At 36.5% G+C, this 144,179-nt stretch overlaps 3 protein-coding genes and 1 long non-coding RNA gene across 9 annotated transcripts in view; 3 read left to right on the forward strand and 1 right to left on the reverse strand.

Moving 5' to 3' along the window:
- The first annotated feature begins 41,866 nt into the window (after positions 1-41,866).
- LOC139970019 (uncharacterized) lies at positions 41,867-90,049 on the forward strand. Of its 4 annotated transcripts, none has more exons than XM_071975551.1 (16): positions 41,867-42,247; positions 70,654-70,846; positions 71,440-71,535; positions 73,075-73,121; positions 74,284-74,317; positions 74,971-76,454; positions 78,375-78,592; positions 79,348-79,424; positions 79,955-80,007; positions 80,491-80,610; positions 83,004-83,212; positions 83,733-83,809; positions 85,396-85,460; positions 86,421-86,468; positions 86,997-87,022; positions 87,882-90,049. In XM_071975551.1, exons 3-16 carry the CDS (start codon positions 71,529-71,531, stop codon positions 87,970-87,972), a joined length of 2,556 nt encoding a protein of 851 aa, XP_071831652.1. In that variant the 5' UTR covers positions 41,867-42,247; positions 70,654-70,846; positions 71,440-71,528; the 3' UTR covers positions 87,973-90,049. The 4 variants fall into 4 exon arrangements, with proteins under 4 accessions (XP_071831652.1, XP_071831651.1, XP_071831650.1 ...); XM_071975550.1 differs by lacking the exon at positions 41,867-42,247 and adding an exon at positions 62,272-62,383; XM_071975549.1 differs by lacking the exon at positions 41,867-42,247 and adding an exon at positions 62,293-62,429.
- Positions 90,050-98,086: 8,037 nt separating this feature from the next.
- LOC139970106 (uncharacterized) lies at positions 98,087-112,275 on the forward strand. The gene is made up of 4 exons (XR_011794009.1): positions 98,087-98,125; positions 101,300-101,344; positions 102,970-103,018; positions 108,041-112,275. It is a non-coding gene; the product is annotated as an uncharacterized lncRNA (long non-coding RNA).
- A 26,593-nt stretch (positions 112,276-138,868) lies between these two features.
- LOC139970073 (uncharacterized) overlaps positions 138,869-144,179 on the forward strand; it is a 202,587-nt gene continuing 197,276 nt past the window's right edge. For 2 of the 3 annotated variants that reach the window (XR_011793912.1, XM_071975709.1), the window contains exons 1-2: positions 138,869-139,082; positions 139,594-139,721. Coding sequence is in view for 1 of the 3 variants with exons in the window: in XM_071975709.1 (XP_071831810.1) it covers positions 138,944-139,082; positions 139,594-139,721 (267 nt within the window). In the remaining 2 variants the exon portion in view is untranslated. The remainder of the gene's footprint in view (positions 139,083-139,593; positions 139,722-144,179) is intronic. The other variant, XR_011793914.1, reaches the window with a different exon arrangement.
- LOC139969342 (uncharacterized) overlaps positions 142,690-144,179 on the reverse strand; it is a 2,711-nt gene continuing 1,221 nt past the window's right edge. The window contains exons 1-2 of the mRNA XM_071974226.1: positions 143,447-144,179; positions 142,690-142,741 (exon numbers count right to left, since the gene is read on the reverse strand). The exon at positions 143,447-144,179 is cut by the window's right edge and continues 1,221 nt beyond it. Coding sequence (XP_071830327.1) covers positions 143,730-144,179 — 450 coding nt within the window. The 3' untranslated portion in view covers positions 142,690-142,741; positions 143,447-143,729. The remainder of the gene's footprint in view (positions 142,742-143,446) is intronic.

Raw genomic sequence — 144,179 nt, forward strand, 5'->3', positions numbered from 1 at the left:
TTCGTGTGTGGATAAAATCACTCACCACCAACGAAACCATTATACCGCTGAAAACTAATCGAACTTTAAACTTTCAATCCATCGCCACAGCACGGTGTACCGTTGTAAAATACAACATTCCCTTTTTAAGACATATCACATACCTTCCAAACAACTGCTGATTTCCAACTGATTGAAAGTTGTAAACAAAGCTACTTTTTTTTTTTTTTTGCAAACCGATGGTTAGGCTACATTTCCTATTGACTTAGTGTGGTTGTTAGGCTTACATGTGGTCGAAGGTTGCAGTATTTCATGGATATTTTAGTTCTAGCTAACTGCGTCACAATTTTAGCGAATAAAGGGATGCTTAGGCTAGATTTTCCCGTTGACTACAGTACGTGTGGCGTTCGGCTATCATTCGCGCGACGATAGCAGCAAGGAAAGTATGTAAACAAAGCTACGCAAAGTATTGTGTTTTGGTGTTTTTTTTTTGCATACCGATGGTTAGGCTACATTTCCCATTGGCGTAGTGTGGCTGTTAGGGTAACATGTGGTCGACCATTGCAGTTTTTCATGGATATTTTGAATTTTAATTTGCGACACAGCTTTAACCAATAAACAGCAGTGGCGTCGCCAAGGGGGGGGCAGGGGGCACGTGCCCCTGGAAAACCTAGTGCCCCCCCCCCCCCGAGTGCCCCCCATCTGAGATTTGGGTTGGTAAAAAAATATATATATATATTTTGTTATATTCAACTCCCATCATGGTTTTTCATAAGGACAAAGAAGCACTGTGACAGTAATTCGTATTTTCTTCAAATGAGCTGCGAAAAAATGAAAAAGTTTATCCTTGAACGTCGGGTATCGAAGTCGTAACCCGCGCCATCACAACAGGTGTCGATATTTACATTGAATGTGTCAGTGCTCACGCCATACCAGCGGATATACACGTCCGCTTCGCGAGCTACATGACTGTGAGAAGGGAGGGTACTGCGGTATGTTGCCTTGGTCTGAGGTTGACAGGTTAGGAGCTGACGAAATGTGAGAATGTGAGGGTCCGCAGGCACCATACTTGCCTATATTTGTAGACCCATATATTAACCCTGTTGTGTAGGGGGTGCAGAGGTCATTTGAGGCCAGATGCTTGTAGGAACAAATGGCGAATGTTCACACCTGCATACTGAGCCATACTCGATGTGTGATCAAACTTTGGATTGCATGGTGAGATCCCTGATAGGAGCCAATAACGATGCTGGAACCTGTTACATCTTAATAGATAATGGGAGAAAACGAGAAGGACAAGAAAGGAGTCGGGGGTCATGCACACATTAATTCAACAAATGTAGGTTCTATTGATAGGGTTAGGCATAATATCGGCAGCATGTGGTTCATATCCTCTGCAAAATTCTGCGCCTTGTTAAAATCATTACCTCAAAAATAGCAATTTCTGGAGATATCTTCAAATCGAATTTAGCATCAAATGTGGCAGCATTTTGCATCTAGCTCATCCTCCGTATGCGAAAATTTTCCAAAGGGGAGGGGGGCAGTGGCGGCAGAACCGGGGGGGGGGGCTTGAGGGGCTCAGCCCCCAATGAAAAAGTTGAGGGGGCAAATGCATGATAAGTCCCCCAATATTTACCAAGGCTCCGAAACGTGCATCTGCCCATTTTTCAATGCATACTTGTCGATCTGTCCGATGCACACGTATACTATATAGGTGTAATAATTTCAGTAAATGCTGGGGGGGGGGACCCTCGGCCCGTCCCCTGGCTATAGACCACATTGTCACCCCAACCGCGTCTTCACGCCCCGTGAAAAGTGGAAGCAGTGAGTGTGAGTACCGGTAAGCGCAACACAACTTCGTCTTAGGCCAATGACTTGCTTCATTTCAGCCAGTTCTCCAACATCCCCTTACTACACTCAAAAACGTCTTTGCGAGTACACTACGAGTAATAGCTACTCTCTTAAAACACCATCGAATATACAAATTACTATGTTTTTACAGACTTTTACGTGCAATCTGAGAAATTGCAGGCTTGAGACCCATATTTTAGGGCTAGGTATTTGCAGCATAAAACACTCGGGAAGTGCCGTTTCCGGCCATCTGGGGGTTTGAAAAACCCAAAATTTTCTTGTACGCTCCGCGCCAACCGATGGTGGCGCTCCGCTTAGATAGTCTCTACACATTAGCCCCCCCCCCAATAATTTTCCCGTTCCGCCGCGCATGGAGGGGCACCCCTCCCCTTAGACCCCTGCCCCAGGACGGCGATCCGTATCCACCTAAGTGCCCCCCCATCAAATGCTGGTGCCCCCCAGACTGAAAAGTCTGGTGACGCCACTGATAAACAGATGGCTAGGTTAGATTTCCATTGGGTTTCGTGTGAAGTAATTGAAGTTATTGTCGCTGGTACTGAAAATTGCTAAGTGGAGGCCGTAATTTTCCAGTGACTGTGCGAGAAGTTCCCGGTGATTGTGCGCGACCCTCCCGCACTTTGATGCGGGATTGTGAGAACTGTTTGCGCGATTCGCGCTGCTACTGCAAACCCTAGCATGTCACAATTTTCTTTTTCGCCTTCACAATTGTGCTTTAGAAGCGCCCGTCGCCGGCTTATTTCCGACCCTGACCTATACTCAGCTAGTCAACATAGGCCTTATAATTTATATATCCAGCACAATCGTTAATTCGCGAAATTGGTATTGTTACCATGCTTACTGTGCAGAAAAATATGAAGTCACTAACCACGAGGGAAGCAAAATCGGCGACACTGGCAGCCTAATTTGATGAAGTAAGATTGTGAAAGACGTATAGAGGGTGTCTTTATTTTAATGTTTCGTAGTAAAAGAACAAACCTAATAAATCAGTTGATATTTTCACCTTCCATATGTTTTTGAATCATTATATTTTCACCTTCCATGTGTTATTGAATAATCGGTATAACATAACTATTTTTTACCGATTCCGATTATGTTCCGATTATGCAATAATCGGGCAGATTCCAATTTAGTTAATCGTTTGAAAAATAATAATAATAATAATAATAATAATAATAATAATAATAATAATAATAATAATAATAATAATAATGGGTTTTCCGGTTATCTGGACGTCTTCAAGAAAGCAGCTCAAACTGTATACTGTATATATGCGAATCTACGCGGGCAGCTACACTGTGTACTACTCAGCTATGCCTTACGTAATTCCTTCATTCTCACCAGGGAGTTGTTATGGAACTCGCCTGTTCTCACTACATCGGTCCTTTGTACACACAACTAATTTGAGAATAAACACAGTTGATGTCGATAAAGAAATAGGCAAGCGGCAAAAACCACAACTGATAAAATCCATCGTATCTTTCACACCCCAAGGCAATTGTTTATTTACATTTGTCAAAGTTTACCTGGGCTTAGCTGTCCTAACCCCACCTCTCATGAGGGGCTTGATCAAGCTCAGGCTTGCCCCGTTCCCACGCAGTAAAACAGTGGAGCAACTTGCCCTCCTCTCAATAGGTCGATCAAGAGTGAAGCAAGCCCGCGTTCGTGGGAACAGGCTTGAAGGGACAAGTATAGAGATTGATGTAGTTAGTCGTAATACAGTTTAAAAACTTTCCTAAGAAAGTGGCTGGAAACAAGACATGTAAACCTTAGTTTACACAACTGATATACTCTCAGGACACCGGAAACGTGATCACGTGATTATGACGATAATTTGTCTAGTCTTGTAGCTCTATAATTTAACTCAATAAAGTAATTTCAAATACATTTAGTCTTTTTCTATTATCAATATATAAATTATTGGTCTTCATGATCTTTGATGACGTCACTAATGCGTTGTATTATAAAGCTGAACATATTGAAACCGGGTAGCTTTACAAACATCACGAGCAATCAAATGTTTCATTTCTCTGTACAATAACACATCTATACTAGGATTATACCTACATTTATTATTTAAATTAATAAATAGTAATGTCAATACATAAAAACTTCTCTATCTCCACACCTCAACATTATTTCTCGGACTCGTACACATTGTACCCTCGTTCATTGTTCTGTGTTTAAAGGACACATCGAGATTCCCATTGTTAATGGTGGAGTGACGTCACTGCTGATGATGTCAACATTGATCAGTCTCAAAGATATAAGTAGTTAGTGTAAACAACACATTTGCCCGATCCAGTAAATGTTTGACTACTGCAGACAGATGTGTGTATAATGGCTATATACTAAATCATCTCGTGATAACAGCTTAGAGAGATTCAGAGACGATGTAGTCAAAATCAGTTTGTGAATTTTTTAGAATATTCTAATCCGTCGATAATTGGACTTCATATTCTGACACTCTCATAACATGTTCCTGCCCAGTGGCGGAGCGTCCATACAGTCAGAGGGGCGGATGTCCTCCCCCTCTCTGCTGGCGCCCTTTTCAGCTTTTTACCACTTTTTACTTATTAGCAATTATTGACTTTTTTATTGCGCTCTCAAATACCTATTGACATTTGTCACATTTTGTTGGTGTAATTTTCTGACAAAATGGCGATGACACCTATTTATTCTTCGTTTTTCTGCAAATAAGCAAGGCCCGGAAAGGGTCATTTCCGGCGATCTAGGGAGTATCTTTACTCAAAAAATGTCTGTACGCTCCGCGCCAACCTGTGGTGGCGCTCCGCTTAGATAGTGTCGAAAGCGCCCCTACAGACCATTCTCGCCACCCTGACCAATACCCCTAGCTCCGCCACTGTTCCTGCCCCCACCTCCTCCCTACTCCTGATTCCATTCAACTTTGCAAAGCGAGGTGTCAGCTATCACCTGCACCGTGTTCCTACACCTATGATTTATCTTAGTACAGTTTGAAGAACATTAAACAAAGAAACACTGAGTGTAAAACCAAAGTCACCTCCCTTTAACGAACTGAAATGCCCTTAGATCCAGCAGTCGTCTTACACGGAGACTGGTTACGTGGTTATGAAAATGTTTTGTTTATTCTTTTACATACATAATTTAACTTCAAATTTGCTACTAAACAAATCCCCTTTTCATCTTTTAACAATTATTTTTAAACAGTGTTATATTATGACGTCACTGATGTTGAGTGTTCTCTGATCCGTTCATCGTCTCATGGATTATTATTCTTGATCTGAACATCGAATACTCGACTATCATAATGTGGTTTCTCAATTCAGTCCAAGACTTGTTTCTGTTTGAAAGGGAGCATATATGTTTTCATGTAGGGTAATTGTATAATTGATCAGATATATTAATGAGATAATAACAATTCTAACCTGATTGGTTATATAACTAAGAGGATAATAGTTGTAAACTGATCAGGTATAAACCGAGATGATAATGATAGTAAATTGATCGGTAATCTGACTGAGATATAAGGATTGTAAACTGATCAGCTATATTACTGATATGATAATGATATCAAACTAATAAGATCAAAATTAAGGAATCAACTAGATTGATGACTTAGCTGATATGAAGTTATCATCGAGAGCCAACATAAATCACTTGAATATAATGTTTATTATTTCATTCCAGACCAAAGAAGATTAACTTGCACTTACATTTGTTCATCAATTTCTTTCATTTTATTTATCAGTTTGGAACTCGCGGAATATTCGCCGTCTGAATCTACAGACCGGTCAATGGCAGGTAAGAGATTGTGCACCTTTCGTTCAGATGTTGCTCATAATGCATTCTGGTCAGCTTATTTGAGCTAAGCTGCCCTCTGTGTTACTTTACCAGTAAATATAAAATCAATATTGTGATAACATTATCGGTGAAATGCACTTAGTTGATGGTAGCAATAGAATTAAATTGTGATTAACAGAAACGAAATTAAAACAACAGACATTTTCTCTCCCCTTCCCCAAACGTTGGTCTAATGCTTTCCATATCGTTGTTTTTCTACCTAAATGTCACCCCGTGTGTCCCTTATTACCCAACCATAAATTAATTGTATTATTCAAGATATTCTCTCACAGGTATATATAAAAGCACAATACTGCCTTGTAGAAACGAGACACTCATGCTAAGTTCTAATCAGAATTGTATTCATGTTTGCTTACATTGTAGAAGGAAACTTACTTCATCAAAACATAGTGAATATTTATGTGTATTATCTACTATAGTGTTAACTGAAAAGATAACATAATGAAATCCTTTAAATACTGCTCGATTGTTGAATGATACCAAAGTTTAAATGTTAGTGACGTGGTGTCCATTTCACATTCAAAGTATGGAATATATGCCTTTAAGAAAGACATATAAAATTGTGATTACTTTTCTTTACTTCCTTCTACCACTGTCAAATCAGCTTTGACAGAAAGAGACAACAAAGTTAAATTTTTAATATTAATAAGAAAAACTTCAGGTCGTCAATGGCAAACAGTTTTCTTCATTTCATCCCTGTTGTTTCTTCGTCTAAATGTGATTTAATATGTTTTTAAACAGAAGTGTCTGAAATAAGATACACTTCGTACAAAATATGAAAAACTGGTACTCCAGCTATATAGCTATGTAGCTACGGGGAGCCTGGGGGGCGGGGCCCCCATGAAATCGGCTGGCCGCCCACTGCCCCCCCACTGGGAATGGGGTAAAAACAAAATGTTGTAAAAAAAAAAACTCATCAGTTCGATTCACTAATATTTTTTGTTCAATAATTTGGGAAATAGAGTTACACAATTTGCTCGTCTGCATCTGGCAGAATAAGAATAATACAATATCTGTAGTAATCATGAGAATGGTCACACAGCATGGCATGGCAATGGTCGATGCGACGATTGCGACCATACACCACGAACCTTGTGCATGTGCTGCGCGATATCGATATCTACCAATACATATTATCGGTCATCGATTGGCACTAAAACCCAGATTCTGATGACAGCTGCCTCAAGAAACCCAATAAATGGCCTAATTAGCACCGAGCCACCAATGTGGACCATTACCGAAACATCGATGCGTGTTAGTCTTCCATCCCCTTTCTCTAATGCTATTTAAGTCCACATGTGGGCATATCCTGCAAATCTACCGATAGCCCACAGGGGTTTGCAGTAGTATTTATGCAGTAACTTGCCCGAATCATTTTCAAATTTTTGCCCGACAATTCCATGATTTTCTTTATTTAGCATCATGATGCCCGAATATTTCCGTGTAACATCACCGTAAGTGCAGTTCATCTGGGCTACCACGCTTTTTGCACGATCATTTTTTTTTCTAACTAGTCAATTGTATACCTGGACCAAGGGGGCGGAACCGGGGGGAAAAAGGGGCACGTGCCCCTCCCCCACTTTTCCTCAGGTTAAAAATGCGCCTTCTTTCTACATAAAAATTGAGGTGCCTCAAGTTAGCAAGAAGCCAGGGAACCAGAATGAACACTCGGGAAGGGCCGTTTCCGGCCATCTGAGGGGTTTGTAAAACCAAAAATTTTCTAGTACGCTCCGCGCCAACCGATGGTGACGCTCCGCTCAGATAGTCGTGCATACAACTTTGCAAATCCTGGCTAAGCCCGTCACTTTTAACGAATTTCTGTGAGTCAAACTCAAAACATTTTCGAATGGAAAAAATTTGTTAAGATATTAACAAGAAAAAAACTCTAATTCGGAAGATTCCTACATTAGCAACTAGCATGATTTCACCTCATTTTCTCTCAAAAGAAAACTTGTTCCTTGTTTCCCAATTTGCTTATTGGATACTGCAGTGCTAGTATGCATATTTTCCTTGAGGGGGGGGGGGGGGGTGGGGCGTTGATGGAGTGATGTGTATACACAAACAAGATAATACAATAAGAGTTATATAGGGTACTAAATATAAGGCTGCATCAGTCCAATCGAATTTCTGCAAAGTGCCCTTTGATGTCGGTGCCCCCCCCCCCCAGATTAAAAGTGCTTCCGCCGACCTTGACCTGGATAATCCCCGACATGAGTGTATAAAAGAAGCATTTCTTTTGCATGGATGGTGGGGGGAAGTGCATACAAGCCTAGAAGTACAGGTTTATCATATTCTTTGTTATATTTTATACTTTTTTGTGAGACAAATTGCAGTCTCACCCGACACAGCGTCTACGTGTCGTTGAATAATGTATGTTTTTTTTTTTTCTGGAGGTAGCTGAGTACTGTGTTAAAATAATAAATAAGGTAACTAAATATAGGAGCTTAAAAAATATACTGTCCCATTTTTCCCCTTCAAAGTGATGTTACCATTTTTTCTTCTTCTAATTTACCAAATTTTTGGGGAAGTGTAAATTTCTAAAACGTGAGATTATAAAATAAAGAATGTTTAGATGCAACTTGCGAGGCCTCAGAAGTGCCGTTTCCGGCAACCTGAGAGGCATTGTGTGCCAAAAATTTTCTTGTGCGCTACGCGCCAACTGATGGTGGCGCTCCGCTTAGATAGTGTCACGGGAACATTCAGGCACAAAAAGTTCTACCCCCAAACTGAAATGGTCCCGTACGCCTATGATGCCAACTTCCCTCAAGTTAAAAGTCTGGCTGAGTTGGCAAGGCCAGTCAGCATGAAAGAGAAAAAACTTTTTTTGCATTTCTGTCACCAAAGTTGCACATCTTTTTGGTTGCTATTTTGCTTCACAGGTGCCATCTCCTGCGATCTGGGGGGGGGGGGGGGGGGTGCTGAAATCTCTAATTTTCTCTGTACGCTCCGCGACAACTTAGGTGGCGCCCCGCTCAGATAGTAACCTCCGCTCCCCCCCCCCCCACAAGAAAGAACAGCCCCCATGGCCCCCACTCAAAAAAATCCTAGCTACGCCACTGACTACAATACTGTATCGTTATACACTAACAGAGAATACTCATAATAGTTCACAAAGATTTAAGTATATGGGACAAAATCACTCTGTATTTTCTAAACTAATTTCGAGATAGCCGTCACTGCATGTAAACATGCAGCAAAGAATAAGAATACTCGATCGAAGTAGTTTCAGTTTGTAAAGATCCAACGTTATCCTTTGAGACATTCAGAGAAAAGCAGAATTCAGATCGCTGCGTAAGAAAGGAGAGAAAAATTGAGAGATTATATTTATATTTATATTTATATTTAGGTTTGTAGTCTGGTTCAGGGCCAAGGCCCTCTCCAACGACTTTTCAACTTAACCCTGGTCATTGGTAACTTGTCACACCTACACACCAAAGTGTGCACAATTCAATCAATCTCTCCTGGGGCACCACAGTGCACCACAACCACGTGTCCCCGGGGGACTTCCCATAAGGTGCAGCCACAAATCGGCGCACGCAACTATATTTACAAGTTACTTCGCATGTCCACATTTATACACCTGGGTGAAGAGAGGCAATGGAGATAAAGCGCCTTGCCCAAGGACACAACGCAATGATCTGGTCAGGACTCGAACCTGTAATCCTTAGGTCACAAGTCCACTGCCTTAACCACTTGACCACAACGCCCTCTCCAGATCGGAGCGCAGGGAGGCGGGGGGGGGGGAGTAGTGTCTTGATATGCTAGCATTGTTTTCATGAATCTTATTAATGTTTAGGGTTTTTGGTTGTTTCTGTTTGCGTGAGACGTGGGTCTTCCATGCATTATTAAAACACTAACTGTTATGGGCTTGCTTTACCTCTTGCATATTCACAACTACTGTACATTTACTAATGACGTCATCTCTACGTCATCGCCCTCGTAACAGTCCATGCTAGTACCACGTCCTGATACCAGTCAGAGGTCTATAAACCATTGTTGGGGAACCATTGCCTCTCACCCCGTTCCAATAGCACGGTTCTTTGTTGTCTTGCCGTAACAATGCGTTACCTGTTTATTCCTATAATTACTACATTCTGTGTTGACTGAATGATCTTCACGTCTTTAGTGACTTTCTTTTATCTAATTATCTTCACTTCTCCTACGGAATGGACTTCCCTTTTCCATACCATATTTCACTTCCATCCAGTGAATTGTAGCGGATCCCTTTATAACTATTTCAACTGTCCTTGGATGAACTTTTAATCATTTATTAATTACGTGCTGCTCCTTTTGACGAAGTACTCTTTATCGCTGATCATCGCAAAGGCCCAGCTCTACTACACCATCGAGTTCATCGACTTCAGACCCAGTCTTAATAGATAGGTTATTTCTTTCTATCTGGCGCCTTAAGTTAACTGTATTTTTGTTATTCACTTATTTGTACCATTCACCTTTATTACCCATATTATTTGTAGAATATAGAAATATGATTATTCAAAATACCATTCGAAACCTCGTCCATCTTTTCTTGTATGCGTTAACACCCTTGGAAACTCTTTCTGCCGGATACGAATTATTTACATGTCGTTTCCGTAACACTAACATATATATTACTTTAAAGTGTTGGTCTTGATTCAAGTAATTACTAATAAATTAAATTTAACTATTTCTATGGCATTTTGCGAATTAGTCATGTGGTAATGGGGATAATTGTAATTGGAACAGATGTATGTGGAATTTGGCTTTACAAACTTATTTTAAGTTGGTTTCTATACTTTCGTAGTATTTAACTCAAATGAAGTTGTGAATTAAGTCACAGGGTAGACGTTTCGATAAAATTAAATAAAGCTGCATGCTACGTTATATGTTATAACGTTGACCAATCTATATAATATTCACACATAACTGGATTCCACTGCAAATAAGTAAGAGATCTGTTGTTACAATCACATGATTCCTACTTATTAGTGGGTTATTTATCGTTTAATCAGATTCAGACAATAATGGGTTCCACAAATTTATTGTCATGTATCATTTGTTTGTTTCAAACCTTTAATATTCTGTCTACTCTCATCTTTCCTGGTGTGATTTTGGTGAAATAAAGTAATATTAAGTTTTCAAGGTCCTTATCTTTCCTTTAACGACCAAGTTTGTTATGGGCAGATTGTAGCAAAAACAACACAAAATACAGAAGCTATAAATATCCATTATGGTATTCTTCCTTGTGAATTAAATCTTGCTAATAAATTAACCGTGTTGCTAAGAAAGCTTCAGGGGATTAGAAGGATCACTTGCTTAAATTAGTATTTATCCAGATTAGTGTATACGTCACTGACATAAGTGTGTGGGTCCAACAGGCTTAGATATAATGAAAGGACTGGTATGGTTTTTATTTGAAACCAATAGACTCTGGTATATTCTGAATGGTAATGCTTGCCATGATCTTAGTCATTTGTATATATGGAGGAAAGAGGAGCTATTTTAATTACTGACATTTCAAGGATTCCGGGGGGGGGGGGGGGGGGCGGTGGGCGGAGGATAAGGATCCTTGTAATCGTGTACAATGGGAACAAATTAGAAAACAGAAAGAAACTCTGTAGTATATATGTGTAGCTCCTCTTATCCGCTTCGTTGTTATCTTGTACGGATACCATGGTAACCAAAACAAATGCAATCTCTTTATAAAATATAAATATAAGACAAATTTGTACTATTTCCCGCGTGTTTGGAACGGACACAAACAAACATACATTAGACGATTTTGAATGTGTCAGGATCCGAAGGGTGGGGGGGGGGGGTTGGAGTGGAGTTGTTCCAACTCGGTTAATGATAATATCGTTGAATACTTATAATTTGTTGTCGGCTAATTGTTTATTGTATCTTTATAATTATCTGCAATTGTTAAAGATATTATATTGCAACACCTGGACCTTATCATTAGTGTCTAGGATTGGGTGGAGAGTTAAGGGCGCCAAGTAAAATACAGGAATAACTCACGTAAATTATGTATCACGTTTATTCCAAACGTAGACACAAACTTTTAAAAGTTTGAAAGTGAACAGAAATACATATCTTTAAAATATATGTTTATAATAAAACTATGTAAGCAAATCACGAGCATCGTTATGATAATTAACAAACGAGCATAGCATTTCAACATTCAGTAGAACACTAGTACAGAAGTGCACTATTGATATCCTTTCTTCTAAGTTCAATCTTACTCAATTATTAACTCAAATGTATCAAGGTAAATGTTTCTGCGACGATTCCACGTACACTCATGTGTAGAGGACATTAAATACCTGTAGTTTATGGTCAGAAATGAGGATGAACTGGTAATATAACAGATGGTGACCGATGCGAAGCAGCGCGATTTAACATTGTTGTTCTTTGTATGGTTTAAAACCACACTAGACACTGGTTCACATTGCCAATTGTTTGTGTGTGGAGTGCATAGATAAACGAAATTTCGAAAATTTTCGAAATTGTGAATATCAGACACACCGTTTTCCAGAGTGCAAATGCTGGACATTTTGGCGATTACATAAACGAATGAAGAGGTGATACGGTTATTGATAAAATGAAAGAAAATCGAAGACTACTGTATTTTGTAATTTGTGAAAATATAATATTCGTGATTTGGAATAAACTGTATAGAAGCAGGTCTTGCAATTTTGTTAGTGGCTCTAGATTGGCTCTGTGGAGTAAATCAGTACCGATGATTCAGTAGAGCTGTCTGTCAAGGGTCACGGTTTTGACGATGTTTCGCGGGTTTTTTAGTTGTAACTAGTAGATGATGGCGATGGAAGCTCAATTTGCCTTAGCGCTTTAATTGATTATCATGAGATTTGTATTACGAAGCAGGCGTCACATATTGGAAGAAGTATTCCTGCAAAGACAAGAAGCCGCTGTTCGCCGACGGAGAGCGTGTAGACGCATATTCATTTGTAACACACAGCGAAATATTATGGATCCATAATTACAGATACGACTGTCTGGTATAACAGACAACAATTAGTCATAATTATGGTCTATTTTGTTGCAGTCGCTCCGGACTAAGACATGTTTGTTTACAAGGATGAAAGTGCTACAGTATGCATAGCTATAGAGACTTCAAATTAGTCTTGGTGATTTTTCTAACTTTAAGATATTGACTTAAAAGATTTTTTGTTTACTAAATGTGTTTTAAACTGTTATAACAGTGAGGAATTGGACATTAGTATGTTATACAGGGCACGATAGGACAGAGCGTTAATCTAGAATATGATCTACATTTTACCCGACAATCTTGAAATGAGCGCAATCTTACATGTTGTCAAGTGTCTACTTCCTGTCAGACTCACAGTATACTTTAGAAACCCTCGTGATAATATTACAATGCTTTCATCACCCTTCTATCATCCAAGCTTTGTATTTTGCTCAACTTTCTGTTGGTGCTAGAAACCTACTTTCCATATTGTATTATAAACTGTCCCTACTCCTCTCTTTCAACACCGTTTCATCTGATTTGGAAAGATATTCATGTGTTCCTAAAGCAGCTATATCCATTGTTGTATTATATTATTAATTTAACATGAAACGAAACCTTGTGCAACTGTAAATGTTTAGATATGTGTGTGCGCAGTATTGAAGTGGTAATTCATTTAATCACACGTTGCACTTTAGGACATTATTCTAATTCAGTAAACTTTAACCCAATTAAAGACAATTGGTCATAAAAATCTACGTATTGCCTACTTAGCGTAATGGCACACTTTCTCTGGTTTGATTCGTTATTTTTAAATAATATATCAAAAGATAAAAAAAAACTTCCTTAGAGATTCTAATTGGAAGGGGGGGGGGGGATTCTACGTCCCCATATTGAAGTAACGACAATTACATTTAGAGGTATAAATTTGCAATTGTCCAACGACGAGGAGTTATTTCTCCAGGATGCATATATATTGTACAATACACAATATACGTTAGAAACCTTGTGACGAGGTTAGTACAAATAAATGAAAATAACGAAGTCTCCTTTCCACGCCCGTACTCCAGCACTTTCATCCTATTTCCTGATTTTTGTTCTTTCTCTGCATGTAGACCCCTTTATGCTCTCCTTATTGAAGTAATTGCCTTGTGAATCAATGAATATTATCAATTTTAAAATAGAGAATATTCAGACAGATAAAAACATATAAAGCGAAATGAATCTATCGTGCTTCCAGTGTCTCTCTCCACACCGTCTCTGTCAAAAAATGTTTTCTTGGTACAAATATCAATGGATAATTTTCATCTCTAGAATCTTTACGTCTGGCGTCTCTGCACGCATCAATAGGCCTTCAACAATCATTTAATGTTACTCGGTTCAAGTAGTTTGAGTTGTAATGGGATTTAAGGGATCCCTATATATTATATTTCATTATTGATTTAGATTAATGTATATATACTGTACGTGACTGATGTGAATGTGTGGGTCCAAGCAGGCTTCTATATAGAAGGACGTATCTGGGTTTAACTTAAAACTTAGAAACAAATGAATTTTTTTAAGATTTCTTCAACTCCATGCACTTTAACATACTAGGAAAATTAAAGGAAAGGTGACTACTTAAAAGTTTAACTAAAATATTAAATCTAAGGGTTTTATTTCATTTTCAAGAAACGTCTTTTTGTAACATCCTCTGTTTGTACAGTACTATGAATAAGCAGCATCATTATGATACAAACAATATCAACGGTGAATCTGAAGTAATAGTGTTTTTAAAATATTTGTTATTCCTTTCGTCTTTTTAATAACGGCTATATAAAATTTAAAAAAAAATAATAACTCGAAGGAGCTTGGGCCCGAGTGGGAGGAGAGGGGGTGTTCAAAGTACCTGGTTATGTGTTTGATTATGTAAAATTACCACCCAGCAAGTTAACTATTGTATCTTCATAATTATACTCAAGTACTGATGATAAAATAATGCAACATCCGGCCTTGTATCCTCACATCGTTCCTATTGTTATTATTACTCTTTCCATCAGAACTTTTATATATATCTGTATCTTATAGGATAAGAAACACTCTGATGTAGTAGAGTCAAATTATTTCTTATTTCGAGACGAGTCCAAAACCACTTGGTTCGAGTATGATACTCTCGAGTCCGAACAGCCTTTCTATAGAGTATATGAGCAACCCGAACGAAGTCCAGCTAATACATAGAGACACAGCAATGAAGTGCCACGCGGTTTCTGACAATACTAGTCTAATAGACACACAAGGCGTATCGGTTACATAAACCCACTCTAAATATTCCTTAATTTACAGACCTTCGCTTCCTGGTCTTAATGTTCCTTGCCTAACATTGAACAGAGAGAGTCACTTATTGGAAAACTGATTATGTGCACATATATACACACTTCTAATTGAACATACATTGACAGGGAAAATTTAGAATAAAAAAATATCTTCAAGGTTTATTATATTTCATGAAATGTTTAAATATTAACAGATCTATAATCTATTTAATTATTCCATTGTGTCTCTTATTGTATGTATTGATCGAACAACTACATAATTTCCCAAACTTTCATGGATATCTTTAGACTACTAACAATACGATAGAAACATACCATCTTAGACGAGGGAGAGGGGGGGGGGGGTGTAACCAATATGCTGCTTTGTGGGCTAAGCAAGATTTTGCTTTTTTTTCTGACATTAAATCGATCCAACAACGACGTTCTAGGGTCTATCTTAAAATACTAAACTTTTTTCCCTCCTCGTCATCTTCTCGTTCCATGGTAGTCATCTGATCATCTCAGTGAGAAGTTGGTCATTATAACGTCACTCAGTGTTTGATGACGTCACTCAGTGTTTCATGACGGGTTTAAAACTAAATCTGTCTTTCCTATAAAGCTGATATTTATATTAATGTTATTAAAGGCATTGAAGACTCGCCCCAAACAGCGTGCCGCCATTTTTCAAAAGTTAAGTTTCCGTTGCTTGCAAGTGAAGTTTTTTTCTTGTCGCTACAAAATGCAGACAGTAATGAAACGTGATACCTTGTTATCTTAGCTGGACCTGAGATGTCCATCGCTGTATCGTTTGTACACTGTGCTGTGGGTATTGACCGCAGCTGTTTGTACTGACTGTACACTAGTGTCGAATTACCGACGGTAGCAAGCTGTGTGTGTACTTTTTGGGATCGGTGGTGGTGTCTTACACTTCTGTTACACCTCATTGGAAACTAGGTCAGATTACCGGCATTAGATGTTTCTTTTGCGCGAGTCTCCACACCCTTTAAGTCCGTGCATCTTACGTTGACGAGTCTGTCTCCTTTATTGACTTTAGGGTGTTCAATGTGGATGTGTGTTTACCTGCCAGGAATAGTTTATTGCGATATTTGTGAAGATATTTCTAAATTATAAATTAAATTATATATTTTTTTGACTCGTCATGTTATATTTTCCTGAAATTAAATTTTAAAATCTCATGAAAATAATATTTCTCTTCCTTGCAGGCCTGTGACGGTTTGGGTTATCTACCAGGAGAAGAGGTAAGAGAGACATAGATTCATGTTCCTGTTAATTAATAACGGTAATTTTAATAACAGACAAAGAGGTATTCATTAATGTGAAACAAAGAAATAAGACAAAAGAATACTAGACTTTGTTTCTCATCAGGGGAAGATATATAATTGTAGTTTATCGAACATAGAATTCAGATAGGGCAGTTGTGATGAGAGCACTGGTCTCAAGTTTAGATGCGGCCTAAATAATCTTCCTTCCGCACATACAGTCAAAGAAATGATAAACAAAGAAACGATAGACTTTTAAATACTACAAGGTTTAGTCAGATGTTATGGAGCGTTACAAGCTATTGGAATATAACTTTTAAACTGTCAATCCTCTCCCGCCGGCAGATGCTTCATGATTATTTTATTTCACTCTGCTGATGTGCATATCATAATTCTTTAGCAATTCAAAAAGTATCAAGAAGATATTTTAAATTTCTTGTAGAAAATTCTTTGTTCATTTATTTCTCCGTGAAATTGTTTCACAGTTTATTAACCGTGAAAGGAACTGATAAAAAATAAATAAACATTTTGAATCTCACTTTTATAGGGTAAAAGTTTTCTCTACACACAAAGGGCTAACTGTTGAAGTCTATACTCAAATCTACCATTAATCTCTACTCCGGTATTCTTTAATATAATAAAATCATTAGAATCATTCCCTGGGGTGGGGGAGGGGTTGGTGATGGTTTAGGATTGTATCCGTTGAATCATTGTGAAACAAGAGCATACACTGTGCAATAAAAGCACTAACTCGGAGCGAACTGTTGTTACATGACATAAAAGGAAACTAGTAGAAATGAACGGTTGATGTTTTAGTGACTGAGTAATGACGTCATGCCGTAATCTATTACAGAGTGGATTAAATGGAGGAGGGGTGCATGAAGTAAGTTCCAGTTCAGGTCCGTTTATATAAAAGACATGAACACAGCGGTGTAGGTAGCTAACGACACTATAATGATTTAGATGAAGCTGCGTGCATGAGAGTTGACTCTCTTCCAACATAAACATTAAAAAAAAAATTGTCGAGCAATATACTTCCCAAATGTGTGTCAGTTCAAAGCATCAAGTAAGATTTCGAGATGGTTTACGCTTGTTCAGATCTCAATTAATTTATTATTTATTTAGCACAACCCTGGTACAGTTATTTTTGTTACGGTGGTTTTTAGTCTGTTTGTTTTGTTGCAATATGAAAGCCACTTTCTGAATATTGTACAAAACCTTTCTAATGTTAGTCAAAATGAGCTAGCAATGAATTACAATTATACATAGTTTTTCCTCTACATGAAATTTTATTTTGAAAAATAAATGAAAACATTGAAACATGTCGTTGCCTAAACACTTGTACAAACAGGTGACACATATAACACCAACTAAGGAGATTCCATTTTGCTGTTTAATTCAATTTGTTACGTTATATGTCTGACTTATACAGCTTACAAATAATGTTGTTATGGGCGTTAAGTATGAAGTCAATGTTTGTTCAGAAAGAACAAAAGAGCTGATTTCAAGGCACGTTTTATCTTTCCTCGTAGGTCTCATTTAAATTATTTTTCAAATACGACGTCAGCGTACACTTGCAGCTAAGGTGTATTATTGCTACATGACGCATTGTATATACGAAATTTTACTAAGGGAAATTAGGTGTTTCCTCACCATGCATGCGACGGATGAGTTGACGTGATGAAGTAATTCTCCTGAAAGGCAGAAAACTAGCGGCTCGTAGTTCCATTGTTTCAAGGCGGTGGGAGCAAGGGAGGATTCGTCGGACTAAGTTGTTTAAAACTAGAGCATGTTACCCAAAGTTAGATGAAAAAGTTATATTAACACCACCTCATCCCTCTTCATGGACGTCTTTTGTCCACCAACTTTCTTCGGCGAAGTTAAGAAGTTACTCATAGTAGAATCGTTGTAATACATCTTGACATATGGGGTCTGTAGAAATATTGGACCAAACGGTAAGGTGTAACCATGGAGATACAGGAACAATATTAATTAATTACCTCGATCTATAGCTATTTTCATGTTAATGGATAAAGGAAGCAAATTGCCCTTGGTTGTCGAACATTCAACTGTCAAAACTTTAGAAATACTTTCAAAACAGCGGTCAGTTTCACCCTTCAACATCCGAATTACCTTTTATTTTGAATTAAGAAACGCTATACTGATACTGTACAGAGAAACTAACAATATAGTAAGAAATACAAGTAGGTAATTCGTGTTTTACGAGACATTCATTTTGATTAATTGTGCGACTGATATGGTTAACGCTGGCTTCACGTTCATGGTAAAGTCAAAACAATAGAGCGAAAAATAAGCATATAAAACATAAATCTGTTAATAATTTGCATCACATGGAACCAAATGTGTTTCCAGTTCGTATTTTCTACAACGTATCACAGCTTCCAAGTATATTGATATCTCGTTCATCGTTCCGGACTTGTAAGAAAGTACTCTGGCTTTCAATTTCTTGTTTTGACAGGGTTATCCTTTTTATCCTCTTTGTTCAAACCAACAAAATCATTGTCTCTTCTTCACTCACTATTATTATCTCTTCAATTTCTCCTATCTCTCCCATCCCATCTCTCTGAAAAAAACAAAACGAGATCAAGTCTAACTGTTACTATAGCCCTACTACCAGCAAACTAGCATGTTCCTAGACAATGGTACCATGGTAACCAGAGATGCCCGGATGCTACGGGAGTATATTATGATCGCGAATTATTTTTCGGAACGGTGATTTTCTATCACTATAGTTGTGTATATTTTCGCATTGGGGTCCCAGGATGTATCAAATACTTTTAATACTTAATATCAGTAGTTTTTTAGGGCTTCGTAGGCAATATATCTCCGGGTCCAACAAGACTACTGACCATGTATATTAAGCGAGCTCTTGAACGTGGGAACAAATCACAGGGTAGCGCTTCCAGCACCCCTGAACATCGGTCTGAGTCCGCCCTGCCACGCCCCCCCCCCCTCCCTCCCCCCCCCCTTACCGTTCATCTCTAACCTAGTGTTATTGGGACGGTTATTTATACTGGTTGATTAAATTATCGTTTTGGAAAATAAAGTAACGCCAGCAAGAAAGACTCTGTTTTTCGCATTTAACACTTAAACTGTTAATAGTATTTCGACTAAACTAAGTACCCCCTTATATGTCAATAATGATTAATTCAGGGAATTTTCTTATTAAAGGAACGTCATATAGTGACACGGTCCACCCAACATTTTACTTAACTTTTACTCAAAATGTTACGATTGGTTTCAAAGTTCTAGAGGAAGAAGGGAGAGGGGTGGGTCCATGCTGGGAATATATAAACCACGTTTATGGATCAGTTTACTTTCAGAATGGAGTAAACTGGTCATTTTAACACCCTAAGAATGCTGCCCCCGTCACCATCTCTTGAACTCTCACCTTGCTATTGCATAATCACGTGAGTCAATGTCCAGTTTGATTTGTCTCATACACTTCGTTAATTCATAAGAAAATCACAGACTGAGAGATACAGTGACCTGGATATGGTTCTGTAATGATAACATTAATGTTTGAAGGAATTGTTGAACTTCCATTATGATGAGAATGTTAAACACTGCAGCTAATTTGAAAATGGCTACTCAGCTTGACGGGATCAGCTTATAAACAGGACGGAACATTTCCCTGCATCGCACCAATGTGTGATAGTACATTGGGATGCATTGATTGAGTCATCGTGATATCAAGGGGAAATTACCTGAATAGGTCATTTGATGGTTACCGGCAGGGAAGAGGGTGGGGTGTGGAGATTGATGAACTGATTCTTGTACAGTAATCCTGTTTTACACATAAACTTTTTATATAGATTGGGAAAGGATTATATCCTCGTGCTGTGAGTCAATATGTGTTGACATATGTTATTCATTTTGTTATTTATATACTTATTTGGAATATTTCAAGCAAACAGTAGAACATTTTTATAGAATTCAATCTTCACAAATCCTTTCGAGCATGGAATCAGAGCGACCACATAATAGGTGACAATGGTTTCATGGATTAAGCCTTCATTTGTATATCATGTTCAGTAATAAAATATTTGCAAGACGTACTCGTTAGGAATCCCTAAAATAATAACTGAAATAATAATAATAAACAGGACAACAATTTCCAAAACATTTGAAAACATTCAAAGTTTAATGTAACATGACTTGATTTATCTGAAATAACACTTTTAATATGGATGCATATGATGATTTACAACATTTAACTATATACTGCATTGTCTTTGTTTCTGTGTTATCTTATACATATTCATTACTTATATTTTCCTTTTGTTTAGGACTTCGATGAGGAGAGTTATCAGTCGAGCTTGGAGGACTTCAACCGGGCAAGGCGCAATTAACTGTAAGTCAATACACCTGAATACTCTCTACCTTAGTATTTAAAATTGTATTTGTTAACAGTGATTGTCTGCTATTTTTAATGGTAAAATTTTAATATATTAAAATGAATCTCCACCATTAACCATAATTTGTATTCCTATGTTTGTGATTATCGATTTTTTTTTCTGTTCACTAATATCATTTGCTTCAACTATAATTGGTTTTATCATATATTTCATTAACATAACTGATCCCTGATTATTTGTGTAGAAATAAGTGATAAGTTCCTTCCTTCAACAGAAACATCGTTCGCTTGTTTCCCGTGTTGCGGTGTTTTGTTTAGCAAGTGAGTTAAATTACTTATTGGCTCATGGTATTGTTGGCGCTTTTTATCCGGGGAAGGGGGTTGCTTAAGTATCACTTCCCCGTTATTCTACTAATAAGTATACTTTTTGACTAATTATTATGATACCAATATAACCTGATATATATCATTTTATCTTTATTTTACAGCTCAATGCAAACTGCATGTTCATCTGGCGATGCCAATTATCAGCAGGACTATGACGTCATTCACTCAATTCTCAAATTGATGCAGTAATTTTAGTGAGAAAGAATCTAATTAAGATTTTAGGTTCAAACTGTAAATACCTCCCAAATACTAAAAACAGCGCCAGGAAGAGCTCCAGTATAATACACATGCAACTAGTCTAGTATGGTTGTGACGTCATCAAGACAATGGAATGGTGACATGATGAAGACTGTAACTTTGACTTTCATTGTGAATGGATATTGTAGAGTGGTAAGGTTGTATCATAATATTGATAATTCCATATACAATAAAGAAGAGAAAGATAAGTGTTCAATTTACATTGTGTTTAAAGGATTAATTTAATCTGAATTTCAGTCTTTAAATATTATAGTCCAAAAAAGGAGTCTTACTAAAGTTTCTTCAACTATTCTGGGTTTGTTAGATATTCACCTTTAACATATGCTAAATTTCTGGACTACTCCTTTAATTGCTAAATCGATGATGACGTCAGCCCCTTAGTGCAAGCCTAAATATTCATATTAATAATGTGTTTTATACAATTTAATAACTCAACAAAATCAAGTTTTTTAACTGTTCTTAAACCAGAGCATATTGAGATTATTTTTTACAACATTTGTCGAATTTGTACTTCACTGTACACTATCTATCTCTTATTAAGAGACAGCGACCTCATATTCGCCACCAACTGAAATAGTCTGCTGACGTCACTGATTACCAAGTTGAAGAAACAATCAACATGTTTACTATTTATATCTCTTGAATTTAACACGATGACATTTAAAACAAAACGATAACATCCTATAAAGATATAAGGTTTGTAAACTGTTACTTACTCCAAATACTACAACAAACTCCAAACAAAGGCTACTTAGTATTTTATTGTAAAGTGTACAAAAAGTAATTTCTAACATTTTAATAATAACATTACTGTCCATATCTGCTTTCTTTTCTATCTCTATATTCGTTTGCTCTTCAAGCCAAATTCAAACTTGCTAAGAGCCAATCAAGCTTCTAATGACGTCATCCATCAACCACTACGTCATCAGTATGGGAGACTATTTTTCTCTTGGATGTCAACTATTGAGAGAGGGAAGAGAGAGAGCACAATCCCTACCTTACTCTTTGTGTGTATGTGGAGGGGCGGGTGGGGTAGGGGGAGGGGGATTTTGGAGGGATTAAACCAACCACATTGGTGACCAAGTAGATGTTATAGTATTATATGTACCACCACAAGGAAAGCTAATTTTTAGAATGGAAATTAAACGGTATTGTGCAGTATTTTTCTAATTGTATATATTTCTAATATGCTACAAAGTCGTCGTTACTTGCGTAAAGAAGAGAAAGGTTTGTTCACCATCTCGTGTGTCTCTGATCAGATATTGCTGGACCTGCTCTCACCCTCCATGCACTCCTCGTGTGCAGAATATAACAACCTTCATTGTATGTAATGTTATGATTCATCCCAATTTTAGACCCATATCTCTACCTCCCACCCCCCTCCCACCCCCACCTCCACCCTGACAAACACTTGACTACTCAGAAAATTAATTATACGTCTAATTATGTTAATATTCATAAACTTATTTTTTTAAGCAGACATGTTTGGAATGCTTTGTTAAAAATATGTACATACTGTATCCACATACACTTGGTAACTGGGAGTACATGATTACACATTTTCTTCGTTCTTCCTTAAACTACATTTGATGTAAACTGTGACGTATCGGTTATGTATTGTCTTAAATCTAACAAGAGTAGAGTCACATTGATTGTGTCAATGTTAAGACTAAATAACATTCATTGGTTATCTACAATACCATTGTGTCATTAGAATCGATCTACAGGAACTTAGAGGTGATATCAATCAATATCTGTGACATGTTTGTTCTAAGTCAGCGTTTCTTCATTTCTTTATGTTCCTATGAATTATCGTTCTTAACATGGAGACAATAAGTTGACGTCATATCATATGACTTAAAATAACAAATGTATATTCTGTATATAACGTAACTGAGACTTCAATAACTTCATCTATCATTACTTTCATTTCTTATTCTATGATGATGTTCATTTATTATTATATTATTATGTTAAGCTTCGCTTTATGATTGTTTTGATTGATTTATGATCTGTTTGTTTCAAATCAGCATTTTAATAATTTAGTTTATTATCAATTTTACGGAATATCCTATTTGTTGTATTAAATGATCCCATCAGCGCACGAAGAATATAACATGAACGCTCAAAATAGTTCACCGACAAACAAACATAGACAAGTTTATATTTAGTGTTAACGCTAACTCTTCGAAAATAACAGTCAAGTTAAGGGCGCTTTGATCATGCGCAGTTAGTTAAATCTCTCCAGGTATGATTAAACGACGTCAATATAAGATTAATAACATTACTACAGAATTTAATCAGATTGACATATCTCCATTATTGTTAGCGTTTTTAATGGAATTCATATTGTTATTTTTCATTTGCTTACTTTTACATTTTAAAAACTGTATGTTAAAGTGTTCTTTACGTGTTGACTCAAAAGAGACTGTAACGTCGATAACCTTAACAAGGTTGTACCAAAAGTGGACTTGAAGCAAACAGGTGTGATGTCATAGCAGGTGTGATGTCAGATAATGAAAAGTGTGATGTCACTGACAGCAAAATGTTATTTTTTTCATGTTTTAACTTCCTTGGTTTGACTTTGGGTTGGAAAAGATCCCAACTTTGTTTTAGGGTATGTGACAATGACGATACATAGTTTAGTACATACCAATTTTGAAAAAGAAAATTAGACTCCCCCTTTATCGAAGGCAGAAGGAACCTATGCGATATTGAAGTCGTGTGTCTGTGTGTGCTTCTGTGACACATGCTTGGGTCCGCGATAACTCAACAACGGAGTGATGGATATTTCTCATACTTGCTAAATGTAGATGTTTTTCAGTAAGAAGGTGTGCCCTATTTGTTTGCGCTGACTTTATGAATATTAATGAGGTTATTCACTTTTGGACCCGAACTTGAAGGCCCCAATATTTTTGGGACCGTTTAAGCGCAAAGTTTTATTTGGCCAAATTTTTGGGAATGACCAAAATTTTATATTGCAATAACTCCACAACCTTCAAGTACATCAGGTTGTATCCAAACTGGAAATACAGTTGTTGGTTAATAGCTGGTACATGTAGGCATAAATATTATAATACCGTATTGGGTGATGACGTAAAACACTTTAATATTCCACTAATCAAGTAAACATAATGAACGTTGGACTCTTGGTAATATTTAATTGTCTTCATTTACCTTCCGTTGTTATCTTAGTCCTAAATCATGCTATGTCTGTTAAGACAAAACGATCACGTGAGCTTACATAATTTATCAAGATTGAATAAGATAATAACGCTGATAATTTTTTGTACATTTAGTAAACATGAAAAACAATGGTATGCTCTCAGTGTTTCATTTTTCGTTTATATTTTACTGCATCTTTTAAAGTTTCTACTTGTTTGTGAGATTAAAGGAGAATCAAACCCAACGATCATTTTAATATCATGTGATAGGTAAGCTATCGATCATTTTAATATTATGTGATAGGTAAGCTATCGATCATTTTAATATTATGTGATAGGTAAGCTATCGATCATATTAATATTACATGATGGGTAAGCTATCGATCATTTTAATATTATGTGATAGGTAAGCTATCGATCATTTTAATATTACATGGTAGGTAAGCTATCGATCATTTTAATATTATGTGATAGGTAAGCTATTGATCATTTTAATATTATGTGATTGGTAAGTTATCGATCATTTTAATATTATGTGACAGGTTAGCTTTCGATCATTTTAATATTATGTGATAGGTAAGCTATCGATTATTTTAATAGTATGTGGTAGGTAAGCTATCTATCATTTTAATATTATGTGACAGGTAAGCTATCGATCATTTTAATATTACATGATAGGTAAGCTATCTATCATTTTAATATTATGTGATAGGTAAGCTATCGATCATTTTAATATTACATGATAGGTAAGCTATCGACGAGCAAGTCACTTTAGGTCACTTTACGCATTTGAGAAAAAATACATTTGAACTTGGAGATATCGTTTCGATACAAGATTCGTAGATTTGGATAAGTTTTGAAATATTACTATTTGCCTTCATTAGTTGCTTCATATACAGTCTTGTTTTATAAGGTATATAAGCAGAAGGTTAAACAGTTATTGTTTTAGCATTACGTAATTTTGGCGTAATAAAGCTGATTATATTATGTGTATATCAAGTAATCATTAAATCCTTAAATACTTAGATCGGCTCTGTATATACTCTTCATTTAATTCCTTCATTGTTATTTTAATGCGCTTTATAAATGAGTCTACTGATTTCGTTTTTTTTTTCAAATCTTTTTTATTTCTTTATATTCCGATATTTTCCTTCGATTTAGAACAATTCTAAAACTGTATCTAGTACTTCCTCTAACTATTATTATATTTAGTCATTAATTGTTAGATTGCATTCTACTTCATCCATTTATTAATTTTACTTTCTTTCAAGATTTAGTTGCTTTATTTCGTTCCTCCTATTTCTATGTTATGAATTAATCTTAGATATAACTCACGCGTAATACAGTGAGTATGAGAAGAATATTGTTAAATGTTATCATAATAACAAAGACTGACTGTGTACCGTTATACCATTGATTGTGAAACTCAAATCAAATTAAACATTGTCTTCGACATTATTTAATAACAATGACATGTTTGTTTTTTTAATCCAGTTCTTTGTTCCATAATTATGATCGGAAATGATGTTTCTTTGAAGACAATAGGAACACGTGACTTTTATTGCTACTTAATGATGCTGATTGATGATTTATGAATATTCATAATCTCTTCATTGTAATTCAGTTTTTGTCATATTTGCTTTAACCCAATCGGATATTATGAAGCTATAAAGTTTACCAATATAACCCAAGCCCTGTCACGCAAAATTTAATATATTAACATAACTACAAACACAGATTAACACATAAATATGGAAGAAATCACTGCGTTGCGGTATCTGTTTATGATATTACATATTTCCAAGGATATAATTATCCCTTTATTTTGTAATTGTTCTTGGTATCTTTCGTATTTATCTATGCTTGTACAAATGCTTTTACACAAGTATTAAAACCAAACACACTTGTTCCCTTTGAGGCGATCCTGGTCTCTCATTGTGATACAATTACAACCGATTCATCCCATTTATATGTTTCTACATCATTAGTTCATATCATAGAAACTAATAATGAAATTATTGATATATATTGATGTTGTAATGTCAATGGAAGCAATAAAAGAAAACTAATCAGAGATATATTGTCAACAGTGTTATCTCTGTGTAACATGTATTCTATGTACTAACTTGTAATTTCAACCTCTTACTCTGTTATATCTTGCATCAAGGTCACACAGAAGGTTATTGCTATACAGTAACTCTCAAAACAGGTGAGGCTGGTATAGTTGTGGTCGAGAAGACATTCTTCTTTTCCTGATAAAAGTGTCGCTTTCGCTCTGTGTGCCGTAAATTTAAACTTTCTCTTCAAGTTCATCCCAAACTTTTCTAGAAACAAGTGTTGGTCCCGCCTGACCTCAGATGACCTTCGACAGAAATTGAGTGAAACCGGTAGATAATGAGTATAACTGGGTATATGATTCTAGCCTAGTTACGTAAGTTCAAATATAATTTGATTTCATTCTAACCAAACTAGAATCTGTTTAGAACTGTTTAGCTGCTCCAAAGACTTGTTTTTCATCTGTAATTCAAAAGCAAAATATTTTGTGTCTCACAATTTAATGTATGATTCTGTATCGTTTCATTTTATGACTGAGTAAATGGCTTATGTTATCCTTCATGCTGTGACTTTGTGGTCTGAAGTGCAAGAGATGTATCTTCTCGTTAACAGCGCACATTATGGTATGCCGCAAGCTGACATATTGTGGCAATTCATCCTAAGCAAGCGTTAGTATCAGATTGATGAAAAGTTCAGTGATAGGGTGATGATTGTTCCTAGTTATTTGTTTACGTGTTTAATTAGTCAACGTACTTATAATATTCATTAAATTAATAAACAAAAGCAACAGAACACACATCAAGTTGCACGACGTTAGGAGTATTTGGTTGTATAACGAGAAACTTTGACAAGAAAACTGGCTGATCTTATTTTACGTCAGTGTTTAATAAGACCACCTACTGATAATAATGACGTAAAGAAATACCACGAACTTAAGAGCAAGTTTAGCACAAGTGAAGTTTAGTTGATTGGCTGGGAAGTGGATGGGGGTTGGGAATTTTGAATCATTAGCATATTTCACGTCATCATCAACTGTTGGTATGTAAGATATGCATCAACATATATATTTCACGGGGAGATTAAAGTGGAGGTAAGGGGGAATGGGGGTGGGTGTATTGCTGTGCCTAAGTTCCATTATTTACCTGTAGTTCTGGGCTACATTCGCTTCAATACATTACTATAAACAAAAACAAAACAATGTTGACGTATTTGAAGTATATTTTTACCCCTCTTTTGGGAGTTGGCAGGAAATATTGTTTAACAAGTAGAAATTATAACGCAAAAAGTTAGTTGACCCATTTCGAGGGTTAGACAGGAACGGCATGGGTGTGAAAGGCTTCTGTGACCGGAAAGATGTTAAAACCCGATAATGTTTGGTTAGATTATGAGTGGAAATAATTTAACATTTAACGACGCTTTAAATTGTACTTTTGTGCTTATTTGTAACATTTTTTTTCGTCTCCCTAGCCAAGTCATGTAAGGTTAACTCCTATGATAATATTATCAACCTATCTAACCATGTGGCTGTGACCGTACACCTGCTGATATGAAATAAACTGTTTGAACTAATGATGCAGGATAAAATACATTTGTGTTATCTGAAACAAATTTAGTGTAAGATTTTACTGCTTTATTTACAAGCATTCTATCTGCATGCATTATTACATCGTGTAATGATATCTTAATTAATCTGAAATTTCTCTTAAGAAAACGTTACTTTACACTTCAGTGATAAAATAAAGTGTTCCTCTCTTTGTAAACCATAAAGCAGCCGTATTACGACTTACCAAGATTGTTACCAAAATCTTCAGAGTATTCAAAATTAGATTGCATTTAATCAAATTAAGGTATCTTGTTTTAAGTCGTATATTGAGAGCAATTAGTAAAGTACATAAAGCTTATTACCTGTCGTCACCCACCTATTTGTTTTCTAGATTAAATTCTTTGAAAGATGAACTGGAAACATCCAAAATTTAATTTACTGTTTGTTTGAATTAAGCATAACAATTTTAAGGAAGAACTTTGCTACGGTACTCCTGAAGCGAATAACAGATTTGTCAATATCAACCGAATTATTTGTTTTAAATATACAAATAATAATCTACTTAGCCTAAAACGAAATAGTCCAGCATTACAGACTAACATTCAATCCAAAAAAATGCACTTAATATATCTTGCATTCAAAGTGAAACCATTTCTCTGCACTAACCTTATCAATATCAGCATTGATCGCCGCACAATTCTCATATCTCTGTGAATAAATGGTACAAGCGCCCTCTTAAATTATAAAGTTTGAATCACACGAGAGAAGGACACAACTAACTTTTGATTATAACAAAGTTACCGTTAGGAGAAGAATTTGGAGTACTGTCAGGATAGTCAGAGTGAGGTTGTAGGATTATTTAGATCATCCATAATTATTTGATACAAGAAGGGCCGCTTTGACGTTCATTTGTTTTTGATGTTCACAATAATGAATATTCAAAGAATATTATGATATAGATAGTAAACATGAAGCGAAACAAAGGTGGAATTAGAGTAATGTACAGCTTGCTACCATTAAAGCTATTTCAATTCCTTGGAGGTTGGGGCGGGGAGTTTTGAGATATTACAACCACTTTGATTTCTTTAAACGTTGTGAATACAACTATACATTTGCAGGCTGAATTTAGTTATAGCTAAACCATTCGTTCGAATGATATGTTTATGATGGGAGTCAGTGGCGTAGGAAGGTACTTTTGAGTGGGGGGGGGGCTGAAGACTGATGGCCGACCTGGGGGAGGGGTTCTAAGGGGAGGGGCATTTTTGGGCATTTCCAGGTGGCCTCAGATGCAATTTGGTGCAATATAGCACACTTCAACACCCACTCCATTTTGTAAATAATGTTGCATTTTCACCTGGCCTTAGATGCAATTTGTTGCTCCAAATGAGATTTTTTTCTCATTTGGAAATGAAAAAGGGGTTTTCTGACTTGCGGAGCGGGGGGCGGAATGATACTTCCGCCCCCCCCCCATATTTTTCACTGGGGGGCTGGCGCCCCCAGCCCCCCGGTTCCTACGCCCTTGATGGGAGTTAAAGGCCAAACTTATTTTTATGTACAGAATTTGAACAGGATGACTATCGAAATATTCCTCGTTATGGACATTTGGCAAGTATGGATACAAACCATTATTCAGGTTAATTAGTCCGTAATCTAGCAGTTTGAACGATAAGCCTGCATTGTCGGTCGAAAAACCTTGATTAACAATGATAAACTCCAAATATTAACCAGACAAACCGTCTAATTTTTAACCGATAATCCAATTTTATTGCCTATAAGCTTTCATTTTCAGTTGTAAAACCTGGAGTACCGGTTCAAAACAAGACCGGCATTGAGCAATGATCCAAATTTTCCGACAGAATCAAACTGGAATATATCATTAGTTGGTATTTTTCTTTGCCATACACGTGATTCAGGAATAATTTCGACATGCGAGCAATTATCCGGTAAGATTAGCATAACAATACGAGTAAATCCCATTCTGAATGAGAAGAAAACCGCAGGTGGCTTTAGCTTTGTTTAGCATTCCAAGGACAGATGTTCTGTTAGTCATACAGCATTGTATTAAGATAGCTTGAATAAACTCGTTGCTCTTGCATCAAATCCAACATAAGCAATGGAACGTACGGAGACTGCTGGTGATAGTGTAACCATTTAGTTAAATAATGTTTACTTCAACGGCATCAATTAATTAGACACTGCAACCTTCTCATCGTGCTCTACGTTCATGGAAATGTTTGTGCAAATTATTCTCGTTGGATCAATATCCCAGGATTTAACCTTATGAATATTTCGTCATGATTTCGTATTCCAAAGTGATGTACCATGAATTCAGGATCAATAGTTTTCAGAGGCCTATATATCTTTTCGAGGGCTGAGAAAATGATTCCTCATGAAGGAGGATTTAATTTTTTCGAGAGGACCACTTTGTTTTCATACATGGATACACTTTAAACTATATAGTATAACGATACTCCTTATCAGGTGGTGAATTTCGTACGTAATTTTACTGTTCCTGACTTCCCGAATGTTTTTTGGGAGATTAACAGATATTGGGTTTCAAAGTATTGTCTCGTTGACCTCTCGTCATCCCATGTGAGTACACATTTCAATGGAAATCTTTGTTAATGTTGGTAATCTTGAATAAACGGTATTAGTTTAAACACCAGCAACAGTTCACTTTTCCAAGACCTACGTTATTGTCCGATCAACAGCCAGAAACACTAGTTATCCAGAATTAATTAACTTTAACTAGCCCATGATTTTCTTTAAAAAAGAAGTAACCTTTAATGACCTTTATTATAATTAATTTTGATGAATATTTAAATTTAAATGTCGGCTTAACAAGTAACGGCCTAAATATTTTTAGGGTTAAAATGATGAACATCCTTCGATGATCAATCAACACCCAAGCCCGAAATGAAAAAATATAATAAGGTGAATTATGTAAGACAATAGTCCTTCACTTTCTTGATAGAGGCGGGATTATTTAGTGCAGTCATTGTCTATCATTTGTGCTGAATACACAGAAACCAGAAAAAATACAAACTCACTTGTGACTGATTCCTTTTCGTAATTTAAAGTAAATTATACATCATTTCCAAGGTAAGAAAATCGTTTCTTGGAAACTAAATCAGAGTCAAACCTAACTTGATATTACAAACGATTTAAACTGAGTATCAAACGAACTGTCGCGCTAATGCATCAATTATTCGCCGTTCATTGTTTTGCGTAATTCAACGGCGTTGTAGTACCTTCCGTTAAAATTTCGGTGTAATTAATTTCTTTACTTATAACAATAACAACATTTATCCATGAATGTATTATGTCCAGGCAAGCAAAATTAAATTTTGTGACGTTAATTTTCATTTGAAATGTTTAAAGCACCACTGTGGTCTTTACCTTTACTGCTTTTCCTTTTTCTCTTCGAAATTTCTTGACCAACCTTGAAACTTACATTTAATAATCAGAACTGATCATAACACTATTTGAATATAAATTGCTGTCATGGTGAAAATGGATATTCCAAAGTTTATATTCTTTAGTACCATAATCAAATAATTTATGAAATATTTTAATTAATTTACTGGGATTAAACAAAAAACATTAATGCAAGAGCGAATTGAAGAAATTCTCATGTTTGCTTATCTTACTTCAAAATAATTTGACATTCTGGTAAAATATAATCGAACCATCGATAATATGATGTTATTGAAATATCAAACTATTCCGCAAATCAATATCAGAGATATTTCTATCATCGTTATCTATATATAACAGAACATATAGATCTAAGCGTCGCTGAGTTACCGTATTCCAGTATAGACTTACATAGGCTTGTAACCACTGAATTTAGTTGACAGTGGTGAATGTCGAACGTTATTTCCATTTTGATGATGACAGCAATTAAAATGATTACTTCCTGTTAAGTTTAATTTATTTAATTTTCCTTTTTAATCATGACATTATTATCGTTAAAAATTAAGCTCGTGGTGCATAGGTATGTCGGCCGTATTTTCACAGCGATGTAAATCTGCTGAAAGTTCGTTCAAAGTCTTCTCGCTGGTACCTTCGGGTATATTTCTCTCACGTTACACATTATAATGACGGCCACTGCGAGCTCATCAATAAGACTAAAGACGGTGCAGAGCTTTAGGGAGAACGTGACTGCTGGTGGAAGAGGATTGTATATAGCTATCAATATTATCAGTTTGACGTGATATTATCAGCATACTTTATAGTCTTCGATTCTGTATTCTTCTATCCTGGATGAAGTTTTTACGATTTTTGTTTATCTTTGGATATTTCTTGATAAATTCGCGACACTATAGAATGTTCGTCAAAACACTGTCCCATTGACCTCCTTATTATGAAAGTACACTCGTTAACTAAATTACTTAAAAACAGTCATTGACTACAGGCTTCATACTTGAAAGAAAGTGTTACTTTTTGAGCTTTTCAATTCTCATCCCAAATAGCGTAGGATTAATTGTGGACTGGTACATGGTATTGTCTAATAGACCTATATTGGTTGTAAGTAAAGTTTAACGACACTATTACTACTGTTACTACTAAAGATAAAGCTTTTTCCTCGGGTGTTTATTACAGCCAACACTGTGCAAAACGAAGTTCCTAAATACTCCGTAGATGTAAAAGCTAATTAGATGTGTTATTGATGGTTTCATGATAAACACTAACGAACTGACTTAGGCGCATTTGCCACAATCATTGTCAAACAAAGGTGATATGATTCCATTCGCTGATGCATGCGTAGTTTTGCAATGAAGCTATGTTGGATTTTATTTTATTAACATAGTCTTTTATACGAAAAATATCATTCAATTAACAGATTAGTGTTTGAACAGAGGAGGTGATTGACGCATTACAGTGACCCCCCCCCCCCCCCTCGCTCCACCAGGTTTATACAGACATGCTGTACAGTGTTGGCTGTTATTTTAAAGCTTCGAGGATATGCGATCAAATGTTACTGAGAAAAAAATGTAACGTAATCGTACAGTAAGACACTTGACCGTAGTATCACAATGGACGCAACGATTCACAATATGCATTTAATATTGTTATTGAAAGAAGAAAGAAAAACATAATTTACATTGTAAACATTCAATGTACATTTTTAACTTACGGAGATTTAGACAGAAATTGTTAAATACACGTTACCAGTAACGATTCTTCCTAAAGGCAGCAGTTTGTGTTGAATTTATCACGCTCCGTTAATTGGTAAATGTGCAACTCCTTTACATGTACAACAACGTACAGTACCTATATACCTACATACCCTAATATATATATATGAAACTGCAATCTACTTAAATCACTCCGGAAATTATGAAATTAGACAAAGAGTGTAAGAGTACTCCAAGATTAATGAATGTCGTCCAGTTACAGAGTTGTTGACAACTGACAATTCATAATCATGGACGTTAAATATGAATCTAAGAGACTGACTTCGGTCAGCTTGCGGCTTTGATAAGCCAATTGTGGCTTCTTCGCGAGTTCCTGCTTGCTCGAGGATCTAAAATACATACATACATTCAAGAGTTCGCACAATAATGCATTGCTGTTAACTTTGTGGGACGCAGATTTATCTGTGTTGGACTAAACGCTTCGAAAACTGTTTAAAAGTAGCCAACTGGTTGTAAGTTGTAAGTGTGGGATATTCATAAGAGTGGTCGCTGATTCAATCATATATGTTTCTATCTAAACTGTACATGTTGTAAACCACTAAAATACCACTGTTGTCAGGATAGGTTTTATTTTAATATTCTATATATTTAGTTTTGAGAAATGGCAGTTTAAACAGCTGACGTCATCAATAAAAGTGACTGGATTATTCAATCTAACACGGAGCCAATTATGTCAGTCTTTCGAATGCAACATAAAACTTACAGTAACGGGCAAAATAGAATTTACAGCCTTAAATAACATGTTAATCAGTAACATACATTGTCACGCATAAATTGAAACTTATCTAAAGAGTGTTGAAAATTATCCAATTTATTTATACAGAATTTATCTATGTATGTATGTATATGTGATCTTCCCGCAATCAGGAACTCGCGAAAGAAGCCATGGAGGCTTGTAGACTCGCAAGCTGACCGAAGCCAATCTCTCGGCACACATCCATTTAACGTCCATGTCAGGAGGTTGTTATTGAACAACACCCTTGCCAGACGACACACATTGCTGTCGGCGGGGAATCGAACCGGGGATCTCATGACTGGGAGACGCCGGCGTTAACCACTAGGCTATACACTCCGCCAATTTAAATAAAGTATCCCAAAAAGACAGAAAAGGAAAAGATAAGAAAGAACTCCAAAAAAGTGTAAAACATATTTAAAGTATTACAAATTATCAATTCGTTTGCTCTGGTAACTCCAAATTACAAAGAACCATTTAAACTACCAATGACGTCATCCATCAATCACTACGTCATCAATAAATATGATCATCTTTCTCATGGACGTCAATTGGTTAAAATCACAACCAATGTAATATAACAATGTAAACTAATATACAATGACGTCAATTTGTTTTTAATCTGTATATAATACATTACGTACACTCGATGATTAGGAGGGCCTATTTTACTTGTATTGTGCTTTATTTCCTTTATTTCCTATTTTCGACTTTAAGATGGGAAATTTAAATAAAGTATTTCGACTTAGTACCTTAGCATATTGGTGTTGTATTTCATAATTCGACTTATTCCTCATGATATCGCCTTAATACCTCATTAGTTCAACTATTTTATCTCAGAATATCAACGTTTCTTGATTATATTGGTATTAGATACAACGGGGTAAAGAAAGGACCACATGGATGAACTGTCAACATTTCGACTTAGTATGTCGAAAAATTAACCGATAATGAAATATCTAAGAAAAAGTTATACATTTATATAGTGGCTTATAGTAATTAATCTACTTGATATAGGCACAGATGGTATGGTTGTTCTTATGCATATCTCTGGAATGAAAATGAAACTTGTGAGCAACATATTTAACAGGCGGGCACAGTGATTTACTGGGAAAGCAATTGCCCACTCAGTTAGTATGTTATTAACTTCGCTGGTGTCAGGTTCTGACCAAGTCATGTATGTTACACATTATAGTTTACACCTACCTAAGAGATCTGCGCGAACACAATCATATGTCCGCTTCTTGCTATAATCTTGTCATGCTTTATTCTCTGTTTTGAAAAACATAAATGGTCTTGTCTTATTTATTTATTCCTGATGTAATTTTGGTGACATGTTACACTTATTTTGCTCTAACGGCGGAGGATGGTATCGCCCGATTGAGAAATATTGATAGGCGTGGGAACTGGGGGGGGGGGGGGTTTCATTTATCAAATATTTGATCAATCTATACCGCAAATTTTCTAGAGGACTTCAGAACGTAGTATAAGACCCTACTGTACCATAAACTACAATTGTTAAGAATAGATACAAGAAGAGTGAATTTACATTGCTATTTCATTTGGAATAGTGTTTATTATATAATAGACAGTACCATTGTACTAAATAAAACGTTTACATAGATTGTCACCGAGACAACGCTCAATGATTGCTGAACAACGTAGTCGGAGGTTTTTAACACGTTTATTTGCACTCGTGGTTCAACAGAACCACGGTGAAAACTAAAAGGTCAAAATATCAAAACATGAATATGCAAACATAGATGAAACAAGCACATGAATTTGCACAACTTAAATATAACATAAAACAGCATAAGATTTCTTCTTATAAATGATGCACAAAAGGAAGAAATATAACAAATAACATTTGGTTACAGGAAACACAAAGTATATAGTAAGATTAACAACAATTACCTCCTTAATAATAATAACGCTCAACTTACAATCGTTGCCGGGCAAAACTAACCGCACAACAAACTGCATTTTACATGGGCATTCAAGGGCTTACAGTGGCTTTCGGGGGTTTTACTGCGGCTTTCTGTGGTTTACGGCGGCTTTCTGGAGAATGAAAAGAATACCAAACTAATAACAACCTCTGGAGAGATAATATATGAAGATGATACTTTAACTCAAGATACTCTTACAAATTAACACACAATAAATACACGAAAAGGCAATAATAATAACAGGCACAAGCATCTAGCAAAATCACATTAAAACAAATATCAATAATGTGATATTAAAGAAGTGTACCATTAGGATATCTATCCCTTAAATGCCTTTACAAAACATGTATGATACATAGTACTTAAAGATTTCTGCTATGAGAGCATATGCGACGCCACTCTGAACCAGGAGATGAATGAAGCATGTAACTCACATAATACGTAAATGTATATTATAATAATAAAATACCTAAACACCATTGGGCTAGGGCAGCATTGACCTTTGCTCGACGCTAAGGAAATAACACACATCGGCAACGATGACATAGTTCATTAGTATGTTGCTTCCAGGATAAATGTTCAGGTACGAGCCTTGCAATGTCATCTACGAACTAATAACGTGACACATCCGGATACTGTGCAATCTAAGTTCTTCAATACTGCCCTCATTCCCATTTGGTAAACATTTCAAAAACAATATCAAAACCACAGGGTACACATTGTAAGGATAGGTGGACGTCGCAGATAACAGTGCCTTACAGCTGAAAGTTTACCTAATTAATAAGAAAGAGACCCTCCTCATTTCATTATTACAATTGTGAAAACACTTTTGAGAAAATGTGTTGCACTCAAGTCAATCTCACACCTCCTACTATCCATAAAGTTTGCCACTCCTACCTCCCTCCCTTCCCCGATACCGCCTTCTTCTGCCATTGCTAAGAAGTGTAGTACTCCAAAGTCCTGAAAGTCAATGGCATTTGAACATAACATATCGAGAGTAGTTACACATATATATGCTGTTAGAAATCTTCCTTTATCTCTCTCGACGCTGCACATCAGGGAATAATTACGCTTTACTTCCTGAAAGAGCCGACGAGTTGTAGTCACGTCAAATTGTTTTTCTCGAGTTAATAATGCAGATACTCACTTGATAATTGAATAGGGCGTATACCTGACAACTCGATCAAAATCATATCTTTGACTTGTTGCCAAGTTACATGAAACACACCAAACTCGATTTGTTTTATCATTTTCGTCAAACGGTAACTTTAGCGTAACTCGTCAGCTCAACAAAAATATACAACTTTCAAGTGTTTTGAAGAACTCGCCTGTCCCTTCAGAACCACTGCAGATAAGTCACCAGTGTCGTAAATATATAAGATTAGATGCGGCGGATATTGTATATTGTCATATCATTCCTACACGAACGCTACGATAACGTGATTAGTATTTTTGAAAATCTACTAACATTTTTTGACCGAAGTCTCTGACGAGAAAAGTATGTTTTGTCATGACGAGTAATTCCAGTAATCACCCGCTGTTTATTGAATTTCCAAATTGTCTGAAATGTTTCATTGTGGGGCCAGGGCGCGATTTTTGTTCCCAAACAGGTTCGCAATTACGGAGTTTTCATCTTATCAGATTGCTCGTGACGTCAGCATCAATACTGACCATCACTAGATAGAAAGTTGGGAGACATTGAATCAGAAGAATGATAAGGTACATGGGTCTTAAATGTCAAAAAATGAACGAGTTCATTGACGTCACTGCAACATGATGCTTAAGCTGAACAGATAAAATGTTGTTGTTGATGTCCTGTGACACTTAGTAAAGTCTAGTTACGGGGTTGCCTTCTAATCGTCCGAACTTTACCTTTAATGCTTGGATCACTTGTTGAACTTACTTATGATACATACGCTACATTGTAAGATTCGTGAGTCGTTCTATTGAAACCGGAATTCGATTCGTGCAATGGATACACTAAAATAACAAGTCTTAAATGAATATACGCAAACATGACAGCAGCAGTAGTTTGAATCAGTGATACAATACGTACGTGAATTGCGCAACTAGATTAGGACTACAGTAAGTCTGCAATATTCCTGTCTAAAAGTTGGAAAATGGTTTGCGAATAATCAGGCTTAATTTATACAACTTTTCTGTTAAATCATATGTTTCTCCATTGGGTTAGATCATTTATAGAGGAAACTATTGGATATACACAGTACATATAGGACTAAACAGGATAGGCCGAAGCTCAAGTGAGGGGTGAAGAATGCTGGGTAACTGTCATCAATAACTGATAAAGACTGGAAGAAATATTTTTGGTCGAGAGGAAGTTGGTCCTTTTGTTGAGTCAAAGCATAGATACAAGCTACTGATAAGCAATCCTGTCATCTCGAGAAAACCTCTGGCCAATGTTAAGAAGTGGTTCCAGAAGGGGGAGGGAGTTGGGTGGGGGGGGGCTGTTGAGAACAGAACTGTTTTTGTAGCACAACACAGTTCTAAAATGTCCATACTGTATAGTGTGCAGTATGGTATACTACCGTCACTGCACTGTGTACATAATTTTAATACATATAGGCCTACAGCGCATGTGTGATGCACCCTGTACAAAACTGTTACGTGCTTTGTGCTATGTTATCGATAAATGCCTTCACAGAAAACTTTGATCAAACATCGATAGTTGATCTTACAATATAACAAACTAGTGTGCTAAATATGTCTAAACCAATTCCAAAGATATCTACATATACTGACGAAAAGCTTAGGGTAATTTTGAACGTTTAAACCTTCGTTGCAACGAATTGATTAAAACATTTTGCTTACCGCGAAGTACAAGGTTTCTATATTGATGACGTAACTTCCGACCAATCATGAGCGACTATTTACACACAATTGCAAACCTGTTTGGGAAAAAACCGCGAACAGGGCAGGGCCTGGGTACGCTCCTCCTCCAGATTTGTGAAAACTGGTTAAAAGAAGGAACCTTTCCTTTTTTGTAATAAAAAGGGTCCTTTACTAATTTAAAAATGTCGTTTTGTTGATAAATTAAGCAATATATCATTTGAAAGTGCCTTTTTGTTTAACCCCCCCCCCCTTCGCAACCCCTGCCCGAAAGTTAGATTTCCATAAAGGAATGATGTCTGTATTTGGGCATACATGGTAAAATGACACACTATTTTAAGAATTTCATGCATTCACTTGAGAAGAAGGAGATACGATATTAAGGAAACAGATACATCTATTGGAAACGTATTTATTACTGTATGAGAAATGATACATAACAGATGTATAAGGGTATGAATGTAACATTTGAGTCCAAGATGAAATAGTTAAGTTTGTTACATCACGATTGCAAGTCAATGATCCCGTCCGGATCGAATCCCTGTAGGATACCAAATTCATTTTGGAATCCATTTTGTGTAACAAAATGAAAAATAGCGGCATGTATGAAACGTTGAATAGCGAGTTTCATTCTGGTACATTAAACAATTAAACCATGAAGTATAATTCAAAGAACAATTCGCAATCAACCCCCCCCCCCTCCCCCACACCCTTACACACCGCTACAATTACCACTCCATGTTGGTTTTTGCAGATGTATGTAAGTATGTAAGGACACTACACAAAAGAACAACATTAAGTAATTCCTATTCATGATTCATTGTCTTCATAGCATTATTGGCAGAATATAGCAACATTTTGCATCTAAGCACCCTTCCATTTTACAAGAGTGCATTCCTGGGGAGCATCGAATGAACCCAAAAACCTCTTTGTTATGGTACCTTATCATAGGTAAATGGTCCCCAATTGACAAAAGTATAGTTGTAGGACAACAAATGAGCTTTACATACTCGTCAATACAAACGATCTCCGTTTCGCAGATGAAGCATTGTAAGAAACATCAAGAACAACAAATTACAACTTTCGATGAAGGTCGTTCTATTGAAATATCGACTTCTGAAATATAATGTTGTTGTTACCATGGTTACATTGGACGCGGTTTGTAATAAAGATCATAATATTTTTCATGACAGAAATCAAAAGTACTCGTATGAAATAGTATAATTCGTACTCGGTACTGAATACTGTATACAGAATAATGTACTCGAAAACTGGTACTCGGATCCTAACAAGCCAGTCATCGGGCTAGGATACCTGGGTTCTCGGGAACCTCAAGTACTTAAAAGTACTTGGTACTTGGATAAATGTACCTGGCTACAACACTGTTACTATTCTTTTCAATTTTGTTTGACATCAATGTATTTGGTCAATTCTTCAACAACCAGAACAATTAACTTCTTATAAGCCTATAGACTACTTTCACATCAATAAACAGAGTACAACCCATCATTAATTGACTTGGATTGGCCCATGATTTTATTATAAAAATGACAAATAAAATAAATTATACTGGTACAAACAGTTGAATAGCAGCTGTTTGAAATCAGATCATATGGAAAAAAGGAACTTCGTGCAGCTGCTGATTAAATATCAATACGGAATAATTATGCTAAATTTCAAACTTTTGTTCTGTCAAATTTTCAGCGAATCTATGAGATATCTTCATATCTTTACCACGGAACAAACAAAAAATGCTATAACATTTGAAATATCGATCGGATTGGAGAATAAACAAGCAAATCTTAAATAAAAAAAAACAGCTAACAGTGGGACTGACTAAATTGTTCTTCTCATTGAAATTATGTATTCACATTCTTCAAATTCAATCTTCGGTGATCAATCAATTTACCCATAAAGACAAATAATATAATAATAAAAAAGTTTGTAGCCAGGGTTATTTTTTAGAAGTCACAAGTAAAAGTGGGGGTGGGGGGTAGGGGTGGGGATAGGATCAATTTAAAGAAAGCTGCCTTCACACATGTTATAATATACAATTATCTAATGAAGTTCAACATGACTGTCAAATCTTCAGCCCCCTTGCCCACATTTGGAAAATGCAATGAGTGACAAATTTACAATAAAATGGCCAACGTTTTCAGACAAGACAGTGGAAATTTGAAAATAAGATGTCAAATGTTCGATTTATTGCTATCCTTTCGACTTGATATATGGCAAGCGTAAGCAAAAATATTTGCAGAATATAGAAATTGGCAAGGAGATTTGCGTTGCAAAGGAACAACCAGTCCTGTCGTCTGCTGTTCGTGTCTGTGTTCATTTGTGTACAGTCTTGACTAGCTGCGTGAGTTCCAGCTGCAGTTCGATTGTTTGAAAAAAGTACTCACAATGAAAATGTTTTACTTAAAAATTGCGGTAAACATCGAGAAATGTACCACTTAGCTAGATTCCATTGTTCAGGTGTAGCTTCACAAGGAACGTGGTATATATAAGATCATGACTTCAATTGTTGTGGAAACATATACATTCAAGGCGAACCACTAGACTTGAGTGTCAAAAGGGACAAGGGGTCATAATGGTTAGTATACGTTGTTATGCGCGATTCCGCATTGACATATACGATCGAGGTTAATGTACACGCCGATTGTTGAGTAATTGTCGTGTGCCTCGTCGACAAGAGGTTAGATTATTTTCGGGGTACAAATTAGAAAATAGAACTTGATCCAAGTTAGAACTTAGCTAGGCAAGGACTTCACAGTAGGGTGAAATGTGAATATCTTCTAAATAGAAAACGTAATAAGTTTGATGTAGCGAAATTTTCATTTGAACAGTCCCATATTCAAAATGCGTGTCATAACCAATGAACGTTACTTAAAACAGGCGCATTCGTAAAAGCCGTTACAAAGGCTTTAACGCCATCAGTGAATACATTTAGTAACTGGTGTTTCCCTGCTATTGTATATAGTATGACCTCTGCCTCGGTTGGATACATATGAATTGATTTCTTATGTTACTGCGTTACCTTCAGAAATGACTCGTATTTTAGTAAAGCTTTCAAATACAGGTAAACGATAGAAACTGTGATACAATTGCTCAAATCAGAACGTATGGCACATAAGTTGTACGACAGGTTTAACACGGCGATCACGGTAATACACGAAGTAGTGGATGTTCCTCCAAATAGCTTTGTATATCGGATTGATGTCTGCACACTTTGATATACTTACTGGTTTTGTAATGGAATTTCGATACTGTCACATTGACCTTAGATTTAGAAAGGCTTGATCTATGGCTATGGCATTGTATGTACATCAACACTTCCTAAACCAAACAGTTGGACATCACCACCCATTCCAGGACCATTCGATACTGGAACCAATTTTCAAGGATTGAATATAACAATGTTGGATTTCCATATTACTGAAACTAAAAGTGATTGAGTCAACGATATTTACTCCAGAACAAAGGACATCCAATTAAACCCTGATTAGGTAAGTAAGTAAGGTTAATAGATTGTACTTATAAATGGAGGAATTAAGGGAGGTAGGTATAGTGCAGGACCTGGTGACAAAGGGGGAATCCACGACTCCCACTTGCCCCTACACACACACGTACACGCTAGACTTCATCTAGTGTCGATTTGTATTCAAGTTATTCCATTTTGGAGTGAGTTTGTGTATGTGTGATTTCCCTTTGTTGTTGATTTTGAACTCACCTATGTGGTTCCCTTTCTTCTTTGTTTTTCGTTAACAACCTGCACTAATTTGAGCATTTATTGCTCTACACGTAGACCGTTTTGCATTCCCGTTGCGGAATATAGATTTTATTTGGGCGTTTGTGTCTAGGAACTTAGGGAAAAAAGTTTCACAGATCCCTCCGAGAGTTAACGTTAACCCCCACCCCACTCATCCGTCGTACATTATAAAGGTCACGGGCATTTTGTTTGGTAAGGCACATATTAACAACTAAAACACCCTGTACAACAAACCCTGTACTTGTAGAAGTACCTTGGAATTTTATAAAGTTATTATATTGTACTAATCAATGAAGGAATTAAGGAAGGTACGGATAGTGCAAGACCTGATAGCCAGGCAAAAGACTTGTACCCCAGTCCCCTCCCATCAAAATATATATATATATATTAAAAAACATGTCATGGATTATGGCTTGTTCAAGAAAATCTACTTTTCATCGAAGCGTATTAAAACAGCAAGAACAACTATAAAGTGCTTAAACTCCGTAACGGTTGCCATGATACAAGTATTCCATCTGACGTCACTGTGTCTATACTTCTATATTACAAGTATTGTCTCTTTGTGGCAACAAATTCGCATGAGTGGTTTCTATTGTTCAAGTTTATAAAGTATTTTCTGCATACGAAACTTACCCGACTACTAAGTTTGTAAAAGTACACTGTCTTCGCTATGCCAGATATTGTACACTGCAATATGCTGGAAGCAAAATGTCTTTAATGTGAATACAGTTATTGTAAGATTAGTTTCTGCAAGCTCTAAATCCAGACCTACATAGCTAGGTCTTCTCAATTACTGGAGAAGTTCAATACACTGAACTACTTAATCCACACTAATCACCATTGCTTACAATATATAGTGTACACTTTCAGGGAGGATTGTTTCCACTGATGTGCTATCACTCTGGTCATAGACTAGTCATTAATCGAATTTTACGAAGACAATATTTGTACTAGGAACGTTAATTCATGGTGTGGGTAGGATCAAAATCAAAAGAAAACCGCTGCGAGAGAACACGAAATACTTAATACTACTGTAGTCTATAGCCAATGGATCCCCAACACAGTTCTGGGATTCAAACAAAAGCCATTGAATTCGTCGTTCTCACGTTTTTTTTATGGAACTAGAAATCTAAACAAGCAAGTAGTTGGGGAGAGACTAAAAGAACGAAGTCTTTTTTTCTTTACATAATGGCCAGTAAACGGTTTAGTAAATTTAATTTGGTTTTAAAAGCAATGATTGCAATATTGTATTCGAAATTGAGGTCGAATGACTGTCACGCAAATATTTTTACTTATAGATTATTTACACAGTCGAACCAAATGCTAAATACATGATCATTTTGTGTGTGCTATCAGGAGAATGATCGAGGTTCTACTTATTTAAATCTTAAAGCATCTTTTTGAGTCCTGTCTATGATTTTCTCAACCTCATTGACCCCACGGTGCCATAACGACATACACACCTAGCTTATCTATTCAAATCTAACCTCAAATGGTGGTATAAGGTCGAATGATTTAAAAATCAGAACGTTGTTTCTCTCGATGATATTTTCCGTTAGGTTCGCAATAAGCCCCGCCTATAACATGAATATTTAAATTATTTGAACGTCATGGGATAATGAGGTAAATAATTTCACTTTGCCGACGTCGTAAGCAATCCAGTAAACCAATATGTACTACAACACATTGCTCTATTTGTGTACTATTTGAGTATGGCTGTGATAACGACTCAGTTTTTCGGATTGCTGTGAATGAATCTATTTTAAGCAACAGCTTATAAATAAACTTGTCAGTTATTCACTTATTGGTTGAATTCAAACGAGTGGATTTGGGGAACTGTATGAGATTGCTTTTAAATGGGGAATTTGTCGGAAGACTCTTAATTAATATCTGCAGAAGTCCTTAATTACTCGCCAATTGGCGCTCTAGGTAGGGAAGAACTTGGCTAATATTTTAGTTTGCTGTTTTGTGATGAATACATTTAAAAACCCCGATGGGCATGTCAAAAGGGTGGCAAAACGGCGACAAAACGCAAAAAGCTGCTTTAAGAAGTTATAACAACTTGCAATCAAAATACCGATTACAGTAGTAGCCCACCCCGCTGAAGAAGGCTACATGAGGTGGGGGCGGGGAATTCGAGAAACATCTTTTCTGTTGCTGAGATATAAATGTTTGAGTTTAGTCATAAAAGAGAAAAGTACTGATTGTGCAATAACCTATCACGTCACAACATTATGCACCTTGAATTGTCTTTGTTTTCTGTTACATATGAACGTGGCTTACTTAACCTTTATAAGTAGGGCCATATAATGTAGTAATGTACAAATTCGTAGCTATCGACCAACTCTTCAAGCGTTCCATACGCATATGTGATAAATAACTGAATTATGAAACAGACACAGGCTGTTATGCGTATTATAGTATAATAATGACTCAGATCATGTCCGGAATAAAGTTAGGGAAACCCTGGTTTAATGTTTAAGCAGGGGGGTCACTGGTATGTGCGATAGTCTTTGTCTAGGGGTATCAATGTAATGCTGGCTGCCGGGGTTTATGTTAACAGTCTGGTGGACGTTTTCGTCTCTAAATTTTGTATACGGGGAAGTAACAAGACGGATAGGCCGTTGGGCGGGGTCAGCTCATGTATGTTGCAGGGTAGAGAGCTTTGCGGCTTGTTATTGGTTTCTGATATGTGTCAATGCTATCGGATATGTCGTAATTGGTCAGTTACTCGTGCATAGGATTCTACACGAGGTCGTTTATATTGCTATGCGAGTAGCGTTTTTATACATTAATTTGGTATACATTAAGAACAAGTTGCCAGGCAGAATCCTTGACGAATTTTATAGCGTTCGTCAGAGGCAATGTTTTAGAGGTTATTTTGGGGCTTCTGCAGAAGACATATGGATCGGATTGATGCACTCTGCAGCTGCGTTGCGTACACTGCTTGTGCGGTTGCAAGGCTGTTGCAGCGTAGGGTTCACGGGCCGACGCGGTCCATCGTTAGCTGTGCTGCGGGTGACATCCCTATGTTCCGAAGTCTCTATGTTCCGACGTTTCTATGTTCCAACAAATTGTTTGGACTCTTAATTTGTTTTGACCAAGCTTCTTTCGGACCCATTTTTTTTTTTTGGAGATTCAATGTTTTTGGTCCCCCATTTTTCGGATCATTTTTTTTTGGGGTACTTAATTTGTTGGTCCCCAAATTTTTTGGGACCCAATTTCTTTGAGGGGGGACTCAATTTTTTTGGATCAACATTTTTTCTGACCTACCTTTTTGGGGGACACAATTTTTTGGACGCACCATTTTTTTTTTTCAGGAAAAAAAGGGCCCAAAGTTTGCTATGACCCAAATAGTGCTTGTGACCGAAATTTAATTGTTTGTACATGTTGGTGTCAAAAATTTTGGTCATAAAATATAGTGGTCTAAAATAATTTTGGTCCGAAAAAAGTTGGTCTGAAAACATGTTGGTCAACAATTTCGGTCCAAAAAAAAATTGAGTCCGAAAAAATTTGGGTTAAAAAATTAGTCCAACAAAATTGTCGGAACATAGAGACGTCGGAACATAGAGACGTCGGAACATAGAGATGTAACCGTACTGCGTTGCCTTTGACGAATTCATCATTTGCTGCGCTGCGTTGTCTTTAACGCGATACGTATAGTTTAGCTCTCTTCTAGGCAACTTGCGCATTACAGAATAGCTGTGCCGTGATAGGGTTAGTTAATGTACGTTGTCCGTGTGTCGTGTGTTAGTCGTTAAGGTATTCCTACTTAAATATATTTATTTATTTGTTTATAACACTTCGAAAGATTTACTACAGGAACATTGTATATAGACAAGTATATATACTTATTAATCTCGGGATGCACTGTTAGTGTATTTTATTCAACCGTGTCCTCGAGTCTCTCCCTACCAACCCCACACCTAACTTACCAATCGGGTACGCTACAACATAACTGGAGCGGACAGCGTTACACTACATTGCATGAGTGATACAAGAGTTCAGAGCCACAATGGAGCATGTCACATGTTTGGTGCGTTGTTTTACGCGATTCTGCATTGAAATATTTGGTCAAGGTTAAAGTATACGATGATGGTTGAGTAATTTTCGTGTGTCTCGTCGACAAGTACATAGTTCTCGTAAAGAGTTATAGTACTTGATCCAAGCTTAAACTTAGCTAGGCAAGGACTTCATAGTGCGATGACATTATGTTATTTAAGTTCTAAATAGAAACGTTATAGTAGGTTCAGTTTCGTGAGAATATCATTGAACAGTATTCATATTCAAAGTGCATGTCATAACCAACAAGCGTTACTTAAAACAGGACGATTCGAAAAGTCGTTATAAAAGCTTTTACGTCATCAGTGTAAACATATAGTAACTGACGTTTCGCTGCTTTTAGGTACATGTGTGTATGTGACTTGCATTTTCTGTTTGTTTTTGAACTATTTTGAACCTATGTGGTGTGCTTTCTTCTTTGTTTAACAATAAATATATTCTAATCAATTAAGGAATTAAAAAAGTAAGTCAACGTACCCACCATTTCCTACAGTAAATAGGTCACGTGTCACCAGTCGGATGAGACAGCTATCTACAACTAGAGAACCTATACTTGCACATGTACCTCTAAAGTATATTAAGTCAACATATTGTAATTTGTTCCTCACCACTACCCCAATAATATTGTAGCGTGACGTATTATGGGGAATAACATCCCCTGTAAAGACTTTTGGTAGTGGAATCTTTCTTTTGTGTTCACTTTGGTAACCTCTGTATTAAGCTGTCTGTATTATGTGCGTTTATTAGTCCCTTCTTCACAGCATTTGTAGTTCAAAGCTTCTATAAAAACTATACCTAACTACATATCCTCAAGTTCTATTTCGATGTAGCCGACCTCACAACAACTAGTGCATTTAAAATTAATGTTTAGAGTCGAAGATTAATTCGCATTAAGTAGAAGCTCATTATGCAGGTTATACCTATTACCTGTGACAAAAGTAAAAGTTGAATGGCACATTACTACGATCCGCATATAAAATATAGTTTAACTTTCTGAGAAGGTACCAGATATATGAAGTACATGTGAGCATGCGTACATGCTTTAAATACGGTGATACGACCTTAATCGATGTTGGTGACCATATAGCCATATTGGCCCTTCACTATATTGATATAGCGGGGAACATTTACATGTGGTTCAGGCGACGAATATATTGTATTCAAGAGACAAAACTAATTTAACGTAAGAGTCCAGCGGTATATTAGAGTTATAACTCACACACTTATGTTAGGTACTAATTTAGAGAGCCGAAATTAAACAACCTTCTAGCATTCAAACAAAAATGATGGCTGCTAGGAAGGAGCATAAGGGCAAGGGGGTGAGGAGATGGGAGGAAAGGAAATAACACCGTTATTTCACGTATGTCTTTTGCACAAGAAATAACAATTTTTTTTCAAATAGAAGGTTAATTAAGCTTCTGCAGCGTTGCTGCTTTTGTTTTAACAATATAGCAATCCGTCACAATCCTTCAAGCATCTGTGTGTAGTCATGCATAGAGCCAATGTATGGTTCGTTAACCTTTACAGTGGTGTGTAATTCGCTATTTTGGCTACTCTATACATATCACGTTTTATGCTAGACACATTCGAATCACGAACCTCCATTTCCTCGTAGAATACATATAATTCTGATACATTCCTAAGGAAAGTAAATACCGAAACTGAAGCATTTATTACTTATTCCCGTTGTATATATTTATCATCTTTACCAAATCTCAAATTCCTTGTCTTCCATTATTTAACTCTGATCTTCCAAAAAAACGACCTTGGCGAAGCGTCTTGCAAATGCGATACCGAATCCATAGTAACTGTCATGTTAAAACGCACAATGAAATAACGCGGATGCTATACATCAAGTTTGTTTAAACTTCTTCGAACTTCAATCACCTCCACCGCCAACCCCCACTATCCATTATACCTCTAGATTTAACCATCGCATTTTTTTATGAGTCTGCCCTGCAAAAAAAAATAATAATAATTGTATCCCTTCAATTGATGGAACCTCATATTACCTTTTTACCCCTGTCCAACATCCCCCACCCTGTTCTCCCGGTAACCATCATTACATTTTCACACCAAAGTACATTTTTCCAAAATAAAATCAGCTTGCTACCATTTATCATTATTACAATTGTTGAAGCAAGATATGAACCTTTTTATCAAATTCTCAGCACAATCAAACTGGATTGTGTAACTATATTTTCCGATCCCCTCGATTTTACCTGATGATATTCGGGGAAGTCGTGGGTAATAGAGCTTTACGTGTACTTGGGTGTATTTTACTGACGCAGCTTTTCTACTGCAAGATATGGTACGAAATGCTAAGTTACTAGAAACTATTTCAATACCTTTTGTGTTGGTTACGTCAATACTAAGGCCAGGGTGACTACTTTTGGTTTTTCACCAATCTAGGTTGACGCTACTTTATGAAGATTTCAAGTTTTCTATCGGTTTACAGATTCCATCGGTTATGCGAGAAGTGTTGATCACCCCAGCCGTATTGAAAGTATCTGGCAGAAATATATAAGTGAAGCAGTAAATGCTATAGTAGAAAGTGAATTTAGTAAACTAAACACACATAGGAAACGTTATTTTTTCTGCTATGTAGTTCTGTTATAATGTGTCTTATTGTGTGGATTTTGCCCAAATCTACTGAATGCTGCTTTGAAGTACTTTCAATTAGCAGCCTACTTTTTCCACGAAAATCCATGTCGGCAAGGAAGTCTTCAAAAGATTCCAAATGTCGTTTGCCAATAGAGAATATTTCCAAAACACCAAATTAATAATATTATCTAACAATGATGAATATTGTGTAAAAGTAAGTTGGCCTGACGTTTCGATCCTAGCAGGATCTTCTTCAAAGGTTAAATGACAAGTACCAGTAACAGAAGGGACAAAAACACGCACAGAATACAGACAGGTTAATGAGCATGATGAACACAAAGAGATGGATGTAAGGGGATTAGTAGACAAGGGATGGGGAGAAGAAAGAAAGAAACCAACAGGTGAAGAGGAGATGTAGGAGATAAACAGAGGAGGGACAAAGAGAGGATTAAGGGAAGGGGTTAGGGAATAAACTGGAGAAGGACAAAGACAGAAAGGTGTGGAGAAGAAAGGATGGAAGAGAGCTATGAGTAGAGGAGTGATGGGGGGGGGGTGGACAAGGAGAGAAGGAGGTGGGCACAAAAGAAAAGTTAGTCATGTCCTTCCTGAATGTTGAGCCCATGAGGTTGAGTGGTGCGAAGACGTTGCATCCACAGCCTCTCTCTGCTGATTCGTATTAGGTGAATATTAGCAGAAAAATATTGTTATGGAACTAAAACTGCGTATGTTAACATAACCCAAAAATAAAATAAAATAAAAACTAGACATGACTGTGTCACTGGAGTGACACGGACCCAGCCGTTCATCCTTTCATGACCTTTGACCCTAAATTTGTGTATACCTCATAGACACTGGTGAAAAGCAATGCATAACGTGTTAGTCGCATTATCATAGGCATCGGAGTAAATTAAATCATTGACACCTAGATGACCGCATTTGACCATTGACCCCATAACCGTTATTATGTTTTTGTTCTATTTTTATTTTTTTGCTTTTGTTTCTTTTGTTTGTTGTTTTCTAACATGCAGTTTCTTTTGAAAAGGCATATTTGCTTTAAATTACATTACAATCATGAGATTCAAAGCTTTTAATTTAAATTGGATTTTAAAAATGGGTAAATCTGCAAAGTGGGTGTGTCGAATAGGCTACTAACACATTTGCGTGAATTTTGACCCCACAAGCAGAGGTCATATAATAAGGTAGTCATTGACTTTTCTTAATCTTTTATCAAGGTCTACAAGATGGCACATTTAGTTCTGTGTTTTGACCTTGTTTTAATTTTTTTTTGCACAGTTAACGTTTATGACCCTTGTGACGTCATGCATAACCTTCGACCCTAATTGAGCACAACCCAAAGACACTGACTACAGTTCATTCATATACCATACGGCCATAGGTCAGATGAAGAGGTCACCATTGACAAATTTCAAATTTCTGTCCGAAGCCAACATGCTGACACTGTTACTGTTGCCACTTCAGATTGTTTGAAATGTGACCTTTCTTTGACCTTTGACCTCTTAACCCTATGTCAGACTTAAAGGTCACTGTGGACAATTTTGAATGTCTGCCAAAGTACGTGAACATGATGACTTTGTTACTTTTTTCCATTTGGGGTTGTTTGTGATTTGACCTTTGTTTGACCTTTGACCCCCTCAACCGTAAGTCAGACAAAGTGGTCGCTGTGGACTATTTTGGATGTCTACGAAAGGTGAATATGAAGACTTTGTTACTTTTTCCATTTGGGGTTGCTTGTGATTTGACATTTCTTTGACCTTTGACCCCTTAACTGTAAGCTAGACAAAGAGGTCAATGTGGACAATTTTGGATGCCTGTCCAAGGTGAACATGTTGACACTGTTACTTTTGCCATTTGAGGTTATTTGTGATCGGACCTTTGACCCCTTAACCATAGGTTGGACGAAGAGGTCACTGTCGACAATTTTGGATTTCTGCCAAAGGTGAACATGTTGACACTGTTACTTTTGCCATTTGAGGTTGTTTGTGATTTGATCTTTCTTTGACCTTTGACCCATAACCATAGGTTGGACGAAGAGGTCACCGTGGACATTGTTTTATGTTTGTCCAAGGCCAACATATTGACACTGTTACTTTATCATTTGAGCTTGTTTTACATTTGACCTTGTTTTTTACTCTTGTGACCCCAAATGACCTTTGATCAAAATTTCAAAAAATAAGTTTCGTAGAGGGCTTCAAGCTTTATCATATGCATAAGACATATGATCAGGCTACATAATCTGTAGGAGTAGCGTTTTTTGTAAATTTTACATCTTGACCTTTGACCCCTTAACCGTAAGTCAGATGAAAAGGTCAAAGTTGACTTTTCTTTATCTTTGGTCATGATCTACAAGATGAGATATTCAATTTTGCAACTTGAGCCTACTCTATTTTTTTTTATGTAGTAAACCATTTTGACCCTAGTGACCCCTGTGTTACCTTTGACCCCAAACTGGTCATGGCCTGAGGTACCCTTACGGTCAATGATTCTTGTGACTAAGTTTGGTGAAGCACGGTAAAGGCATGTACGAGCTATAGCGATTCCTGTGACAGAAAGAAGAAGAAGAAACCATAAGATACAAGACCCAGCCTGCACTTTGTGCATGGCTGGGGCAAAAATGGCTTCTGATCTTAAGACTAAGAAAATGTATGTGGTGATGATGGTTCAATTTAAAGTAATCTCTATATGTATATACATTAAATATGGATAGGATAGATGGATAAGATGTATGGGATTGATCGGAAGGATGGATGGATAGGATGGATGGATATGATGGATGGATAGGATGGATACATTTGATGGATAGGATGAATGTATAGGATGGATGGATAGATAGGATGGATAGGATGGATGGTTATGATGAATGGATGGATGGATGGATAGGATAGATGTATAGTATGGATCGATATAATTTGATGGATAGGATGGATGGATGGATGGATGGATGGATGGATGGATGGATGGATGGATGGATGGATGGATGGATGGATAATATGGATAGGATGGCTGGATATGATGGATGGATAGGATGTATGGATACGATGGAGAGGATGTATGGATAGGAAGGCGAGGATGGATAGATGGATATGATAATTGGATAGCATGGATGTTTAGGATGGATGGGTAATATGGATAGGAAGGATGGATGGATAAGATGGATGGATAGGATGTATAGGATGGATTAATAGGATTGATAGGATGGATATATATAATGGATAGATATGATATATGGATAGGATGAATGGATAAAATGGATGGATAGGATTAATAGGATGGATGGATAGGATGGATAGATGGATGATATGGATGGATTGGGTGGATATATACGATCAATGGCTAGGACGAATTGATAGGATAGATGAATAGGATGGATAGAATAGATGGATAAGGTGGATGGATAAGATTGATAAGATGGATGGAAAAGATGGATGGATAGGATGAATGGATATGATGAATTTATATGATGTATGGATAATCTGGATTCAATGGATGGAATGATTTGGATGTATAGGATGAATTGATATAATGGATGGATATTATGGATGGATAGGATGGACAGGATGGATGTATAGATTGATAGGATGGATGGATAGGATAGATGGATAAGATGGATGGATAGGATTGATCGGATAATATCGCAATTGGATGGGTGTAAAGAATGTGTAGCTATAATTGGATGGATAGGATGTATAGGATGGATGAATAGGATGGATAGGATGGATGGATAGGATAGATGGATTAGATGGATCATTGTATACGCAGAGCCAATACAAAGTCCTAACTGTATCTGTATTTCATAACGCTGTGTTTTGCCGTAAATTAATTAGATGACAGTTGCATTTCCAATCACCAATTATTGTTGAAAAAAGTATCATCTAGACTATAGCCAATTTTACCTAAAAATGTGCATTTTCTCCTGTAACTAGCCATGAAAAAAGGCGCAAAATTCAATGGAGATTTATCACAAAATACGACAAAAATATAACTTTTTACTGCTTTATTACGAAAATAAATGTTGTGAGATTAACCTTACTGCGTCATGGTGGCTGATGACGCCTTCTTTTGCATTATTCAAACATTTAAACCAGAGGGGTAGGTCGCAAGCAGTTTCACAAATTTCTTTCGTCTGGCCTTCAGTTTTTTTGGGGGGCGGGCTACAAGAAAACTGCTCTCTGAGCTCATTAACTCACTCGTTGGGGTCTGACTGTAGGCCTATGTCTACTTTGACCAAAACATGGGCTCGGCCTTTTTTCATTACAAAGATTTGAGATACAACTGAGGGCGCTACTGGCAAATACCTCAGAATTATTTCAACCTATCTAGCCTAACTGCTTCCTAAGCTAGTAACTAGTAATCAGGGTTGTCCAACCTACGGCCCGCGGGCCACAGTACGGCCCGCCGCAGGGTTGCGTCCGGCCCGCCAGAGATGCTCTACTGAGCGAAATGTTAGTGAACAGATTTATTGATAAAAATTTGAAGCTATATAATCAATCATTCGAACCTTCTGGGTCCAAAAAACTGCATACAGGCCGGTGGTGTGACACTCTCTCAGCGGAGGGGGGGGGGGGCGGCTGGACTTTATTCATCTGTTTTATCAGGAAGGGAAATAAAGCAGTGCGCTCCGCGCGCAGTGCTCACATTTTGTTGTCTTGGGCTTCGGGCAAAAAAATAGAAAAATCGAGCGTAGGGTTCATGCGGCCCCTTCCTTCATCATAATCATTCCATGTGGCCCTCCTCCGCAAAAGGTTAGACAACCCTGAACTAGTAGTACAAGTAGGTGTATAAGCCTCAAAGTCTTAGGTTGTCTACCTATGGATGTCACCTACAATAAACGATATGCAATGCTAGCCGGCGAACAAGAATGCCTTAATCGTCATCCGTCACATAACGAACACATATTCGATCCCGTAGTAGTATCCAGTGATAGTAGTACTATATAGCAGTACTATCCAGTGATAGTAGGCTAATCATATAATATATCACACGCTAGGACCTAAACTGTTTGAAACGTGGTAACGAACTTAGCCGATTATACTATCTCTGTACAGCCTCAATTAGTACTGTACAGTAGCATGGTGACTTCGAAGTTCGGACACTTAAGACTTAAAACACCCCAAAACTAAATCTTCTGGTATAAATCACCGGAAAATATACTTCATATGGTGGGAGAATTGTGTTATAGTACGATACACGGCCAAACTTTCTTTCCTCCAAACTGTTTTCACGTTGTTTTCCAAGAAGATTCTTCGTGATTGTGGAACTGGTATTAGAGTATTGCCAAGTTCGGACACGCAACCCGCAGTGTAGCACTGGTGATAAAATTGGTGGCGCAGTTGCTCTTTCAGTAATTATAACAGACTTCATAGATCTTCGTCATTTTATTGACAAATATGTACGTAATTTTTTTGCACACGGGTCATTTTGGAGAGAAAATAACTGTAGCTTCGTACTTTTTGGTGAAAGTTGGCTCTTCCTGTAGATTTTCATGGTGAAATCGTGTATTTCTTAGGGTGTCCGAACTTCGCAGTATGCCGAACTTCGCAATACTGACTATACAGTATTGCGAAGTTCGGAACACTGCGAAGTTCGGACACCCCTAAGAAATGCACGATTTCACCCTGATAACCTACAGCAAGAGCCAATTTCACGAAAAACTACGAAGCTACAGTTATTTTCTCTACAAAATAACCTGTGTGCTAGCAAGTACTTACATATTTGTCTCTAAAAGGAAGTAATAGTTTTGGGGTTGTTTAAATCTTAGGTGTCCGAACTTCGAAGTGTCCATGCTACTGCAATTCGAGCATTTCTCTGCAAACCCTAACTTCACATAAAGCTGCCAAAAATGCATTAAATCAGTCAAAATCTTTGAAAAGTTTCAAATGAAAAACATATTGTTACCTTACAGAGCCTAGATGATAAACTTCCGCAGGGAAATGGAATCAACAGTAAACAGATAGTTTTGGATACGTAAACCTTAGTTAGATTTCGTTTACGAACCATTTTGTGAATGGTCCTGGCCACAAACTTTTTCGGGTTTCTTACCCTCAACTTCATGGAGTTTGGAAAGCCGAAATTGTAAATAAATCAGATCATATCCCTACACTAGTTTGGAGTGCCCTAATTGCAAATAAACGAGTGAATATCCCGTCCTACACTAGCATATTTTGAGGGGAAAAGTTTGCATTTAAAGTACCTTTGTTGACAGGTACTTGTGGTTAAGAGTCATGCAATTGACTAGTTTTGCATAATTCTACCAGGTAGGCCTAAAGTCAACTGATATTCTTATAGTCCTTGTTTGTGAATGTATATAGTGCTCTGATCTTAGCTGGTGATGTCACTAATCATCCTTTGCGAGATGGACACCAGTCTATTGCAGAGTACCGATGAAGATGTAGCCTAGATGTAGCTATTATGGTTTGTCCCGAACATATTTAGTTATATAGAGGCATAGGAACTGATGGGGAGGGGGCGGGAGGTCTTCATATTGTTATGGTACGGTATCATGGATACTTGGTAGGCTTACGTGGGCTTGTTATTCACGTTCTATTCGCCAGATATATACTTTATTGAGAAATTGATTGATAGAAGTGGGACAGGGCCCACCTTCACGGGTCACTTCTCGCATAACGAACGGGATTTCTCCGTGACGGAATACCTCGCGACGAAATGAATTTGGATAACCGAATGAACTTGGACAACGGAATGAAATTGAAGAACGGAATGAAATTAGAGAACGGGAGTTTTCGCGAAGGCAACATATTGAGCAACTGTAACATAAATCATAAATGTGGTGTGCATTACGATTGACCTTTAACCTTTGATGTTGAAGTTATGAACCGCCTAACCCACTGATCTACACTGTGGCACTGTAGATCAGTGGCCTAACCATGTTTTTACATGAAGTTTACCTTCCGTTCGCTCACACACATTAATTATATGTTTGTTCAAGCCACAAGGTACGCCATTGGTGCTCAGTAGGGGCTATAGCGCTAACAGAGGCTAAATCTCAAGCAGTAGTACACAAATCTCGACTGTGTCCAAAATCTCACATTGACTGCACGTGAAACGATTTTCAAAAAAAAAACCTAAATCCAACAACACTGAGAGGTTGACAAAGTTTTCGCCCCCCACGGGAAAAGCGCAACATTTTTACGCCCCCAAATTAATACAACGTTTAGAGGGTGTATACGAAATTTACCACAACCCCCTTCATCGGGCTATATCCCTCGTTTAATGGGGGCAAGGGGCTCGTCAAGCATGTCAACTTTGCCAATTTTACACCCATTGACTTAGCACGTAAAACGATTTTCCAAAAATAACGTCCAACAACACTGAGAGGTTGACAAAGTTTTGGCCCCACCCCCCTTCCCCCTCCCCTTATCGTAAAACCATTCTCATATCATGCTGCATTTGTATTGCAGAGAGCTGCAGAGCAAGAAGATTTGTTCGTTAAGATTTACATTGTTTCTTTCATGACTCTATCATTGCTTGTTTATTGTAACGTCAATTGTTAAACTCTAAAGATTGTTGATTTGTTTTGGTTATACTTTTGTTGTTGAAAGTATGTTAGAAAAGACTATAGTCGGCTTCTGAAAGAATATAATTTGTTTGCAATATACTCAATACTCCTAAAAGAATTGTTGGTGGGTGCACGTTTGTGTGATTCCAGTTTTTACCATATTTTTACTTAAAAATAAACCTTTTATTATTTTTATGTTTTTGCAATTGATTTTAATTAATGCTGTTAGTGCAGATATCGAGTCATTTGTACACAAAAAGGAATAATGATAACTAATATATTGACGAGATCAAATCATTATTTGAAAAAAGTAAAACAAAAACCTGTTAGTACACTGCTTATCCACTAATATGTAATAAAATATGTAAAAGTAAGTTTTGCTTATGCTCTTCCACATTCAGTTCAATAACTTTATCAGTCTTGCATTGGGAAAATTGTATATTTACTCCAACTCTCACCGTCAAAGTTTAAAAAAAAAAAAACTTTTTGGGGAACGAAATTCAATCGGTTGGTTTCCCATGAAAAAAAATTGAAAGCTGTGAAATCGTTCTACAATGGCGTGATCGAACTAATTCATTTGATAAATTTATTCCATTGATGTATGTAGGTCGATCATCCCAAAACCTATGTAGGGATTGACCCCGACCACCCCCCCCCCCCGCCCTTGGCTCTTTATTATCATTTTTATTTTATGTTTTCTCCGATTGTTCAGATTGTATGTGATTTAACATGTTTTTTTAGTAACAAATAAAAATGAATTGGAATAATTCTGGTGTATATTTTCACCGGTGGGTGTCTAGCTTGTTGTTATATGTATATGTTATGTGTAAAAATTCAAATGTGTAACAAGGAAATTTTATCGATGTATTTCACCTTTACACCAGCCAAAGAAAATGTCTTATTTTGAAAGATATAATTGATTCTTTAATCACGAATATCTTCATCCAGAAGAAAGAAGCAGAGAAACGACAGTCCCGAAAGATTATACAGCGTAAATTAGAATATTGTAGGCAAATTAGTATATAAGCAGCCACAAGGATTGTGTATATCCAGCAGAGCCAAATTAAAACGGCGAATTTACTAAAGCTTTTCCATACTTGACAGTCATACCGTACACATGCCAAGCCTAACCCCTTACCCCCACTTGATACATACTATTAGAAATTGCCTATTCGTCACGCATATATATCATTGTTTTCATTTGAATTTTACTTTAAGCTAGTAAGATTTTTCAGATTCTCAAAAATGAAAGTCAAACGCGTATATAATGATCATCCTTTCATAATTATGTTAACCCATCTCCACCCGAGCCCCTGTGCATTAAATAACCTATTTGTCAATTACATGGTTCTTATACGATATCGATAAAATATACAGCGTTGCCTAGAATGTTTTATGTCCCCAAAAACATTGTGTTCTGGTAGTTTATCCGGATATTGTAATGTCAACCAACATAACCTCAGAGAGTATAGAAAGAAGCTAAATCGCTTTTCAATCTAAAACGGTTTAGTCTACTACTGCACCAATTATAATTGTGGTTTTTATAACTTCATGTACAGAAGAAAAAGTTGCACGCAGCCGTAGCTATTCACTAAAATCAGTAAACGGATTAGCTTCAATTTAAGTTGGTAAGATCAGCTTCTTTGATTGATACAAAGATTCAATTGATATGGTTTTATCGGTCAAATGTAAGCTTGACATCCCAGCCCAGTCATCCAACTGAAATAACTGGAGGAAAGAGGGGGGGGGGGGGTGTGGGGAGGATGTATGGATGCCTGTATGTTCATTGTTTGCCCGTCATTATATATTGGCTGTTGAATAATGTTAATTTGCTATGGCTCGTTTTATGTTGTGGTTTTATTGCGCTATATATATATACCTTCCTATATAATTTTGTTCGCAAGAACCAGTAACTCGAATCGCCAATTGCTATTCTTCCTCGCTTATTGGTATTCTTCCTCCTTAATGTTATGGTTGTACATATATTTAAGAAAAAACACATAATAATATCGCTCCAGTTTGTGAAGAGTCCCTGGTGAACCATATATCAACGGCGCTCAATTCAGTTATGTTCATTTATTATTCATATCAAAGTAAAACCATCTTTAGGTTTGCTCCGTCAAACCCTTCCCCAAAGAGGGTGATGCAATAGTGACAACTCTTTCCAGAGGATCAAGCAACACGTTTTAGTACCAGAAACGATGTCAACTCATCTTTTCATCTTGTATTATTTTTTTAGTTATACTAACGTGTGCTTGAGAGACATAAACCTTATGTTAGCATTCCAGTTTATCAAAATTATCAGTGATGTTCAGGAACATTAAGCCATATGTCATTTAGGAGTCATCCATTCAACTTTCAGACCTCAAAGTTATTTTTTATGTACGAAAGAGGATTATATTCTATAAGCATTCTTGTGAAACTTGAATATTTTTCGTTTTCAAGATACGGACAGCTTAAATTGTATCCTACAGAACCCAAAAGTGAAAAAGAGCAAACAGGTGCGATGTCATCGATTTACATTCACAAGTAAATGTTCTGTTTTTCTATAAAATTTGCACCTTGTTTTCCACTATATAATATAACGTATCCATATTGTGACTTCATCATTGTCAATATTTTCACATCACCTTCAGGTAAACCATCAGCCCTATCCCATCGAGGTCGAAATAACACACTGAAAAATAAAAATATATAATATATTTTAGTCAGTGTGCATCTACGACATCACCCCTGTTTGCATCAAGTCTGTTATGGTAGAAAATGCAATAACTTCAAATTTCAATATCTCAAAAACGGTACATAGGAAACAATGCAAACATTACATATTAGGGACTGGGTTGAGTTTAATTTAAAAAGTAGACTTTCATATTATAACATAAAAGAAACAGTAACATGACACAGTGGCGTATCGATGAACATGAACGGCTCCTGGCCCAAAGGGGCCCCCTATCAGGAGTTCCAAGCAAAGGTGCCTCAGAAATGTTCACATGGGGGAGGGGGGGGGGAGTATACATGTTGGTGTAACCAGGGGCGGACTGGGTATTAAAACCGGACCGGGCATTTTTCACCTAGACCGGCCTATTATTCATTGATATGTTACTTACATAGTGATCGCCGTCCTGGGGAGGGGTCTAAGGGAGGGGGTTCCCCCTCCCCTTTGATAATTTTTTGAAGTAAAGGAATGCCTAGATGCAAAATGGTGCGATATTTCTCAATTTTGTAGGTTACAATAATCCTTTAAAAGAGATCCCAAAATAATTTTCCAGAAGCAACACTTAATTAAACCGAGAAAAGTTAAAAACGTAACAAAAAATAGACAAAAATATATATTTTAGACTGGATTTTATTTACTTTTTCAAGCATTTTGCGACAACATGTTTGAAAAAAAAGAAAAAAAAACCTACATAAAATCCACTAAAACTATATGTTCAATAACACGAGCACATATCATGTCTATGAGAGTAGGAGCCTACGCAGTACGCTGCTTCTGGCAGCTACACCATCAATGATATTTTTAGTGTCAAGTTTGGCCAAGATCCTTTTTTCCACAGACATCAACATGAACGCCTCAAGATGTTCGTCGACGTCTAATATTCGTCTAACTTTGATAACTAAACAGTGGCAAACAGCCCACTGTATGTGGGTCATTTTTATTCATACATAATCTCTCAGTGAGTGATATCCAAATAATCTAATAACATTTTACCTTTTTTACTTCGTTTTCTGTAGGATGAGGTGCAGATTCATAAAATCTGTGTTCTCTGCCAATGCTATGTATATGTCAGAATGAATTGGTCACCGTACTTGTATATCTTGTCGTAAAAATACTAACACGGACTGGTTGCCTTAAGCACGTTCTTTTATTGCGAACTAACAGACTTACTAACATGGTGATTTCATGAGCTGATTCCCAAAGTAAAAAATATATTTCTACACAGCCCATCTGTATTCTATTAACTACTGTGAAAATTGGCTGTAATTTTTACCAGGCTCCCCAGCCCACTGGCCCACCGGGGCACCGGCCCACCGGGCATTGCCCAAATGCCCGTGTGGCCAGTCCGCCACTGGGTGTAACACAAAACTTGATACTATCTTAGCGGAGCGCCACCATCGGTTGGCGCGGATCGTACCACAATTTATTTTGGCCAAAAAATACTCATAGATCGTCGGAAAAGACACTTCCCGTGCGTTTCAAGTTGCATTTACACATCGGTTATTTTGAGATCTCATGTACTATAGGATTTTGACTTTCAATAATTTCTGTAATGCATTATGGGTCCGTATGCAATGAACATAACTAGAGAACTGTTGGTTGGGTGAAATTTTTATCAATTTTTTTTTTTTTTTTTTTTTTTGGGGGGGGGTTGCACCTCTTGCCCTTCCCCGCGGACGTCCATGGGTTCAAGGTCCATTGATTTTTGCAGGATCAATGCAGGGGGCTTAGTTTAGAACATTTGAATGGCCATTTGGCATGTACACATTGTTTCCAGCTGACAAATATGTTGTAATGCTAAATACATCAAAATACATCAAGATAATGACAACCAATGCGGCACTGGCCTAATTTCGACTGAAACTTTGTCTACATCTAGGCCTAATTTCCTGTGCTTTTTTTACTTATCAGATACATCGAAGGCATCTTTATTCTAACATTTTATTATTATATTTCTAAATGAACGCAGTTTCAAGTCTGTGGTGTGTTGGGTTATCGTTTAGTATTTTTCAAATAATCATATGTCTCGATGTTCTACTCAGTACAACATTGGCTGGAATTGGGTTTTTAAGTTATATCCTTTGTTTTCATTATAAAAATAAATAACACAATTAGCTCGATACAGACATTAATACCCAATGAGCCCCTGATCATGATGTCCGTATTCCGTATCACGTGAAAATATGTGTATTGTCTTGCTCAGTCTTGCATGAGTTTTTCTTCCCCAGTAAAAACGGGCCCTCCCCATCCAAAGAGGTACCCTTTTCTGTGCATCAGTAAAGCGGGGTCCCCCTTTTGGTCGGGGCCTACGGCTCAGCAAGTTCCGAGCCCATAGGATTTACGCTACTGAAATGTCATAAATGTCTTGTGCCACCTTGCAGAATCAAGGCTGAAACAAAAACATTTTGGCGATTTTCTTCTTAGAATTATTATAAATTCTGGTAAAGTAAAATAATCTATTGTGAATCCAGTGTCTAAACTTGAGGTATGCTGCTGTGTCAATCACCAACCAATTTTGGTCGACAACACGGAATCGATCAAAGGTGACTTGCTTGACGAGCCCCTTGCCCCTATAAAACAAGGGAATAAGGGTGCTAAGTCAATGGGTGTAAAATTGGCAAAGTTGATATGCTTGACGAGCCCCTTGCCCCCATTAAACGAGGGAATTAGCCCGATGAAGGGGGTTGTGATAAATTTCGTATGTACCCTCTTCATGTTGTATGAATTTGGGGGCGAAAAGATGTGGCGTTTTTCCGTGGGGGGTGAAAACTTTGTCAACCTCTCAGTGTTGTTGGACTTAGTCGTTTTTCCAGAGATTTAGCCCTCGAAAGCGCTATAGCCCCCTCTCTAGGTGCTTGCAAACGATGGTTCGTACTGTATGGAGCCATTATTTTACGCGCTGGTACAACAGGATCTCTCCGCGTTCGTTTTCTCTACTTATTTGCTTCAAAACACTGGTACTTACATCTTGATAATTCGAGTTGGTAACTAAGTTTAACACAGGTAAGTGTTTATCATTTTATTTATTAATTAATATCTAGGACTACTTGAACAATTTGACTATTATTATCATAAATGTCTTCTATGTACTAGTACAAGAACTAGTGTAGCCTGCAGGCCTAGCCTACTGTAAGTACGTTACTAGTAGTAGTAATACTAAACGGAAGCTACAGTATGTGTGTCGACCATATTCTTCAGAACGATGTTAATACTGTATGGTTGCCCTACAAAATTTCATGATAGCGTTGAAATATTGTAAACCACCATATTGAATTAATTCAACTATTAGAACCGTAACTGTGTATAGCAAAGGCTTCACAGTTAACGCACCTTTGTTATTGACGCACCTTCAAATATTACTAGCAACATACAGCAGGCAACCTAAACTGTTTGCAGCAAAGAAGAGTTACATATTTGATGAGTTTTATTCCATTTCAGTTATATGCTGATCAAATTGTGGTTTTCTAAGCTTTTAACATCCCCCCAGGTTTGCACATGTTTTTGGCATTTGGAAATTTTACTCCCTAAAAAAAAGCCAAAATTACCTCAGTACCACTACAAATTACGATACCATTACCACATACATACTGTACAGTGCTACACTCTGGGCCCTGACTTTGTCTGAGCTTAGAGGCTCAGAGCATAGTAAACAGCATCTAGAGTCAATGGATGTATGTACAGTACTTAGGCCTACACTTCAGTTAGCTTATCAACGAATGTGTTAATTTAGGGGTATGAAAAAACTTGACACGGCAAACATTTTGTAGTCAAATTCTGCTCAATTGGTCTTGCATATTGGCACAGAACAATTAATATTTTGAGATCACTAGCATTCCTATCTTAAAGGGGAGTGGGGTAGCGGCAGGAACCAAGGTGAGTGCAGATTTTGCATATACAATGTACAGAATCAATTATTTTCTCTTTTTTTGGCCACCTTAGTACTGCCCAGTAGTTTAGCTATATAGTATTACTCTGCAATGAATTTGGCAGTCAATGTTCTGTAAAATTCTGTACACCAAGTGCTTTTGAGAAGCAGAAATACATGTAAGCCTATCACATGTACAGGTGTAGGTTAACTTGAGCAATAATGGTAGTTCAAGTAAACTATGTGCAGGTCTAAACATTACAGGTGCTCTATGATTATATATGTGTCTAACACAATCAGTGGTCAAAATGCTAGGCCTGGGCAACACTACCTAGGCATCTGTTTATAGCATTAGCAAACTGGCAACTATATAAGGCTAATCATACCAGCATGAGTACTCAAGAATCAAGTGTAATATTATTGTTGCTACTGAGCTTATCATTGCTACAGTACCATTTACTGTAGGTCCTGAGGCAGGAATGAATTACAGTTTCCAGGCTGGGTCAACCACATTTCATGTATTTTGAATAAACTTATTCCAAATTTACTGAGCTATCCTTACAACAAAATGTCATGTACATTGATTACTGTTGCTTAGCAAGCTTCGTGAAACTAGTGTCAAACACTCATATATAGGACCTACAGTAGCTTTAAGTCGTATATAACTTTAATATGAGTAAATAGCTCACTTTGTGACATTAATAGGACCCCAACAGGGTCCATCCCAGTAATCTCAGGTCAAAAAGTCTAAATTTTGACCAAATACTCATTTTAGACAACAGAAATCACTGAAGCGTGATATCACAGAACATCATTCCTGAAATATCAATTGCTACACTATATATGCTAAGCATTTAAGCCATTAACATACTGGATTTCAGCCAAATTGCGAAAAATCACAATTTTGCATAAAGGTTTGGTCAATTAATTGCTCCCATTGACTTGCACTACGTACAGTAGGCTAATTGAGCTGCGATACCTGTACTATTTGTAATATGTTGCATATCTGTTAGCAGTCCTGTCTCCTATATATTAGCATGTATGATAGCATACATACATGGCATGAATGTTAGCATGTATGATAGCATACATGTTAGCTTGTAGGCTATGTAAGCAGTATGATACCATACATGTATGTTAGCATGAATGTTAGCATGTACTGTATGTTAGCATGTATGCTAGCATGTAAGCATGTATGATAGCATACTGTACATGTATGTTAGTATGTATGATAGCATACTGTACGTTAGTATGTATGATTGCAAGTATGTTAGCCTATATGTAAGCCTGCTTGTTAGCCTGTATGTTTGTGTGTTTGTTAGTGTGTATGCTACCGTGTATGTTACAGTAGCATGTATGTTAGCATGTTATAACCAGTATGATAGCATGTATGTCAGGCTGTATGTTAGCCTGTTTTTTAGCATACATGTATGTTAGCATGTAAGTTAGCATGTATGTGAGCATATGTTAGCTTGAAGGCTATGTTAGCATGTATGATAAGTATGTTAGCATACATGTATGTTAGCATGTATGTTAGCATGTGTGTTAGCATGTATGATAGCATGTATGTCAGCATGCATGATAGCATACATGTATGTTAGTGTGTATGATAGCAAGTATGTTAGCCTGTATGTAAGCCTGCTTGTTAGCCTGTATGTTAGCCTGTTTGTTAGTGTGTATACATGCTAGCGTGTATGTTAGCATGTTATAAGCAGTATGATAGTGTGTATGTCAGGCTGTATGTTAGCCTGTTTTTAGCATACATGTAAGTTAGCATACATGTTAGCATACATGTATACATATATGTTAGCTTGAAGGCTATGTTAGCATGTAAGATAGCAAGTATGTTAGCATGTATGTTAGCAAACATACATGTTAGCATACATGTTAGCATACATGTATGATAGCATACATGTGTGTTAGTGTGTATGATAGCAAGTATGTTAGCCTGTTTGTTAGCCTGTATGTTAGCATGTTAAAAGCTGGTAGCATCTATGTCAGGCTGTCAGTCTGTTTGCTAGCATACTGTAGCATGGTGACTTCGAAGTTCGGACACTTAAGACTTAAAACACCCCAAAACTAAATCTTCTGTATAAATCACCAGAAAATATACTTCATATGGTGGGAGAATTGTGTTATAGTACGATATATATACAGCCAAACTTTCTTTCCTGCAAACTGTTTTCATGTTGTTTTTGATGAAGATTCTTCGTGATTGTGGAACTGGTATTTCTTTGCTAGAGTATTGCGAAGTTCGGACACGCAACCCACAGTGTGGCGCTGGTGATAAAATTGGTGGTGCAGTTGCTCGTTCAGTAATTATAACAGACTTCATAGATCTTCGTCATTTTATTGACAAATATGTAAGTAATTTCTTGCACACGGGTCATTTTGGAGAGAAAATAACTGTAGCTTCGTACTTTTTGGTGAAATTTGGCTCTTCCTGTAGGTTTTCATGGTGAAATCGTGTATTTCTTAGGGTGTCCGAACTTCGCAGTATGCCGAACTTCGCAATACTGACTATACATGTTGTTAGCAAACATGTTAGCATGAGCATACATGCATACTGTACATTAGCATGTATGTTAGCATGTTATAAGCAACATGAAGGACTTAAACACTTTTTGGTTCCTTGCTTAAGCAAAAGGAACCTATGTACATAGTCAACTAGATCTGCCATAGTGAGAGGGTGTGCTCTATTGTTCTCGGTGCCTGTAAAGGTCACCAAAGGTCAGTTAGGGGCCAAAAACCAAAACAATAAACAAGCAATAACTCCCATTGACAGGGTGCGACATGATTGTTATTTTGGAACTTGTAATATACTGTATACTTGTAAATAACGTAGGGGATAATTTTTCAACTTAACAGTGGTGTGATCCAAGGTCAACAAAGGTAAATTAGGGGTCGAAAACAGGTGTTTTTGTGATAACTTGAGAACAAAATGTCCGTCAAGGTTGGGAGTTACGCTAAATGTAATCCAATAGTGGACCCGCATCTTTGTGACCGTTGACCTTAGGTTGACCTCTGGTGACCTGTATAAGCTTCTTTAGTTATTTGAATTTCTTGTGGCCATCCAGATCATAAATGGTCTTTCGATCAAAAATGTCCTTGGGTTGTTCCCTGTGCGACCTTCAGGTGCAAAGTTGACAGATACAATTATTTTTTTTTATTTATTTTTTTTATAAATATATGCTCTATTTAGGAGATATATACAGGACAAAAAAAAACAAAACAAGTTTGTCAATATTTAACTATATGGTCAATTCCATGGTGACTCGCGTGACATTTTTACTAAAATTCCTCTCTATTTGATATCATTAATCAAATAAAGAAGTTACCTGGGAGAAAAGCATTCATGTAGTCAGTGAAGTAAGCCTTAATGCTTACAACAGTAGACAAAAAATATTTATACCTCCAGTATTGGGGGTGAAATTGGCGAAAAACTAAACGTGACTCGCGTGACAGCTACTATTAGCAAAAATCAGAATGCACACACAAATGTTTGATTTCTTATGTCTTATTAAAAATTTTCCAATCACTTTTTATAATCATACCGAAGTTGAAAAACACCTCTACCTCAATTGCTATGCAACTTTGAAAAAATGTTGTAACGCATGAAAATAACGATGAAGATGTATTGTGACTCGCGTGACGAGAAAACGTGACTCGCGTGACAAGTTCACTTTTCGAACAGTTCTAGACCAAATGCACTTAGTGAATCGAAGGTATAGATCTTGCCTAGTGAAATAAACATTCATTGGTTTGGAAAGTGTCCAAAAGGTACTTCCCTTGGGAATGTCCAGATGATATTAATGTCCCCGAGTTACTTTCATGACTGCAGACAGTAGGTAATATACTGTACGGGTAGTACAGTTGTTCAGACAATTTATCTTGTCAATTAATATTTATAACAATATTTAGTCTGTTGAAGTCACTCATTTGAAAGTTATAGAAGAAACAGATCTATCAAAATGTGATTCAAATTACCATTCTTATTTGTCATATTTGAATAAACCAAAAGTGTAATATTGAGAAGATACATTCGCTCATAGGATTTTGGGAATGATTGAGCAGTTAAAACCTTAAGGTTGTCAAGTCATGGCACATGGAATTGCCAGATACAAATATAGATTATGTTTTTGTATATTACTAAAAATCAATGACATGTGCTAACTTTCCAAATGTGGTGATAAAATAGGCATTATATTGCGAATAAATATTCATGATTTTAAATTCTGATATTTCAAATGAAATTTTTATAATTAGTTGCATTATGTGTGCACATATTATTCAAGTTGCCTAATTAAAGGGGAATTCATATATGATATCTTTAATCAGTGATTCATTCATCAAACTATAACATCCCTGTAATTTTCACACAGTAAATAGGTAGAAACACTATCTTGATTTGACGTGACTCGCGTGACGTGACTCGCGTGACTTTCGTAAAGGGTGATTTTTTGCAAAGTTTGAATATCTTCTGAAAAGGAAATGTCAGTAATCCTTTTGGTATCTATGTGAAGACTTGATATTCATCATTTGGAGTAAAACTTTTGTGCAGGCAAGGAGAAAAAAACAAAAACAGTCAATTTTGTAACTCACGTGACAGTAAATCAAGGGTGTTTACTGCACTTTCAATTTACCACTGGTGTCTAATGCCTTGATGTCAAAATAAAATTGAAGCTATTAAGTGAGCACTATGCTATAGCAAATATAATTAGTCCAACACACAGTAAATAGGTAGAAACACTATCTTGAATTGACGTGACTCGCGTGACGTGACTCGCGTGACATTCGTAAAGGGTGATTTTCCGCAAAATTTGAATATCTTCTGGAAAGGAAAATTCAGTAATCCTTTTGTTATCTATGTGAAGACTTGATATTCATTATTTGGAGTAAAAGTCTTGTGCAGGCAAGGAGAAAAAAAACAAAAACAGTAAATTTTGTGACTCGCGTGACAGTAAATGGAGGGTGTTTTCAATTCACCACTATTGTCTAATGCCTTGATGTCCAAAAAAAATTGAAGCTTTTAAGTGAGCACTATGCTATAGCAAATATAATTAGTCCATTAAACTGATGATACCTATGATTACTATGTACAAATCTGCACAAAATGAAATTTCACTGTATTTTTCATAATTTAGTTACTACGGGAACCATTTGTTATTACCGACCCCATAATCAAACAAATAATGTTTGGGGGGTGAAAAAATTATTTTCAGTAACTACAAGTATTCTATTTATTGGAAACTTATACAATTTTAATGTACAATGATTTTAAATTTTTTGGTATGATGTTGACCTTATCATGGAATTGACCATATGATAGAGCTATACATGCTCTAAAGAAGAAACTAACTCCCGCTTCGATCGGACACCCGGTTCGTAAGTTATGAGGTGCCAAAGGTTGGATTTGATACCTTTTTAGCAATAACAGTGTGTGTGTACATTGGAGTTCATAACAATTTTAGGATGAAGTGCACATCAAAGGGAACATTTTTCATTAAAACTGTCATGCTATCCAAGATCATTCAAGGTCTCTTATGGACAAAAAACTGCCCACTGATGGGGTGCAATACGGTAAAAAAATAGGTCAATTATGGGTCAAAAACTCAATCTCCAAACTGATAAAAATTGTCCATGGTTGATCCCTGTGCCACCTTCATGCCAAAGTTATCAGAGGTCAAGGTTTTGTTTAGTTTTGAGAGGTGGATCTCATGACCTAGGAATATATGTACAGTAAAAGTAATACTTATAGGTGTCTACAGGTGCAGTGCTGTACAGTACCCATTGACTAAAATGTACATGTATATATGTACAGTATACTCCAGTAGTCTATGAGTACAGCAATGCCCCCTTACACACCAAGCAAGAGCCTGTACAGTATTACCTTAAGTATTTATCTGTAGACACTACAGTCTTAGTCAATGAGTATTGCACTGCTCAGGACTTACACACACAGAAGTATGACTTTACTGTATAACTGTTGACACTACTTAGTCACTGGCTACTGCACTACCCCCTAACAAGCCCACAGGTATTTCTGTCAACTTCACATACTGTACTAAAGTAGTCATTGAGAACTGCACTGCTCTTTGCACACCCAGAGGTGTTACTTTACCTATAACTGTAGACACTACAGTAGTCATTCAGTACTACACTGCCCCCTCACACACCAAGAGGTATTTACTTACTTGTACATACTGCAGTACTGTAGTCATTGAGTACTGCACTGCCCCATAACACACCCAGAGGTATTTACTGTATAACTGTACTTACTATCCAGTACTGCACTGTTCCATTGTGCACCCAGAGGAATTACTGTACCTTACTGTATAACTGTGGACACTACAGTACTTAGTCATTGAATACTGCACTACCCCCTAAAACACCCACAGGTATTTCTTTCAGGAACTTTACATACTACAGTAGTCATTGAGTATTGCACTGCTCTTTGCACACTGCCCAGAGGTATTACTTTACTGTTAAACTGTAGACACTATGTAGTAATTGAGTATATACTGCACTGCCCCCTAACAAACCCACAGGTATTTCTTTCCTGTATAACTTAACATACTGTACTACAGTAGTCATTGGAACTGCACTGCTCCTTGCACACCCATAGGTATTACTTAACTGTATAATGTACCTACTGTACTACAGTAGTCATTCAGTACTGCTCTGCTCTTTGCACACCCAGAGGTATTACTTTACTGTATAACTACAGTATATAGACGCTAGAGTATTCATTGAGTACTGCACTACTTCTTACACACCCAGAGGTATTACTGTACTTTACTGTATAAATGTTGATACTACAGTAGTCATCGAGTACTGTACTGCTCCCCTACACACCCAGAGGTAATACTTTACTGTATAACTGTAGACACTACAGTAATCATTGAGTACTTTACTGCTCCCTTTCACACACATCTCAGGTCTTATTTTACTGTATAACTTTAGATACTTGTAGTCATTTAGTACTGAACTGCTCCAGTTGCACACCCAGAGGTACTGTATGACATAACTTTATAATTTTCCTACTACTCTTTGAGTGCTGCACTACTCCTTGCACACCAAGATGTTTTACTTTACTGTATAACTGTAGACATTACAGTAGTCATTGAGTAAGTGCACTGCTCCCTTTCACACCCAGAGGTATTACTTTATATGAGTGGACTGTAATGTAACATTTGTGGACAATGGAACGTATACGTTTATATGATCTGTCTAATATATGTTTTCATTGATGTATGGACTTCTTTACATGTTAAGTTCGTATTGACTAATGTACAACGTATTTAAGTTATTTACCAGTCATTGCGGGAAAGAAACCCACAATTTCTCCTTTTTCTTGAATAGCCTATCGAAGCCCACCATAAATAATTGTAGAAGGATGTGACCATACACAGTATTGTGTACTTGATGTCGCAAGAGCAGGAAACGTGGCGTGTTCAGTTGGTGGAATACGACCAGAAGTCAAACTCCAATGGAGAACTTAGGAAAACTATCTTGCTCTATCTCTAACAGATCTGGAAAGGACATCAACAGAAAAGTGAGGAATCTTTGACATTTCTCTTACAACAAACTTCAAAATGTTATCAGCGCCTGAAAGAGGGATCACATTAAGAGTATTTTATAATGAGTGTTTTATACCTGAAGTTACATTAGAATTGATCTAAATATTCTCTTTTATCTTGTTCTAAGAGGTGAATGATTTTGCTATTGTGAGATCCAGTACAGTAGCCTGCTCGTGTAGTTAGAATACAGTCCGTATGTTCAGTGAATTTTATGTCTGATAGAAGTTACAGTATGCTTCTAAATGAATGGCTAGTTTGCATCTCCAATGACTTCTTCTTCGATCCGACTTATGATTTCTAAATCTGACTTTAAGCTCCATCAGAACAACTTTATTTTATCTGCTTCTTTATATCGCCAAAAGGCTAGTTTTTTCTCACACACTGATGAATACTGATACAGAGTAGTCTAAATCTACAGTATCTGAAATATGTGCACTTGGAAAGTGCAGTTTATTTTATTGAATAATAGTTGTCTTTGTGATAATGTTAACCCTTTTTGATCATCACTTAATATTTTCCAATGCTCAATTTCAAATTGCTATTTAACATGTGTTTTTCCAATTTACAGACAACAAGGGGACTTTGGGTTCATCGAAAGTTGCTGTGGTTACAATTATAATTGTAGTACTTCTAATTCTGGTGGTTTTGGTCGTCTGTATGAAAGGTACTGTACCATGGTGCATAGCACAATTACTTTGCAATATATAGCAAAGTTTGTTAGCTATTTTCTTGTATTCTATTTGTATTCATTGCATCTACATTATCCTTATTGACTAACAGAAAAGTATAGTAACTATTTGTTGTATCTAAATTTATATTCTTTTTGTTTTTTATTTTGATGATAATAGAAACCGTTGCATTGATAATGGCATTTGTGTGTATGTGCGCCTTTGTGATGCCCAGCTTGTAAACATGATATCTCAAGAAGGGTAGTTCGGACCAATATCATATGTAATGTGTAGACTTACCACATTGAGTACAAGAAGCCTATTGTTTTTGGTGAAGGTCAAGGGTCATTTGGGGTCATGAGGAGTCAAATTGTAAAAACCTGGTAAACACAATATTTCAAGAAAGGAAGGTCGGACCAACTTCATATTTGGTGAGCTTAAATTCACATTGAGTACAAGAATCCTATTGTTTTTGGTGGGGGTCAAAAGTCATTTGAGGTCACCAAGGATCAAATTGTGAAAAACCTTGTAAACATGATATCTCAAGATGGGAAGCATGGGCATACCTCATATCTGATGTGTAGAAGTACCCAATTAAGTCAAAGAAGCCTATTGTTTATGGTGGAGGTGAAAGGTCATTTGGGGTCACTAGGGGTCAAATTGTGAAAACCTTGTAAACAAGATATGTCAAGAAGGAAAGCATGAACAGACCTCATATTTAATGTGTAGAAGTACCTTATTGATTAAAAGAAGCTCATTTTTTTCGGGGCAGTGTAAGGTCATTTGGGGTCATCAGAGGTCAAGTTATGAAAACCTTGTAAACACGATATTAGCAGCTTGGGCATATCGCATACTTGGTATGAAGGTGTATAGCATGGAGTGAAAGAAGCCCATTGATTTTGGTGGAGCTCAAGGTTCACTTGGGGAAAACAGGTCTAATCGTGGAAGCTTTGTAAACATGATCTTGCAAGAAGGGAATCTTGGACAAGTTAAGAAGCCTATTATTGTTTTTGGTGGAGGTCTAAGGTCATACGAAGACAACAAATGTCAAACATTTACTTCACTCCCCTCTTACCTGTCTCTCTACACTAACACACCTTCCTAACATAATATCATGAGGGAAGCTTGGACAGATCGCATATTTGGTATGTAATTGTACAACTTTGGGCGGAGGTCAGTGGTCGTTTGAGCTCACCAGGTGTCAAATTGTGAGACCCATGTTTTACACAATATTTCAACAAGGACAGATGTCATATTTAGTATCTTGATGTATCTATCACATTTAGTACAAGATGCCTGTTGTTGAGGTGAATGGTAATCATTACATGTTAAATGTCAGGACAGCCTCTGTCATTGTGACTTTTTTTTTTTCCACATCACACTGCTTTTCACTGTATTACTAAGTTCAAGTGTGTTGTACACCCTCACTGTACATGATGTCAGATTCATGAAGAAAACTGCTAATGTTACATCATCGAAACCACAATGCATCTTTGCATTCTGGTTAATTAACCTTACATAAATTATTCCTGCAGTGTTAAACTTCCGAAAGAGGCGGAGGAAAATTGTGGAAGACGAAGAGGTAAGACCGTTATATCTGAAAATATAAATAAGATCAAGGGAAACAAAATAAAGCTGTTAAACATACTGTAACGCTAATTCAGTCTAAGATTCCGGGGCACTTAAATATTCCCTACTGAGGACTGGTGGTGGTATGGAAACAAACGCGGCTTGGATGGTAGTATGTTACAGTAGTAAGGACGAGCCTTTAATCTTGTTGTAACATGCAAAGAATATAACACATAGATAAACTTTAGTAAAGAAACACGCGCTGAGATTTCGTAATCTATTACTTTAATCAGTCACGGTACATACCATATAGAAATGGTTACAAACGTGTCACTTGTCTGATGATCACCAAACACGTGGGAAACTCAGAGACTGCACATGATTAAACACAATATACTATATTAACTTGCACTACCTCTATTTACTGAGCATTTTTGATGCCGGAAGTGAACAACTGAATTAATCGACACACATAATATGTTGCAACAACAAGTTAACATTATACTCATTTGAAATAACATTCCTTCCAATGGATAGATTCATGTTGTAATAGATATAAGTAATACATGCAACTGTCAGGAAATCCTTTCCCTACCAGTTTTGTGTTGAGAATAACATGTACATTACGATCTTCCCTGCAGCAAATACCACCCATTCCCCCTGTTCTTAGCCAAAAACAGGGAAGATTAAATATTTACCTGAGTTGGTAATGCTAGCCATACTGAACTCTCCTCTGCACAAATTCATGATTAAAGAAACACAGTGTATTTTGTCAGTGGTCAAGCCAAACTTGTCTTCACACACAGGAAAGTAGTACTGGCCATTAGAGCACTCGTGTTTGCAATCATACAGGTGACTGGTCAACTCAAGGATGAATCCTAATGACAGTATTTGGGTTAGTTTATGCTATCAAGTAACAAATTATTAAGGCTTGAGTGAATTTGGAGAGGACAGTTTTTCTTTAGGCAAGCTTGACTGCCATGTAGACTCTGAGTACATTTATATAAGAATAAGGTACAACCTATGGTTACTTAGCAACATCAAACATATTATGTTATCTTGTATCCTATTTAATAGAAAATGTTAATTAGTCAAATTATTTGCAAATAGTGACTTCATATTAATAATTTTATTAATAATATGTTTGAAAGTATCATTACCTCTCTCTTGTTTAGATGTTGCCCAAGACTAAGACTCACCGCACACCTGGTAAGTCTGATGTACAAGTTATTGCAAGCTGAGTGCAGTGAATGCTGCAAACAATACCTTCAATTGCTTTAAGATACTGTTAAATACCAAGCATAAATTAAAATAAATTTCAACATACATATCCTCTACAAATGATAATGTATAATAATGTACCTGATTCCAGTGACTTTATTGCTGTCATATCAAATTCATGTTATGATAACTTTACCAAATGGGGATATATAAATGACACAATAATTTCACGGTTCCTTTTGTATTTCAGTATTTATGGTTTATGAAAATAAGGTATGAACATTCTGATTACATCAGAATGCGTCCCACTTCAGATAACAGTTATGACCCAATGATGACTCTCAAATGGTCTGAGCCAAGAATTTTTTTTTTTTACACATCTTTGCCAAATGTTGGAATCGATTGTCTCTTTGCAATTAAAGCAGCTGTTCAAATAACCATTTAGTTTGAGAACGAATCTAAAGTTAAGCAATTCAATTAACATATCAAGACATTTTCTACAACAAAATTTGGTTGAGCAGCTACCAATAATGACATTCCAATTAAAAAAAAAATACTTTCATCTGACCATTTTCATTATTGAATTTGTTCCTGATATAAAATAAGATTGTCACTAATCACACTTTTCTGGTTTCCTACAGAGGAGGAACAATTCATCAAGGAACTAAAGGCAAAGTATGAGATACTTTATCACTCCATACAACCATTGCCTTACATCAGAGACAGAATGTATTGTGTTGATAAAGTATATGTTTATAGCGGCATTGAACGGTTAGTTCAACAAGCACATGGAAACAACATGTGGAAACTTTTAGAGTCACATCATGAACTACTAAAGAAACCTGAGAATTGTGGTAGGCAAATTATAGAGGGCAAACCTGGATCCGGAAAATCAACACTGACACTACAGCTTGCATACGATTGGTGCCGAAGAGTTCCAAAATCCCCTTTAAGTAACGTACCGGTACTTATTTACCTGCGGCTAAGACAACTGAGAGGGGTGAAGTCAATATACAAAGCAATACGGCGTTTTATATTACCCAGAGACTCAGATCTGAGTGAGGTTATAGTGGAATCAATCATAAAGAATTGTTCAGGTGTATTGGTTATTTTGGATGGATTTGACGAATACCCTGATAAAGACGATCAAGAGACTGATATTTCTCTTATCCTTCGGAGAGAAATGTTGCAGGATATAGACGTCATTCTGACTACCAGGCCTTTCTACTTACCGAAAGAATTTGCACTGCGTAGTGATCGAATACGTTTAACAGGTTTCAACGAGGACATCCGAGATCAATATATTCGGAAAGCAGTTGTACACGGTGACGAACAAGCTGCCAGGGAAATAATACTTAAACTCCAAGGAAACCCTCTACTTGGTGACTTGTGTCAAGTTCGTTTGTTGTTTGTTTTGTTTGCTCACATGAGCCACGAGAACAAAGACTTGAAGACATTCAAATCCATTACTAGCTTCTTTCGTAATGTGATAGCTTGCTTACAAAGTCATTTGATGAACAAACCAATTGAAAAGGTATGTTTTGACTTAAAACAGGATGAGTTGAACAAGGTTGCTTTTGAGGCATTGAGCAGTAGAAACCAACTGATTGTGTGGGATAGTACTTCCCTGAGAAAACGACTTGGGGATGACTTTTATGAGCAGTATCTTAAAACTGGAATATTTTTTGAGGAAGAAATACTGACTGGTGATCAATTTCTCTACAAAAAGGAAGTCAGATTCTTCCACAAATTGTTCTGTGAGTGGTATGCTGCCCAATACATTGCTGATTATCTATCTCAAGAATCTTCAACCTCTGCCACAACAGAGAGCCAGAGTGTAGCTGAACTGCTCCGTTATTTGGATCCCTTTGAACTTCACTATGTTTACAGATTTGCCTGTGGTCTTAATAAGACTGCTTCGGGTAAAATTGTAAATTATCTGCAAAACAACCTTAAACATAAAAAGTTTGCTATGATGTGTATGCTGGAACAAGACTATAAAAGTGAGAATATTGTTGATGCAATCACAAAGTTGGCCTCTAAAGTGGTCCACGTACATGGCGATGACAGTCAACTACATCAGAGATCTACTTTACAAGTTTTGGAATTTGCGAGTGCAACACAGGTGAAGTAATTTTCTTTCACTGCAATCAAGACATATTCCCTCAGGTTTGTGGTCATGTGGTCACGTTCTTGTACTGTTACTGTATATACAATAGAATTATAATCAGTGTGTCCTTATACTGTACCTACAAAAAACAGTGCAAAACTTCCAGCCTCCACCGGGATTTGAACCTTTGCCCTCTCATGTACTTAAGTGCTTGGTTTATATTTCTGCCAAGTCCTGTTTTGATTTTTCCAGTTTGCGCTGCATTTCTTGAAAGTTATATAATAGCAATCAATTCATGAGATCAGATTCCCAACTGTATACATATCTTCAGAGGTTGAATCCCAAATAATGACCTAATGACCATAGGAACGTAAACAATTTCAAATGGGCACTAACAACACTCAGTGTCGATGTCGTTACCAAGAGTGTCACTTGATTTATTGCTTTCATGTGGCCATACTGCCAGTAATAAATGAACACACTATGACTTGGACAATTCAAACCTTGAAAATATTTGAATAAGTTGTGTGGTCCCCTTTACTGCAAAAAACTAAAAGTAAAACGCAATGATTTATGCAGTAGCGTTTCACTGCCATGGTAAGCTACTGTTGAAATGTCATTTTGACCTCACAGTGTAATTGTATGGTCTAAAGTAAAGTATAATATATTGATATTCATCATAAAATTACAATAAAATAAAATGGACTACAGTTTCTCAAAAATAGGTTAAAAAAAGTTATCTATGTATCATACAACTCAAAGTTTTAATACTTGTAGGTAAAAACCGTTCTGTCCGCATACGTAGGATCGTGTAAAATCTTTGTGGTTTCATGTAAAAATCAAAGAGAGGGTGATCGGAATCCTCGACTATAGAAGAAGCACACTGACATATTATACGATCAATAAAATCATCCGTGATGGTACAGTAGAATACAACTTGATAGATTTATTCAAGTAGTCTAATTGTCCTTTAGAACAGGATGATAACCAAACTGGGCCACAGTACACAAGGAAGGACAACACCATTGTCTGAAAAAGCCAAAGCTGCTTATCAAAATCTAAACCAAAGCCGGGGAGCCTACGAATACAATATAATCTCTGTTTAGCTTTTGATGCCATATTGTTCACATGGGTATTCCAAGTAAGCGAGCTGCTGAAGGTTAATCCAAGATATTTAAAATCTGATACAACCTCAATCACATTATTGTCAATGTACAATGGGGCATGACTTTGCACTGCACGAAAATCAACAATCATTTCCTTGGTTTTCTTACCATTAATAAGCATATAATTATCCTTGCACCAATTCACAGTATACTCTATGGCTGCGAATAATTTGTTAGACACTGTGGGTTTTTATCGGTGCACATCCCAATTATGGCAATATCGTCTGCATACTTCAAGATATAAACATGTCATAATATGAGACTAATGAATCAGTGTAAATTTCAAAAAGTAATGGGGACAAGCAACAACCCTGTGGAACACCAGTGTTATTAACGAGAGTATCACTGTTGACACTGTTACAGTGAACGAACTGTGTGTGATCAAACAGGAAATTATAAAGTAGTATAATTACATTGTCACTGACATACACCTTCATAATGTCCAGTAATTTAGAACAGCAAATGGTATTAAATGCAGAACTGAAGTCCATAAACAAATCTTTGCATAATTACTAGGAGTGTCCACATGTTGATGTAGAATAGTGTCCAGAAGCAGGCAGGCATCCTCCGTCGATCTGCCACTGCGATATGCGAATTGGTAATTTGTCCAGTGATGGAATACAGTTCAATATAAGAAGTTTCTCGAAACACTTCATTTAAACACTGGTCTAACTCAATTACATAAAACCCTCCATCCGTTCATAATGTAGCATGATTCTTTAACTAGAGGATAACTACAATACATTAACCTTGTTCATTTCTCTAACAGATTACCATAGCTTGCCTACACCTGACCATGGCCTTCAAGGAGTGTGATGGATACACTATTTTACTCCAATCTGGCCTCTCTCTCTGTCCGTTAGTGACAGTAGAAAAGATACACATAGAGACTGAGAAGGAGGGAAATGAACCGTATGCAATATCAGAGATACAGTTAACAAACATCTTCTGTTTTGCGCTTCGTTGTCAGTCTGTTAAGGAGCTGTCGTAAGTTGAATCTCATGTTTTTGTTATCATACTACAGTTTGTACAGGTCTACAAATATTCCCTCTTGTTACATTTAAAATAACTGATTTACCAAAGTAATGATGATAAACACAGAGCTCTGACAAAACTGGTATTAGAAATGATGTATCATCAAGAAATACATTGTAATTGGAAATTTTAGTGTTACAATCATGAAAAAAGATGAGTTGTTTATGTTGGTGTGACTAGCCATCACAGTATTAATTATAACAAAAAGAAACAATGACAGTTGTGAATTTGGAAGGTACTGTAAGAATCTTTTGCATATATCATTGGGAAAATCTCTTACATAATATGATAAGTATCATCAAAGAGGCCAAGGTGTAATTGAACCCAACAAATTTCTTCATGAATTTTGGAGGATTTAATCAGTAATGTGGTAGTATGAGAAACGGAAGACAACATACTGTGCTTGGAATTATATTACATACAAGTCTATTTTACAATCTATCTGATTGCACACCAATTCCTTTCATGGACTCCTAGCACGACCTAAGGACGAGCCTAAACATACTGTACATTACACTATTACCTTCCTGCAGTTATGGGCTCATTTGCTCATATTAAACAGCAAAATGATGTCCACATTAAGGTGCTTCGATTCCAATCATTTTGAAGCACTTCCTAATCATTTCCTATATGGAATTGGCTTCATAGCAAGACTGTTTTGCTATCTTTCTCTCATGTTGGTTTGTTTCTTCCTTTCTACTTCAAAGGTTCAGTGAATGTCTGCTGCCTCTTTCACCCTCTCAAGAGTCTATCAATGCAGAGATGATATCTAGGAAAATAAAAAGTAACTATCGATTCTGTCAGTATTGGTTGATAATTTGATTAAATCTAGTCATCAAGGAGTTGATATGAGAGATAATATATTGTAACATTTTCAGTAGAAGTGCAAAAAGCAGATTGTAAGCCTTTGGTAAAAGCAAGAATGATGCAAAAGTAGAAAATATGACAAAATAAATTGCTTTGTCAGGAGGATTACATTGATTTCAGGAGCAGTTAGTGTTAACCGCCTAAATGATTTGTCCTGCTCGACACATTCCTTTGGTACAAGCTACTGTAATGGCAATGTTATTAACCTATCTATACTTAGGATATTTGTTTAAGAACATTGCTTTAAGTCTAAACACTGAAATCGTGTCGTTTTAAATCAAGCCATATTTATTGGATGAAAAGCACCAAATTCAAAGTTAGGTCTTAAGTGTTCCATTTTTAGTGTAGAGGTATCCGTTTCATTTATGTGAAAAAGTTAATTCCTCTCCTTCATAAATCCTAAAATGTCTTTAAATTTAACATATTTTTACATACTTGTCATCATAGTATACTGGCGAGACTACGGTTACAGCCTGAATCTCCATTCTGGTGATTGGGAGGTATGATTCTTTTGTTTTTAGTTGCCAGGGCTTTTTGTTATTGTGTACGTGTCCATTAGTGCAGAACAAGTTGGAAGTACAGTAGTGTAAATGCCGACAACCACTAGACAACGACAGAGATCGTGACATAGCTTAGGGAATATAATGTGAAGTTCTAGATTGTGGAAACAATATTTAAAATATGAGTTGGTCATTGGACATTTTTGATTACTAATTAATTCAGATCATTAATCAACTGAAGATACTCAAGGAAACCTTGTATGACGTTTCTTTTCTATTGAGAGTATTTTGAACTTTTCTGTACATAGTGATAAGTCTGGTAGTATGAAAAGGACGTTTTGCTGGATGTGTTTTGGACTTATTTTCATAACAATGGATTTTCTTTAAGCTATAGTAATACCAATGATGCTACAATTAGAATAGTAAAAAAAAGTAAAAACAGAAAGATAAGTTTACACTGCTTCATTTTGTGTTTATTTTCAGGTTGATAATATCAATATTATTGAGTCACTGTGTTCAGAGAGGTTACAGATCTGGACTAAAGATAGTAAATTACAACAGAATTGTACTTTGCAGCTACTGAAGAACGCATCTAACAATGATGTAAGTCAGTAGTCTAATATCAAAATACCTATGATGGACTAGATATGTCAAAATACATCATCCCCATTATGTACTAGATATGTCATCCCCATTATGTTATTAAGTGTTTTATGAAGAAACGATAGTATCATTTTGCATTTAGCAGTCAAATTATTTGAAAAATTTGATTCATTGTCTACAATAGTGTTACGAATGCAGGATTTTGCATCCAGAACGCAAAGTTCCAGAGATGGACGCAAACACTTCACATTGCGTCCTGCGGATCGAAACCCTAAGTACACACACTCAGAACTAGGCCTATATGCAAAACATAACAAAACAAATTTTTGAATGAATATCTTTTGAATGAACATTATTTTTCAAACCTCAGGATAACTAAATTTTCTTCCAATCATTCTGATGATGGAATTTGTCTTAAATCAAATAAATCATAGCAATCAACCACAAGGTACGGAGTTATAACTCCGTACCTTGTTATAACAACATTTACATTACAGAGTTTTACATGCAAACAATAGTCATGGTTCTTTTCCAAACTTCCCATGATCTGATTGGCTAATAGTTCCTTACCCATTACCTGGAAACATTCTTGTGTCTGTAGTGCTCAATGAACACAAATTATGTAAATTAACAACAATATAACATTACTTTCCTGTGTAGAGATGACAATGTGTGTGCTATAAGTTATCATATGTGTGCACTCAAATATCATAACATTAGGCCCTGTAGACAGTCATGGTATGAAATTTTGATTGGATTTTTTCTACGATATCACGTAATATTTGAGTCATTGTTTTGATCAAAAAAATTGTGAGTTGAGACAAGTTAGGAATTTTGTAGGAACCTAACATCTCGGAAACTTAAAAAATTATTTTCACCTCACAGTACGTTTGTTCTCTCCTCATTGAGAGTTGCTCAAGTAATATACATTCATACCGCATTACTTTCTTTGTTGCAAAGGTTTTCGCACTGTCTTTGACCATGTGCCCCACTGATTTTTTTTTCTTGTGCAACATTCATACATTGTCAAAAGTAGCTATTGAAGCTTGAGTTTTTATTGGACTTTGTTTGAAGAGTTATTTGCATACTGTAAGGGGCAATGGGTCGGAACTGGCCGGGGTTGGGCCAACTTGCCAATGGTGGTTGAGGAAAGGGAAATCTTTGTTCAATTTTAAATAAAACTTATGAATAACATTGCATTGGTTAACTGTTAATGGTAACTTACGACAGGGCTTCATAAAAGTTGTGAGCAAGTAGTTCTAGGCCTTTAGGGATGTGTTATTGTGTCGTCGAGATCTATTTATATTTTCTACAAAATTTAAGGGGCTCAATAAAATGAGTTAAACATGCAGTGTTTTTACTTTTACATGTTCTCTCTAAGCACTCCTATTACTTAACATGAATTTCCAACATTCACAGCATATTCATAGCCTATAACATTTCACACACGCTTTAAAGGAAGTTGTTTACCATGCAGTAGTATGGATTGTGTGATCTAGGAAAGCATATATGGTAACAAGTCTACGTCATTTTTTGGTGTATAATAGTTACAGGTTTATCATTTGATGATTTTTTGTGCATGGCATAGACCTATCACTATAGGCTTCTTGTTGTGCACAAGCCAGTGTGCTTTCAGGGGTCATTATAGCTCAGTATTATGTGTTCCTGTAGAGGTATTTTACTTTGCATTTTTCATGGAGGACTACAGGGACGCAAGTTTTTCTGAGCGGACTCAAACGCTGTTAAACTTTTAATCCTAGTAACCATACTGGTCTTCGTTCACAGTGTACTAACTTTCACGCTAAGTGTACACATAAGATAATCATATCATAATGAACTATTTTTCCAAGGAGTACTCCAGCTAGTGGCACACATAACACAAGATGATTTAAAGATTACATATCACTCTGTAGTGACAATACATCTATAATTCAAAAGGTGTGTGGTTTGACACAATAACAACAGGACGTTTAACATAACTAATTCATATGAAGACATTTTCTCACTACATTCCTAGTCTAACAGTCCATATTTTATCCTGGTTATTATTCATACATCAGTCATTTTGCCCATTTTATGTTTCATGCATTAATTCACTTTAGTGTTACTGTCTTTTTTATACATTGTGTTCTATGTTAGATAAAGAAGTTTGATCAACCCATATTAAAAATGGTGAAGAAAAATGTTGTTTCTGTTAACATTAATGTGAGATTTCAATAAACAAACTTGAGCCTAATCGTAATAATGCGAGGAGTGGATTTATGCTAGTATTAAGATGGATAAGTGATACCTTCAGGAAAGTTACTGGCCACAGTTGGTTATAATCGTATAAATAATCGATATAGCTCTAAATCATTTCAATGTTGATTGGATCGTATGTTACCTTCCTTCAGATCCCCATCTTCCATCTGGAGCTTCTACAATCCTTCTCCAAGGCTGATTCTGGTAACATCATCCTCTGTTCAGGGCTACAATTGTCCTGTCCTGTGTCATTAAAGAAGCTATCGATAGATACATATGAGGAGGGAAGAGAACTAACAGAGACAGAGGTTGTTGGCATATTGATGTTTGCACAACATTCACAGCTATTGGAAAAGCTAATGTGAGTATTTCAATGAATATCGTATCTTAGTAATGCGTACCTAGATACCACTTTCACACTTTATATAGGCATAAATACAGTACTTACAAAGTTTTATCACTATTTGCCAAGTGGAAAGATACTCTCACAGGACAGAACTTTATTGTTTCTGTATTGAGTATTTACAGACCCATTTTTTACCTTCGCCTTGTTTGTTAAACTCTACATTTGGATCGTGATGAGTGGTGCTTTGTTTGGGTTAGTTGTCATTTTAGGGACTTGGCAGAAAATAAGATATATTTCAAATATTTTGCAAAACAAATGCTTTATCATTGAATGACTTTCCTTCTAATGAATAGCTTTATCATTGTTTATATATGATATACAGGTTAGCTTTATCGTCTGTGTTATTGTCAATGCTTTACTCGTTCAGGTCATTGACAGTGATCGTCTGAAAAATTTACCAAAAATAAAATCGGATAACTTTTTGTGAATTGTGATCAGGCAATTGACCGACTCATGGTTCTGCATTATTTCACAGGTTCTTATTTTGTCTGTTGCCCCAGTCTATTGCTGCTGAGGATATTCCTTCAATATTGAAGTCAAGGAAAGTGAAAGGTACTTTATGCGAATGCTCAGGTTTACTTCTGTTGATTGATCAATATCGACAGTTTGTACATTAACGTTATGATCTGATACTGATTACTATTATTACAGCAGCCAATCATTGTAGTCAATAATGTAAATTTTATTACTTATCATTGGTTGCCTGAAGTTATCATTAAAATAATAAATTAAATGTGTCAAGCAAAGGATGTATATTTATAGACGATTTTGATATGATGGAGACATCAAGCCTTCTAACTTGTTTCATATTCAAATGAAATAAAACTGTTAGCATGCTGCTTATCCACTAAGGAGCCTGTGTATTAAGAGAATGTGCAAAATAAGTTGGCCTGACATCTCAATCCTACAGTAGCAGGAACTTCTTCAGAGGCTAAATGAAAAGTATCAGTAACAGAAGGGACAAAAACACACACAGAATACAAACAGGTTAATGAGCAGGGTGAACACAAAGAGATAGATGTAAGAGGATTAATAGACAAGGGATGGAGAAAAGAAAGAAACCAACAGGGGAAGAGGAGCGGTAGGAGATCCAAAGAGAGGATTAAGGGAACAGGGTAGGGAGTAAACTGGAGGACACGGACAGAAATGTGTGGAGAAAAAAAGGGGGTGGAAGAGAGCTACGGGAAGAGGAGTGACAGGGGGGACAAGGGGAGAAGGGGGGACCAAAGAAAAGTTACTCATGTCATTCCTGGATGTTGAGCTCATGAGGTTGAATGGTGTGAAGGATTTGCATCCACAGTCTCTCTCTGCTGTTTCGTACCAGGTCAGGGCGGCTACCTAAGGAGACAATCCCCTGTTGGGACATGTTATTCATGGTATGGTTGGGAAGTCTTATATTCTAATACATGCTACATGCAGTAATAAGCTTGATACAAGACTCAAGAGAGGTGGTACAGCTGGCTGAGATGTTGTTGTTTTGACTTCTGTATTCAGAGTGTCTGTCATTGCTAGACAATTATACATGCACTAAGTGTCTAAATATAAACATACCACCACAGAGATATGGTGAGGAATTAAGAACCAGACTGAATTAGTATTAGATACCCTCAGGAAGTTCTACAGTTACAATAATATTATGCAGTGAGGGTAATTTAAGACTGGGAATATCTCCAGATCAGGGTTTACATGAAATACATCCAGTATGTTACATATGCTGTGCATCAAACGTTTGCCTTTTGCATAATACATGCCAGTGAAGGGGAGACCATGATCTAACTATAGTCTAATGATATGCTTTTCTAAAGAATGTCAGGTTAAATGTTTTAAAGAAACAATGACACAAACTGGTTTATCCCGTTTCAAAGCTTTCCGCATAAATGAAAGTTACATTTTTTACTCGATAACAGAACAGAGAATGATCGCAAAACTTGCCCTTCTGCTTTGTTTTGCGCATGTTCTACATGTTAATGTAATTATGTAAAATAGCTGGGCGTAGCAGATTCTTGTACAGTCTTTTCACAATGAATTGCTCAAGGCTTATGTGACTGTAGTGTAGGTCATTGGGGTGTCTGGGAGTGAAATAATCATGTTTTATTTTTATTTTGTTAATCATGGCATTGTAACCTCTTTCATTTTAGTCACTTGGTTACCGTACGATAGTGGCAAAATTTATGACCTCAACCTTGAATCTGGTCGATGGATGGTGAGTATCAAAAACTTACATGTTTCACTAACCTATTGCTTGACAACTGGTTGTATAATTATCTGGAAAGAAGTATTAATGTATTCAAAGAATTGGAACTCCCCAACGACTGTTAAGTGATTTTAAAGTGAATCAATAAAAGAAAGGAACAGTTTGATAGGTAAGATGCATCAATATATTTTGCTCAGATTGTTGAGGTGGACTCACATATTGAATCAAGTAACAAGAAAATTACGCAGAATAACATAATGTCTGTGTAACCTTACTTTGACCAGTGTTCGTATCAAATGATTGTTTTTCAATTAACAGTTCAGGGGGAATATGGAAAAATGTTTAACCGGTTAGTTAAAATGTTTAACCGGTTAGTTTTCAGAGTTTTTTTTTGTTGTTGTGGTCACTCAAGTACATTAAATTAACATTGATTGCAGTACCGTCGTGCATCTTGCCTGAAAGTAGTAGATGAAAACCTCATGCAATTATCTTCTGTATAACAGTTGAGTTTTCGAATCCATAATCAATTGCTTCGCACTGTCAGTTACAACTGCTGCGTGTGTGTCCATTATCGTATAGTCTTTGCATTAACTTTTGATCAGCATCAGTCTACGATACCGTTACATAAATATCAAAAAGATTAAGAGGCAACAAAGAACAGTTGATAGATCATTCATTCTTGTCACATTTGCTCCTGTAATTACCAGATACATGCTCCTTATTGCATTTTGAATATTAACGTCATCAGAGTGTCGTCAAAGTGTCACATGACAGATATTATAGATATAACTTTGATCCCAAGCATCTCTGAGATTCATCCCAAAGTAACATTTTTCTTTGTAGCATACTTCCTTCTTTGTTTGAATTGAAAAGAAAATTAATTCTTGATTCGCCTCATAACTGTTGGAGTGATTTTGTGACGTCATATTGGTAAAGCTCATAAACCTTCCTATTGTATCTAACTTATAGTATGATGATCGTACGCTCGATGTGACAGATGCAGTTTACAGCAAGGAGGTAGGTAGTGAAGTATAATGTATTACAATACACACAGATTCATTGGTTTAATCTCGATGAACATTGTAATGGAGATTGATCATTAACCTACAAAATAATCTGAACATTTTTTGGCATGTATAGAAATATAATAATGTTTGAAAGGGACGATTCAAAAAAAGATTGTCGCTGTGTGCACCTTGAACACAAAAGAATAGATTACATATCGCAAATAGGAAATGTTGAGTTTTGCTATCTTTATATAAGTTACATAAGGCTTGCTACTAGATCTTAGAAAACATTAGTGATTCACGGATTCATTAGACATAACAAGCAATTAGCTTCTTAATTTTACTCTATTAACTCATATAACTATGAAAAAAGTAATAATAAGGGTAACATTAAGTTGATTGCTCCATATTTTCTAATCTCATTTGATTGACAATGTGATTTCACAAATCCCTAACAGCCATATACTTTTGCAATTTGAATAATTTTGTCATACAATAAAATTACAGCTGTCATTTATGATTGACTTCTTTTATACAGGTTAGCGAATTCCGGGAAGTATGGCAGTAAGTTCTTTTTATGTGTATTTTTTCGTACGATTGGTGATTTATTGAGTTAACATACACAAATCCCCATCATTACGATAATCCCAGCCTATAGAAAATACCACCCAAATCCCCTGTTTTTGGCCAAAAACGGGAGATTGAATATCTACCGGAGTTGGTAATGCTAGCCATACTGAACGCTCTTCTGCACAATTTCACGATTAAACACACAGTGTATCATTTCAGTGTCAAGCCAAAATTGTCATCGCACACCAGAAAGTAGTACTGGCCATGAGAGCACTTGTGTTTACAATCATACAGGTGACTGGTCAATTAAATAGGTGCACTCAAGGATGAATCCTTATGGCAGTATTTGGGGTAGTTTATGCTATCAAGTAACAAATTATTAATGCTTGAGTGAATTTGAGGAGGACTGTTTTTCTATAGACAGGCTTGACCAATAAGGGAGTAGTATACATCATGCTACTTCAAACTACACCTCCCACCCCCACCCTCCCCCCGTGAAGCAGCATGATATATACTACTTATGGGTTTTAGATAAACAAAGGATACACACTTGTATGTAGGTTGTGTATATCAAATAGGATGCAGTGACGGCCATACGTAATTGATACATACATACATATATATATATATATATATATATATTTATATATATATATATATATATATATATATTACATAATATCTTTTTAAGAATGAATTATAGATGACGTCGCTGCAGCCTGTTCAAACCAGCAAAGTCAAAACTATATTTTCTTGAATAGAATTGGGTAAAACAATGTTAAACTTTATTTGCTTTGTAACGTAGATCTATGTTCACATTTCGTTGCAACTGTTGCAATTTATCTTGCTGCAGGGGTACAGACTGTCAAAAGGCTAGAGAAAGGAAACTGAAGGTACCAGATGATGATACACTGACGCCACTGCTAACTGCCAGATCAGTGTAAATCAGCCACGTTACTGCCACCTCAGTATAAATCAGCCACCTAACTGCCAGATCAGTATAAATCAGTACAGGTATCAACGACGATCTTATAACATTGGTACTGAATGAACGATTGAAGTTTATGAAAAAAATAAGTGCAACATTCTTGGATTGGATTAAGTAGGTATAATGTTCAAGTACATTGAGTAACAAAACTATAACACATGCTCATTTGGATGGAAAAGACCAAATAACAATTTCTATGGAACGGATTTGAACCAGTCACCTCAGCATCACAACTCCTGCGATATAGAAACTGAGGTACCCTGCCTTAATTTTTCAATGATTCCTATATTGACATTTCTTCTGGGGTCGCTAGTCAGAAGCTATGCATTGAAAAACCGCCCTTTAGTAAGAAAGCAGTTCATTTTTCGTCACTGCCCACTTCTTCATCTTTCAAGGTTATTAGTCTGGAACGTTAGCCTGTGTTTTACGTAATCTATTCGCCAAGCCTATCAAAGGAAACGAGCGAGGAAAAGTCACTTGCACAGCTCAAATTTCCTGTGATCTACTGTGAGAGCCTATTAAAATGCTCGAGGCAGGTAAACTGTAATGGCAGTCGTATTAAAGGGCGCATTTTCAAATGGATACCTTGCATATCGTGTGGCCATGCAGGAATCACGCCCACTTTCATTCGATATAACCATTGTTTACAATTTTGCAGTTCAAAATTTTGTTTTAAATTTTTTACCAATGCACTGAATGACATTACATTGAAATTTTCAGTTCCACTCTTTACATGTACGTAACTTACACTCTTTACATACGTAACATAAGTAAAGAAGGGTATAAAGAATAACATTAAACGTTTGCCATGTGGTACATAAAATTAAACTAGTACGTCATTACCAACAACTATATTGATGTGGTGGAGACTTGATTACAACATAGCTTATTCGAGGTCTTATTGTAGGGAAAAATTATAAAGAAGAGAAGAATCCATTATCAACTACTTAGAAATGGTAAAGAGATCAAACAATTTAAATTTAACAAATTTAACAAGTCTCAAGCAGAGATTTAAGCAGCCGAGCACGTTTGTGACTGATACAATTCGACTTCTAATATTATTCTTATGAATCTCATGAAAGTTGGAAGGTAGAACTTTGTTATACTGTTCAGCATAAATGTACCAAACTCACTTTATATTTGCATTGTTGAATTTCAAAAAATCCCCCAAGAAACTACAATATTGCATCTGGAATAACACTCACACACACAAAACACAAAATGTTACCTCAATTTGTTAACATGTTTACAATTATGTTTGTTTTTGTTAGTAGTAGGCCATATGAAGCTTTTCAGCATTCAGCATATTCTTTTGATCCATGAACTGATAGATATTCTCTATTAACTATGGCAGGCCTTTTGTGCCAACTTATTGTGCCGTGAAAAGTCATTTCGTTTCACAATGACTTTCTGGTTCTGATATCAAATCCCTACCCTTTAGAAAAAATGCGTTGGTTTACGTTCATTTTGTCTTTATTTGTAATCAATTTTGATATTTTAGGCAATTTACTAAAATTGCCAATGCAGTTATATATTGTATATTAACACTTCATGAGATCTCTCTTGCATCTACTATTGGTATATACACTTTTTTACATTCCTTTTAAGAGAATGTCATATTGTAGCAATACATTCAAGTCCGTAAAAGCTAACTTCGTTTGCTGCATCCTTGGAACTTATAACTCCAGTTTTTAACTTTGCATTTAAAGAACAGGCTGGGAATTTGTATTTTGTAACACCTACATTTAAGTCATGCAGAACAATGGTACTCTCGGCAAATACTTTTAATGTCAGGAAACATGCGTGTACTTTAGACTGAGCTTACTGGAAACATCTTGACTTCACTTGTGATTGGTTCTTTGAAGTATTTAATTAATTACAGCAATAGTAATATTTTTAAAGTGTTGATGTTTTCCAGTATGTTTTATAATAATATTTTTTTACATGGCCACTTTGTAAGTTACCTGAGAGAACTCATTTTTTTTCTTCAAATCACTTATTCAGGAATATGGGAGAATAAATAAAGATAATTATCTTGACCTGTCTAATCATTTATTTGAGTTATTGAAACTGATTTGAAGGCTTCCTAGCCTAACCGTTACTAAATCTCAATGCAAGATCAGTATTCCCTATCTGCTTACCCACGCTACTCTATGCTATCGGGAGTACCATCTCTTAATCTGACAAAGAAGGGCTAATTAAAAGAAAGGCCTTAAGCATGGGTGCATATGATTTAGTGAGGAAATAAGGAGGATGTGAAAGTTCACCAGTCATGTACGTGGTAGTCATGATGGACTGGTCTCATTGATCCAAATTTAGATAAATTGGACGAGATCAATTCAAGGATTAACCTGATCAATGCTATAACAGAGATTCCCAAGTCATAGACACTCATGTTAATTTGTCCTGACTCCCAAACTTAAAGCTCGAATTCTAGCTGAACAAAATACTTGGTTGAGTTACAACTGTTATAACCATTTCAGTACTTCTTTTTGTGGAATTGTTATAATAATACGTAAGAAAATACACACAACAGCCTTCTAGACTAACCAAAGTAGAAGTCCTGATATATTTCAATTTGGGCACTTTATACAGATAACCAGTGACAGGTCAAATTGAGTACTGGATACTTAGTTATAATGTCACCTATAATTGGATGGTCTAGGGATTGATTATGTAAACCTACTGGCAACTTATTTCAGCTAACAAATGGACACCTGCTTTGGTGGTTTATTGAATATTTGGATATAAAATTTTTACTTTGATCAAAGTACTCACCGACGAGAGAAAGTACTTCTTTCTGAAAGGACCGGATGGCTAGAAATATCTGATGGTGACATCCATAGGGGAAGGGGAGGGGAGGGAGGAAGAGATATAGTACGATAAGAGAAGACAAAAACTCATTTCTCCTCTTGTATTGTGTTCCCGAAAGCGAGCTCTCGCAGAGCTTTTGACAGGGGCGGCGATTTGTTTCAAATATTGGGAAGGGGGGGGGGGGGACATTTGCTTGGGTGCAGGCGCTTAGCAACTTTCATCCCCAAAATTGTTAGCATAAATCGTGATATTTTATATATATATATATATATATATATAAATATATATATATATATATATATATATATATATATATATATATATAGGCCTATATGTAGATGTGTAAATGTATATATAGTAACTGGTTGCTACAGCCCTGATTTCCTTTTTTATCGGCAAACCAAATTTCATTACGGATGCAGTCCGTCTAGCTAATTCATTTTGAAAAAGTAAAAACTACTTTCGGTGAAAGTCTCTGACGTTTCTTTGGTGATATTTAGTAACAAATTGTGGAATTTTCCAAGGAAGGGGCAAATTGTGAAGGCATACCAGGCGCGTATCCAGGATTTTCTAACCCGGGGGGGGGGGGGGGCGCGAATTACTATCTAAGCGGAGCGCCACCATCGGTTGGTGTGGAGCGTACAAGAAAATTTCTGGTTTTGATACCCCCAGATCACCGGAAATGGCACTTCTCGGGCTTGAAAATGAGCAACCAGATGTACACTTTTGCCTGAGAACCAAGTATTTCCCAAAAGTTTTTTCTATCCATAACCTTTTTGAAGATTGTCACCAGTCACACATCATGTTCGACCTGATTGCATGTCCTATGGGTCATTGCTTTTGTAGGTTATTATACGTCACGGCCCACAATATCCGAAAGCCCCACTTTTCAAGGTTTTAAGCCCATTACTTGTTGAGAATTTGAAAATTCACTTTTCTCGTGAATAAAATCACTTGAAAACATACCCATAATGTTGCAGAAAATTCAATCTATAGACAAGCAATATAGAAAAACCTCCTTGAACCCCTAACAGACAGGTCAAAATTGAACGAGTAGAGCGAAGTATGATGAAGAATGCTGGTCAGGAATTTTTCTAAAATTCCGACACAGTTAATTTATTGGTGTAGAAATATTGCAACCTCTTATAACAGCTATTAAAACTTGGTTGAAGGAATTCAAATGAAAAATAGCAGATATTTCCGATATCAGGTATCAGATATTTCGAAACCGAACACTACACACATAGGCGTAGGAGGCGGGGGCTGCAGCCCCCCCCCCCCCAACCATTTTTTTCGCCCTGAAAATTCGGGCAATATGCTGAGAATTTTTCGGGCACCTACTGAAAGAAAAATAAATTGCAATGATGTAGCTTAAGGAAATGGATAGTTTAAAAATGATCTCCTTGGTAATTAAAATAAAGTTGTAAGCTTGGCCGACTAATTCGCCATTACTAATGTAAAAGAGAGTTTTGACATAATTGGACCTGTATGCTTTTTCTCCATCTACATAAGACATTTCGTTGTTTACATTAGCATCCGGCGGTATACTGTGCAACTTTCACCGACCGTATGGTACACGATGGCATGCGATGTAATAACAGATTCTTACATATATGATATTGACCTTAACATGTTGAACGCGCGCTTAGCGCGCAAAAAATTTTGGTTACATTTTTCGGGCAAGTCGTTACAGCCCCCAAATCCAATTTGGCTCCTACGTCTTTGACAACACACATAGACAGTTTTGATGCTGATATGATGTGACATCTGCTCTTTGCTTTACCAATTTGAATTGGCGTGTAGCTAGTAATTTGCCATGAGTTGGCGCGAAGCGTACAAGAAAATTTTGGCCGAAAATGCCCCCCAGATCGCTGGAAATGACACTTCCCAGGCCTTGTAAGTTGCATCTAAGCATTTGCTATTTTGAAATTACTAGCGATATCATAAAGAAAATTTGCTCGGGGGGGGGGGGGCGGTCTCCCCCTTCCCGAAATGCGTCATGTTCCCCGACGACTCGGTCGAGTTCAAAACCAGCCACAGTTGGTTATGATAGACTATATATAGTATACATATAGATACGTTAGTGAGAGAGGAAAAATGGAAACGTCAAAAATGGAGTTGTCGGTGTAAGGGGTAGGGTGAGGTGCACGTCCCCTCCGTAATCCTCGATCTGTCACTGGCTACCCTGTGTATATAATATGGATCAGCGCTGTAATTACCGTATGTCACTGTTCCTCTTTCTCTTCCCGGTGTCTTGGCGTTAATCTTCTACTCCCTCCTTTTCTCCTTTTTCTCTCTTTCTTCTTTTTCTTTTCCCTTCCTTCCTCTCCTCCTTTTCTTTTTTCCCCCTCTTTTCCCCTTGTTTCTTCTCTTTTTTCTCTCCTCTTTTTCTTACCCGGGGGGGCGCGCGCCCCCAACGCCCCCTGGATACGCGCCTTATATATATATATATATATATATATATATATATATATATATATATATATATATATATATATACTAACCACGTGCCGTGCCGTGCCGTATATTGATTTCTGCAATTTGTTAAAGAGTATCTCAGATGTGCAGTAGACTCTCCTTTGGAGAAGTTGGATGATCCGTTTACAGCAATGGTTGGATGACAAGATTCACTTAGCTGGTTTCGTTAACAGTATCGACTTAATAACCATCAAATAGCACCCAAAAGCTTTCATCAGTTTGATGAATTATTATAACTTGGATAGATGCATGAAATGCATGAGATGCATAATGCATGAGATGCATGAGATGCATGAGAAACCTGGTTGCTCTTTAACCAGCATCGGAACTTAAATAACACCTATCACAGTTTGTTCATAACACATATACATACTAGCTTCACCTTCTTATACATGTAGGAACTTGAGCTGAAGTTGTTTCTATTCTAAAATCCTGCTGAGGTTAATGCAAGCGGTCAGATTCATAGTTCCTTCTATAATATTGCTAAGTATACCGTTCTTCAAATAACATGTGCACTTAGAGTTTCCGCAAAAAAAATATTGTTCATTTCATTTCCGTTATCACCAGTATAAATATACAATATTTATTAATAGGAGAACCAAAGACATATAAAAATATGTACATTAATATGAACATAAATATCAGAAAGTAAAAGATTAAAGAACTGTTGAAAACTCATGTTACTAAAAATAATCTACAAACAGGATCCAAGTCATTATGTTTGAATAAACTTTACAGCAAAGCAAAGAAAAAAAAACTAAGACTCCGGTCACACGTATAAAATCTCATCTTCCGACCATCGTTTCTTAACTATAGTCCGGACAGAATTTACGAGGAAATTACGAGCGATCCCATCATTAAACTAACTACGGTAGCGGTCACACGTATACTCACACGACGTTGTACTATATTCGGACGATCGTTATTCGCGAACACATGCATCGGTGAGTTAATTATGCTTTTGCAACGCTATCATGCGCAGTTGTGTTGGGTCGGTCAAGGGTCACGGTTTTGATGATGTTTCGCGGGGTTATTAGATGTAAGTAGTAGATGATGGCGATGGAAGCTCAATTTGCAGTAGCGCTTTCATTGTTTTATTATTATGAGGTTTGTATTACGAAGGAGGCGTCACATATTGGAAGAAGCATTCCTGCAAAGACAAGAAGCCGCTGTTCGCCGACAGAGAGCGTGTAGGCGCATATTCATTCGTAATACACAGCGAAATATTATGGATATGCAATCCCAGCACGCACTGCTCACGCTAATGTGTATGCGTCCGTTCGTATCCCTCTTTCGCCATCATTTCCGCACACATTCTAAACACCTCCTTATTCCCGGTGTTTTCCACCATACTCTGTATCTACTCCCCCCAAAATATATCAATTAGTGTCAGGACTTCTTGTTCCTCCCAGGTTTTACCGCGAGCTGTGGCCGCCATTGCGAGTTGTCTTGTCGAATTGTCCGGAGTGTTGATTGTTGTGTTGTTTTGTGGTAGAAACCGTACGTGTGTATGTACCGTTCACTTATTAGTGTACAGTATGCAGTGCAGTGCAGGTTTGTTTTGTTTACATCGTATGTATCTAGGCACGCGTCGCTATGTCAAGGGATTGAAATCGGGGATTTCCGGCCGAGGTCAGTGTTTATGCTAAAATGTGTATTCTGACAACGCAATTGAGGTGATACGCATGGTTATTTCTGCTAACGATGGTCGGACCATGGTTAATTCGGGGCTAATGATGCTAATTACCATCTTTAGTGGACGATGGTCGGACGATCGTCAGACCATAGTAGAGAGCGGTCACACGCAAATTGTACCGTGGTCGGACCATGGTCGGACCATCGTTATGTCTGAAAAAATGTACGTGTGACCGGATTATAGATATAGCAGATTATAGTTATGGGGATTTTTAATCTGATTTTTTTTATACACAATTATTGATGTAAGAATTATCCCTCGCGACCGAAATGGTAAAATTAATCCTATATCTGAAACATCACTTTTGACGATGTCATAGAGGGATTTGTCTTAAGAACAGACTAAGCTGATTTACAGATATACGACTGTCTGGTATAACAGACAACGCATATTCATATAGTCTATATCGCTGTAGGCATTCCGTTGCAGTCGCTCCGGACTAAGGCATGTTTGTTTGGATAAAAGTGCTACAATATACATCGATATAGAGACTTCAAACTAGTCTTGGTGATTTTCTAACTTTAAGATATTAACATAAAGATTCAGTTGTTCGTTTGTAATACATTTGTTTGAAGCTGACAGTTACAGATCAGTGAGTTATGTGATATTAGTATGTAATACAGGCGACGGTAGGATAGAGCGTTAATCTAAGATATTATCTTCGTATCCTCGGCACTCTTGAAATGGGCGCAATGTTACATGTTGTCAAGTGTCTACTTCCTGTCAGGCTCATAGTAAACTTTAGAATCTCATGTGAGGATATTACAAAGTTTTCATCACCCTTCTATCATCCTAATCTTTGTCATTTGTTTAACTTTCTCTTGTTACTAGAAAACTTCTTTCCATAGTTTATTATAAACTGTCCCTACTCCTGTCTTTCAACGCCCTTTCATCTGATTTGGAACCATATATGTGTGTTCTTAAAGCAGCCATATCCGTTGTTGTATTATGTTATTAATTTAACTTGAAACGAAACATTGTACAACTGTAAATGTGGTGTGTGCTCATTAATGAAGTGGTAATTCATGTAATCACACGTTGCACTTGAGGACGGAATTCTGATTCAGTCAACTTGAATCCAAATAAAGACAATTGGTCATAACAATCTACGTATTGCCTAATTATCGTAACGGCACACTTTCTCTGGTTACATTTGTTATTGTTAAATAGTATATCAAAGATGAAAACAAATTTCCTTAGAGATTATTATGGGGGAGGGGGGGGGGGGCTAGTTCTCTTTACTGAAGTAACGATATTTATATAAAAAGATACATTTGCAATTGTCCAACGACGAGGAGTTATTTCTCCAGGATGTATATATATCGTACAATACACAATATACGTTAGAAACCTTGTGACGAGGTTGGTACAAATAAATGAAAATAAATGAAGTCTCCCTTCCACGCTCGTACTCCAGTACTTTCGTCCTATTTCCCAATTATTGTTGTCCTTCTTTCTCTGCATGTAGACCCCTATATGCTCTCCTTATAGATGTAATTGTCTTGTGAATCAATGAATATTATCAATTTTAAAATAGAGAATATTCAGACAGATAAAAACATATAAAGCGAAATGAATCTATCGTGCTCCCAGTGTTTCTTAGTCAAAAATGTTTTATTGGTGAAAATATCGATGGATAATTTTCATCTCTAGAATCTTTACGTCTGACGTCACGGCATGCAGCAATACAACAATCATTAAATGTGACTCAGTTCTAGTATTTTGAGTTGTATTAGGATTTGAGGGATCCATATTGATTATATTTCATTATTGATTTAGATTAATGTATATATATACGTGACTGATATGAATATATGGGTCCAAGCAGGCTTATATATGAAAGGACGTATCTGGATTTAACTTGAAACTAACAAATGGATTATTTTATGATGAATAAGCAGCAGCATTATGATACCAATAAAGTCAACGGTGAATCTGAACTAATAATGGTTTTAAAATATTTGTATTATTCCTTTCGTCTTTTGAATAACGGCTAAATCTAATTTAAAATAAATAGTATCCCGAAGGAGCTTGGGCCCGAGTGGGAGGAGAGTTTCTTCTAGTATAAGAAACACTCTGATGTAGTTGAGTCCAATTATTCCTTATTCCGAGCCGAGTCCGGGACTACTTGGTTCGAGTGTGGTACTCTCGAGTTCGAACAGAGATCTGTAGAGTATATGAGCAACCCAAACCAAGTCCAGCTATAGACATAGCAATAACGGCTCACGCGATACTAATAGACACACAGGGATTATCGGTTACATAAACCCACTCTAAATATTCCTTAATTTACAGACCGTCGCTTCCTGGTCTGAATGTTGAACAGAGAGAGTCAACTATTGTAAACTGATTATGTGCGCATGTAAAAACTTCCAATTAAACATATACATTCCCAGGGTAAATTTAGAAAGAAAGCAATATGTGCAGGTTTTATTATATTTCATGATATTTATCAATGTTAACATTTCTAGACTAGTCTATTTAATCCTCCCCTTGCGTCTCTTATTTTATGTGTTCATCATACAACTGATTTTTCCAAACGTTCATGGAAATCTCTACACGATCAACAATACGATAGAAACAGACCATCTAAGACGAAAAGGAGGGGTGTAGGGGGGGGGGGGGACTAATATGATGATTTGTGGGCTAACCAATATTTTGCTTTAGTTTTGCCATTACGTCGATCCAACCACGATGTACTGGAGTCTATCTTTGAATGATGCCATATTTTCCCTTCTCATGAGAAGTTAATCATTATGACGTCACTCAGTGTTTGATGACGTCAATCAGTTTTGATGACGTCACTCAGTGTGATGACGGGTTTAAAACTAACTATGTCTTCCCTATAACGCTGATGTTTATATTCATTATTAAGTCCGTGCCTTTTACATTGACGAGTCTGTCTCCTTTATTGACTTTAGTGTGTTCAATACAGGTGTGCGTTTACCTGTCAGGAATAGTTTACTGTGATATTTGTGAAGATATATCATTGTAACTTATATATATATTTTGCTTAGCCATATTATGTTTTCCTGAAATTCATTTTCAAAATCTCAGGAATACATAATATTTTTCTTCTTTTCAGGCCTGTGACAGAAATGGCAATCTACCAGGAGAAGAGGTAAGAGAGACATAGATTCATGTTCCTGTTAATTAGTAACGGAAATTTTAATAACAGACAAAAATAGGTATTAATTAATGTTGAACAAAGAAATAAGACAACAGAGTATTAGACTTTATTTCTCATCAGGGGAAAGATTTATAATTGTCGTGTATCGAACTGGAACAGGGAATTTAGATAGGCCAGTTACAAGTTCATATCACGTGATGATTATAGCACTGTTCTTAATGACAAGTTTAGATGCGGCCTTAATAATCTTCCTTACGCACACACTGTCAAAGAAATGCTCAACAAAGAAACGAATAGACCTTTAATACTACAAGGTTATTCCGATGTTATGGTGTTTTAAAGTCACACACGAAATTGAAATTTAACTTTTTAAATTTCAGCTGTCCAGGCAAGGTTGACTGTAAAAGGAAAAAGCAGGTGTAACAATTTTCTCTATAAACAGAAAATGCCAGCCCAAGAAGTCGAGACTCAAATCTCCCATAAATCTCTACTCCGGTATTCTTTGATACTATAAAGTCATTAGAATCATGCTATGGTGTCGGGGAGGGGTTGGGGATGGTTAAGGAGGAGCTAAGCTTCTCACAGAAATTTGGAAACGATGCAACAAAGTTTGCATGTAAGCGTCATCACATAACCGTCAAACAGGAACAAATTCAATATTGAAATCGAAGAGATAAACTGATAGGCTCTGTTGCAATGTCAGTGAGTCTAGGAGCAAGATGATTTACTGGGTTGTGATGTTATCGGTTGGGTTATAGCATCATTTTTATTCATAGTGATACAGGAGGGTCCATTGTGACATAAAATGACTAATTTGGAGTAGAAACCATTCCCTGTGGAATGTGAGAATACCAAGCTGTTGTTATACCAAATATAAGGAAACTAGAAACAATATAAAAAATAAATGTTTTAATATCTGAGGGATCATGTGCATCAGGTAAGTTGCAATGAGGGTCCTTTTAGACTAAACTGACATGATAGCAACGGCGTAGGTATTTAATGAAGATGAACCTACGTGGATGTGAGGTGACTCCTCAACATTTCTAACAAAATGTCAAAAGAATAAACACAATAATTGGGCAATATGCTTAAATCAATTCTGACTTATCAGTCCAGAGCGGCGAGAAATACAAGTAATTTAGAAAAGATTGTTGTCAAAAACTGGGTTGATTATTAGCACAACCTAGTACTGTTAGTTTTTAACCGTGTAATCGGTCAATTTTTAAATATTTAACCAGCAAATATAATACTAGTCAAAATATGATATAAGGCATCATTCTATTTATTTTCAAACACATAATACTTCAGTTTGAAATATTCTATGTAAACATTAATTTTAAACATGTTGCCTACACACATGTACAAACATATGGCGCATGTTATACTTAATCAGAAGGTTCTTTTTTCTTTCTTTTTATTTAAATTTGTGTCTTAATATGTAATGACACCTGACTAGTCCAGCTAACAAACAATATTCTTATGAATGTTTAGTATCAAATTATGTCTTCTATTAACATAATTATCATAAGAGCTGTTTTCGAAACCTGCTATATCTAAATTATTGAGCCATGTTTAGTCAGCTAACACGTACAGCTAGGATTGTTTAGACGTATTGGTAATAACGAATACTGGGTTTGTATAGTCACCATGCAGAAGATGGATGAGTTGAAGTGATGAAGTATTTCTCTTGAAAAGCAGAAAAATAGCAGCTTGTATATCCAATGCGTTTAGACAGAGGGAGGATTCGTCGTATATCTAAAATTGGTTATCCAAAGTTTGATGAAGTTGTATATTACACCTCCCCCCATGGAAGTCTATTAAACGCGATTAAACCGTCAAAAAGTTTAACTATTGTCATATACAGTGGCCATTTTCAGCCGTATTGCCATTGTTGTTAATTAGGAATCGCTATACTGATTCTGTACAGAGAAACTAACAATATAGTAAGAAATAAAAGCAGGAATTTCGTGTTTCATGAAACATTCATTCAGTTCTTTCAGAATAAAGGCATCATAATATAAATACACACATCTTTAATCGTTTATTTTTTATTAATTATGCGACTCCCGTGCATGGGGACCGTATATGATTCATGTTCATTCTTAAGTCAAAACTATGCAGCGGAAAAACAATTAAATAAATATCTGTCAAATAACTTGCAACACGTGACACCAAACCTGCTTCGAGTTCTAATTTTCTACAATGTGCGACAGTTTCAACTATCTTTATATCTCGTTAGCAAAGCTACGTCAAACTTCTCGTTATTCCATCTCTTTACCCCATTTTCGCTACCTGCATGTTAATAAAAATGTGGAATCTCCGTCCTTCACCCAAGCATATATACAACATACACATCAGCATAATTTTCAAGTGTAGTTTAGGGTATACAGGTTCTGCCACTAGCCTGCTAGCTGACTTAACTTTTCTGGTCACATATTTGGGTTTTTTTCAACCAGAAGTAACCATTGATGTAATATATATATTTTTTTCTAATTCATTTGCAGCAACAACATTAGTAACTACCATGACTAGTAAAATTATAACTAACTTAACAATAAGGAGGCCCTTTTTAGATTTTAAATTCCCATCAATTTGAGATTACTTTAACGTAAGTTAATTATGCTTGACGTTATTGGAGACGTTAGCGCATGTCTGCAAGTTTACTTATTTTGTTCTTTCCAACTTTTACGGAAACCGAAATTAGCAGTACATGAATTTGTTCCTAACGTGCAATTGTTTGTAACTGTAAAATGTGGGAAGTGCGTTATAAATATTGTTAATGCTCCTCCAAAGAAATATATTAGTTTCTGTGTTTTTAGTGATTTCGATGTACATGGAGGACTAGCTAAGGGTGAAAAAGAAAAAACGGAAAACACGAACAAAAATGTTTATACGCTTGAGTTTAAATCGTAAACATTTTTGAATTATGTTAAAATAACATTGTCACAATTCGTGCTCCTCTTAATAAATTTTAATTATCAAGAGATTCCGTGTTTTAGCGCGTTTTATATCTAACCAGAGGACACCTGCAGGGTGAAAGGAAACTATTCGAAAATCAGCGACATGAATAACATAAGGCAGATAGATATAGGCATATAGCGCACTTTAATCAGGATGAAATTTGTTTTATTGTTATGTATGATTATTTGTTTGCCTTTCTTGCAGGGTTACATCGAACCTAGACCATTGGCTTATGTTACGGATGAAGAAGTAAGAATATTGAATGTTTCGTTTTCAGTTTGTCCTTATACTAAGTATATTCAATTAGCAAACAAGAGCTTATCTTCGTGAGACAGCTTTATAGTGAGTCATATACAACATGAATACGATATGTCATCTATTGAGGACAGTTGACAACAAAGCTCGTCAAATCGACAAGATCAACATCAATAAAAATATATGTAAACATGGAATTGTCTGAGATTTCGTGTTCATTGCTGATTATTTACAACCAATGTTCCTCATTATATGTATATAACCACATGTCAGCCTACGATTGTTGAGTAAATAGAATGTTGTTTTACCACGGGTCGCTTGCCTCTGGAATTGCAAACAACCTGATGTTTGTATATTGCATACAATATCGAGTTAAGAATGACTTCAAAAGTGAGCTAATAAAAACAATAACACTTTCAATGATCTTATCACGGATCTTAATCTGTTCATCCTGAGAATCTGTTCATATAATTTAGCAATTATACTCAGCAGTATTTGACGGATAGCAAGAAAACTGATGTTATATTTCATAATTATATTTAGAGATGAACTACTAGATAAAGGGAGCTAATTTATGCATGATAATACTAATTTCTGATGGTCTAGCGATCAAGCGTAATCCGATGATGAAATTGAATCATTGCTGCTTGTTTCAGTCTGGACTGTCTCTGAATTTCGTAATAACCTTAAAATGGTATAACAAAAACTTGATATGATCGAAATTGGTAGAAGAAATAACCATAACTGGCCAATCAACTTAAAGAGTATATAATGAGTGGTTTTCTTAGAACTATTCGACTAAGCTAATTCAACAATATTGCATTTATGGATACAGCACAGTAAAACTACAATTATATGGAAGAGTATTGTAGTAGATGCGATTATTTGTGAGAATGGATTAAATGGATTAAATGGTGACTGTAGACAGAAGTATTGTCTTAATATGTTACAGTCCACTAACAGAAAGAAAATGATTGTTTATTTTACTTTATTGCTATTGATGTGTTCTAAATATTCACCTGTTAAATGAGCTAAATCTCTGGAATCTTCTGTTAAGGTTATATGAATTATGACGTCAACTCCTCGGTTAGGTTATTTGTTTGTAAAGTCTGATAACTCAACCAAAACAGGTTATTTTCACCTAATATAAACAACCGAGCACCCTTGGATGGCATCCAATACAATTTAGATTGCCCAGTTTTATTAGTCTCTGATATAGTTGAGACGTCTGATATCGGTCTTATCTGTAGTGAATTTAGTTTGCTCACTAGTAACAACAGAGATCAAGATGGGATGGAATCAATAATTCACACCAATACGATGAATTATTCGAAATATTTAATAGCACTACATAATTTTTCACAATAAGAAAGTCATTCTTGATACTACTGCTGTTACTGTAACTAAAGGGCGTCTTACGAGACTTACCAAGGGCTCAGTTTATGCACTGAATGAATAAATTAATCTTGAAATAAAATAGTTGAAGGGTACTCATTACGAACTCTTGTAAGTAAAACAAAATCAGACATGACTTTGCTGAAAGAAATGGAAGTGATCAGAAGCTTTCTCCCAAATCATCCTGATAAAATAAATAAATTCGATTTCATTTTGTTTCTCAGGATGCAGCAGAGAAGAGGAGTTCTAAAAAGAAATGCACAGTCTCATGATGTAAGTAAAGAATATCACAGCTGAATGAGACTTCTACTTCTATAACCAATTGAATTGTTTTTTCTTGGATGAGATCTGCTGTAACAAACACACCATGAATAAGAAATCGAAAATCCGTATCGCTACTTCCTAACAGGTGTCAAATGTATTCCTCAACTGAAACCAAAATGAATTTTGTGAGGAGAGATCAAATTTGGCATCTCAAAGTTGGTTAGTAAGAAGGAGGGAGCATGGGGGAGGGGGTATTTTCTCATAAAGTAATTTAGACTGAGCTTTGAATATTCTGACAGGACTGAAACGTTAGTGACGCATCATTGGTACACTGATAAACATCTTCTATAAGCAGTGCTGACAAACATATCAATCGTGACAACTCTTTCTGCATCTCACGGATTAGGACTGAATAGGAATATGGAAAGAAAAAGAGAAATATCTCTCCGGGATCGAACGTGTTTTAACATTTAAAATTGATGAGTTGGTTTAAATAATCTGACAGCAGATGATTCATATCAGTCTGTGTAGTAAATAATCCTAAATATAGTATGTAGCAGGTATCTTTTTCAGTATGTGTAGCAGGTGATGCCCGTTATTCTGTGTAGCAGGCGATGCCTTTTATTCTGTGTAGCCGGCACCTCTGTCAGTATGTGATGCAAGTAACTTCTGTTATTATGTGAAGCAGGGATCTCTGTCAGTATGTGCGGCAGGTGATGCATGTTATTTGGTGTAGCAGGGAGCTATGTCAGTCTGTGAAGCAGGTGATGCATGTTATTATGTGTATCAGGGATCTCTGTCAGTATGTGTAGCAAGTGATGCCTGTTATTCTATGTAGCAGGGATCTCTGTCAGTATGTATAGCAGGCGATGCCTGTTATTCTGTAAAGCTGGCATCTCTGCCAGTATGTGTAGCAGGTGATGCTTTTTATTCAGTGTAGCAGGGATCTCCGTCAGTATGTGTAGCAGGTGATGCCTGTTATTCTGTGTAGCAGGGATCTCCGTCAGTCTGTGTAGCAGGTGATGCCTGTTAATCTATGTAGCAGGGATCTCCATTAGTATGTGTAGCAGCTGATGCCTGTAATACTGTGTAGCAGGGATCTCTGTCAGTATGTGTAGCAGGCAATACATATTATTATGTGTAGCAGTGATCTCTGTCAGTATGTGTAGCAGGTGATGCATGTTATTCTGTGTAGCAGGGATCTCCGTCAGTCTGTGTAGCAGGTGATGCCTTTTATTATTTGTAGCAGGAATCTCTATCAGTCTGTATAGCAGGTTAAGCATGTTATTCTGTGTAGCAGGGATCTCTGTCAGTATGTGTATCAGGTGATGCATGTTTTTCTGTGTAGCAGGGATCTCCGTCAGTGTGTCTAGCAGGTGATGCTTTTTATTCAGTGTAGCAGGGATCTCCGTCAGTATGTGTAGCAGGTGATGCCTGTTATTATTTGTAGCAGGGATCGCTATCAGTATGTGTAGCAGGTGATGCCTGTTATTATTTGTAGCAGGGATCTCCTTCAGTATGTGTAGCAGGTGATGCCTGTTATTATGTGTAGCAGGGATCTCCGTCAGTCTGTGTAGCAGTGATGCCTTTATTATTTGTAGCAGGAATCGCTGTCAGTCTGTGTATCAGGTTAAGCATGTTTTTCTGTGTAGCAGGGATCTCCGTCAGTCTGTGTAGCAGGTGATGCCTTTTATTATTTGTAGCAGGAATCGCTGTCAGTCTGCATAGCAGGTTAAGCATGTTATTCTGTGTAGCAGGGATCTCTGTCAGTATGTGTATCAGGTGATGCATGTTTTTCTGTGTAGCAGGGATCTCCGTCAGTGTGTCTAGCAGGTGATGCTTTTTATTCAGTGTAGCAGGGATCTCCGTCAGTATGTGTAGCAGGTGATGCCTGTTATTATTTGTAGCAGGGATCTCTATCAGTATGTGTAGCAGGTGATGCCTGTTATTATTTGTAGCAGGGATCTCCTTCAGTATGTGTAGCAAGTGATGCCTGTTATTCTGTGTAGCGGGATCTCCGTCAGTCTGTATAGCAGGTGATGCCTTTTATTATTTGTAGCAGGAATCGCTGTCAGTCTGTATAGCAGGTTAAGCATGTTATTCTGTGTAGCAGGGATCTCCGTCAGTGTGTCTAGCAGGTGATGCTTTTTATTCTGTGTAGCAGGGATCTCCGTCAGTATGTGTAGCAGGTGATGCCTGTTATTATTTGTAGCAGGGATCTCTATCAGTATGTGTAGCAGGTGATGCCTGTTATTATTTGTAGCAGGGATCTCCTTCAGTATGTGTAGCAGGTGATGCCTGTTATTATTTGTAGCAGGGATCTCCGTTAGTTTGTGTAGCAGATGGTGCCTTTTATTATTTGTAGCAGGAATCGCTGTCAGTCTGTATAGCAGGTGATGCATGTTATTCTGTGTAGCAGGGATCTCTGTCAGTCTGTGTATCAGGTGATGTATGTTTTTCTGTGTAGCAGGGATCTCCGTCAGTGTGTCTAGCAGGTGATGCCTGTTATTATTTGTAGCAGGGATCTCTATCAGTATGTGTAGCAGGTGATGCATGTTATTCTGTGTAGCAGGGATCTCCTTCAGTATGTGTAGCAGGTGATGCCTGTTATTATGTGTAGCAGGGATCTCCGTCAGTCTGTGTAGCAGTGATGCCTTTATTATTTGTAGCAGGAATCGCTGTCAGTCTGTGTATCAGGTTAAGCATGTTTTTCTGTGTAGCAGGGATCTCCGTCAGTCTGTGTAGCAGGTGATGCCTTTTATTCTGTGTAGCAGGGATCTCCGTCAGTATGTGTAGCAGGTGATGCCTTTTATTATTTGTAGCAGGGATCTCTATCAGTATGTGTAGCAGGTGATGCCTGTTATTATTTGTAGCAGGGATCTCCTTCAGTATGTGTAGCAGGTGATGCCTGTTATTATTTGTAGCAGGGATCTCCGTCAGTTTGTGTAGCAGATGGTGCCTTTTATTATTTGTAGCAGGAATCGCTGTCAGTCTGTATAGCAGGTGATGCATGTTATTCTGTGTAGCAGGGATCTCTGTCAGTCTGTGTATCAGGTGATGTATGTTTTTCTGTGTAGCAGGGATCTCCGTCAGTGTGTCTAGCAGGTGATGCCTGTTATTATTTGTAGCAGGGATCTCTATCAGTATGTGTAGCAGGTGATGCATGTTATTCTGTGTAGCAGGGATCTCCTTCAGTATGTGTAGCAGGTGATGCCTGTTATTATGTGTAGCAGGGATCTCCGTCAGTCTGTGTAGCAGTGATGCCTTTATTATTTGTAGCAGGAATCGCTGTCAGTCTGTGTATCAGGTTAAGCATGTTTTACTGTGTAGCAGGGATCTCCGTCAGTCTGTGTAGCAGGTGATGCCTTTTATTATTTGTAGCAGGAATCGCTGTCAGTCTGCATAGCAGGTTAAGCATGTTATTCTGTGTAGCAGGGATCTCTGTCAGTATGTGTATCAGGTGATGCATGTTTTTCTGTGTAGCAGGCATCTCCGTCAGTGTGTCTAGCAGGTGATGCTTTTTATTCAGTGTAGCAGGGATCTCCGTCAGTATGTGCAGCAGGTGATGCCTGTTATTATTTGTAGCAGGGATCTCTATCAGTATGTGTAGCAGGTGATGCCTGTTATTATTTGTAGCAGGGATCTCCTTCAGTATGTGTAGCAAGTGATGCCTGTTATTCTGTGTAGCGGGATCTCCGTCAGTCTGTATAGCAGGTGATGCCTTTTATTATTTGTAGCAGGAATCGCTGTCAGTCTGTATAGCAGGTTAGGCATGTTATTCTGTGTAGCAGGGATCTCCGTCAGTGTGTCTAGCAGGTGATGCTTTTTATTCTGTGTAGCAGGGATCTCCGTCAGTATGTGTAGCAGGTGATGCCTGTTATTATTTGTAGCAGGGATCTCTATCAGTATGTGTAGCAGGTGATGCCTGTTATTATTTGTAGCAGGGATCTCCTTCAGTATGTGTAGCAGGTGATGCCTTTTATTATTTGTAGCAGGGATCTCCGTCAGTTTGTTTAGCAGATGGTGCCTTTTATTATTTGTAGCAGGAATCGCTGTCAGTCTGTATAGCAGGTGATGCATGTTATTCTGTGTAGCAGGGATCTCTGTCAGTCTGTGTATCAGGTGATGTATGTTTTTCTGTGTAGCAGGGATCTCCGTCAGTGTGTCTAGCAGGTGATGCCTGTTATTATTTGTAGCAGGGATCTCTATCAGTATGTGTAGCAGGTGATGCATGTTATTCTGTGTAGCAGGGATCTCCGTCAGTCTGTGTGGCAGGTGATGCATGTTATTCTGTGTAGCACGAATCTCTGTCAGTATGTGTAGCAGGTGATGCCTGTTATTCTTTGTAGCAGGTATCTCCGTCAGTCTGTGTAGCAGGTGATGCCTTTTATTATTTGTAGCAGGAATCTCTGTCAGTTTGTGTAGCAGGTGATGCCTGTGTTTATGTGTAGCAGGGATCTCATCCGTCTGTGTAGAAGGTGATGCTTGTTATTCAGGGTAGCAGGGATCTCTGTCAGTCTGTGTAGCAGGTGATGCCTGTTATTCCGTGTAGCAGGGATCTCCTTCAGTATGTGTAATAGATGGTGCCTGTTATTCTGTGTAGCAGGGATCTCCTTCAGTATGTGTAATAGATGATTTCTGTTATTCTGTGTAGCAGGTATCTCCGTCAGTCTGTGTAGCAGGCGATACCTGTTATTCTGTGTAGCATGGATCTCCTTCAGTATGTGTAACATATGATGCCTGTTATTCTGTGTAGCAGGGATCTCTGTCAGACTGTGTAACATATGATGCCTGTTATTCAGTGTAGCAGGGATCTCCTTCAGTATGTGTAATAGATGATTTCTGTTTTTCTGTGTAGCAGGTATCTCCGTCAGTGTGTGTAGCAGGTGATGCCTTTTATTCTGTGTAGCAGGGATCTCTGTCAGTCAGTGATGCAGGTGACATATGTTGTTTTGCGTCATATTTTCATTAACTGCAACAGTTCGTAGAGGTGACAACACTTTTCAACAGTAACAATTTGTTTCTTCCTAGGTTACATATTGGGATAAGAGTTATCTCCACGAGAAACAGTAGATGTCTCATGTGTACTCTTCCAGAGAGAAGGACAGAGAGGTGGAGAGAGAGACAGCTTTTTGGAGAGCGAAAGGGGGCGGGGATGTGAAGAGAGAGCTGGGTGGAGAGAGAGGGGTTGGAGAGAGAGCAGATAGTCTGACATTCTTCTCAGTGAAGTCTCTGAAGTTGTTCGTAGCAGACTGTTTTATTTAATAAACCGTCTTTTGCTTTCTGATTATTGATCATATTTTGCGAGAAGATAGTAATTATCAACGATTTTCGTCGTTTAGCTTAAAATTAAATTAAAATTATTCTTTAAAGGACCTTGCCTTTCCAAATCTGCTTAACTCATTATTTTTTGTAGACGCGTGACGTATAGAACGCATAAACTGCTACTTCGTCATTTATCGATTGTTCAATCGTGACATATGGAACGGATTTACTGCTGTTTTGTAACATAGAGAATGGGTAATCATGTTCTTTATCATACAGATTAAATGTGATTTACTTAATATCATAGTGAATGTAGGTTATGATTAGGTTCTGAATTTGTCTTGATTAACTAAAGCTTAATAATATATCGAATGTGTAATTTCTTCGTTTTTCATTAAACGGATTAACTAGTGATAATGAATGTAGTGAATGTGCAATTGTAATCGTGTTCTGCACTAAAAGAACTATCAATTGCCACATTGTAATGTAATTTATGATATCTTTGCTGCATTTACAGAGAATAAAGTTCAACTTATGTTACATAATGGTAATAGCATACTTACGTTACGTAATTATAACACCAAACAGTTCTAATATCAGAGGCAATGAGTGCTTTTCTCGTCTCAGTTCTTTTTTTTTACGACGAGTGTATAGCCAATCGTTAAACCACTCTTTACGCTACCACCAGATAATAGAAATGCAATGTTGACCAGAGATTCAGGAAATTCCAAGTTGACCCAAAATACACCAATTTGTAGTCAAATTAAATGAACTTGACAATTTTTAATTTGTTCATTATGTATTAGTATTATTCAATTATTTCTTTACTTATTCAACATCTATTATAAGTTCATATTTTGTTTTGTTTTTGTAAGTGTGTTACACAATCTCGAGATGCTTTATTTTTCTTCTATGTGGTTTATTTTCGATTTAATGTGGAAATATTAGATTTAATATAGGTATGGGATGTAATCATAATCGAGATGGACTGAATGAAGACCCTGCAGGTAGAAAAAAATGTTGGAGGTACCGACAAATATATGAAAGTGGATTACATTTAATACGGTAGGCATAAGTACAGATAGTAACCTTCAACGTATTGAAACCGAAAAAAATCAAGAACCAAACATAGAAACTATTAGACACCGGCAGAGAGCTTGACCTCCGCCCAAGACCTGGGATCACCCTCCCTGGGAGAATCAACCTAAATAAGAGACCACCCAATGACTGTGCTGTACCATGTGGACTGGTTTAGCTCGCAAGCACTCTGTCCACCTGATTCCTAATCTAGAAGGCTCTTTACCCCTCATCAGAGCCAAGGCCTACCCCCAGCTAATAAAAGCAAGCTTGTCAATTGGAACTCAATTGGAACTGAATATACCAATCGATTGGTCCACCTAACTAACTAAAAGTTAGGAAACCCATTTGCCATATTTGTATGTAACGTTTTCAGCGTCCAAGACGGATCAGAATAATCACTCTGAAATTTTTGAACTTTGGGGTGGTAGGGGTGGGGGGAGGGTTTGGGATTGATGTGTCTTCAGATTAATGTGATATCAATTGTATATCTTTAAGAGAGAATAAACCAAATGTGAAGATGGTTGTATAATCTACCAATGTAACTTCTCAGTGAAATGATTTCACCTCCTATGCTTACTTTTGTTTTTCGACAATTACAATTAAACTTATACGTATTTTGTTATTAACTTCGAAACCATTTAAAACGTGTATATATTTTTACTCTTTGCGTTTTTCATAAAGTGATCTTATTGGAAATACATATAATGTGTTAGAGTCACTATGATCTCTATCATAGGTCAGCAATTGCATATTAATCTATGAGTGATCTGTTATATCGAAGTTTTGGTGTATATCGAACTTCAAGACGTTTCCAGTTAAAATGACGTCATTTATTTAGGTTTTCTTTCCTTATTTAGCTTGTATATTTCATGTAGCAGTTTTGTTACAAGTAATGACATGTTATGCATCATTTGCATTCACTTAGAGCTACCAGTTTTATATTTGTTTTTGTTGGGGTGGTTTGTGCTTTTTTTTTTTTTTTTGCCTTTGTTCATTGTTCATGGTTAATTCTGTAATCTATGGAATTTAAAGCCAACTGTAAACATAATATGTTGTATGGTTTACAATAACGTGTATATTACGTAATATAATGATCATTGCATAACATTACTATTTTGAGCTAAATCAGTTAATTTAAAGATAATGTTTGGCTTTCTATTGTACTCTCCTTTATCTCATTACTACGCGGGCTATAAGCGTTTATATTCATGTATACTTTAGTTATGTATCTTCCCTTTAGTTACATTACAGCCGATAAAAGACAATACAATGACGTGTCTGTGACGTCATTCAATAATAATTCGAACAAGATAATGACAATCTGAACATTTTGTTTACTGAAGCTTGAAATCAATGATCGTACTTCTATATATGGTAGGTCTTGTAGTTTACTCATGGCTGAGACCAATAGTTGTTCAACAAACCAATGTAAACTTTTGATAATAGGTTTTATAATGGCAAATTATTTCAGAATATTGTGCACATTGTAAGAAATAAATGAAAATATCGTTATTTTGTTAATACCACGTCATTGCAGTTTCTTAAATTGTTGGCTTCAATTGTCCAAGCTTTAAGACTCTTGCTAGCACACGAACAGGTCATTTCATTTTATACCCTCAAGATATTGTGATACATATTGTTGTAACCATTTCTGGGGTAATCTTCCACTAGCAATTTGCTAAAAAAAAAATAATAACTTTAAATCGCCTTCATGGATATTTGTTTTCTTTTTATATATTATATTCGATATAACACCTTTTTTAATCAATGTTTCCGTAATTTGCGATCTTTCTATTGTTCTATCTTTTCGTTCTTTTGTCTTTTCATTTTTTTGGCTTTCTTTTACCGTTTTTACCTTTCAAGTAATTAAACAAAGGTAATGAGAGATATGTTTGTATAATGATAGAGGTAAAGTGTAAGAATATAGTTGATGAGCCATTCAGTTCGTATTCGATTAGCTGTTTCACGTGATTGACTTGGAAAAGTCAATTTTTGCTAATCGTTCTGTCATCCTATACTAGAGAGTATTAACACGGACCTTACACTATGTGTTGTTGTTTTCGTTTCAAAACACCTTACATTCTAACAGCCATGCATTACAACATGTCCTCGTTTTGTCCAAAATAATTAAACCTATATCTTGTTGTTGCAGTTTGGTATCCATTTTGTATCTTATTCGTACCAAATTCTTATGTAACTTGTGATTACAATGACCATCAGAGATAAGTTTGATTTGATAATATTTTATTATAATTTTGTATTGTTATGAATCGTATGGTGGTTTGAAAGGTACAACCGACATGTAGCCCTACTGTGTCAGTACAGCACGACATCATACTTAATCTGTATATTTGTTTCGAATTTCAGACTTTCAGGAAGTTGCCGAGTTGTCGCTTTGTATTAACCTTGACAACACGTCAAACACATGACTTTGTCGAGTTGATAAGTCACGCTAACCAGTAAAATCCTGAGAAGAGAATTGTCAAATTGTCGTGTTGTTTTATGTGTTTGGGACAACAACACTTGAAACACGTAATATTTGTCGAGATACCAACTAACACGATAACGTGATATGTTGACGAAAATGGATAAATTGTCGAGTTGCTGCCTTACCCCATGGAGCTAGGTAACACATGACTTGGAAATATGTCAAAATAATTACATTTGTTGACATGTCAAGTAACAAAACAATTACAAAAATATTGAATGATCAAGATGCCGTGCTGTATCTTTACTTTCACAGCACGTCAAAACTACGTTCATTTAAGACTTACACTAACAGGACACATTGACAATAAAATATCAAATTGTTTGAATGTCGTGCTACTTATTAAAGCAGTAAGTTTATAACTTGTTTGTCCCTTCAGAACCGCCGTGAAATCACGATATTGACTTGTAAATTAATAAAACTTCAAATCAAAGATTCTGTGATCCGTTTCCTTTCTTCGTCTGCTTTCTATATTCTACTGCAGTGTTAGTGTTAGCAAAGGTACTAACTTGAAGAGATAATCTAAATATTTTGAATGACTGCCCCCTCCCCTTTGGATTTTGTTGCATTTCCAGGTGGCCTCAGATGCAATTTGGTGCAATATAGCACACTTCAACACCCACTCCATTTTGTAAACTTAATTTTGTATTTACCCTTGGCCTTAGATGCAATTTGGTGCTCCAAATGAGATTTTTTTTCTCATTTGGAAATGAAAAAAGGTGTTTTCTGACTTGCGAACCGGGGGGCGGAATGATACTTCCGCCCCTCCACATTTTTCACTGGGGGGGGCTGGCGCCCCCCAGCCCCCCGGTTCCTACGCCCTTGTGAATTTGTATATTTGTTATCTTGATTTGGAGGTTAATGACGACAAGTACGAAATGAAAATATTTTTAATGAAGGGGAATCTAGCGACATGTAGTTTAGTCAGCTATCTTTGAAGGCATAGTAAAGATTTAAAAAAAAAGTTCGTCCTACTCAGGGCCGTTCCAAACGATGCCAAACAACGATTACATTAATAAGTAGCATACTTTGAGAGACATTTAACAACTGATAAATAGCATTTTGCTATACGGATCTTCCCTCTTCTGGTCACACCTACATTTTGTTTTTAACATGATTTAGCTGGTTATTCATAAACAAAGATCAACTTTTATTTTAATGCAGTAAATGTTCTTTCAGAACTGGTGGATATTCCGCTGTCACCGAATATGATTTTGGCCAAGCTATATAAGTTCAAAAATAGCTTGATGTCATTCAAATCCAGAAGATTGTTTGTATGACCTGGTATAGTTTCTTCTTTGACTGAGTAATTGGCTTATTTCATCCTTCATGGTGTGATTTTGTGGTCAGCAGTACAAGAGATATATCTTTCTCGTTAACAGCGCAGTTTATGGTATACCGCCAGCTGACATATTGTGGCAATTCATCGTAAGCAAGCGATAGTATCAGATTGATACAAAGTTCAATGGTAGGGTAATGATTGTTCCTTGTTTATGTGTTTAACTAGTCAACTTACTGATAGTAATCATTAATTAAATAAAAACATCAAACAGTACACACACCACAGTTCAAAATACAAAAGGGAAGGCAGGGGATGGTGGCTGGAAATCTGGACACACTAGGATTATTTCGATCATCCATGTTTATTTGAGATAGGAAGGGCCGCCCTGACGTAACTTAGTTGTTGATGTTTACAAGAATGAATATTCAAAGAACATAATGATATAGATATAAACATCAAGAGAAACATAAATGGAACCAGAGTAATATACAGCTTACAACCGTAAAAGCTTTTTTGCATTTATTAGGGGAAGACTGTGATCGTTTTTATAACCGATTTGCAATTGGTTTTGCTTAGGTTGTGAATACAACTATTATCGGTTTGATTTGTAACCGATAATCCAATGTTATTGCCGATAATATTTCATTTTCACTTGAATAACCTGGAGTACTGATTCAAAACAAGACTGGCATCGAGCGATAATCAATTTTTTCCGACAGAATAAAACTGGAATATATAATGAGTGAGTATTTTGCTTTGTCATACACGTGTTTCAGGAATACTTTCGACATGCGAGGAAGCATCCGGTAAGATTAGCATAACAATACGCGTAAAATCCCATTCTTTGTTCCGAAGAAGAAATGAATGAAAAGAAAACCACACGTGGCTTTGTAAACATTCCAGGCTCAGGTGTTCTGTATCTAGTCATACAGTATTGTATTAATGATAATAGTAAGCTTGCACATTCATATGGTACGGATTCTAAAGTCAGGCCAATGCATCAATTAAAAAAAATGCAACCTTCTCATCGTGCTTTACATCTATGGAAAAGTTTTTGCAATTTTTGTCGTTGGATCGATATCCCAGGATTTTACCTTGTGATTCTTTTGCGTTGATTTCGATATTCCAGATGGATGTAGACTATATACTACCATGAATTAAGGATCAATATAGTTTTCAGAGACCTACATCTTTTCGTGGGCTGAGAAGATGATTCCTTGTGGAGGATTAAGTTTGTTGAGAGGATCAGTTTGGTTTTATACCGGGATACACTTTCAACTAATTAGCGTACGTAACGATAGTTATTTTCTAATGGTGAAGGTCGTACGCAATTTTACCTTCCTGACTTCTCGAAATTTCTGGGAGATAAACAGAAATTGGCTTTCAAAGTATTGTCCCGTTGACCTCTCGTCATCCATGTGAGTACACATTCCAATGAAATTTTATGTTAATATTAGAAAACTGGAATAAACGGTACTATGTGAAACACGAACAACAATTTACTTCTCAAAGACAAGTAGAGCACAACCCACAATTAATTAACTTGAACTAGCCCATGATTTTCTTCAATAAATAATCTACTTATAAATGTCCTATATTGTAATTAAGTTTAATATATCAAATACGAGAATATATACGCATCCCCTGATGTAAACAATAACGTTACACTCAAATACTGGCAAACTAGGCATGCAGTAGCTGGTTTACGTCTTAAGGGGATAGAGGGTAAATTTCAATAGTCTTTCCTGAAATGTCGATCGTAAGGGAAACAGATATTGGATACCGCTGTTACCGGTCGAAAAGTGAAATAGCGGCTTACCAACTAGCAGCCTAAATTGTTTTATATTTAAACTATTGTTTGAACATCCTCCGATGATCAATCACCACCCCAGCCCAAACTGTAAAATTAGAATAAGGTGAAATATGTAAAACAATAGTCCTTCACTTTCTTCATAGAGACGGAATTATATCGCGCAGTCATGTTCCATCAATTGTGCTGCATACACAGACATCAGACAAAAAAAGTTACACAGACACCTGTGTCTCATTTCTTTTCATAATAAAAGTAAATTAGTCATCATTCCAGAGCATGAAACTTGTTTGTTGAAATGTAAAATAGAACCAAACCTAATTTGATTTTACAATATCATTTTAAGTAAGTACCAAGTCGAATTATGTACTGTTAATTCATCAATCAATCTCCAATTATTGTTTCGCATAATTCATTAGTGGGCGTTAAGTAAAACTGGTCAATACCTACCGTCAAAATGTCGGTACAAATAATTCCTTCACTAATGTAATATCACACTTTCGCCATGAGAATATTATATCCATGCAGGCAAGAACAAATATACGTTTTTCAGAAAGAGTTCAGATGGGGTGCGTGCATTTGTGGGTGTGGGTGCGCGTGTATGTGTGATGTTACTTTTCCATTCACGGAGATGAATACCAATGTAGCCTAACTTAAACATTACTCTACTACCTTTCCTTCTTTTGTTCTCGGAATGTATTGGAAAATAACATTTAATTCTCAGCACTGCATGAGTGTGCCATTGTTCATTATTCTAATTACTACTTTCAGCAACTTAAAATAATGCCTTCTAACCATGTTTGGTTTAAATCTTAAGACATGGCTACTGTAATAGGTGGTTATTGTATATAGTAGACGAAAAACTCATACATGTATGGATTGTGCATGCATGATGTTATAGTGAATATTTGTCCATATTTGTTAAATGTTAGTGCATTATTTATATTTTGTTTATATTTTAACTCCAATTTACATATTCAAAGTGAAAATTTTGTTCCGTGGTGATGCAATTGCTCATATCTATTTGGTGTACTTTGAAATTTGGAGAACATAACTAACTGTATTGTTTAGTCGGGTTAAAAAAGAACAATTACCATACCATTTGATATCCTTTCTTCCAAAATATTATTGTTGCATATGCGAAATGAAAGCTCATATTTAAGAAGCAATATTTTCTACTATGCATGTTATTACGTGACGTGTTAGTACTTCACCAAGACACATACAAGCTTGACATGCACTGCGCGTTCTAACTCGGAATTTACTTGCCCAATAACCAAAGAAATATGGCAGGTTCTAGCGCACCATACATGTTAGGGTACGTAATTACATTATAAAGGCGTCAACGAGCTTATACAATACGTTCGTCAACATTGGTTAATTGCATGGAAGTCTCAGTAAATTTAAGTGTGCTTCCGATGAGATATGCATCTCCGCGGATTGCCCTCATGTATATTATTTGTAGTGAATATAATTGTTAAATATTTACTACAGAACGTTGTTTGAGAAGTGTGTGTCGCTCAGTACAGACTAGTCTGTAGCTTTAAGGTAATATTGCGACCAAGCCGGTTCAGTTACATGATCTGAAATGTCTCAATCGTAGCTGCGTATACTAATAAAGGAGAGCTCACAAATATCAAATATCATCAGCTAATAAAAATTAATTCAACAATTAAACACCGTGGATAAATAAAACATATTTTAAATGATATATATTGATAAATAAAACAGACGTATACTCGCAACCGAAGGTTTCATTATACTCTGATTGAAGTATAGAGGTTTCATCTTATGATCTGTGTCATAGACTAACACCAACTATCACAAACCATTCACCAACACACACAAAAGCTAGTAATATTCACTCAAAAAAGACCCAGAAATAATTAAACGTTTATCTAGGCAAGCTTGAATTTTCTTAAAAAGGAAGCAACTTATTTTGATCTTTATTCTCATGAAAATGAATCAATCAAATACCAGAATACGTATCCCATGATGTAAACAATAACATGGCAGCTTTTGCAAGTTACTGTCGAACTAGTCCTGCAGTAGCTGTTACATTTTAAAGAAGATAGAGGGTAACTTTCAATCGCCTTTTCTAAAATGTCGATCGGAGAGGCAAAAATACCGCTGATACCGGTCAAAACTTAATTAACGGCGAACCAATTAACAGCCTTAATTTTTTATGGTTAAAATAATACTTTGAGCATCCTCCGATGATAAATCACCACCCCAGCCCAAATGAATAATTAGAATAAGATGAATTATGTAAGACAATAGTCCTTAACTTTCTTGATAGAAGCGGAATTATTTAGTGCAGTCATTGTCTATCATTTGTGTTGAATACATGGAAACCAGAAAAAAATACTGTATCAGAGCCAAACCTAACTTGATAATAATAGCGTAGGATTAATTGTAGACTGGTACATGGTATTGTCCAATAGACCTATAGACCTATAGTTGTAAGTAAGGCTTAACGATACTTGTACAACTAAAGATAAAGCTATTTCCTCAGGTGTTTATTACAACCAACGCTGTGCAACTACGAAGTTCCTATATACTTAATCTGTGGATAGAAAACGTCATGATGATATTTCTATTCGTGATCTCATTAACACTATCGGTATTACGTAGGACTATAAACCTAGTCCGCTGGTATTTAGTAGCAAACTCAACGGTTCCGAGGTGAAATGTGTTTTTTAAAAACATTATAATAAGTACTTCCTCGCCCCTACCGATCCTGTTTTAAACATTCTTATGTAAAGTGTTTTTTTTTTTCTAGTTTAAATGATAGGATCAAGTGTCGAGAATGTCTGACCACCTCATTAATTACAGAAACTAATGTAATGTTAGCGTAAAGTGAGACATTTGACTGCGGTATCACAAGGGATGCACTTAAAAAATGTATGTTTTATTTTACATTATTCATGAAAAATTGTTATTGAAAGAAGAAAGGAAAACATAATTTATAGAATCTATATTTCAATGTTTATTTTTAACTTACGGAGCTTTAGACAGAAATTGCTAAATACAAGTTATCAGTAACAACTTTGCATAAATGCTGCTTTTCTGCGTTGAATGTATGACCATCCGTCAATATGTATTGTGCAACTGACATTGTACAACAACGTACCTAAATACATATATGATACTGCAATCTTCTAAAGTAAATATAAGTGAAAGAGTTCGCACAAAAATGTATTACTGTTAACTGTGGGGGACACAGTCTAATCTGTAATGGACCAAACGCTTCGCAATTTGGGAGCAACCAACTGGTTGTTAATTGTAACCATTAGTAGGTCTCATAGTGTGTAAGTATGAATGAATGACACGGTAAAACAAACTCAAAATACAGATGGAAAAGTTTTCAGGAAGTGAATTAGACTATTTAAATCGCACTAATGGAAAAAAGGTCGGTGGTGAGGGCATCATCGAACGCACATTTGTAATAGCTGAATAATGACCAGTTTCTTGGATATACACATTATTATTTTTATAGTAATCAAGGTGAAATATAATTGTATTCTGCTTTTGCGTGGAAGAGAGATTTCAATGAATACATAGAGTGGTCTCTCCGATAGTAAGTTTATTGTGGATTACACTGGAGCATCATGAATCAGACTTGGTATTATTGCATATGTATATTCATTATTAGGCAATGCAAAACGACGATTTTCGAAACATTAATAGGATTACTTAGAAAATGGCAATTTGGAGCTTTCTTAAATCATATAAATGACTTAATGAAAGTAAGAAACTGGTAACTTCATCTATGTGAGTATGTCATCACATTAATTATGTTTCTGTTCGTATTGATCCCTCATGGATGTTTTTCTTACGAACATGGTCATTTCTATCATTTCGACGTAATTATTTTCAAGGTCCTGATTTAGTTTAGCAAATAATATAGAGGAATGTATAGTTTCAGAAAAACTCTATACCTCAATGTTTGCGAAGTTTTATACGAAACATGGCAAATTGTCGGATTTTCAAAGAGAAATTCAGAAACTAAATTATTTTTTTACCAAATAAAATTGCACCAAATCGTCACACAAACAAAGATTGAAGACGAGAGCCACGCAAAACATCGCATAAGTCGTTTGTAAAAGTACATATCTGTCTACATGTCAGAGGCCATCGACAACTGTCTATTAAGCAACATACAATGTTGTGCACCCGTCACTCACACTCTCAAGTATTTGTGTGAATCGTTTGCGGTACTTACTAGCCATGAATCATAGATTAACATGACGCCACACCAGCTATTTCGCTGTGCTGCCCTCTGTTCCTTTCACTGCTATACAACCAAAAATGAAAGACACGATCGTGACTCATTATCTTACCAAATCGTCACAATTGACCTTAAATATTTGCTATCATATAATATAGTAAGCCTCTTTATTTTCACTGCCTTATCTAACTAATCACTTTTAAAGTAAGATCACCTATAGGCCACATTAAACATCAAGTAATATTGTTCGTCAGATAATCAGTGTCTGTTCGCGGTGTTTGTTTACTCCTCAATAAAAAAGCCAGAGAAGTGACGGTAAAAGGGTAGGTATGGGCGTCACAGATATACGTCCATACCTAAAAAGTTTGCTTTCAATAAGTACAAATAGGTAAACTTGTGTTACCGTCGAGTCAAAGGCACCCCTCCTCCTATTCATAAAGTTTGTGCCACTGTTAGCGTATAGTTGTCCACGCGATAAAGACAGGTCATAATTTGTTGCTTGTCGTTATTTGAAAAGCAGCAAATTCGTCATTTTGATCCTTTTTGTCCAGATTTAACGTTAGAATCACTCAAATACTCGAGAGGGAAAAAGCAGATATTAGTCGTACTGTCCTTTCAGAACCACCGTAAATGGTTCATCAATGTTTAAATAAGAACTTATGTTAATGTTCTAGAGAGAGGACACGGAAGGGAGGGGGAGGGGAACGGAGCACAACTGTTCTTGCAGTTAATGTGATTAGACGCACGTTACGATGAATTGATTTGTGATTTTTTAAGATCAACTTTAAATTTGTGACCGAGAAAAGGGAGTTTTGTCATGGCAGGTGATTCCAGGAATCACCAGATGTTCATTGCATTTCGATTTATATTGAACTGGTCCACTGCATGGCGATGGAATCGGGCCGGAAATGTAAAACGTTCTCCACACTGTTGTGTGAAAATCGCAAATGTACACATTTCATTGATTAATTAATGGAAAAGTGTCCTTCTTTGTTCAATTTACATGGTTTGTTGTTGAGAAATTAATAAATATAATAGTTCGTAAAATACGTCTAAATGAACCCTGAACGATGTTAAAAAACTTTGTTTTAACGACATGGTGAATAGTTTATCACAGCATGAACGAATATAAGTGTAATAAAATGGAGAATATGATACATAAAATCATAATTTAATGTTGTGCAGTTTTTTCGGCAATAATTCCGTGGCTCCTTAAATCTTTGCTTTTTGTTGATGTTGTTCTTGTTGAATTTTTCTTCTGCCGAGATTAAACTAATGAGTGTGGTTACGAGCATTAAAACTGCTGCTGTTGTTGTTAAATATAATCTGACAGTGTCTTATATACACAAACTAGCTTTAACACTGCTGTCATTGTTAAATACAATATGATAGTGTCATATATATACTAAGCAGCTTTAGGAGAGAACAGATCATTTCTTATTTTATTTCAGATTCCAGATAGTCAGCTCGCGCATAAACAGCCACGAGGCTCAAAGTCATCAGTAAACACGGTATATGGCCCTGGTTTTCCATTTATTGTAAGGGGGGGGGGGGGGCTTAGTGACACAAGTTTTCACTTTAATCATATTAGTGAATGTGTCGGCTTGGACAAGAGGCCTTGCGAAGAGGAGGTACCACTAACATTTAAAAACTTCTACTTCATTACGGGTGCTTAGTTGCAAAATGATGTTATACAGGAGAAGACAATTATCAAAATCATTCACTTTCTTGTCTACGCCTCTGCGTCGTCATACAAATTCACCCTGTGTGTTCGTATGCTAGTGAGTGTTGTGCATTTACGACAGTGTTATTTTATAGCATAGTTTTGTACACTGTACAGATAACGCACATTATCACCAACAGTCTGAACTCTAAAAGGACCTATAAGACAGCACCCTCGGATAGGACGCTGGAGAGGGTCATTGAGGGTGTATGCCATCTTCGGTGTGTAAGCGACCATCAACGCGCTGACGAATAACTTTTACTTTCGAGGGCGCTTGACCATCTTATTCAGAAAAAGAGTGAAATTGAAACTAATCAGATCAAACACCAAACTTGGTTGTGAGTGTATTGAATAATCTGATAAATATTGAATAATCTGATAAATGTTGAATAATCTGATAGATATTGAGTATTGTTCTGTCTAATTGAATGACTTGAGAACATGACGATGAATGGTATCTCAGGATTCATTTCTCTTTTCCAATAATACTGATAGATCTCTGTTTAGGTGGAATAGGGTTTTGTCTATTGTCCTCGTTCTACCAGGTACGGCAAAGAGTTTTAAATCCTGAGGAGTGCTGGTGTGTGTGTGTGGGGGGGGGGGGGGCAAGCTTCGAGTGGTAGTGGTGTTTGTGGGGAACGACTACACAGACTACACTCTAAGCCCCCCACCACAAATATCACTATAAGTTTCATGTAAGTGCTATGATCTAGTTCAATGTTACTATATGGTTGTACAGAAGGGCTGCCGGCGAAGTAAATGGCAGAACAAAGTTCACAATGATACTTGTTGCTGTCACTATACAGTGTACATAATCTTCAGTAAGGTCATTGTGCAACAGAGACATGCTAAGTATTCTAAATAATCAACAGGAATGGATAGCAAATCAGATATAATAAATATCAAACAATCACCTTAATTCAATAGAAAGAGTATTAGAATAGAGAAAGTTTATATCCCTCGGAAAATCAGAGCATTATACCAACATAAAGAATAACTCAAAATGATACGCCCTTGCACCCAAAGTGAGGCTGTATTCCTTTCGGAAAAATAATGTTTTCGATTAAACATGAATATCAGAGAAAATTTAATATATAACTGAAGAGTGAAAATGTCTCAGTTCAAGTCCCAGGATTTCCAGTAGGGCCAGAATATATTTAATTAATTCCTCTGACAGGTGTTTTCGTGCTTTAAACTCACTACAAGCAGCGGATTAGCCAGAGGGCTGGGGAAGAGGGGTGGAGGCAGGGGGCTGTCCCCCATAAACATTTTCGAGGAAGAAACGAGGTTAGCAAAATATTATGACAACGAAACTTAAATAGCCATGATATATATGTTACTGGATAGGCTTCTTGTGTTAATAATACGGCGCAAGCTGCCGCAGAATTACGTTTGCCATCATTAGTTTTACTAAACATAGCACGAGATTTATCCGACAAGTTAACTTTGCTTCAATAATTAGCACTTTTTTCCAGTAACATTCCGTGCGTCCTATGACACAATTTATTGTCGTTGTTAATAAAAACAAATACAGCATCTCTATTTGGGTCACCGAGATCTGATATACCTGTTTATACCTATCTTAACGTACTATTGTTATGTTCATGTAAATATGTTATATCGTTTATATATACAAATATACAAATATATACAAATCAACTTTTACCTCACTATATATTTGAAATGAACCTCGAATAGTCAAGTTAGTTACATATATATATTTTTTTAATAAAAAAGGAATATCATAAAAAATCGATAATTATGAGAGAATCTGAATGAGCCAATAAGAACACTTGGATAAATGAAATGATAACGGAATTTACTTCTGTTTTAATCTTTTATAATAAAACGAACGATCATAATCTGCCTATAGTGGAATGATTATTGAGGTACCACGTGATCTATTTCTGTTCACTGTGTCCTTATACAGAGGCTTCGGAAGATGGTTCAATTCAGAAGGGGGATCGGGGAAGGGGTGGAGGCAGACATCGAATGCAGTGGGACATATATGAAAATATCGCTAAGATTATGTTTAAGATTATAATACGAAAGGAGTGGGTGACAGGCATGGGGTCAGTGGGATATGTGACATTCATTTCAGGGGAACCACCGCCAACATCTTGGAGAGAAAATAATCCATGTGTCTTTCTTAACACAAATTTTCAGTTAATAACGTCTTGGAACAAAAGAGCAATTTTGAATAATACTTGTCATATATTGTTTAGTAACAAAGAGACTTCCTAATTAAAAGGTCATTTTTATGTTACAACACTTAAAAATGGTTCTTTTACGTAAATAGGAGCATTTCTCATTATATGAATCAATAGAAATGTTACCCTGGTCGTATATGTGAGCAGATGGAGTAAATGAGAGAACAAGATTGACAATACTGGTTATTTTGTGATGTAAAACAACACCCAGTTGGGAAAAGTTTTTCAATATTGTACTGTTTCCCGCTTCAGAGCACTCGTATTGCCAGTGTGAGCAGTATGAATATCATCTTTCTATCATATGAAGGCCAGGAACTGTTTTACTGTCAATGTAAATGTATTGAAGCATGATGGGAGGACAGTTTAGAGAGGTATTAGCATTAGGAAATTGTCCAAACTGCATGGCTGAGAATATATTAAGTACGATCAATATTCCAAAATGATATGTAAGTAATCTAAATACAGGGATGAATAGCCAAACGGAGGCAAGCAGAGTAGGTTAAGGTTCTTATAACATTAACTTACAATAAAGACCAAACAATCCAATTCACTGAAAATGTATAAATACAGAGTACACTGAAAACTTAAATTGGTTCACCGACTAACATAACGCTAGTCCATCTGGTGCCTCTCCCGACTAACATAGCCTTAGTCAGTTGCTATACCGGCTAATTTATTCCTTAGTCAGTTGGATTTCTTAGTCGGTCATCTTAATCCGTCAGTTTAGTCGATCAACAATTTCTTAGTCGGTAAATGTATATTAGTCAGTTACATTAGTTGGTGACATTAGTCGGTCTTTACCGACTAATTTAATTGAGCCACCGACTAGTCTATAGCAGGTTTTACATTAGTCAGGATGGTGCCTCTCCCGACTTACCTTTCTTAGTCGGTATCGACTGACTAGTTGCACTGACTAGAATCACTGAAAGAAAAGAGAGCAGAAGAAACACAAATAATGTGTACGTTGGCAGTATTTATTTCTGATAAAACTTCTGATGTCTACAAAGGCTGACTTCCGACAGATAGAGAAGAAATCACTGTAAACAAAAATCTGAAAATATGATTTTATTCCAACAAAGTTAAGAGAAGTTAATGGATCAAACATGAATCGCAAAAGTATAGCACTGCACAATAATGCAAAGTTGAAATCTTGGGCAAGGGTTCCTCATGACTTTCGTTTTAATTAAAGTGGTACCCCAAATCGACACCAGTTAAGTCTTTACGAACAAAGAGTGTTTCTCTTTACTACAAATGGCCTCCCACTTGTCTTCAGGAAGCCAAAATCTGCACCATTATTGACCTGTGAACAGAAAATATGATATACGTGTAAGCACAGATACAGATATAGCACATGATAACTCACATTATCATAAACATACATTTACATTAAAATTTTATAACATATTGGGAGGTATACATTTAAATCTAGGTCCCTCAAATTATAAGCCAGGAATAGCAGCATAACATAACACCAAGTTATTTTTCAAAGCTTAATAATTATGTTACTCATGTTAATAATGATCCCAATAGACCGGGAGCCCAGAGCATGGGCGGCGATCATGGGGGGGGGGGGACGGGGGGACATATCCCCCCCAATATTTTAGGTGGGGGGATATAGTATCTAATATCCCCCCCCCCAATATTTGGTGGCATAGTTTTTTTGAAGCATATGTTTTGTATTTTTTTTTTGATATCGCTAGTAATTTCAAAATAGGAAATGCTTAGATGCAATTTACAAGGCCTGGGAAGTGCCATTTCCAGCGATCTGGGAGGCATTTTCGGCCAAACTTTTCTTTGGCGCTTCGCGCCAACTTATGGTGGCGCTTCGCTTAGAAAGTCTGGGTGCAAGCTTTGGCCCTCCCTTGGCAAATTCCTCGCAAGGCGCCTGTCTAACCGTGTCACAATTTGTAACTATACATGACCGAAAGTAGTTTTTACTTTTTTTCTCGAAATGAATAGCTAGACGGATCGCATCCGTAATGAAATTTGGTTTGCCTCTTGTGTATGAGTATAAGTACGTACAATCATATATATGATCCACATGGATATGGGTTCACTGGGTTTCCAATTTGGCCTGTTTCCTACAAGATTTCTAACCGCAGGTGCGTAGCCAAGGGAGGGGGGGCGAAGGATGGAGACCGCCCCTCCCCCTCGAGCATATTTTTTTGGTATTTTCTATGATATCGAAGTTTTATATAGTAGCCGTTATAAGAGGTTTTAATATTTGTACACCAATAATTTAACTGTGTTAGAATTTTCAAAAGTTCCTTGACGAACATTCTTCATCATACTTTCCCTCTACTCGTGCAATTTTGACCGGTCTGTTAGGGGTTGAGGGGGGTTTTCTATATTGGTTGTCCATAGATGAAATTTTGTGTAACATTATGGGTATGTTTGAAGTGAATTTATTATTCAAATTCTGAACAAATAATGGGCTTAAAACCTTGAAAAGTGGGGCTGAGAATTTTGTGGGGCGTTACGTAGAATTACCTACAAAAGCAATGATCCACTGGAGATGCAATGAGGTGGAACATGATGTGTGACTGGTGACAATCTTGAAAAAAAGGTATGAATGAGTTTCATATACAGGAATGCATTGTGAACATTGTGATGTACCAGGCAATCGGTTACCTTCCCAGCTAACCAAACCCTCTGGACTCCCGCTCTACAGATCAGTGAAAATTTGACCAAACTTATGAAGCTTGCACGTAAATGATATACTAGACTGTTTTTTTTTTTTTTTAAAACAGGTTATGAAAAGTATCTTTAATATCATTAAACAGTTGGGTACAATAGTTAAACTCACTCTTCCATCTTTTTTCTCTATAGTACTTGTTCCTTTGCTTTTTCGACTCTTGGATAAACTCTTTTGTTCTGCGAAGGGTACCAATATATCATCTTAAAACATGTCTTTAAGCCATATTTAACACAGTTCTCCTCTTCTGTTGTTGCCTCCACACTGGTGTCGTACATCACAGGAAACCTCACCCTTGACTTCGATATTTGGCTTTTCAATTCCTGCTGGAAAAAAGAAACAGCAAAGTATTCATCATTTGAAAAAAAAATTAAATAAAGTTGTCACCACAAAGTTATGTGAGATTTGCTTCCACTATAGTCTCAAAAAACAATCCCAAAGTTTGAAGCAGACTGTATAAAGCTGACAATTTGAACGGGAGTGTCATCACCATTGCAACCAGAATCAAATGCCCAGAATACAGAGATAATAAAGCATGGGCTAAATCTTTGTTTGTTTTTATGATCTTTAACAATATAAAATTTTAGAAACACAAATGCACTGTGCCAACTTATTTATAGGCCTAATCGTTTTTAGTTGTTTATTTTGCTTGCTCACATACCAAGCCTGTTTAGACCTAGGCTAGAGGAGAATCAGTACCGTACTTTGTTACACTAAGTTTGTCTTTCGGTCGTTTTGATTTAGTCTTACTAGTAGTACTAAAGTATATAATGGACCGGCGAAGACTAGAGAATACCCAGAGTTTTAGCAACTGCGTTAAACTGTATCATCTGATCTATTATTTACGTCAATGAGTTTCATTCAATCTAGGATCAAAAAGAGAAAACTAATTAATCTTAATCTTTAAACTTTGCTACTAAACAGATATGCTTGAATTACAAATAAATGTCAAAAAAAACATCATAATCTACGAATCGATGCATAAACATATACATAAACAGAATAATTTGAATTCGCGCAAGTGAACCCTGCACTACATTGGACAGAAAAAAAACGTGCAATTAGACCAAACTAAACATACTAAATTTTCCGTTACTTCTACATAAAATATCAATACAAATACAGCAACTTACTCTTTTGGCAGTATACTAAAAGCACATGTTATAATAACTTCAGACTATCAAGCTTTCCTGAGAAAAAAACGGTTAATACTTCTTACAGTAAACAAGTCGACCGTGAAGGAATGTCGCAATTGTTTCCTGGGCGTGACCGGAAATTAAATACTAAAAAATGATAAATGAAAAGGTTAAATAGAACTGAAGCGTGCATCCTGACTGCTCGCAACATATAATACCGTTGACTAGCCAACATAATTTGTTCAGCCTACTGTGACTGTACGTTTGAAGGTCTAGCCTTGCTTATTCAATATCACAAAGCCTACCCATTTAGATTCACATGGGAAATTACAGGAAATCTTTACCAAATGAGTGTAGACTTCAAATAAACTATTGAGACTTACAGTTCCAGCATTTGTTTGGGAATAAATTAGAAGATTATGTGCCACTGTTCAATCTAGCCCAATACACACATAACACATTGTTAATTGGTGTTTAGAATGCACACTTTAGTGTTGAGAATGCACTGCAGTACCCAGTAGAAGCCTATAGGCTACTCACTGTCATTGCACTTGTGTATTGCGAAACGCCAGCGTGACAACGGTAGCGTTACACTAACCATAATACAGTACTAGTGCCAGTGGCCTAACAATTAACTTTAATTTTACCTTCAAGTGAAAGGAATAACAGGTAGGCCGACGATGGCAGTTAATACCTCCATTCTTCTAAAGACCTTCTTGGGTGATTTACGGTTGAAAGTTGCTTAGAGTGATCGTATGAAACTATGCCAAGTCCAGCAAGCTGCCGTTGCCTCTCGGTTTCCAAATTGAAGTGAATCGAATTGGGTTAAAATACATTAGTCCGTCGACACCGACTAAGCTACGATTATGGCGTAAATCGGGTGTCCGTATCGTTCTTAGTCCATGGGTTAAAATACCTTAGTCCGTCGCCACCGACTTAGCTGCGATTATATTTCCCTTAGTCAGTGTAAACTGACTAAGAAGAAGCGATGAAACGAAGATTTTTGCAAGTCCGTGTGCATTGACTAACGTTACAGACAACGTTATTCCGTGGCAATATTGACTAGTGTATTTTTTCAGTGTATGTGTATAGATGTACACAACAAGATACACTCTAAAAACACCAGGAGTTGCGTTTATATGCTACCCTATATATCCTGGTGGTTTTCACCAAGTTGCGTGGTAAATGAGATTTTAACAAAATCCTGGTAGATATTACCAGGAAAGCCTGGTTAAATTTTGTGGTGAAATTTTACATTGTCCTGGTTAATATCAATAGGTATTTTACCTCATTCCTGGTGATATTAACCAACATTTCCTGGTTGATGCTAATACATCCTGGTTAATATCAATGGTTATTTCACCTCATTCCTGGTGATCTAAACCAACATTTCCTGGTTGATGCTAATACTGTCCTGGTTAATATCAATGGGTATTCACCAGATTCCTGGTGATATTAACCAACATTTTCCTGGTAGATGCTAATACATCCTGGTCAATATCAATGGGTATTTCATCTTATTCCTGGTGATATTAACCAACATTTCCTGGTTGATGCTAATACTATCCTGGTTAATATCAATGGGTAATCACCTCATTCCTGGTGATATTAACTAACATTTACTGCTTGATGCTAATACTATCCTGCTTAATATCATGAAATATTTCACATTTTTCCTGGTCAAATTAACCAACATTTGCTGGTTGATGCTAATACATCCTGGTTAATATCATGAAATATTTCACCCCTTTCCTGGTCAAATTTACCAACATTTCCTGGTTGATGCTAATACATCCTGGTAAATATCATAAAATATTTCACCTCTTTCCTGGTCAAATTTACCACTTTTCTTTGTTGGTGCTAATACTATCCTGGTTAACATTCACAGAATGTTCCAACCCTTTCTGTTTAAATTAAACAACATTTCCTGGTTGATGTCACCATTATCCTGGTTAATATTAAACTGATTTTCCACCTCATTCCTGATTAAATCACCTCTTTCCTTGTTAATACTATTGGGTATGCTACCTTATTTTCTATTTAAGTTGCAATGCATTCAAATTGAGAAAAAGCAAACATAAATTGTAAAAAAAACATGATCAATGTTACTGATAGCTTTATTTGCAACTCCATCACTTTTTAATTTTGAGTACTAAGTGAACTTTTGCAATTTAGTTTAATTAATTCCTCAAATATTTATACAATGAATTAATAAAAGAAATGCAATACAGAAATCAAAATTTTGAAGACATATTTACATCATAACCATTGTCACATGCTGAAGCTCTGATTGCTCGAAATCAACTGTGAAATTTTCCACCTCTTACCGAGACCTTGATCAGCACTTTTGCACAAGGATACAACTTGAAAATCACTTGAACAGTTCCAGTACAGAACAAGAAATGGAACCTATACCTGTCTATTGAAAAACTTGATCAAAGCCTCTCTCCCTATAACCTTTGTTACGACAAAATTCAGCCCTGGGTCATTAGCTTCTTTTCTTTTAAGGTATGCTGTATTAGCCCCAAATATGCTAGATATTCAAATGTGGTCACCTTTGGTCAGAATTCTTAAACTGTTTTTTTTACAACCTATAAGGAAATTTTCCCATTCAGTCATCTTGTGCGTTCCTTAAAAATGTCTGAGAACAATTGAGTAAAGACCTCCAGAAAGGTACTTTGTGAATTTAATTATTTACTTATTGGTAATTAATTAACACTTTTAATTTAATTCCCCTATATTTTACCACTTTGCACAGGCAAACCAAACATCTGCAAGGCAATTAGTAGGCTTCCAACGATACCATTAATGTTTTAGTCATACGCTCATCTTTGGACCTCACATACTTGTGCAAATTATTTTAACTCCAATAGAAAGTGGTAAGTTAAGCTTATTATAATCACAAGAAAGATTAATTTGAAAAGATTTTGAGCTAACAGTTAAGTAGTTAAAGAATAGACCAAAGTGTTCTTGAACATGAAATTTCTGAAACTCCGATCTTGAATGACAATAATTATGGTCACGTTTTGCATACATCCACATGTCCGTCCGTGGACTCAGGAAGAAGCGTTTCCAAACAATTAACTAAACCGACCCCTAAATGACCTTTGACATAAAATTCCTGAGCACTTCCACATGTCTCTTCATCACATGCCATCTATGCAAGTTTCATTGAAGTTGTACCAACAGGTATTATCAATTATGGAGAGAGATCAATTGAAATGAAAAACATCAAATTGTTTCTCATAAAAACAGCTACAATCACATTCTTGATCATCCAAGCCAAAGACATCCTTCTACTACTGCAAAGCTGTGTAACTTGGTAGCCTCTCTCAATTTCTCATTTTTCACCTCTTCCAGTTTGTGCAAATCTAGGAAAGAAATGAAACAATTAAAGTATTAATTGGTGTGTTAACGAACTCGAATGAAAAAGAAGATGAATCGCTTTCTTCAGTCTGCTTGTTTTTGCCATTCTTTTTGAAAACCTTATTTTTTTTATCACTTTCAGTTGTAGAAAAGGAATAAATTGCATTAGCCTGTCTTTTATAGCAAGTGCAGTAACAGACTGTATTGGCAGACAATAACAGATTCTTCACGGTCGTTTCCTCGGATCTTTTTTGACAAACAAGAAAATGGAGATTTAAGTACACACAGCCTGTGTTGGTGAACTTGACATACCAAATGCATAAAAGGCGAAGGTCAAATGTGTAAATGTGCATTACACGATTGGAACAAAAAGAGTCAATAGTGTTATTTACAGCACTTAGCCTAAAGTTAAACCAAAGGGTGTGATATACTGGTTCAACATTGTTTCTGTTGCATTTTTCTGGTAGATGAAGGTAAGAGCACTGCAAGCTCTCTATCAAGCAATTTTCTCTTCGCTTTAGACAAATTTGTTGCCATGCTTTGCAAAGTCCTGTTGCTTCTGGCTGACATCTCAGTAAACAAATTGTTCAATTTCCTTAATTTTCTTACAGATCTAAACTGGTTCCACTATACCAATAATCAGTGGGCTATCAGCAGCACAATTCCTTGTAGATTAAACATAAATCTAAAAAATAAAACTTACTTGTTTTACATGTATGAATGATTGCAAGGATGCACCCTTGCACCCTCCGATGTTGAAATTCCCCAAAACAACAGAGTGACAAGAGAAAATGCCAAGTTCATCTGCAACAAAAGATTTGTGAAATTGTTTAAATTTGATACAGTAAAATACCATTCACTGAAAGATTACATCTTCTCCCAACCCCACTCCCCCCCCCCCTCCCCATTTCCAAGATAGCCAAGGTATCTCACTGCTCTATGATAACAATTTTAAAAGGGACTGACACTTACTGAAGGCCATGGTCACACTTTTTGTTTATACCATGGAGAAATAAAACTACAAGTCAGGGACTTGCCATCAGCAATACAGAATGTAGGATATGCTTAGAATAGTGTACAATTATATGTTGTACAGTCCTGATTTGGCCTTTCTGTTTTGAAATTTCTAAGATACATGCACTTTAATTTAACTGAATTTCACTATCACAAGAAAATTCATCTAATGTAAAATTGATGACTTCGCAGTGGATTCAAGTTATGCTGCCACATTTTGCGAAGAGTAAGAGATATTGTGCAAAGATAAATCGATATCATTTAACACTTAAATAGGAGGAAGCGTATGGAAGTATGATCGAGATAATGGTATATTGCAATGATAGCAGTGACCTCAATTGACCTCTACATGCATAACTTATGCATGGTATCAATCACCTTGCAACTCATTTTTGTGTTCGACTTTTGACTTGATGGTATGAGTTGTAGTTGCTCAATTTGTGTATAGAAATATTTTATTTAATAGTAGTACTCAACAGTATTCAGTTGCAATTATATTGAACAACACTTACCATCATAGGGCTAAGTAAACTGCAGCCTACAGATTTTTCATGTAGTTTGCAAGTACGGTAATGGAAGGCTCGAGGTTGTATGTTTCATGGCTGTTACCTCCTCTTGGGACAATTCTACCATGTCTGGCAAACAAAATAACACATAACAGCAGAAAGAGTTATTTATTTTTGCAACTAACAGAAGCCGGTCACCTTTGTTAGAAAATAGTTTCAAAGTAAAACAAAATCAATTACATTAACCGTCTTTGAGTTTTGTACCATGTTTAAATACTTATCAGTTTGTATCTATACAAAATTTTCTCCCATGAAAACTGTATATGTGTCCCTCTTTGAATGTTCAGAAAATCAATGCCATAAGGAAAACTGTTATGGGCAGTTCGGTTTATTGAGATTTACACCAATTTCATGATCTGCTGTGACATATAAGGAAATATAATCTGCCTAACTGACAGTGCTTCGAAACCTACCTCTGGGGAGTATAATTGTAGAATAAAAACAACATGAGATGTAATAATACTCATTTCTATTGATAGTCTGAGGCTTATAACATTAGGGGTGCAAAGCTGTGACCTAGATAATGTGGTGTTTCATTTTTACATTTCTCATGTGGATAACACTTATTTGTGACTAGGCCTAGGCTATACCTATATCATTGCATGGGTAGGCTAAGCTTAACTTATTTCAGCCAAAATTTGTTTAAGTTTGACCAACAAATACCCAAAATAATTATACATTGAAGTATAGTCTATATTGAGATTAACCATACACAAGTTTCTTGGTTTTTATAAAAGTAAAGTACAAAATTATCATTTTATAAATTAAATTTCACATTATCAATTCATATAACCTAAAGTTACTAATATAGCTTAACTGGTTATAGCCTAGCCTGGGTAAGTTTTACACTCAGAGGTTAATCTAGGCCACTACAATAAATGCAGCACTTGCAATTTTAAGCAATCTCTTCTTTCACTGTCGGCAATCACTGATAGCCATTTTCCGAACATGTAGACCACTAGTAGTATAGCCTAGGCCTAGTCTTTTAAAAGCGAAGGCAAGCTAGGCCTACAGGGTCTAAGACTAAAGTATACTGACCCAAGAGCACAATTGTCTATGCATATATTCACTAAAAATGTGTGGCTTTGATTAGCTGTGCCCTCTGAAGCTACCGTACACTACAATTACTCGAATTTGGTAGAAGTAGTCACTAAAAGCGGCCGTTAATAAGGGAAGGTCTTGCTTTGAAAATGACACTTAGGTCTAGACTTAGACCTAGTCCAGAAGTGAAGGTACTTACTATACAAATACAAGCCTATACTATCTCGTAGCCAGTACAGTGTATTTACTACATCAGGGAATGAATCTGGCCTAGCCTAACATCGTAAGCCTGAGTGCTAACGTTAGGTTATACTTCAATATCGCGCGTACTGACTGTATCACAGAAATAACAAAATCGACATGATCCCGGTATTCCACTTTTACATTTAAACACTGATTTAAGGTTACTCATACCCCATGATATAGCAAGAATTTGACTTCGTCATCTGCAATATTTAGATGGTTATTTGCACATTTCTTCGTTGTATTTGAAAGTTTCTCCTGCTTGCGATTGTCGTCGTAGCCTCGTAGGAAGCTGCTAGATCGAACGTCTTGAGTCGCGACTACCAACCAATCAGAGGCGAGGATTGCAATATGCAAATAATCTATTTTCACCAGGGTTAAGTTAACGATCAAGTTTACGCCAGGACGGATGGAGCGTAACCAGGATGATGTTAACTAACCTAGCCAATAACCAAGATAATGTTAGCAAATTGTTAACCAGGAAAATTTCACCAGGTTGTTTTTAGAGTGTGTGTGCCCTCTGACTAATGGGTGTAATGACTAGTTGTTACGTAATATGTCTGTTGTCTCTGCTCTTCAACATTAAAGGTATCAATATTTGACAGAAGGAGAACCAAACGTTAGTTTTCTCATATATTGAGAGATTCTAAACAACTCAGCAGAGAGTCGATTTGTGAGTTATAAAACTTGACCGACTTAAACAGATTACCATATAATATTAAAAAACACCACACAACTTAATACTTTCGGACAGGGTTCAATATCCGAATAACTACACGAATATTAAATTTAACTCTATTGCACATGTTATAACATTTATGTCAACTGAGATAACATCATGAGCTTCAAATGCTCATCAGACTGTAATATCTCATCCTTCGTACAAAAGAGCGCTGAGATAACTGCTGAGGCTCATCAATATAAGTGACTGAACTTTAAGTATAATATACAGACCAATAGTTCAGTTTATTGCATGGCCACAGATCCCGGTGGTACAGCGGGATGCGTCCCTACCAATTTTTTTCCGTGATGGGGACAAGGTATACCATGTCCCCACCAGTTTTTCTGAACCAAACGCTGCATTTCAGCCTTCGAATGTCTTCGAATGTCGAATGTCCTGCAAAAATCAATACAGGGCAAGAATCAAACTGTGGCAGGGATACTTTTAATGGTGGACTCCTTGAAAAGAGAACTCCAGTCGTTACGATCAGAAGCTATCTTCCACCAAATATTTGAAGAGGCAGAGGAAATGGCTGAAAGTCTTGGTTTAGAAGAGTTTTTGCTACCTCGGATACGCAAGATTCCAATGCGAATTGAAGGCGGAATTACAACACACAATTTTGACAGTGTAGAAGAACTGTATCGACCTCAACATTTCAAAGTTTTAGACAGTGTAAATTTGGATACATATTTCACATCAACGGATCTTACGGAATATGGGAAACTGACCGCAATGCTAATTACTGTAGAGTGCAATGCAGTTGTTGCTGGACGTTTCCCGAAACTGACTACTGATCTAGAACACGAACTTGCATTTCTTCACAGGAACTCCACAGGTACGTACATCAGTGACTTCCATAAAATATTTGAATCAATGAGCTCAGATGTTCGAAAGATGTTTCAACAAGATGAACGATTAATCAGACTCATTCTCGTAAATCCAGTAAGTTCCTGCACTGTTGAAAGATCATTCATTTCCTTGAGTAGACTGAAAACTTGGTTACGTAGTACCATGAAGCAATCAAGGCTTAGCCATCTCCTGCTATGCGATGTTCATAGTGAAATTCTGGACAGAATCGAACCACGCGATATCGCGGAGAAATTCATCGACAACAAGCCAGATTCACGGAGTAAAGTATTTGGATGTTTCTAATTATATGTCTCTGAAGTAAGAATAAACAGGGCCTTACAACATGTTACACTATAGTACACTTTTCATCTTACTGCGAGACGTATGAGCTAAGATGAATTTACGAGCATGCAGGAGCAGCATTCACATTAGTTGATGTAACTTAAATTATCACCAGTTCTCATTTTATTATATTTATACACATTTGTTAAATATAGGACGGAAATCGCATTTGCGGCAGTCCACTATTGTTATCTGGGAGAGGACCCCAGACTCATCGCATACCAAAGTCTACTTGGATTATTTGTCCCTGATATTTTTTTTTTCTGCAGACGCCCATGCATTTATCCAAAGTAAATTTTTAAGCCATGAGATCTAAAACTTAAGGAGGTTTGGGGAGCATCATTGGGTCTGGGAGGTGTTATTTCCGGCGATCTGGGAGGTATATTTGCCAAAAACATTCTTGTACGCTACGTGCTAACCCATGGTCGAGCTCCGCTTCGATAGTATCAGAGAACAGACACGCGTCCCTACCGTTATCCAAGACTGATCTGCACCCATGCCCCTATCTGTGAACATTTTGTTACCACTTACATATACTGGGTCATAATTTATTACACCTTTTACATTCCTCCATATATAAAATTCTTAAAAACATCGCAAGTTCAGTCAGTCGACAGGAATTTTAGGATTTCTGTAATGAATGATGGATTTGCGCTGTCAAAAATTGATCATTTGGCTATGCTACAAGCACGCGATCTGTGTTCCATCACACTAACAATATGCATACATAGTGTCTGAGTAATAGGCATGCAGGACGTTCGTACGTATTCTGTTGAATAGCTGTAACAGTGACAGAAAATGCTGTTTAAAGCATTTTATCTTTATTTCAAGCCCTATTTGGGTTGTAGACCTTAGCTTTGGTATGTGCAGTGAGCCTACTGGCAAACGGGGTACCAAAGTGTTGGTTAAGTGCGCCTGGGATCGCCCGTACCCGACCACCTGGATAGCTATTGACAATTATGCCTGAATCACTGACCGGCTTCCATTGTCATGGGGAAATCAGTAAAAAACGGTTATTTTCCAAAGTAAAACATCAAACAGTCACGAAATACCGGACTACCCGACATAAATTTAGAAGGGGAGGGGTAGATGTATGGTCACAGCAAGAAAGACATTATAAAATTCAAATTCACCAGGGGTCAAATTGTCCAAAATAAAAACAGATTTTACACAATCATCAAGGACAGATGTCATATGTTGGTGTATCTATCACCTTTAGTACAAGAAGCCTGTTGTTGATGTCAATGGTCATTTCAGGACAGCCTGTGTCATTTTGAATGTATTGTTTGTCACACAGCTTTTCACTGCTTTTCACTGTATTACTAAGATCAAGTATGTTGTACACCCTCAATATTCATTACTTCAGATTAAAGGAGAAAATAGCTCATGTTACATCATCGAAAGCACTTTGCATTTTTGCATTCTGATTTCTGATGAAACAGCTTCTTTAAATGCAAATGACTAACCGTTGTATCTACAATTAAGAGAGAGCCTCGCAATAATCGTGAGGTCCGCCATTTAAAATGATGAGCTGTAGGTGACATTCTAAAGGGATATCGTAAATATTGATAACAAAACAGAAAGTTGAATTTTCAGAGTGGATTAATATTAGATTACTTCAAAGGTCGATGCTTTGTGTAAACTATAAATAGTAAATAAGAGATAAGGAGAGATCCACTTTGATGTAATCTTTGTCGAGCCAGGGACCTGTTAGTAAAGTGACTGGTTCTGTTGACTTATATAATTATACATTGATTTATGATAATTTTGTTAGTTTGATTCATCCATGCATACTGTATTTATATATTCAACATATCGTCGCTTTGCAAAATACTCACGGATAATATCACTCAAAGGGAAAACAAGTGAAGACCTTAGTTAAACGCAATCAGTCACGAAAGTTGTTGTGACGTCATAATCGATAGAGCGCCTTACAGTAATTACATAGTTTTAGATGAGTACCTTAAACATAAGAAAGCTGATTTTAAAATAAACGTTGATAAAGATTTAATACTCAGCATTCTAATAACTCTAACAGTGTATGAACGAGAGTTCAACAGGAATTGTTGTACTGTTTTTAAATAAAAAAGCTACATATGTGTTATCAAACTGATTGAGTGACTTCTGTAACATGGTGTAACTTTACTGAAAGCCCTGTCTATATTATGAACTTTTTATGCACTTTGAAAATCTAGAGAAATGTTATTTTCTCGATGATACAATATGAATGACGTTACACTCGAATTCTTCGAGTCATCATATTACTACAGTCCTCAATATAAAATAACAAACGATAGATATGAAACTGGATTTTACTCTTTTTTTTGCATGCTTGGGGTTTGTTCCTTGTGGTCGTCTTGTTTAGAACCGCCGGTCCTTGTCTGTCTATTGTGCTCTTAAAATAACATAAAGTGTATTTTGATACACTAAGCACACAGTGAAGGACTTCTTTGTTATGTCGTTGTACACTGCCCTTCATTTATTTAAATTATCAATTTTTCGCCGGTAAAACCACCTCTAACAGTAGCTGTATGTGCATGCACTCGTGACAATCCCTGGTTAGTGTTGTTGATAAGTAAATGGCAGTGCAAAGTTCACAAAGTTCGTTACAGCAGTCAAATTATATCTGAATTGTTCAATATAAAAAAGAAGATATGGTGAGTAGGTAATTAGGTAGTCAGCTGACAGAGCTCAGCCAATCAGTGACGAGCAGAGTATATATCGTCGTTGATGGTATCTACCTGAGAGATTGATCGAACATTCACTTTTGGCACGGTTATTTGAACGAAAGGAAACAAAATCACAAATTGGTACCTGGACCCAGACACGGATCTGGGAGATTGGCGGATAAGTAGGTTTACATAAGAAGCTATTAACACAGCCTTACACGTAGAACATGTAAAATCTATTTATATTAGCATAACTATGCGTCAGAATGCCACATTTTTGTGAATGTTTTCTTCTGAGGAGCCTTTTCCAGCCAGATGAATTTGGATATTTCTGATCTACATTTTTCCATATTTCAATTGGAATTACTGTAAAAGGTGATCAGCATAGTGCCTGTTAACATGCTAGAGAAGTCGAATGATGGTCACCCCTGTCCATTTTCACTTGCATTGCACTGCTGCCCTCAAATAATTTCCCTCTTTATCACACCATATTCTATATAGTTAGTCTATTTTCATTGTATTGACAGGTTTGAGTTCTTTAAAAAAAAAACATTTAGTGACTTCTTACTTCAATCGCAATTTAGTTCACTTCAAAATTGAAATGAGCAAACAGTTCCGGAGGATTGCTCCGAACACCACCCATCCTTTGCAACATTGGTGTCACTGATTCGAGTCCCGAATTTCTAGCTCTTTTCAATGGTTTATCATTTCTTCGTTCTTTTTCTCTTTCTTTTTCTTCTTTTTTTTTTCCTTCTCCTTTGATCTTTTTTCTCTTTTTTTTTTCTTCTTCTTCACATTAAAGGAATGCTGTCAGAGAATCTTGCATTTTGTTGTCTTGATTATTATTAATCCATCGCCTCTCGTTTCATCCACAACTCATATAATTCCTGTGCACATATGTTATCATTCCCGTGATACACAGGCATATTACGTGCATAGAATAACGTTCATCGAAACGATTTCAATTTTAATAGATCCACATATAGTTAATAATAAACGCAGCAAGTACTTTCGAACAGCTGATGTGACACAATATACACAACAAGGCATGAATATCAGATACGAATGGTATCATCAAATAAAGGTTTTGCTGTGTACACTATAAACCGCGAACTTTGCTGAACCAGTTACAACTATAGACTGACTCCTAGGCTTACCGATAGCTATTTAGCGTCCAGGTTTGCATATTAAACATCACATGATATGCACGACACCATCTACTGTAGTCAATTGGATGTTCTGTTTTCCCATTGCTATATGATTTCCTTTCGTGATTTTCCTTTGTTATTTAAAGATAAAAATTCTACTATGGATAATAAAAACCTAAGAGATGATCTTAATGGTAAGTAGGCGTATATATATATATATATATATATATATATATATATATATATATATATATATATATATATATATATATATATATATATATATATATATATATATATATATATATATATATATATATATATATATATATATATATATATATATATATATACAGGTGAGTGTAATTATAAAAAGCTCTAAAGAATAAAAAATATTTGTACATTTTTGTAGCGTTGAATTATTTATTCTAACATAATATTAACTGAAATACATGTATGCTAATTAAAGATCTCAGTTTACCATTTTATCCAAATGGAGATATAGCATTCTTTAAATTCGACGAGCTTTTGTGTACTTGTGCATTGCATTATAACTAGTAGTAATATCCAATACTGTGAAAACTACAAAGTCCCATGCAAGTTTATCGTTATTATTTAGCTATATCAGCATCCGGGTATGTGTGTCACTGATTCTGTCACGCTTTGTGAACTGTTGGGGTAGGTATGATTTGTTTCCTTCCTTAGCTCAGGTAGATGGAAACAAGGACACCTTCAGGGATCTGCGTTCAAAGAAAGTTGAAATCCACGACAACTACAGCAAGCTTCGGCAGAGATCTACCATCCAGCGCTTGGAGAAGGCATCTGAACTTTATGTAAGTATGTCCATCATAACACATTATTTTCTGTCAACTAAACCAAAACAACCGAATGTTGATCGATAAACTAAATATACAAAAGAATCAATATCAACAAATCATTTTTTTAACAAATCAATCAAATTCAGTAATGTTTACATTAGATTCATTGATACACAAATCTAAATAAAATTATGTATATTTTATTAAACAACACAGCCCGCCAAGAGAAAGTCACAAATTATCAATATGTTGTTTTATTTGATATAAATATTTTTTCATCGATAACTGTTTCGTTATGAGATATCATCCAAAGCTATGGAAGTATATAAGGTCTACTGCAGTAAAAGTCTCAGATAATCTAGACAGACAGCGTTCCATTCGTTTGTATAAATACGTAAATAAAACCAAACTCTAAACTCCACAGGGTTACCACGAGAGTTAATGAATTACACACCACAACTTAGAGATTACTGATCGAATCAACACAGTACCGTACAACAATTTGCATTATTCATTTCTCAACATGGCTTTTTACAAAATGTTGAAAGGAAAGTAAGATACAATACCGTACCACTTACCGGTAGTAGTGTGAAAACTTCAGTAGAGACGCAAAGTTATATTTAAACTAAAATGTTATTACAAAAACCGAATCACAACGAACAAAGTAACAGTGTGGATTGATTCCACGATATATTCGAGTTTTCGTATGGAGATGTTTTATTTAACGCTGCAGGAAGGCTGATAATTTATATATTGTTTAGATTTCGGATGTAGTATTTTCTAGACGCAGGGTGTTCCTATCAACGTATTGGACACTACATGAAGGTAACATAGGTTAATGCAAATCTTATCAATAAAAAATATTGTCTTAAGGGAATGTCTAAGCAGAATTTGTCGTATCTCAGTCCAAAAGAAGAAATTGATGTGCCAGAAATTACCAATAGCTTTTGAGTTTTTCAAGATATTCACCTTAGAATATATGTTAAAACACTCGAATGCTCCTATAAGTCTTCATATATGACGATTCACCCAATTTGTAACTGGCCTAAATGTTAACAATAATTTATGATTTATAAATAAAAATAACCCTACAAACATCTTCTTCTAACACTGAAAGACATTTTTGCTCCCAATGTATTTGTAATATAGTGTAAGCATATCCCTTATTGTAATCTACGGTACACTTATACCCTATTGTAATGTAGGGTAGACGTATCCTTAATTGTAATATTGGATCTACATATCCCTCATTGTAATATAAGATCTAGATATCCCTCATTGTTATATAAGATGTAAATATTCCTCATTGTAATCTAAGATAAACATATCCATTATTGTAATCTAGGATAAACATATCCCTCATTTTAATCTACGGTGGCCGTAATCTTCAATGTAATCTAGGTTAGGCATATCTCTCATTGTAGTCTAGGTATCCCTCATTGTTATATAAGATGTAAATATTCCTAATTGTAATCTAAGATAAACATATCCATTATCGTAATCTAGGATAGACATATCCCTCATTTTAATCTAGGGTGGCCATAATCATCAATGTAATCTAGGTTAGACATATCTCTCATTGTAGTCTAGGTTATTTGTATCCCCTGATGTAATCTATGGTAAATTTATCCCTTATTGTAATATAGGGTAGACATGTCCTTATCGTAATCTAGGGTAGACATATCCCTCATTAGTCATAAAGGTGTTGTTTTCTCAATGAGTTTTAAGTAGTATCTGAGGTACTAACAGTCTACAGTATTAAGGTACATTGTCCAGTCAATTTAATTCATCGCATTCACTTGTTTGTTATAATTCACTTCTCAAAAAGTAAAAGTGTTATAGATATCCAGCATGGACTGACAGTAGTGTGATTTAATATTCAACAACATTTTGATATCACATTTCTGGTACCTAGAATCATCCCTCAATTTTGTATTACTCAATGGATTTACTAGCAGATATTAGGCCCGTTGGGGGGGGGGGGGGGGTTATGTGGACATGAACAACTTTGGCCCAAATTGTAACCGTTGCGGAGGAGAACAAACACCCTGCAGTTTAAGGGAATATGTTAATGATAACTTAAACTGCTTGATATACGTTGGGTCTGTATTATTTACTTCCTCGACCCCTTTCTTTAGTTCGTACCCAATCGACGTTAGTTGTTAAACTGTATGTTTCCACCGGACATGTATAACGTTATGTTTCTCGTACATTTCTTTTGGCAAAAAATGTCTACACTGACGGGGAAAACACCTGTATATGAGTATCGGTGACTCAATGCTATTAAATACCTCTACACATCTATCACTGACAACGAGTGGTTTAGTGATATATTCGTGGGAGTTGTTTGTTACCACTGACTTCTTGATTGGTTATTTAGACGGATTATTTAATGGAGAAGAGACCGCAGTTAACAGCTAAAACAGTAATTATTTATCAGTGACATCATTTGACGGTATGGTATAGAGGCATAGGCTAGGATATTTATATTGGCCAGGCCAAACATAGGTACAGGTTGGACATATATGGTTATGTTAAGCATCTCAAATATTTTAATTGAATCTAGAAGTACTACTTAGAATTTGAAAGAAGACATGCTTAGTAATTAATCTAAGTCATACATAATAAAGATCTTAGCCTAATATTGACTGCTTTTCAGAAACGCCCAAGTTCAAACATACCTTAACTATAAAAGAATTGAATAAAAACCACTGAGTTATGTTTAAGGTTCTCGAATTAAGCTTAACATTCTCGGCGAGCTTATCGTTCATCACATAACATACATTCATGTAAGAAACCTGCAGTTTTGACTGAATAGGCTGTCTGAAATAATATTACTAACTAACTAATTAATTTAGATCTACCAAATACTGTCAATAAAAAAAGATGTGCTGTCCTCGCGCTAATAAACTGAGGGCGCTATACAGCCAGACAACCATTTCCCCCTCAAGACCCACAATAAAGAAACCGTGACAAGATCATGGACGTTTGACAACAGTTTAATACGTTGATGAATGAGTGAGAAGACGGTAAAACTGAAAGAAACAAAGGAAAAAACTATGTCTAAATAACAAGGTGAGAATAATGAACATGTTATAAAAACAAGGCTAGATAACATATGCCACAAGAAGGTGACATTCCTGACTAAAGATAAAGTGAAATTAACATAGGCAAGGTGAACAAATACTGTATGTCTGACTTGTGGTTATCCGAAAACTGTACACTATATATACTACAATGACAACGTAGGGAACACATAATACGTAACTGAAAACAATGAGTAAACAATGGTCTAACCGAAACTCCATACAACCAAAATCCTAGCTACACGTACCCTGTACGCACACCATGCAAATAACAAAGATAACATAACCCGTAAATAGAAGCCCAAGGGTAACGAAACATACTGAATGCGTTGAGGTAATAGAATACTCAAGAATAGATGTGAAGTACACGCAATAATAAAATAGATACCTAAAATTACTACAATAAACAACCTAGTATGACTGCTATAAAAAACCCTAACAACCAGGTAACGTGTGAGCCCAAGTACGCAAATCTCACGAACCGTAAGTAACAACGTAAAACAGGAACGTAGCGGAATTGGTCTACGGTAATACATAATGGAGAATAGAAAACATTTGGGCACCTCACAAAACACAGCAGAAACTGGCCAATAACAACTTAGATTTACAATTTTGTGATCCTAAATGGCAGTAAATAATACAACAAATACTTACAGACTATCACACTCCAAGGATAGAAACTATGAGTATAGATTAAGGGTATATGATTGCATCTAAAACAAGCGATGCTTCTGAGATTAACGTGAGAATTGTAAACAAAACGATTTCTGCGCGTCCACAAGAAAAGGGTGGCGCTATACTAAAAAGAAGACATGAATAGGAATAAAATCAAAAACACAACACTCCCCGCCTGGTATATATAAATATACCAAACCTCAAAAAAACAACAACAACAATCTAAGAAGACCATATAAAGAACAAGTGTCAAAAGAACAGTTCAAGTATCAGAAAGAAGCAATATGACTTGGGTAATAGGCCTTAAGAACACCTTGGCTTTTCCATCCTTGGCAACTCTAACATCAATCTTTCGGACGCTTCCATCAGCATCAGGGTAAACTTTGTCTATGATTCCGAGTGGCCACTCGTTGCGACTGACTTGGTTATCCTTCAACAGGACTACGTTTCCAATCTTGAGATTTGGTCTTCGATCAACCCATTTCTTGCGTTCTTGGAAGGAACTCAAATAATCACGACGCCAGCGTTTCCAAAAGTTTTCGGCAAGACATTGAACTTGTTTCCAATGCTTCTTATGTAGTGCAGGGGTATCAAAGTTCCCAGCAGGAGCACTGGTAGCGTCCACCTTTTGAGTGAGTAACATTGCTGGGGTAAGAACTGTAGGCTGGTCGGGGTCACATGACACTGGTACAAGGGGTCTTGCGTTCATGAT

The sequence above is a fragment of the Apostichopus japonicus genome, chromosome 7 (genome assembly GCF_037975245.1).
Source record: "Apostichopus japonicus isolate 1M-3 chromosome 7, ASM3797524v1, whole genome shotgun sequence".
NCBI lineage: Eukaryota > Metazoa > Echinodermata > Holothuroidea > Aspidochirotida > Stichopodidae > Apostichopus > Apostichopus japonicus.

Coding starts and splice junctions, on each gene's coding strand:
- LOC139970019 (XM_071975551.1), top strand. Junction 85,461..86,420: donor TTGAATCTGGTCGATGGATG/GTGAGTATCAAA, acceptor TCTAACTTATAG/TATGATGATCGTACGCTCGA. Junction 87,023..87,881: donor GAATTCCGGGAAGTATGGCA/GTAAGTTCTTTT, acceptor ATCTTGCTGCAG/GGGTACAGACTGTCAAAAGG.